The 123,378-nt window shown below is 32.9% G+C and overlaps 11 protein-coding genes and 1 long non-coding RNA gene across 15 annotated transcripts in view; 9 read left to right on the forward strand and 3 right to left on the reverse strand.

The window, feature by feature from the left end:
- The window catches only part of LOC128155192 (ATP-binding cassette sub-family E member 1), a 13,257-nt gene extending 4,716 nt beyond the window's left edge, over positions 1-8,541 (forward strand). For both annotated transcript variants that reach the window (XM_052816792.1, XM_052816793.1), the window contains exons 8-16: positions 45-141; positions 1,418-1,629; positions 2,643-2,792; positions 3,173-3,304; positions 4,716-4,885; positions 5,346-5,488; positions 5,983-6,105; positions 6,281-6,392; positions 7,588-8,541. In XM_052816792.1, the coding sequence (XP_052672752.1) occupies positions 45-141; positions 1,418-1,629; positions 2,643-2,792; positions 3,173-3,304; positions 4,716-4,885; positions 5,346-5,488; positions 5,983-6,105; positions 6,281-6,392; positions 7,588-7,635 (1,187 nt within the window). In that variant the 3' untranslated portion in view covers positions 7,636-8,541. The remainder of the gene's footprint in view (positions 1-44; positions 142-1,417; positions 1,630-2,642; positions 2,793-3,172; positions 3,305-4,715; positions 4,886-5,345; positions 5,489-5,982; positions 6,106-6,280; positions 6,393-7,587) is intronic.
- A 3,124-nt stretch (positions 8,542-11,665) lies between these two features.
- Positions 11,666-28,146, forward strand: LOC128156044 (mitochondrial-processing peptidase subunit alpha-like). The gene is made up of 12 exons (XM_052818006.1): positions 11,666-11,742; positions 11,972-12,174; positions 14,200-14,279; positions 14,386-14,468; positions 18,641-18,743; positions 19,042-19,134; positions 19,471-19,749; positions 20,141-20,352; positions 26,335-26,425; positions 26,545-26,607; positions 26,761-26,905; positions 27,527-28,146. The coding sequence occupies exons 1-12, from the start codon at positions 11,693-11,695 to the stop codon at positions 27,700-27,702; spliced, it is 1,578 nt and encodes a 525-aa protein (XP_052673966.1). The 5' UTR covers positions 11,666-11,692; the 3' UTR covers positions 27,703-28,146.
- Positions 28,147-34,594: 6,448 nt separating this feature from the next.
- Positions 34,595-36,518, forward strand: LOC128191875 (uncharacterized). The gene is made up of 4 exons (XM_052864222.1): positions 34,595-34,672; positions 35,254-35,428; positions 35,517-35,531; positions 36,250-36,518. Exons 1-4 carry the CDS (start codon positions 34,604-34,606, stop codon positions 36,516-36,518), a joined length of 528 nt encoding a protein of 175 aa, XP_052720182.1. The 5' UTR covers positions 34,595-34,603.
- Positions 36,519-39,084: 2,566 nt separating this feature from the next.
- Positions 39,085-44,432, forward strand: LOC128155641 (uncharacterized). Its single transcript, XM_052817453.1, has 5 exons — positions 39,085-39,205; positions 42,158-42,230; positions 42,743-42,899; positions 42,985-42,999; positions 44,035-44,432. Exons 2-5 carry the CDS (start codon positions 42,162-42,164, stop codon positions 44,295-44,297), a joined length of 504 nt encoding a protein of 167 aa, XP_052673413.1. The 5' UTR covers positions 39,085-39,205; positions 42,158-42,161; the 3' UTR covers positions 44,298-44,432.
- Positions 44,433-49,550: 5,118 nt separating this feature from the next.
- On the forward strand, positions 49,551-52,085 carry LOC128157408 (uncharacterized). The gene is made up of 4 exons (XM_052819929.1): positions 49,551-49,937; positions 50,856-51,012; positions 51,098-51,112; positions 51,545-52,085. Exons 1-4 carry the CDS (start codon positions 49,722-49,724, stop codon positions 51,805-51,807), a joined length of 651 nt encoding a protein of 216 aa, XP_052675889.1. The 5' UTR covers positions 49,551-49,721; the 3' UTR covers positions 51,808-52,085.
- A 3,734-nt stretch (positions 52,086-55,819) lies between these two features.
- Positions 55,820-59,077, forward strand: LOC128157104 (uncharacterized). Its single transcript, XM_052819478.1, has 4 exons — positions 55,820-56,251; positions 56,828-57,002; positions 57,094-57,108; positions 57,817-59,077. Exons 1-4 carry the CDS (start codon positions 56,183-56,185, stop codon positions 58,083-58,085), a joined length of 528 nt encoding a protein of 175 aa, XP_052675438.1. The 5' UTR covers positions 55,820-56,182; the 3' UTR covers positions 58,086-59,077.
- A 2,433-nt stretch (positions 59,078-61,510) lies between these two features.
- On the forward strand, positions 61,511-82,979 carry LOC128157004 (uncharacterized). 2 transcript variants are annotated; one of them, XM_052819351.1, is made up of 5 exons: positions 61,511-61,611; positions 63,535-63,610; positions 64,051-64,225; positions 64,311-64,325; positions 82,633-82,979. In XM_052819351.1, exons 1-5 carry the CDS (start codon positions 61,604-61,606, stop codon positions 82,893-82,895), a joined length of 537 nt encoding a protein of 178 aa, XP_052675311.1. In that variant the 5' UTR covers positions 61,511-61,603; the 3' UTR covers positions 82,896-82,979. The 2 variants fall into 2 exon arrangements, with proteins under 2 accessions (XP_052675311.1, XP_052675310.1); XM_052819350.1 differs by lacking the exon at positions 82,633-82,979 and adding an exon at positions 64,781-65,203.
- LOC128157005 (uncharacterized) lies at positions 69,997-73,779 on the forward strand. The gene is made up of 3 exons (XR_008239784.1): positions 69,997-70,492; positions 71,224-71,398; positions 71,911-73,779. It is a non-coding gene; the product is annotated as an uncharacterized LOC128157005 (long non-coding RNA).
- A 3,427-nt stretch (positions 82,980-86,406) lies between the features above and the next one.
- On the reverse strand, positions 86,407-95,396 carry LOC128155965 (serine/threonine-protein phosphatase 6 catalytic subunit). Its single transcript, XM_052817896.1, has 10 exons — positions 95,281-95,396; positions 94,935-95,030; positions 92,414-92,479; positions 92,162-92,229; positions 91,926-91,999; positions 91,505-91,584; positions 91,262-91,381; positions 87,303-87,392; positions 87,073-87,130; positions 86,407-86,986 (listed from the first exon to the last, which is right to left on the reverse strand). The coding sequence occupies exons 1-10, from the start codon at positions 95,347-95,349 to the stop codon at positions 86,796-86,798; spliced, it is 912 nt and encodes a 303-aa protein (XP_052673856.1). The 5' UTR covers positions 95,350-95,396; the 3' UTR covers positions 86,407-86,795.
- LOC128155966 (complement component 1 Q subcomponent-binding protein, mitochondrial-like) lies at positions 88,270-89,249 on the reverse strand. The gene has a single exon (XM_052817897.1). It carries the CDS (start codon positions 89,167-89,169, stop codon positions 88,393-88,395), a length of 777 nt encoding a protein of 258 aa, XP_052673857.1. The 5' UTR covers positions 89,170-89,249; the 3' UTR covers positions 88,270-88,392.
- Positions 95,397-96,954: 1,558 nt separating the features above from the next.
- On the reverse strand, positions 96,955-102,334 carry LOC128157366 (maltase A1-like). Its single transcript, XM_052819870.1, has 10 exons — positions 101,868-102,334; positions 101,090-101,269; positions 100,056-100,225; positions 99,600-99,725; positions 99,055-99,163; positions 98,820-98,910; positions 98,535-98,721; positions 97,960-98,142; positions 97,584-97,715; positions 96,955-97,422 (listed from the first exon to the last, which is right to left on the reverse strand). The coding sequence occupies exons 1-10, from the start codon at positions 102,154-102,156 to the stop codon at positions 97,072-97,074; spliced, it is 1,818 nt and encodes a 605-aa protein (XP_052675830.1). The 5' UTR covers positions 102,157-102,334; the 3' UTR covers positions 96,955-97,071.
- A 3,089-nt stretch (positions 102,335-105,423) lies between these two features.
- Positions 105,424-121,420, forward strand: LOC128155649 (major facilitator superfamily domain-containing protein 8-like). 2 transcript variants are annotated; one of them, XM_052817460.1, is made up of 10 exons: positions 105,424-105,587; positions 110,701-110,845; positions 111,047-111,290; positions 114,470-114,583; positions 115,412-115,603; positions 116,952-117,051; positions 117,288-117,422; positions 117,530-117,633; positions 117,774-118,066; positions 119,380-121,420. In XM_052817460.1, exons 1-10 carry the CDS (start codon positions 105,508-105,510, stop codon positions 119,593-119,595), a joined length of 1,623 nt encoding a protein of 540 aa, XP_052673420.1. In that variant the 5' UTR covers positions 105,424-105,507; the 3' UTR covers positions 119,596-121,420. The 2 variants fall into 2 exon arrangements, with proteins under 2 accessions (XP_052673420.1, XP_052673419.1); XM_052817459.1 differs by lacking the exon at positions 105,424-105,587 and adding an exon at positions 109,346-109,878.
- The last annotated feature ends 1,958 nt before the right edge of the window (positions 121,421-123,378 follow it).

Consider the following 123,378-nt stretch of genomic DNA (forward strand, 5'->3'; position numbering starts at 1 on the left):
TAATACCTGTACATGTGATGTCAATCTTGTACAATCTCTCTCAGATCTGATCAACGTCCGTGACAGGAATGTGGAGGATCTATCAGGAGGAGAGCTTCAGAGATTTGCCTGTGCCATGGTGTGCATCCAGAAGGCTGATATGTAGGTCTATTTCTCCAGTAAAATTACACATGTGGTATTATTTAGATCTGGTCTTTATAACTGTCATGTATTGAGACTTCATTATCATAATTTAATTACTGGTATCTATATTCATAATATTTTGATGTTTCAAAAGTTTTCTAATTATCGTGCAAGTATTTTATATTATGATTTTAATCTTACATACCCTTAAATTTCATATATCATAGCTGGTGATGATTTAATGATTTGCTGTTCACATTCATAAAAATTGTGTTGACAAGAATCAAAAATTACTGAAGCAGGGCAGTTTATGAGACAAAAGCCAATTCCTTTTGTAGTGTTTATTTGTCAAATTTATGTTTATAAAAATGCAGAAATATACTTCTTTAAAAAAAAAACATGATTGTACTGTATAGGCAGATCTATTGGGGATGAAAATGATTTATGTTGAAAAATTTACCAAGTAAATTAAATCTTCAACAAATTGTTTATATGGTTTGAAATAAATAAGTTTATTTCTAACAACAAAATTAGATATTTATGGAACAATCTGACATCACAAATCAATATCATTTTAACCCTCAAAAACTTCTATTTCTGCAATATCCAGGAGCCTGTTTTTTTTGGTATGATACCCCTATCATATAGTATTCATCTTTGTAGCCAAGGGTTTACGATTTATACTACTAGATCGTAAACCCTTGGCTAGCGAAGATGTGTAGTATTAAACATGACAGTGACAATTTATTCTTGTATTTGGTCTTTTTGACAGCCATTTCTCATGTTAGGAGATTGATGATATTTTCATAATCTAATTTTATTTCATTTATCATTGCTGGTGATGATTTAATGATTTGCTGTTCACATTCATAAAAATTGTGTTGACAACAATCAAAAATTACTGAAGCAGTAGTGTAAGACCAAAAAAAAAAAACCTGTTTCTTTAGTTTTCTAAATGTTTCTGTCAAATTTATGTAAATATTTATTATTGAGAAACTTTATTAAAGACTGTAGAGGCAGAAATATTTCTTGGGGTTAGAAATTATTTAATTAATTATACATTAGCACCAAGGAAATGTAGCACTAAACAAATTTCATATGATTATTTGCAAAACAACAAAAATTAAATACCCTTAAAACCAGTTTAAATCACGAATGAAAATTCATTCCCTTGAAATATTCTGCTACTACAGTATACAAATATACAAGTTTTGTACAACTGTGTTTTACATAAATGATAAAAGACAATGATTTTGTTCATAAGACTGATAAATGTTGATATGTTATTTTATAGTTTCATGTTCGATGAACCCTCCAGTTACCTGGATGTGAAACAGAGACTCAAAGCTGCCTTGGCTATCCGGCAGTTGATTCACCCAGACAAGTTCATCATCGTTGTAGAACACGACTTGTCAGTCCTAGATTACCTGTCAGACTTCATCTGCTGTCTCTATGGTGTGCCCAGTGCATATGGTGTTGTTACTATGCCCTTCAGTGTCAGAGAAGGTTTGTGTTTGATATGCAAGTAATTTTGTCATAAAATTGTGTACCCGTCCAAGAAGCAGTTTCATTTCGTTCTGATGAAATTATAAGTTTATAGCTGTCACTAATACCAGTTTTAAAAGTGGTCAGGAGGGGTCATCATGCTTGAAAGAAAATCATCAATTTACCCTGTATTTTTAGTGTCCATTTTGGCCAATCACACATAATTTTGACCTTTGATACGATAAAAATGCAATATGAATTTCATTGCTCAAGGTCTTTATAGGGAATTGCATATTTATATACGGTATGAAAGGTCATTGAATGATGTGGAAAAGGCACTTTATCTGCTTTATGTTATAAAAGCCAATATACCCAAAAATGCAACTTGGTTACTATTATATTTTATTTGAGTTAAAAGGATATTTTAACCAGGTAAAGTCAATTATTCCATATACATATGTAGCACCAGAAAACATGTTCTCCTTCAAATTCATTCATTACTTTCCAAATGAAAGCTGAATACTATAATACTAGTAAATGACAACACACTGTCTGGAATTAGCAGTGACACGTTGCAGCTACTTAATATTTGAGATATTAAATGTACAAATACATAATTATGACATAAAGTTTGATCACATGATTTATTTACTTTCATGAAACAATTCTAAGATTTAAACTTTGCACTGTACATGTCGTCCTAAACTGGTATTTAAAACACCTAAGCAATTCTTTATATAGCCTTGCAAATAAACCGGTTCTTAAGAACCAGGTGACACAAACAGGTATTCAAATGAAAAACTTATATTTCCGGACAATTAATTCATTAAAACACCAAGTAGAAATTGATTTCTGTCTAATTTGTCCCTCAAACGAAAGAAATCATATAGTGTTAGTGTCATCCCAACTAGCTTCATTGTTTGGGAAGGATTAAATTAACAAACCTAAATTGCTTTCGTTTAATTAAGTTTTGGTATATCCTTTCACATGTTGATTGTTTAAATGATGGTGGTGAAGCTTAATTTTGATTACAGGAATCAACATATTTTTGGATGGCTTTGTGCCTACGGAAAATCTTCGGTTCAGAGAAACTTCTTTGACATTCAAAGTGGCAGAGACAGCCATAGAAGAGGAGATAAAGAGGATGTGTAGATATGAATATCCAGACATGAAAAAAGTGATGGGTAAGTCAACGGCAGACAGAGGCTAAAGATAGAGGACATTTGTGAACACAAGATTTAATTTACAAAATGTTTAATTTTAATGTACTGGTACATGTATCTGGCTTCGTCGTCACCAACTTTCCTCAAGTCAATACTCAACCTCAAATCTTAGGTTTGACCTCAGGTTTATGCACTTTTCTTTAAAGGATTTGAGTTGAGGGATTTGAAAATTTTGGTGACGGTGGAGCCTGATCCTATATTAGTCTTGAATCTTGATTAAAGCTAGTTGACAAACTGTAGGAAGAAATGTTTGTCATTTACCAGTAAAAGGTTTATTTTTTGATAATTGAAAGATTACACAACAAATGCTGATTTTACTAGTTATAAATCACTTATTGCAGGGAATTTTGAACTTAAAATTGGAGAGGGGCAGTTCACAGACTCGGAGATCATCGTTATGTTGGGTGAAAATGGAACAGGAAAAACAACATTCATCAGGATACTGGCCGGGAAACTCATGCCAGACGAAGGAGGTAAGACTGAGGATGCCATATACCTGATACAAACTTCCTATTGCATCTATCCATGCATATGTGGATTAAATTTACTTAAGCTGTCAGATATAATACATAAATTGAGATGAAATAGGGAGATTTAACCATGCATCGGACACATACCTTGGATCGGACAACTTTGTTTATAGATATACAAATAAATGTGCATGCGCTCATGTGTTGTTTCGTATATTCCTGAATTAGAACAAATGAACTTTATCATTATTAAGAATTTGTAGGTCACATTGTCAAAGAAATAGCAATATAGGCATCGTAAAATGACATCAAATACGCCATAATTGAAAATTTAGTTACGAAGATTTTACACTAAAGCATTATTTGAATGTTGTGCGTTTGATTGTGAATTAGTGAAAATGCACTCTCTGCGTAAAATAATTAGAAAGAAGTAAGTTTTGAAACAAAATTTGATTAAAATAAGTCCAAGAAATTTGAACAATTAATGTCAAGGTCATTATTGCACCATATGTTCATTTCACCATGGATCGGATACAAATTAACCATGCATCGGACAGTTTTCACTGCATGACTTCTTCTAATAATATGGAGATTATGTGCCCATTCCTTGTGATATACTTTAAATGTGAAGTAAAATAAAAATTAAAAAAATAATTGATACAAATATTTTCCTCAAACCACTTAAAAATCGAGTTTTACGGACACAGCCTTTTTAGTCCAAAGTGCCTGTAGGAGCTGGCACGATAAAGAACCCCTTATGATAAATATTCCTTTAAACAGAAGCACTAGTCTAAATTCCTATATGTAGATTTGAGGATTTACATTAAAAGAAATATGAATAGCAATTGAATAAATTAATATTTCCATACCTTTGTATTTTTGCATTAAAACCAGAAAATGTTGTTACTTTTAATCTCTACTGCACTGCTATAGCTGTCCGATGCTTGGTAAATATCGTCCGATCCATGGTGAAATAGTTCAACACTTCATTAATTTGCTTTATTTTCTACATTTTTAACAATTTCACAATTTTTTCTCCAATAATTAAGCAAGGGGAAAACCTGTAACTTTTAAAACAAGTTTTATTTATATTTGGACGATATTTGATGCGTGAACATAGGGAAAAATCCAAAGGTGTCCGATGCATGGTGAAATCACCCTACTCGTGTAGCAGTCATGCTGTAGTGATTAAGAGGAGTATTTTTAAAAATTGGTTAAAATTGTCACTGTTTTTTTTTGTGTCCAGAAAAATAAAGTAGATTGATTTAATTTATTTCTTTGACTTTTAGACTCCAACTTTATTTATAATGTTTTCACATGTACATCTAAACTATTTTTAATTGCACGTCTTTGTAAAACTAAGGACAAATAGCTGGTCGATTTGTGGATGACATTTTGTGTGTTTTCGCTTTAGGACCTTGCCCAGTGTTAAATGTCAGTTACAAACCACAGAAAATCAGCCCCAAGTCCCAGGGCACAGTTAGACAGCTGCTCCACGAGAGAATCAGGGACGCCTATGTACACCCCCAGTTTGTGACAGATGTGATGAAGCCCCTTATGATTGAGAACATCATTGACCAAGAGGTTTGTCCATTGCTATAATTGAGTTCCTAGTTCAAGATATGTAAAGTAATACAGCAAAACGCACGTGAATGTACCAACTGAACACAAAATGTTTTATTTTGGGGGCTAAATTCTTGGTGTCATATGGGTACACAAAAATTTGTAAGAAATTAAATTTGAACTACTTTTCTGAATTTTAACCAAAAAGGCCATGCTGCAATTTTACATTAATTTGAATTTTTGAGACATCCAAAATGACCTACTTATGCTTGTTTACTGTTCAAAAATAGTAAAATAGTTATAAAAAAAAATGATTATCAATAATTACTTTGCTTTGAAAACAAAACAAAAACTTCAAAAAGTTCACTTGTTTTTACAAGGGATGGAAATATTACTTTTTATCATTTAGGAGACCAGATTTTGCTTCAACACACAATAGAATTCATGTATGCATGTTACATTTACGGTTACTTTTCTACAGGTTCAGAATTTGTCTGGAGGAGAGTTGCAGAGAGTGGCCCTGGCATTGTGCCTGGGTAAACCAGCAGACGTGTACCTGATTGATGAGCCGTCTGCTTACCTGGATTCAGAACAGCGTCTGCATGCAGCCAAGGTCATCAAACGGTATGGAGGTTTTAAAGTGTTCATTTTTAGATGCTTTACATTACATTTTTTATGACAGATATATAATTGTTGGGTTGGTAAAGCTATTTTAAGAACTTTTGTATTGAACATTTTCATTCCATGCCAGATGATTATATACATTGAATCTATCCTCAATCTTTTTAAAAGTAGTGAAGGGTATATATAAGCTTTGTGTATTCAAATTTAACATCACCAAGAGGTACATATACTTGACTAGTTTTGATTTTGTTGAAAAGTAGGTTCATGACATACAAAGATTAACTTGGACTAGTACCTGTAAATGTCAAAGACACTAAAAACAAAGTTAATATAAAGCCCTCATATTTAAATATGGATACAGAAACAAATGTAAAATTGGTAAAATGAAAATTTTTAGATTATTGTTAAGCTCTGAACAAACTGTTTCTGGGTTTTGAAGGACTTTGTGTTTGCTATATAAAGATTTGTTGTAACAGTATATCTCCATCTTGTAGGTTTGTGTTGCATGCCAAGAAGACAGCCTTTGTGGTGGAGCACGATTTCATCATGGCTACTTACCTGGCTGACCGTGTTGTTGTGTTTGAGGGACAGCCCTCCATCTGTACTAAAGCCAACACGTAAGACACTGCTAGCACTGTAGCTAACGTTGCCAGCATGGCAGTTTAATACAGCTATTTACATGCAGTTATACAGTAAAAGAATTCAATACTTTTACCTACACCTATGTGTTAAATGTATGGTAAATTCTGTTTCCTTTTATTTTGTATTTTCACGTGTTCCTTGTGTTTTTAGCCCCCAGTCGCTGTTGAATGGAATGAACAGTTTCCTTGAGTCCTTGGACATCACATTCAGGAGAGACCCCAACAATTTCCGACCACGTATCAACAAACTCAACTCTGTCAAGGTAAGCATGTACTCCATAATGCTAGACGTTCACTGCAACATACTTCTGACTTGGCGTATGTCACTTCTAGCAATTATTATCCCCTCAGGCAACTTGTTGCGATTGGGATATCACATCACTGCTGTGTGTGTGTGTGTGTGCATGTGTGTCTTCTTTAGCTTAGAAGCAGGATTTAAAGAAAACCCTTGTATGGATATTTATCGAACTTCGTACTCCTATTTGGCATGGTAAAAGGACAAACCCTCTTAGTTTTTAAGTCAACTAGTTGAATACTTTTTAATATATCATGAAAATAACACAATTTTAAACAGAAATTTTATGTAGGACTTGAGAATAATTCCTTCCGCTTCACTACTGTGAAACTAAAGTGAAAGTTAATAGTTCAAATCAACAACTTTATATTTTTTGGATTTAGATCTAGTACAGGTAAAAAAAAAACCTTTTTGTAGTAATGGAGGGTTAGTACAATTTGGTCTCATCAATTACATTTACATAACTGTATATTCCGAAATAATGCCTCCTCCACACAATGATTCATGTTGCGTCTGCTAAAACTGCCTAAGTAGGATGCAGGGATTGTCTACGCAATTTTAGGAATGGGGCCTGGGCCTTTGGAATTGGAATATTATGAAGATATTTTGAAAAAGACTATATGCATTTATTGCCCCCAAATTAAAGTTTTATAAGAACTTAAAAAATTAGTGGAAGATAGTTAAAATCATATTGAAAAAAAGAGTGTAAAAGGTTAACACCACAGTGATGTCATAATATAGAAATGACATCATATTATTGACAAGCTAAGGTTTGTTTTTTGAAAACTGAAAGTCTTTGTTATTTTTAATGATAGACATCAATTCAGTACATGTATTTGTTATAGGCAGTGTACCAAAAATACAGTGAGTCCATCAAAACATTGTCATCAATCATCCTATACTAGAGAATCTATCTTTTCTAAGATCAAACCAAGATCACAACATTGAAGTTATATATAAATATCCGACATCATTACACAAGTACGCTGTACCTTAATTACTTGATTAAACCGGTAGTTTATGTCACTTAGATTTATGCTATGCTTGCATTACAATATGTACAAATGTACTGTATTGTTTATGACAGGAAATGGGGGAAATTTACTTAGTAAAACTGAATGCATTTAAAACACATGAATTATTCCGACTCTCTGATCTTACAGGACACTGAACAGAAGAAGGGAGGTAACTACTTCTTCTTGGAGGACTGAATCTGGGTCAGTTTGTCCCAGGGGCTCGTAGGCTTGGGCTCTCCAAGCATTTTGATTTGGTGCCTGGCTGTCTTCGAATTCTAAAAATGGTGGAAGAGTACACTACAATTACAGGAATGATGGAAAGCATGGAAAATCATGGATTAAATATACAGCTATTCTACTATTGATAACATGTTTGGATTCTTTGTCTTCACTGTGCATTTTAAGATATTTTTTTTGGCATAGAATAATTACATGTACTAGTGTTATTGAACCAAAACCCTATTGATGTTATATGGTGGGGTTTGTCTGCATAAACTTTGTTAGATGAATGTAAGAACATGCATACACAATTCCGGTTTTTGGCTTCAGGTTTCAAGAAAATTCAGATTTAATTAATATCAGGGATCTTTTAGAGAAATATGATCAGCCCAGGCTTATACTACAACTCAGTTTTCTTAAGACAAAGCCAGACACAAATTATTTGATATTTCTCATGTTGCATTTTATAATGATTTAGAAATAATTTGAAGCAAGGCATAACAATACAATTTACATATGTTCCTTTCTACTTTAGTGGTAACTTTCCAAGTGTAAAGTTCAAAAATGAATTTGTTGAAATTAAGTCATTCACCTGAATTGTTCTTGGAATGCATTCTGTACCAATGTATTTACTAGGTATGTAATAATTAATAATTACAAACATTGCAAAACAAATTTCAAATAGATGCTGAATGTAAACAGTCTGTATGAGACTAAGGTCAAATTACCCGTACTACAATACTATTGTGGGATATTTACATGCATTTTGATATTAGGGTCTTCTCAAATTATCAAATGTATATTTTAGTGTTGTGCTCTCATTCCCATTCTGAAGATATGAATTTCTTCGAGAAAATGAATATTAAAATTTTCAAATGCTCATGTGCTTGTGAATCTTTTCTCAGTCTTACCATGCTGACAAGGATTGTCTAACACTAGACAATTATAATACAGAACCTATGTAGTAAAATAAAACATTTTTTATTGTCTAGGACTTCTATACTTCACATTTAAAAATTTGTTTGCATATCGTTATATACCGGTATTACTGGGCACTTTGATTTTTAAATCGCAGTGTACCATTGCAAACAAATTATTGAATGGCAGTTCAGTCAACACTCAAAATAGCTCAAATCAATACATGAGAGAGAAGGCTGTACATGCAACATAAAAGAGGAATTGTTATTTGGGAATTCTAATTTATACTGCAATTATTGAAATATTTTTAAAGGCGTCGTGAATATCCAGAGATGCGTGGATTTGATTGCAGTTTGATATGAAGAGAACGACATACAGTGTTCAAGTGAATAATGCAAAGCATACTGATTGCATTATCAGTTCTTTATAAATCAGTTAAAAAATTAAGTTTTTATTTCATCCAAATTAAATTATTTTGAGTGTCCAGATTTAACCTGTACAAATGTTACCCTTGACCTGAAGGGTTCTCTAATTTGGAAGGCTATTGGGTAAAAGGTTATGTACATGTACCAATCTGCAAACATTGGTACTGATTCTTGCTTTATGTCGATAATAATTTCCAAATAGTCATATAAGAAAACCAAACTATTAAATAAATGTATTTTTATCAATAAGTAAAACATGAAACGGACATACAATTCACATTAATCTTAAAATCTCAAATACAGTTGTGTACAACAACGTTGTTTGAAAGAAGAGTTTGTATTGCACTTATGAAGGTTTTAAGTAGATTAGTCAAGAAAAACACCGTGAGGTCATTGGGTAACCAATGGTTACGCGTGCACATATTGCTGATTCGCTCTAAGTCGCTCTTGTTCTCTACACTTGAAACAATTAAAACAAAGACAAGAGGCCTCGGGGTCTGCATGATAAGCACACGGGCAAAACTCACAAAAACACAACAATACCCTAAGGATCTCAAACACACAGAGGGTCATGTCGATGATAGCGATCACGGAGGTAACGGACCCGTACCACTCCCGAAAATCCGCCACATAGAAAACAAACAACGCGTGGACAAATGTGGTCATTTTGAAACTCACGAATATCAATCTCCATATTTTAGGGTGGTATGAATTCGCTATGGCTTCCCATTTCTTGGCCGCGACCACAGTCAGTGTTATAAGCAGTAGTAGGACCACGCCCACATAACACAGTATGGGAACCTTGTAATCGTCCGTCCATTCTGGGAGACCGAGTTTGAGCCACAGAAATATCACCGCCCCCGCGTCTACAGCATAGCCGATCCACACCCGGATCACGAAAATAATCACCCACTTCTTTGGCTCCTCATTCAGTTTCTTGTCTACGTATCTAGAGATTACACAGTTAGCCAGACACAGGACGATATCTCCGTTATTCCTGCAGCATTCCGACATCGCTGCCCCGTTGGTTTAAAACACCCCGACTCGTTTATTATTACATTGTATGTGTACCGACACCGTGCTAGGTCATACCGCACACTGTCATACCAGTGAGTAATTGTGTCATTAGGTTTCACTTTTAATGTCCTGCTGTATAGATCTCTATTTATTTTGGCTGACATGTACAGGAAATATTCACAATAGAAGTTTGCCCACTGGCTACTATAAAAACTAGGCCTAGTGCATTTTACTGCACAGAGGTTAAATGTTTAATTGCCAATGCTGTTAACTAGCTTTTTGGTAGCAATTACGATATTTTATTGGAACAAAACTAATGTTTACATTATGCAAATTCTGGCTCTGTGTGCTAACATGTTTACCACTTCTACACGTAATTAAATTACTACATGTATTCCGTCCAATATTTACGCCGTACCTAAAAATGCAGTTCTCCCGGATATTTTACCCACATGTATTCATCTAAAGATATATCATCTATGTACAGTATATCTGACATGAATTGATTTGTTCATTGAAAGAAAAAAATCATAGAGAAAAATATTAATTCATCATCTTAAACAACGCTTTAATTTTTGGAGTGTTGGACATATTTCTTTTATGTTCTTTTTTTCGCTGATAGTCTTCAATATTGTCTATCAAAATCCTTTGCTCTAAATAATTATATTGATTACATTTTGGCACTTGAATTTACAATGTATATATATATGTATGTCTTCAAATTACAATGAATATTACAACGTAATGTGTTTGTATATATATGTACTAATACTGACAAGCGTCTACTTTTTTCTATGGCAAGATTGTGTGCTGTGTCTCAAGCTTTATAAAAACCGATCCCCCCGTATTTCTACCTTTCTTTTGAATAAACACATCAATGTATCACATATAACTTGATAAAATTTACTATGATGATAATTCTTTTTATAAACGATACTGTTCTGTTTCTCTTTTAGTTTCTGTTTTATATTGCTGAAACATGGTTTAATTTGCTAAAAAAAATCTCATCTCTGTGAACACGGAAAATAATTATTATGAACTGTTTGTTAATGAAGAAGATAAAGGCTGGGCATACCTTTCTACAGAGAGCATCGTCGTCATGTATGTGTCCCTCAATAAAAATATACCAAGTAGAGGGTATAGAACAGAACAGAACATTTATTTCTAAATAAGGGCCCAGAACATACAGGTATGAAATTATTATAGTTTTAAGAGAAAGATATGTCAATGAATAGTGTATAAAAATATCTTTAGAAGTATAACTATTATAGTATATATGACAATGTTAATTCCAACAATTTTGTGCCATTTTAGATAAAAGGATTACATGTTTTTTTTATTATGAGGTTAAAAAAACCCCACATAACATAAGGTGTCATTTTTCTTAAATTTACACATCAAAAAGATGAAATTACATTTATCATGGTGTTGCCCTGCCTCCATCCCCCCCCCCCCCCCCCCCCTTCTTTTTGGGAGTCTGGAAAAAATTGCATTGAAAGGAAGATGTAGGTAAGCTACCCCCTACCTGGATTAGGATTTTAAGATTTTGGGAAGAAAGTTTTTTTCTTGTCAATTTTTTTTGGATGAGTCGGATGCCCACTTTCTAAAACGATATAAATGCCTGACATTTTAAAAAAAAGCTTCGGGTTCGAAGTTTGGAATATTAAAATAAAATGGCAGCGCTCTTGTCAACTTGTGTTCGAGGTTGTTGTAGAATATCGAGGTAAGAAAACACTCGGGACTTTTCACTGGCGGTCTAAAATGAAGGTGTAAATAATTAACTTGATTATATTTATGTGAGATAAACAGCACCTGTTTATATCCCACTTTATTTGAAGCGGGTTTTGCGTTTTTCAATGACAGTGTGACGTGATTTGCATGTTGCAACATTGACTCTCTCTTGTATGTACATGACAACTTCCAATTACTGTATTCTTCTTTTTCATTTCTAGAGCAAGAAAGCTGCAGTTAAGAAAGTTCTCTGCAAGTCAAAGACTTAATGATGAAATTGGGTTAGATCAACCCCTCCCCAACTTCCCAGAACTGAAATATGCCGTTGCCAGTCGTGAGACATATGACACCCCAGTCACAACACTCGAGAATGGACTCAGAGTGGCATCACAGAAAATGTTCGGACATTTTTGTACTCTTGGAGGTAATGGTCATGCAATGACATAGGTGCCTTACTATTGTCCAGGTAGCATGGTGGACTCATATAAGATGTAAACGGTGTGACCGTTGGACCGAGCGCAGATTCAACACAGCACTAGTGCAGTAAATGAGTTTGATTGTTGTAGAACAAAATTTATTTGAAACGCACACAGTAGGATCCACGTGGGTGCCTATTCAAATCATTAGCCAAAGTTTAGCTAAATGTAGCGTGCTCAGTCTACATTATGACGTCATGTTTCAGACATAAAACATACACGTTTTGTCTTCGGAAATAGCTGAAGAGAGTTACATTATTCCGAACTTTTTAAATTTCTTCTTTCATTGTTTATCATTTAATTCATATAAATGCTGCGGTAATAAAATTGAATACTTTATTCAGTATCTAAAAGATCAGTTCCTTGATGTTAATGTTTTTATTTTCCATCTGATAATTTGATAAAACATACATAGAACTAGTCGTGTTTCTTGATTGAAGCACTATTGAAACTTAACTGGTGTCCTCTTTTATTTCTTTAAATTCAATTTACCTTCTATTGAAACACTGGAACATTTTCAATCGAGTTTAGGGCAATAAACATCGATAAGTACCAGTCAATCAATGATCAAACTAACTTTTCAAAAACAAAATGGCGGCCATTATGGGGGCGCCCATGAGCTGGAAGAAAATTTTTCAGCCCTTAGTACCCCGATACAACTTTAATTTTTCACTGATTTTCTTATATATATGTGATACCATTAATCCTCGCTTCGCAAAGCGGGCTTCACCCGCCTCTCGCTGCGCTCGGTATAATAGATTTGTTCTCATAGCTGCAGATCTGTAAGAGGGTTACTGTTCTTTCGCCCAAAAGTCAAAGTACCCCAATCGCCCCATGCATGAGCTCCCCAAATTTTTTTTGAGTGCCCCATTATGTTTCACGAGCGCCCCAAATATCTTTCAGAGGCACCCCAAAATCTCTCATGATAGTCCAGTATATCTGACATTTTCCTGGCTTTTTTAACGATTTTAATATTTTACATGCCAGGAAAACGTCAGAAGCTGTGCCATTATGAAAACTGGAAATTCACAGCCTCTAACTGGACGCAGAATTCTAGCAATTCATAGCACACAAAACTTGCCTTAGTTTTGGACTTACTAACTTAATTTGAAACAAATTCTGTACAAATGATTGGATTTCAAAAAATTCCCAAAACATATCAATACAGATGTTGTCACTTTACTTGCCTCTGAAATACTTTAAACCACCAGCAGCCCCAGATTAGTGTGGTTTGTTTAATTGTAAAAATGGTGACTCTTGATCTGTGGTTTTTTGTGCACCATAAATTGCATGTTCTTTGAAATGTGAGGCACTGTAGATCTATGGCTGGTCAACTTGAATTTAGAATATAACCTGAAATATAATACCTGAAATCTATATACAGTCAAACACTGTTATAGCGAACACGCTTACAATGAATTGACGCTTACAGCGAAGTGATTTTCATTCCCCATGACTATAAAATATGTTGTAAACTTGACGAATATAACCAATTTCACTTATAACGAAATAGAATCACCCGTCCCTGGCACTCCGTTATAAGCTGTTTTACTGTAGGTATGAAACTACTGCTTCTCACTGTTTTTATTCAACCTATTGATCAATGTAAAATACCAACTATTTTTATTGAAAAATCTCCTTTTCTTCAGTTCTGCTAATTCGTTTTAGATTTATTGGGTAAATATCAAATTTTTTATTGTAAATACATTGTACTTATCAATTTTTCAAAGATCAAAGAAGTTTAGGAACTTAAGTTAGTTAATGTTGGTTATTGTCAGTTGTATATAGCCACTTGCAAGCTTGCAGTTTCATACCAAACTATTGCTAACACAAAAATTCACTAACTAGCCATTTTGTATTTAGATATTACTTTTGAAATTATGCACGTTACTGACTTAACTTTACATGTAACTTTGCAAATCTAATGGACTAAAAGCAATGTATTGTTTAAACACATGATTTTATTTTTTCAGTTTTGATCGACTCTGGCAGTAGATATGAAGTTGCATATCCTAGTGGCATATCTCATTTTATTGAGAAATTAGGATTTTGTGTTAGTATTACTTTATTTCAGTCCTTTAAATTAAAACTAAAATTTTGATATTAATTAAAGAATGTTTGCATCTTTATTTTGAAAATTTTTCATTTTCTTGTGATAGTCAACCACAAAGTATCAGAGCAATGATGAAATTTTACAAGTGCTAGCTAGTTATGGAGGTGTATGTGACTGCCAAGTCTCAAGGTAAATATAATCAATGTAAATTTGATGTTTGTATGCTGCTGACAGCAATTTTTTAAAATCCCCCCACTCCCAAAAAAGATATCAAGCACAATAGCATTCTTTAGTATTATGGTACTTTGTCCAAATGGAAAGAGAGATAACTCTCACTTGGGTCAATAATTTTTATCATTTTTTACAAATATAGATCAAACCAAGGTCAAAACAAATTGATATTTCTTGCCAATCAGCTGACACGCAGATGTGTTAAATTCATTGCATTTTTAAAAGAATTAAAACTCAATTTTTCATTTTTTCAATTAAAGTGATTTTCTTTTCAATAAATTGACAGTAAAAGTGATAAATGCTATTGACTTGGTGCAGTTTTGAAAGAGAAAAATAACTTTTTCTGCTTCTTAGTGATTTCTGTAAAACTGTGCCACATGATGTACAATTGTTTTAATGTCTTGTAAAAATCAATCTGCATTTCAATTACATTTATACAAAATATGTTGGTTTCTTTTGGAAAATCATTTTCATAGAAATTATCTTTATTTGATTGCACTAAAGGATATAGATAGAGCATCCTAAATGTATGACATTTACTTGAAAATTACAGTACCGTCAACGCGGATCCCGTATTTTCCGCGCACCCCCGCGGTCCAAATTGCAACGCGGTTTAAACACCTGTCTCAGGTAAACACCGCGTGCCCCCGCGGTTCAATCACCCATAATGACAACACCCCCGCGGTTTGAACGATCGATTACAGGTGTTAAAAAGTATCGAAAAGGAACACGAGTTATCTCCCTCGATTAAAAAAATATAACATGCATTAAACATAAATATAAGTTAACAAATGTGTCTTTTATTAATTCTCAATCTAAAGTTGAAAATGATTACATAACCAGACAAAAGCTAAAATAAAATACATAAAAATTTCTGAACGTTTTTTTTTTTTAAAGCACCAAAATCATTAAATTCTGTAATAGTTAAATTTATTATAGAATATATTTCAAAGAAATGAAAATTTAACTGTTTGAATTACTAAATTTAAATACATATTTCAGAGATGAATAAGTATATTGAAAAACTGTAAGTTTTTCTCCACGACAAATGCATAAAGATAATCATGATCCTTTTATAGAAAATCACATAGTTTGAAGGTAAATATTTCTTTTTTTATATTTGCTGTTTATTTGGTAATACTGGGGTAATATTTAAATCATTTAAAGCTGTTATCTGTACAATCCAAGGTAAAATGAGCCATGCCCGCAGGTGGTGAAAAAATCATGCTTTACTAACTTATTGATATATCGATATACGATTAAATTAAATTTTAAAATCTAACCCCAAAAATGTAAAATTAATAAGACTTATTTACTTAAATTAAATATTTTACTTTATAAATATTCAGGTATGTATATTTTTATTTTCAATATTATTTTATTCTATGAAACCGTTAAAAATTCATTCAAAATTTAAAAGTGGCTTAATCGCTTATATTACGGAAAATCACGACTTTATAATTGCTGAAGCAAGCGTCATTGTTTCGATAAAGAAAATTATAATTTGTTCGGAAAATTGATTTCAACCAGCTCTGTAGACCGACTAGTTGTAGCCTTATAAAAACAATTGCTCACAAATAAATGTTCAAAGAAAAATCAGTTCTCATAATTAAAACACAACGGAAAAAGGTACTCATAATTAAAAGTGTATGATTCTTCACATCGCACGGGTTTTATTCAGTTTTAAACTAAGTGTTGCCCTGAAAGATACAGTGTATATACACGTATATTCTGTGATTTTCATAAAACAATGGCTAGGCGTTCTGGTGTGCGTGAAGATAGACATTTCTTTACAAGAAATGGAATGAGGTTGTTACATCACAAAACAATGGGAAGTTGTACATGTTATTAAATGCATACATCTCGAGTTACTTTTAAAAAAATTCAAATACCAACTATTTTTGTACACATTTCCTTCATTGTGTATATTAATTATAAGTCGCGATCATTTCCTGTGTATAGTGATTAACAAACCTAGGGTAGAAAGCCACATGCTCAAGGGGTTTTCACACCTATTCAAGACAAAAGAAAATCTCCAAATTGCGTACGGTTTCGTCTAACCGTACACCTATCTTACAGAGGAGGCATCTTCATTGAGTGTCGCCGATCTTGATTTTATCTACGATCTTTATGTGTTTGAGTGAGAGAGAGACTGAGAGAGAGAGAGGGTAATGCTCTTTAGCCCCCCCCCCCCCCCCCCCCCACGACGCCACTGCATTAAATTGAAATATACTAATATAAAATTTTTCTAAGTTTAGTATTCATAAAAGACATTGTGATTGAATCCAATATGCAGTTTCAGTGCTTCACCTGTCAATCAAATCAGCCTGCGAGCTGCACCACGTGCTTCTTCCTTGATAAAGGAAAACAGTTTCGTTCTATTAGTCTTCGGGGAAAAAAGAAGTTTGTCTAACAATAAAGTAGTTAACACTGTTTATGGTGTTTAATTTAATGCTTGACACTGTTTGTGAAGTTTAGTTCGTATACACTGTTAAAAAGAAAACTAATTCTCTCTCTCTCTCTTTTCGGGGGAAGAGACATGTTAAACACCTTTTACAGTTTAAGAAGGCAGTAAAATGAAACAATTATTTATTGTTACTGTTAAATAAATTGTTTGATATACGGGTAGAATTCCTGGATGTCACGTATTGCAAGGAATATCCACCTGCCTCATACTCGCGTATTCTGTGCGTTCAAGCGAAGAGTGATTTCCTGTCAGTGCGATGGTTTCACATCTTTGTGTAAAACAATTGAGACAAATACAGTTAACTTTGACAGTCATTAAACGTTGGAAAGGGGGGTACAAAAAACGTTATAATTCGCTACAGATACGACATATGTGTAGTAGCTTCATATTCAACACACATCAAATGATATCAATATCTTTTTATATTTTAAGGGTAAAGTAAAATTTTCATATTTTGCCGTTGATCGTATGGTATACGTACACCGCGTAGCGTGTGCTTGTCAAGGACTAGGTTCATTGTCTTGAGTATCGACAGCCTCTCTCTCTCTCTCTCTCTCTCTCTCTCTCTCGTTATTACTGTTAGTAAAATTGTTTGAAAAACAAATGAAATTCCTGATGGTCACTCGTTACACGGATTATCCACCTGTCTCATATGTACATGTACCAGTGTATTCTGTGCATATAAGCGTAGAGTGATTTCCCGTCAATGCGATGGTTTCACACCTTTGTGTTAAACAATTGGGACTAAAGTCAAGTACAATTTACATGTACTTTCACAGTCATTAAAACGTTGAAGAGGTGGAGGGGGCGGTTACGAAAAACGGTATTCGCAGCTGATACTACATGTATATTTGTGTTGTAGCTTCATATTGAACTCACATAAAATTATGTCAATATAATTTTGTATTTTAAGGGTTCAGTAAAATTTTCATATCATGCCGTTGATCGTAGGTAAACGTTCTCCGTGTAGCATGTGCCTGTCACGGACTAGATTAATTGTCTTGAGCATCGAGAGAGTGCCGTAAAACGAGCTACAAACCGATATGGATTAAAACATTTTTGTAGTCGGAAATGTTTAAAATCATTAAAAAATCGAAAAATAATGTTTTATAGTTCTAACCCTCTCCGTCATGTAGATTACATTATAAAAATGACTAAATATTTTTGAAATGATAGGTATATCAGCAGTTACATGAAAATTATTACGGGTGCAGATGATTCTTTAATTAAATATCTCTAAAATAATCGATAAGGAGTTTTGAAAACGTGCATTTAAAATACGTAATCATTTTAATGTGTGAAATGAAAACAATACATCAGACATGGCTAGTATAGAATGACTCTTAGTGTTAGGTGGCCGTCTAATTGTCTAATAGCATACAGGTAAAAATCTCCGATCACCTTGTACAACGGTAGGCCACACCGTCGCGGTTTAAACATGGCTGCAGCGAAGACCGCGATGAATTAACCGCGATGGTGTAACGCGGAAAGGATTGAATAACCGCTGGGGGAACGCGGTCAAATACGGGATCCGTGTTGACGGTACTGTAGCTTATATACCATCAACATTTGAGGATTTCAAGTTAAATTTTCAAGTTCTTATTTCAGCTATATATATATATTTAGAAACATAGTTATTAGAAATTTATTTCATTTGTTGCAGGGATGCTGTCATATATGCTCTATCCATTGAGAATGAAGGAATTGAGAAAGGTCTGGACATATTGTCAGAAGTTGCAATGAGGCCTGTAATTTCAGATGAACAGGTACATGTACTCTATGTTGTAGAGTTAAACTAGCAAGCTTGTATAAAACCAAAAATATATGCTCACACAAATCATTTCTTATCTAGATCCTTAACACATGTACTTGAAGTCTTTTTGTATGCATACAAAGAGTTTCACTTTTAAAAAACTTAATGAATGAATCTTACAGGTTTTCTTAACATTTCTTTTTCTTATCAAATCTATCTGTTCCCTGTTTTACACTATTCCTGTAATAGTATTTGTTTATTGTGCGTTTTCCTGTTTTACACTATAATTCCTTTAACGTGTTTGTTGACAGATTGATTACTGTCGAATGGCGGTGGCCTTTGATCTGGAGAACATTGAATCAAGTCCACAACCAGATATACTCATGACAGAGCTGATTCATGCGGTATGCTTCATTTTGCCCCAATAGCATTGCACTTGTATTATAAAAGTTGTACCATAATATTTATATATTATATTAATCATCACTTAATAGTGTTGCAAGCCAATTTGTTTTTCATAGTTTTTTTAAGATAGATTTATTTTTAGTTTGAAAATAAAAAGATTTGTCAAATTCTCATTGGCATACATTGGTCATCACCATTTTTACTGTCATATTTGTCTGTATGCCTATACATGTATTACGGTATTAGCTGAGTTATAAACTTATATTTTGAAGATTTCTGAAGATGCATTCCTATGACAAATAACTAGTTGCATTGTGATTTTTTTTACATTTCAGGCAGCCTATCGAGATAACACATTAGGTCTGCCCAAAATTTGTCCAAAGGAGAACATTGATAAGATAGACACAAAATCAATGTATTCCTTTATGAAAAACTTTCATGACCCCTCCAGAATGGTGCTCTGTGGGGTGGGGATGGAGCATGATACACTTGTTGAAATGGCAAGGGACATTTTTGTAAAGAAGACCCCTATCTGGATAGAAAACCCATCCCTAGTGGATCCAAGTAAATCTGTCGACAACTCTGTGTCCCAATATACAGGAGGAAAAATGCTTGTAAGTAAACATTTGATCAGAGAGTGAACAAAATCAATGAACTGTTATTCTTGTACATTGTATTTGTATATACTGGTACTAAGATGTCTTTCTGTTCTGTTTTGCAGTAATTGCAACTGTTGCATACAGCTGCCTTTAAATTTGATTTTCTTAAGATTTTTTAAGCATTTTTCAGACAACAAAACTGAGTTTTTGAATTTCTAGCAGCCATATCACTTAACACTGTAATAAAATTTTCGAAAAAAGTTTTAATTGAAGTGATAATTTCATGCCCTATTAAATCAGCCTAAGCAGCAGATATATTAAGGCTGTGCACAAGCCATATATTAAGTTATTCACCATTACCAAGGCATGACTTTAAGATTTTTAAGCGTAAATTCTTTCTATTCAGATTGAGAAAGACTTATCTAACGTGAGCCAGGGCCCCAATCCATTCCCCGAGCTTGCTCACTTGGTTATCGGCCTGGAGAGCTGTTCCCATAATGATGACGACTTCATTGCATTCTGTGTGCTCAACATGATGCTTGGTGGGGGTAATGCCTTCTCTGCTGGGGGCCCAGGGAAGGGCATGTACACCCGACTTTACACAAATGTACTGAACAGGTAAGCACAAAGGGGCAACCTGTGGACTGTTTAATATCTTCTTTGTATACTGATTTATTTTGAGTATACAGGTATATACATGTGCACCTGTGTTTCCATCTAATTTATTTATACAGGGTGTCCCAGAATATCTGATACTGTTTACGTTTTGAATTACTTTAGTATAAATTGAGTGTTCTCTCTTGTTGATGAATAATATGATAATCTATGAAATATTAAGATTGTGCGGTTTAATAGTAAGAACTACTGATATACATTAATTGGCACAGTATATATGTTTATTGCAAGCTTAGATGCCTGGGTTTTTTTTTTATGAAATAGAATTGATATTCCTTAATTTGAAGCATTAAATATACTTTGTTAAAAATAAAGTACACTTAACCATTACGCATGCATTGCAGAAATAATTACCACCATACTGGCACTCTACCAGTTATCGGCTATAATTTTATGTTTTCTTTTCGTTTTTCCTTATTTCTTGATATATTGGTGAAGAATATAACGAATTAAATCAATTCACGAATAGGTTTATTCATGACACATGTATACAAGTCCACATCATGCTCTCACGCACGCACACATCATCAGCATGGCTATTTTCCCGTGCTCAATCCCCGGATGATACTCTCAAACAATACACACAAAGAACCATAACTCTTACTCACATCATACTCATACATTCATACTCAAACAGTTACTTCCCTTAGATCATATAAATATACTACAATACCCCCCTTTGCAAGATTTAACTATTATACTGAAAAACATATTAATAATCAGATTTCTCATTCTTAATAAGATTACTGTCCATTATAAAGAGTTTACAAAATTTACAAAGACAGTCACAGTTCACAGTCCATGATACAAATAATTTCACACGGAAACACACGAACACGGCTCATATTTTAAAGTCCTTAAAACGTTGCGGAACTGTCTTTACACGGGTTGACCTTCTCAAGACTGGCTCTGTTGGTTTTCTTGCGATAGGTTCCCTCACAGAAGGCTGTCCTTCATCACATGTATCAGCGGATACAATGATCGGTTCACTGTAAGTCTCTGGAATATCGGACACATCACTTTCGGAAGTTCCCGGTTCTTGATACTTTTTCACAAACTCGCTATTCCTCTTCAATGTGACTCCTTCTGGTGATTCAACAACACAGCTGTTTCCAGTTTTCTGTACCAAAGTATATGGCTCTGCATGGTACGGAGTGTCCATTTTGTCTTTTTCTTCAAAAGGACTGAATCTCCAGGCTCTAAGTCGCAATCCACTGCACCACGTTTCTCATCAACATACAGCTTGTTTCTGTACTTTGAATACACATCCTTATCTCGCATTTCTTCATCAAACACATTTTCTTGTAGATTCTCTACTTGCGGTAATTTTGTCCTCAGTTTACGGCGGAACATCAATTCTGCAGGTGACACCCCAGTTGTACTGTGTGGAGTTGTTCGATATGCAAACAAGTATTTCCGGATTTCTTTCTTCCAATCCTTAGATTCTGCTTGTGCAATTCTAATCCTTTTCATCAATGACCGGTTTTGACGTTCAACTTCCCCGTTTGCAGCCGGATGTAATGGTGTAACTGCTCTGTGTTTGATGCAGTTATCTGTCAAATAATCCTCAAATAACTTAGACTTGAATTGTGGTCCATTATCAGATGTAATTTGATATGGAATTCTGTGTCTACAAAACATTCCCTCTAGAGCATCAATGATTTTCTCACTTGTAATGTCTTTGGTAATTTCAATTTCATAATAACGGCTGAAGTAGTCCACTACAACTAACACATATTGTCCTGATGTTAATGGTCCCAGTAAGTCAATTGCCAACTCTTGCCACGGTCCCGTCGGTAAAGGTGTTGGACTGATTGGCTCTGGTTTTGGATATGCACTAGTAATCTGACATCCCTGACATGATTTCACGTACTTTTCCACTTCTTTGTCCATACCAGGCCACCAAACTTTCGTCCTAAGTTGTTGTTTTGTCCCAACAATGCCCAAGTGCCCCTGGTGTGCTAACTGAACACACTGTTTTCTCAGACTTCTCGGAATCACAATCCTAGATCCACGTAACACAAGGTATCCAATAGAACAAAATTCATCTCTGAATGGAAAATAGTCAACACACGATTTTTCCCATTCCCCTTCTTTAATGAATCTACGAATTCTGACAAGTTCTTCGTCCCTCTTTGAAACTTCTTCTACTTCTCGAGTAGACAATGCATGAGGCGTAGCTTCCCTCGCTATAAATTTCACATATTGTTCAGTCTCCACAGAGTTACTGTTTTCCACAGGTTTGTTTTCCACCAAACGTGACAATGCATCTGCAATATTCTCATGTCCAGGTAAGTAACGCACTTTGAAATTGTATGCCATAAGTTTCAACAACCAGCGTTCAATTCGTGCATTTGGTCGAGATTTTCTTCCATAAAGAACTTCTAATGGCTTGTGATCTGTAATCAGCTCAAACTCTACACCATACAAGTAAATATGGAACTTCTCACATGCCCACACAACTGCCAGAGCTTCTTTCTCTGTTGTCGAATAATTGCGTTCTGCCACGGACAATGTATGGCTTGCATAACAGATGACTCTCGTTTCACCTTTGTGCACTTGAAGTAAGACTGCTCCAAGGCCTACATTGCTAGCATCTGTCACTAACTGTGTTTTTTCTGCATCTAACCTGTAGTGTCCTAAAGTTTCCACATTTGACAAACAACGTTTCAACGTATCAAAACTCTTCTTCTGTTCACGTCCCCATACAAAGTTCACATTCTTCTTTGTCAATCTCCTCAGCGGTTCTGACACAGTCGCTAGGTTTGGTATATATCGTGCACTAAAGTTTACAAGTCCAAGGAAACTTTTCACTTCAGATCCACTTGTTGGCTCTTTTGCATCCAGTAATGACTTGATCCTGTCACTTGTTGGCCCAATACCATTCTTAGACATCACATGACCCATGAATGTTATTTTGTTCATGCTAAATTCACACTTTGCTTGGTTCAGCGTAAGTCCTTTTTCTTTAATTCTCTGCAATGCTTTACGAAGTCTTTTATCATGTTCTGCTTTGTCACGCCCATGGATCACAATATCATCTGAAATGTTTTGTACTCCCTCACAATCATGAAATACTTGTGAAATCACTTGCTGATATTTTTCTGGTGCTGATGAAATACCAAACATCAGTCTTTTATATCTATACAGGCCTTTGTATGTTACAAATGTAGTGATCTCCCTTGAAGATTCCTCCAACTCAATCTGATGGTATCCACTTCTAAGGTCCAACTTGCTAAACACTTCACTACCATTCACATTGTAGAGTATTTCGTCCACAGTCGGAATAGGGTGTCTTTCACGAATAATCGCAGCATTGGCTTGTCTCATGTCGACACACAATCTGATGTCACCATTGGATTTCGGTACAATAATGACTGGACTGACCCAAGGTGTAGGAGAATTCACTTTCTCAATGATATCCTGAGATTCAAGGTCATCAAGTTGCTCTCCAACTTTCTCTCTCAAACTGTATGGAATCCTGTACATAGCTTGGGCAACAGGTTTTACGTCCTGATCAATATGCAGCTTTAACTTAAAGTTTTTCAGCTTTCCTATTCCTTGGAAACACTCTGGGTATTCACGAACAATGTCAAATGATTGTACACTGTTGACACCAAGTTTAAGAACTCCTAGATTCGTAGCGGTATCTTTGCCTAGCAGTGCTGGTCCTTTTCCATTCAACACATAGAATTCTTCTTCACTACCATTGCCTGTTTCCTCGATCAAGGTATGTGTTCGAAATTTTCCTAACAATTTCAGTGGTTCTGTAGAACTATATGCATAGAGTTTCTTCTCACACTTTTCAGAATAACATTTTAGGCGTTTCTTCTTGAGAACTTCCCACAGTTCTTTGTCTATAATATTGGCTGATGCACCACTATCAATAACGAATTCCACTGGATGTCCTCCAAGACTGACCGTAACTTTGTCTGACGACTTGTCCGATGTCTTCAGAATAAATGCAAACACATCTGAATCAGATTCCGACTCTACTGTATGAATCTGTCCTCCTCTCTGAGATTTCTGTGCCATACGTTTTCCTTGTTTTGGCTTCGTTAAGCAGCAGCTCATGAAGTGTCCCACATTTCCACATTTCCTGCATTCCTTATCTTTTGCCGGACAAGATGGATCTCTGGCTAAGTGTCCTTCTCGTCCACAACGAAAACACTTATTTCCATACTTTCTGTTCTCGAATCTACCAGTACGTCTTGGTTTCTCTGTTTTAGGCCCACGTCCATGAATTTTATTTATTGATGCCACTAATTCGGTATCCATATGTCTTGCCTGTGCCTCTGTCATTTCAAATGTCGCAGCTATTGTCCTCAACTGTTCCAGTGTTAAGTCTTTTCCTTTCTCTAACAACTTAGCTCTGATTTTATGAGACCTGCACTTTTCAATCACCTGATCCCGAATTTGCTCATCCTGATTTGCAAAATCACAATATACTGCTTGCTGTCTAAGTTTCGTTATAAACTGTTCTACAGTCTCTTTATCACTTTGTGTTATCTTACGGAATACGTACCGTTCATATGGAACATTCACTTTGTTTTCAAAATGTTTATTTAACGTTTTGACAGCCACGGTATACACACTATCTTCTTGCTCTGCACGGACTTCATTCAGCGTATAATAAATATCCTGAACTTCTGGTCCTGCACAATGTAACAGTAAAGCTTTTCTTTGTTCAGGGTTACTCACCCCCTTTCCAACCGCAAAAAGTTCGAAACTTCTATGCCACCGTTTCCAAGACTGTTTAACTGTGACGGTTCTGCATTTGGGTCGAACTTCTGAACACCATTCAGTTCAATAAGCGAAGCCATTGTATAGGCTAAATTCTCCTCGTCGCCAGTGAAGAATATAACGAATTAAATCAATTCACGAATAGGTTTATTCATGACACATGTATACAAGTCCACATCATGCTCTCACGCACGCACACATCATCAGCATGGCTATTTTCCCGTGCTCAATCCCCGGATGATACTCTCAAACAATACACACAAAGAACCATAACTCTTACTCACATCATACTCATACATTCATACTCAAACAGTTACTTCCCTTAGATCATATAAATATACTACAATTGGAATAAAACTTTTCATACTTTAAATTGTGAACTCCTTATTCGGTTAGATTATATCATCATTTTGAACCCAAAACATATTGTTTCTGTGCTTTTTAGCAAGCCCCGAATTTGCCTAGGTTTTATGATTTACTGTACCAGTTATCAGCTTCGTGATAATAACATAGTAAAATCCTTGTACATGTTAATTTTATATTCTGCAAAGTGTTGATTGAATTATGTCCCTTGTGGGGTCAGCCTATAGGTCGTAGGGGTTATTATACATAATTAAACTCATAAAATTATTCTTTTATCATCATACGGTAATACACACAATCGTACGCTAATCAATGCATAATTATACAATCAGGCGTTCAACTGCGCCATGAATCTCTCGGAATTTAGTGAGTTCCTTTTCTTTATAAATGTTATATGTATTGATATTATATCTCAAATCAAAGAAGGGATATAATTATGTATCACAAAGAGGTCATATTCTAATTTTAACTTATTGCGTCACTTCCCCCACAGCTGAAAGTGCAAAGATGTAAATCAGCGGTAAACAATGATCGTTAAAGCTCATGTTTAAAACATATTGAAGAAAGTTTTCAAGCAAACTTACTTTTCTTTATTAGAAACAGATGACTGAATTAAAAAATCTCGGATATTCGCGTACTATAGACCCGAACCCTCAGTTTAGCCGATAACTGGTCTTAGCCGATAACTGGTACAGTACCAGTAGTGTGATATCTAATAAATAAATAAATTCAAAGCATATATATAAATATTTTAGGATTCATTTGTTATACAGTTTTACTCTTTGAATATAAATATGATATTGGTTTATTCATTAACAGACACCACTGGATGTTTGGCTGTGTGGCCATGAACCACGTGTATGAAGACTCCGGGGTCTTTTGCATTATGTCCAGTGCCCATCCCAGTCAGGTACATGTCAAGATTTAAAATACAACTTCTGCATGTGCAGAATCCTGTATTGATTCAACTGTGTGATAGGTTTCAGGATTTGAGGTAGATTCTTTATTTAATATTACTTTTTTTTTCAGTTGGAAGAGTTGGCACTTGTAGTATTATCAGAATTCCTAAGAACTCCAGAGCAAATATCCAAAGTAAGTGTCTTACATGTATTTATTTATTATATGTTAATATAGTAACATGTAATTATGATGTATTGATAGATGGCTTTTGATGTGTCATTTGCAAAAATCGATAGACCTTACTAAGTTTGTTGATGTTAGCCTTTATATGATATTCTTTTCCAGGAGGAATTAGACCGTGCCAAAAAACAGCTCCAGTCCTTGCTGATGTACAACCTGGAAACACGTCCCATGGTGTTCGAAGACGTCGGCAGACAGGTTCTGAGTCGAGGATCTAGAAACCCTGCCCAGTTCTACCTACAGGAAATAGGTACACACAGAACTTTTACTGAGCATTGCAGCCAATTATGAAAACAAGACTTAGTGTCTTTTAGATGTTTTATTGTGAATCTACCCTTATACCCTTTATATTATATATATTTTTACTAATGAAAGTCCGGCAAATTGATGCTAGTTTGACTGGTCTTACAATCTTAATGATGACTTGTTTGCATGTGTAACATAAGAATTTGTGACAAACACAATACAACAAATTGATATATTTACAAAAAATAGCCAAAGTGCAGTCTGATATGAATGGTCATTTACTATTAAATGAAACCAAAGTCATATTATATCCTAACTGAGGATTCCTATAGACTAGCCTAGGATTCAACAGATATCTTATATATTGCCTTTGACCTAAGGCAGCCAATATTTCTATTTCCAGGTCCTACAAATTATTGTATATTATCTGGCTTCAGGCCTCGTCGTTAAATAAATGTTATTTTTCAAACTTGAAAACAAATAAGTTTATGTGGTTGTTTGTTAGAATTTGGTGTAGATTGAAAAAAAATTGTACATTTTATTTTTGAGAAAAATACTCAACTGAGTTTTAGTTATAAACTACCCTATGTTTTATATGTTAAATTTGTCTTTCTTTTTTATGCAGAAAAAGTTCAAAAGGAGGATTTACAACGAGTGGCCAAGAAAATGCTTCGAACAAAACCATCTGTGGCCGCATATGGAACATTAGATAAACTGCCACCATATGAAAAGTTTCAGGAGATTTTAGCAGAGGGAAAAATTATTAGGAACAGAAAATCTTTTGCTTCCCTCTTTCGATAATGTTTTAAGATGAACAGCATTTTGCCTGAGAAGACTATGTTTACCTGGGAAGTCTTACCTATTGAGGTGTTCTTCATTGCTTGGAAATATACATTTATTTTCAGCTACTCTCATAGCTGTTTATGTTTTCGTCATTGACTCGTGTTTATTTACAGTGTTGTTTATTGATGACATAAGGAGTGGCAGTAGGCTGTTAATTTTATATCAATATATGTGTGCCCTCTATATTAAAGATTGGAGCACTAAGTGATTTTGCCCACATAAAGTTTTAATCAAAGCAATATTGATTTTAGCTACTGGTACATGAACTTTAACATGTAAGCAATGTATGAGAAATATAAAGAGAGAAGGCTGAAGATGTGTGACTACGATAATGCTTGGAACATATTTACAAAATGTAAATCTCAATCTTATATTTTAAACAATAATAAAGATAAAACTAGATTCTTATTGCTATAGCAACAAAAATATCTTCATTTTTATAAATGTGAAGAAAACTGTAAGAAATTGGGTTTTCTTATGTAGAAAAAAGTCATGAATATAATATTTTTTGTAAATGAAATTTGCATTTTTGCTATTTTTCTTTTAGAACAACGGAAATGAAAAAAAAAATTGGAAAACTTCTTGAAATGACCGGAGTCAAATTTTTATCATCGATAAAGTTTCTCTTACAGTTTTTGAGATCTCACAGGAACAGAATTTGAAAAAAAAGATACCTGAGATATTTAAGATAAATAACTGGAAGTAAAATTTGCTTGTTTATTTAACATTGAGTAGATGACATATGTAAGGTTTTGTACTGATTTATTCATTCCATGTAAAAAAGAAATTGAAGAAAAAAATCAGTATTTGAAGTACTTATGGTGGCGACTGGAAGTTAAGAGGAAGGAAGAAAAATAGTTTAAACACATCTTCATTTATAGGTCTATCATCCCACAGAGTTTGATTGTTCTAGTCTTTATAGTTTTTGAGATCTCGGGGAGACAAGTTTCTTTGTCTCGGGACAGGAAACGGACACACGGAAGTGCCCAATGAAAATAAAAGTTAGCATTTCTTGAACTTTTGCCTATCGTACATAATTTTTTATCGACTCAAACTGTCAAAGAAAAGACAGTTAAACTCGTACACAACTTGATTTGTTTAAACCCTGCGGGTGAGGACCAGAAGTGACGTTTTAATATGAAACCTGTTAAACACATCTGTAATCAAATATCTAGATCTATTATCCATGTAAAGACATGTCGACCGGAAGTTACGACGATAAAACAAAATACATGTAGTTTAAACACAGCTACAACTAAAGGTCTATAATTCCACAACGTTGGGATATTGAAGTCTTTATCGTTTCTAAGATCTTGAGGTGAGAAGCTTTTTGTAGCGGGACAGGAAACTGACGACCGGTAATGAATTTTAAAAAAAATGAAAACAAAAACGCCCCGCGATATTAATAATATCTATCATTCCTAACAATTTCAGGAAAATCTATTCAGTCATCTCGGAGTTATTCTGCCGATAAAAAGGGGGAAATAATAAGAAGGAAAGAAAAAAACCCTCACTACAATCACTATAAGGTCTTTTGTTTCCAACGGAAGACCTTAATGACTGGATTCCTTAATCATGTTTTTTTCATTGTGGATATTGGTTGGTTATTTATTGAACAATATGGTTTATTTATTGAACAATATGGTTGGTTATTTATTGAACAAAATGCAAGGCTAATGTTTATAGATAATCCTATAATTTTTTGGTGACATTTGAAATGTAAAATCTTAAATAATAGATTGAGAAATTTTATATCCAGACAGAAAAGGCAAGAACAACACAACAACTACATCTCAGGTTGTTCCTATTTACAACAAAATAGAGAAAAAATATTCTTACCATAAGATCAAGGTCAAAACACAAGTCCTAACTTTCTGTATGAAAATGTGCACCATTTTAAACGATGTATTTCTGATGACATTTTTATAGAAAAATTAGATTTTTCGCTAATACAACTCTAGCTGCTGAATGGATGTTGGTGTTATACCGATACACATCCTGGGTTTGAGACCTGCTTGAGTTCCTAATTCTGTAGTTCACTGAATATTTTCAGTTTAAGTAATGTCATGGAAGTCCATGTCCTTTGGATTATTCTTTACTTTTTAACTAACCTGAGCTTACTGTAAGAGAAACCTTTTGATCACCTTCCGTTTGGCGTCTTTTTGTCTTTCTGTTCATCCATGTGTTTACTTTTCACATTTCTTTCTCAGTTGAGCGATGTGGCCAATGGTAAATAGATTGGACACAGCATCATTTACCATAACCTTATAAAAAGATATGTATAAAGTCATAATATTTTGAAAAATAGATACTTGTGGAATTGAATTATTTAGTTTAATTAACATCCAGTCATATACTCTAAGACTTATAGATGTATTATTAAAAAATATAAAAAGTGATGACTGTGATAGGATAGCATGTATTTTCCACGTTGCGGAGCAATACGCATCTGGTATTTGATAAATCTAATGCGAATAGATGCCATGCGTGATAGTATTAATTAATACAATAGAATAGGTCTAAAACAATCACTCATCCATGTCACACGATTTACCGATCGTGAGTTCAGGCGCTCACGATTACCTGTAATCTAAACAACTTTAAGTAGATGCCTTTTTTATTTGAATGTATATTGTACAAATAAACCAAATTCATATGAGTGATCACTTATAAGAAGTGATCAATTTGCATCTAAAACGTTTTAGAAGAGTTAACCTCCTTTGATGAAAAGAAGAAAATTTCAATATTTTTTATCAAAATATCTTAGATATTTAGAGAGAGAGAGAGAGAGAGAGAGAGAGAGAGAGAGAGAGAGAGAGAGAGAGAGAGAGAGAGAGAGAGAGAGAGTTTATCCTTATATTTATACCAAGTTATATTTTGTATGAAATTGAAATTACATTATACAATATCTTAAAATATGCTCTGCCAATAGACTTCAATGTTAACTTCAAGATGCAATCGATTGGACAATGATTAAAATATTGAAAATTATCTTTTATTTTCTTTATTATGTAAAAAAAAAATTAACACAAATCACACACGTATTTATATATATGAAGACTTAAGAAAAAATAATAACATTCGGTTTACATTATCTAGAGTCAGTTACAAATAAATACCACAATTTACATACCCATATGTATTTTGAGACGCAAATTATAACTTTGTTAACTTATCATTTGTAATTTGATAGTAAGACAGAGTGATCTGTACGAGCTGAGTATTGAATTGCAGTGTCTAATAGTTTTTATCGTCGAAATTATTTGACAGTGTTCAGGTATCTTTTAAGACAGCTGAGCATAAATTATACAAGTACACGCATGTTTAACATTCTATAATTCTATAACTTGCACATTTAGACACAATTTTTATGAATGAGATTTCTGTATTTAGGATAAATACAAAAGGTTCAGACACGTTTTGTTAACCTACGATGTCTATAGCCTATATGATGTTAACAAGCTAATTGTACAAATTTAGATTTATACAATAAGCTTGTTAACATTGTTAGTCTAGCTGTAAAAGTTTTAATAAATCAAAGTAGCGTGATGTACTGACGGGAGTTTATTTTAATTGATTAATATTCATTTCAACGATATGTAATTTCGCATGGCAAGTACTTTCTTAGCTGTATTTGAATAGATATCCGCATTTTTTAAAAATATGACCCGAATTTTTTTTTGAATATGAATTATCGGGCTTTTCCGACAAGAATTTCGAGCTACAGACGGAAAACCCCATATAAATTGTGTTGTGTAATATTTGAAATAAAACTCTACGATGAATTTAACGTATCGGTAATCAAAATGCATGTATTAAATTTCTGGAAAATTGTATCCTTTGGCATGTAATATTGGCTCTGGCGTAAGAATACGACTTCAAAAATATCTAAATTGTTCGTACCATTCAAAATGTGACTTTTTAAAAGGTATTCATAAATAAGTTTCCTTGAAAAACAATGCTTCTGAATACATTAATCCAATGTATCGATTTTTTTAAAGTCTTTGATGATTTGTGCTTAGGTACTATTTCACTGCTGGTTTTCCAGAGTATATAAACTGCATAGGAGAGCTAATTAAGATCAATGAATATATAATGGAATTATATCAAACATTACTATATTTTTTGAATGGATAAATGATCAAAACAAGAGAACAATTAATTTACATGTAATGTTGCTTAGTTAAAAAAAAACATAAACACAAAACACATTCATATGCATAACAAATTTATAAGTGATTTGTGATAATATCATCCACCAGAGTAGGCCTACACGTATATATACAGATACACTAGGCATGCCTAATGAAAATATTTACAAACCATTTTTAAAAAGAAAGAAGTTAGATATTATGTTCAATAAACAATACGTTAATCCTGTTAACAAGTTTCAATTAATTAATTCAGCAACTACGAGTATTTTTCGTGGTAAGAATATACTTTTCCCCCTCAAAGACGCCTTGAAAATGCCAAAGTGCTCAATAGACATATTTTTAGTAAATAATATCAAGTACATATTAATGAAACGGGGGAGTGTGGGGGAGGGGGTGTAAATGGTCTGATCACGACAAAGCCACGGTAAAGAAATGGATAGAAGATGTGAGGTTAACTCTAATAATCGGTGCATCTATATCGAATTTTCATTTCTAGAATGTAACTCTATGGATGAAGGTGCACTATGTGCGCAAAAACTGTGTTTGTTGTGCCATTGCTGCCACTCTGCAAGCACCACAAATGCGAATTCTTCATCATCTATTTGTCATTTAAAAAAATCATCTAATAAATCTTTAAAATCGTTGCTGTCGAAAGCTGTCGCTTGATTTGCTGCCCTGTGGGTACGGGAAAAATTGCAAAAACGTGGATATATAAAGGGATGTAGTTGCTAATTTTAAATGAAACACTAAATTTAATAGGTAAGAGCAAATTCAGGTGTTTGTTGTGTTTGTTTAATGTGTATGTTTTGTTGCTTTGATTTTGTACTTTTTTTGTTTTGTACGTTATTGTTCTTGTTTTCTTCTTAGTTTCTGTATTTCATTACTATTCATTCAAACAATAAAATGCTTTTTTGGTGACATGAAGGTGGCGGTATTGCAGGAAAAAACTACATAAACCCGCTAAAATTTATTAATTGATTGTAAAAAGTAAGTAAAATTCACTAAATTACCGCTAATGTACATCAGTACGTCAGCTAAAAGAAACACCAAAATCGTCTCCTATAGGAATTTCATTCTAGCAACACCATGATTATTTCGGGCAATCCGAGATTTTTCTTAGGTCGCTGTTTCTACCAATCGATAAACGGGCCGTGTAGATTTCAGACTGGCTGTTTCTATCAGAGCTATAAATTACATATGTATCCGTAAGAAATAGAGGGAATCATGCTCGGTAGATGAAATTATATGAGGAATAAGGAATCATTCTTTGAGTATTATGAGGTGATAATTTTGGTCGGGGCGTGATCAAATCCAATAAAGCCCGAAGGGCTTTATGATAGATTTGATCACGCCTCGACCGAAATTATCACCTCATAATATTCAAAGAATGATTCCTTATTATTTATATTTGAATAATTTTATACCATCATACGATTAAATATTTAAATATAAGCGAACCCCGTTGGCGCCTCGATTTGGCTTCATTTGAAGTTATGGGTTATATAGTGCAAAATCGATAGGTAGTGTTATCATAGGCAAAGACACTGGAAAATGTAAATATACAGCAATATTTACATTTTGAACTGTCTTTGTCTGTGATAGCATTACGGATCAATTTTGAAGCCCAATAATTTCATAAAAGAAGCGACACAAGACGGGCTTGTCTTATAGCATAACTGAAAACGTTATTGGCTGCGCTGCGAAGTAATACATATATAGCATGTGCTGTATGAAAAAAATAGTGGTTACCAAATGTTGCTTTTCCCCCACACAACAGAAATTATTTAAACAATAAAATGCTTTTTTGGTGATTCATTCGGGATATGAAGGTAGCGATATTGCAGGAAAAATACAGCATTAAAAAATTAGCGGGTTATATATATAATTTTTTTCTGCAATGATCGCTACCTTCATACACCGAATGAATCATCAAAGAGAGCATTTTTTGTTTATATTAATATCTTTCTTTTAGCTAATTGATAAATTGATTATGAAAAGTAAGTAAAACTCACTAAATTCCTGTTAATGTACGTACATTGTAAGTACGTTAGCTAAAAGAAACAGCCAAATCGTCTCCTGTGAGGCTTTGAGTCCGACATTGTCATGATTATTTCGTGCAGTCCGTGATTTTCACTAGGTCGCTGTAGGATTGGACCAATCGATAAACAGGGCGTGTCGATATCTGTCCTGTCATTTTCTTGTCAGTTACAGTCTCTGTAGATTTCGACCAATCGATAAACAGGGCGTTTAGATTTCACTCTGGCTTTTTCTATAGAGCTGTGAATTAACTAAGTTTCCGTAAGAAATAGAGTGAATAATACCTGGTAGATGTAAATATTTAGTAATAAGGAATCATTCTTTGAGTATTGTATCGAGGTGATCATTTTGGTCAAATCCAATAAAGCACGAAGGGCTTTATGAAAGATTTTATCACGCTCTGACCGAAATCATCACCTCATAATATCCAAAGAATGATTCCTTATTCCTTAAATATCTACATGTACATGTAGCATTGTCTTATCTTATTGTTTTTACAATATAACCATTTTTGTTACTGATAATATTGTGTTTTATTTATGGAGTCCCCTTTTAATGCAGAGAGAGAGAGAGAGAGAGAGAGAGAGAGAGAGAGAGAGAGAGCGCACACGCTTTATCGTAATGAATTTTGTATTCTTAGAAATTTAATATTTCTTTTACAGATCAAAATGAGTTTATTGCAAAGAATTTTGTTGCTCGTCACATCGGTCGCCATTATTGCAGCTGTTTCATCACAAGTAAAGACAATTTATCTTTCTGCTGTGGTTTTATCAATATTCGTTGAATACCAATTTTCGTGGATTTCGCTGTTACGTTAATCCATGATGAAAATAAATGTTCTCCGAAGCACAATTTTTACTAACAGCTTGTATTGATAGGATCATTGGCCACGAATTTAAGTATCCTGGAAACTTTCTTTTCACTTTAACCACGGAAATTGAATCTCTTGAATATTAATGAAACCAGAGTCTGTGTATCGTCTTTTTTTATCTAGAGTACCAGTATACGACTTGATTTTTTTAATGGGGAATATTACAAATACTCCTCATTATATCATTACAATTCATGGGTTAAATTTATCGCAAAAATAAAAATGAAACTAGTCATTTGTTGTCCCCTTTTAAAAAACGCTCTCGTTGGTGCTATATACACTGTACGTGCTATGAACAGCAATTATTTTTCATATCCGCTGCCATCAGTGTTTATATGTACTACCATTAAAAGAAAACACTGTGGGATTTATGTTTTATTATTTTGACCAAGATTGACATGTATTTTGAAACTTAATCAATTTTTGCACACATTTTGTTTCACAAAGCCGTTAGTGGAAAACAATGTGCCAACAGCGCAGCAATCCGGAAACGATCTCAATTTTTATCTATTGGAACAAGTGTACGCAATGAAACCAAAATTACAAGCATTGGAGGCTAAAACCAAAGAGATGGAACTTGATCTAGCTATAAAAAAGGAACAGATAGAGGCTCTGCAGAATCGTGAGTTTTTGAATTTGAACTGGAGTCTGATAATAAATTCTCTATTATTAAAGAAATCATCGATACTAAATTTGCTCTAATTTTACAGGTAAAGAATTTAGATGTGAGTATAAATACATTTTGCAATACCTTAGATATCATGATTATAAATGGACTTGTTTTAAAATTTTGATATGATTAAAACTATATTTTTATAACTTGAAAATTGATATAAATGAAATTATTGAAATACTGTACTGGCCCTTTTTAAACTTCATTAAATATGATGTAAAGGAAAAAAGCATGCCCGACTTGAATATACATATATTATTTCAATTATTTATTAGGTGGTAGGGAGTTGGGGGTAGCTACTTATCTCATTACGAAACTACATGTACTTCTAAATTAAATTAAATTATATTGGCAAGTGTTTCGATCAATATAACAGTAAACTAAACATAATACTTGTCAGTTGCCCTTATTACTGTTACAGATGACACAAAACCAGAAAAACCATGCATAGTATAGCAACACATCAGGCACGTAGCACCGTTTTTGAAAGTGGGGGGGGGGGGGGGGCGACTCATTCAAAGGGCTTAGTAGTACACATATAACTTCAATTTAACTGTTTATTTTCTTTCCCTTTTTTTACTTTTCAAAAGTTGGGGGGGGGGGGGGGGGGCAACTCCTTGATAATTCACTTTCTTAAATGTAAATTGAAGAAAAATCTTTGATGCAACAAAAAGTGCTACGTGCCTGTACATTAAATATAAAATTTAAATTGAAACGCTTGATATATGTGAATCATCTGAATGAAATATAATACTAATTGTTGTCTGAAGGTGAATCTGGGGTCGTTGAGAGATATGTTGACACTAAACCCCTCCCTAGCTGGCCATACACACGGAGGGTAACTTTCCAAACTCCGTTCGAGGCGAAGCCGACCGTGACATACGGCCTGTATTATCTTGATTCTGTATCTACCACAAACCTAAGGGTGTCAGCGGAAGTCACCAATGTTTTCAAAACTGGATTTCAGGTTCAACTGAGTACTTGGGCTGATTCACAGTTATATGGGGCTAAAATCAGATGGATGGCTTGTGGAAAGTAATACTAGTATATAAATAGTGCCTGTTTGGGAGGGTAACAGTTGAAATTGACACCCCGAGAAAACCATTGTCAACCGACGCGAAGCGGAGGTTGACAATGGTTTTCGAGGGGTGTCAATTTCAACTGTTATCCTCCCAAACAGGCACTATTTATTTTGTTATACTGAATGTCTTTTTTAAAAATTTTAAGAAAATTTTACTGCTTTTATATAGGAATAACGTGAATTCTACAGCGAACCGTACGCGCATAATTTTCGCGCATGTAACATTTTTTAATGTTACCCGTTGCCAAGTGCGTTGCTAACGCTGAGGGTAATAGTAAATATTATTAACTGCGTCTTAACCAATCAGATTTCAGTATTTAACATGAAAGTATAACAATATAAAATGGAGCATGACCATGTCACTACATATTTTGTTTGTTGATATGTTGTTTATCATTACAGAATAAGGAATCATTCTTTGAGTATTATGAGGTAAAAATTTTGGTCGGGGCGTTATCAAATTCGGGCTTTATTTAAGGAATAAGGAATCATTCTTTGAGTATTATTTGGTGATTATTTTGGTCGGGGCGTGATCAAATCCAATAAAGCCCGAAGGGCTTTATGAAAGATCATCTCATAATATTCAAAGAATGATTCCTTATTACTTATATTTATAAAATTTTAAGCCATTGTACGATTAAATATTCGAATATAAATAAGCAAACCTCGCTGGCGCCCCAATTATACGGCATTTGAAGTTATGGGTTATATACAGATGTAAGATAGACAAAAATGATCCGTTCACACAAGACACGAAGTTTGTGGATATATGAACGACTTGAAACAATTGAGTTTTCTGTACCGAGATTTGAAAGCCATGTTGCAAACACTATTCAAATAAATTTACTATTGAAATAAATATTTCAGTAGTTGTTGGGAATGTATTTCATTATGAGAATCACTTTGCAACCACTATTGAAATATAACCACTATGGAAATTAATTATTTTAATAGTGGTTGGTGATTAGTTTTATTACGACCACTATTGAAATAAATGGTTGGTTATGAATTTCATTATACGAAATAATTTGCAACAACTATTGAAATACAACAACCATTAGAATAATTTATAATGTATTTCATTATACTCATCATTATTAAAATATATTATTTCAATAGTGGTTGGGGATGTATTTCATTATAAGAGTCACTGTGCAGCCACTATTAAAATTCAATATTACTTTTTTCAAAAGTAGAATAAATTCTATTGTACATATTACTTTTATGATACATTATTTCAATATAGGTCGTGGATGTATTTCATCATAAGTTCCAATTTGCAAATAATTGTTGAATATTATTTATAGATAAATGTTATTATAAATATAACTACTGAGATATTTTATTTAATTTGCGGTTGAGGTACGGTTTAAAAACATATACAAACATGCATTGTATTTAGCAAACATGGGGATATCTTTTGTCTTGTAAAAAACTAAATGATGTGAAAGCGATGACATTGATAAAATAGCATGAATGTTGCACTAATTGCACAAGGCTGGGGATCTATTGTGTATAATAAATCGAGCGGGAACAGGTTTGATAAAAAATGCTTTTGAAAAAGGGGTCATGAAAAATTGTTATCATCAACATAGTTTTAACTCAGCCTTAATAAATAAACATGATACAGACTGAAACAATGGTTTGTCCAATTAATGATGTAAATAGACACGAGTTTTAACGAAAAATAAACCTTTGATTCTCGACTAAAATGAATGAATGTAAAGGCGCCCGTTTGTTCCACAGGATAACTAAGGTAGTCATCTTAAATTTGATGCTTAGCATTAAAGGGGCATGGTCACGATTTTGGTCAAAAATTATTTTTCCGATTTTAATATTTACAATGCTTCAGAAACATGAGAAAGGCATTTTAAAACGGCAACCCAAAGTGTGTCTTTTGTTGCGTTACAAGGGAGTTACAGAGTATGAAATTCTTCGCTATGTAAACAAAGCGTTTGTTTACATTTTGAACGTTGAAGTAACAATTTCAGTTTTCAACCTTAAACGTTAGGAACTGTTTATCTCATAATGCTTAAAATAAATAAAACGATAGACAAATAAGCAGAAAAAGATTTTTACTGGTACATGTATATTGAACCTATGTAAACAAAAACAGGGCACGATCCTTGTTTACATGACAGAGAATTCTGAGCGCTGTATATTGCTTATAACTCTACGAATGACTCTTAAATTTTATTTGATCATTAGAAATGCATTTCTAAATCATTGTTGATAATAAAAACATTAAAATAGAAATTTGACCAAAATTGTGACCATGCCCCTTTAAATAATTAGGTTACGAATATCTACGTAGCGGTTCGGCCAAGTAACGGACCAGAAACTCAAATTAAATGTATAAGAAATCAAAACAAGTAAAAAACCTAACATGTTGTTTGAAAATCACTCACATTATCTAAACATACACAAATATTACAAATAAAAGGATGGTTTATTTATAAACAGTACGCGTACTCTCACATATAAAATGTACTATGATGATAAGTTTTTATAAACACGTTAAAGGGCCACTTCACTACTAATCCTTTTCGAAAACTAGACGGGAAAACGCTACTTAAACAATAAGTCAAGACTAAAATCGACAGATGAATAAGTCCGGTTTGTAAGGCCAGCAGCTACATTTTTTGGTAAGAACTTTCTTTTTCTTTGTCTTCTATCTCTTCTGATACGTCTCCAATTGACCACAACATACACACATAACGCCCTCCGTTATATGTTTTAATCAGAGTACCCAATAAATACATTATGTTTTAGTAAAATAAGACTATGTTAAAAGAACAAGTGTAAATGATTTGACCACGTCCAATGTCACAGTAAATAAAAGTAAAAGAAGCAAGATCAATATTCATAATAAGTGTATCTAGGTTCTATCTATTAATTAAGAACGTTACATTTGTTGTTGTTTCTCTTTGATGTTATATTCTTGCTTATTCGGATTTTAAGATCTTCGTTTATTAGGATTTTTCCATTTGGCGTTGAGTTTTTTTAGCCAACCTGAGCCGAAAGCACGAGTGAGCTTTTCTGATCACATTTTGTCTGTTGTCCATCTGTCTGTCTGTCTGCAAACTTTTTACATTTTCAACATCTTCTCAAGAACTACTAGGCTAATTTCAACCAAACATGACACAAATCAACCTTAGGCAAAGGGGATTTTAAGGGGAGATAATTAGAAATTATTGAAATTTTTTGAGAAATTTTCAAAAATCTTCTCAAGAACCATTAAGCCAGGAAAGCTGAAACTTGAGTGAAAGCATCCTCAGGTAGTGTAGATTCAAAGTTGTGAAAATTATGACTCCCGGGGGTAGGGTGGGGACACAATAGGGGTCAAAGCTTTACATAGGAATATATAGAGTAAATCTTTAAAAACATTCCTCTCATAAGTTAATCAGCCAGGAAAGCTGAAACTTGTGTGGAAGCATCCTCAGGTAGTGTAGATTCAAAGTTGTAAAATCATGATCCCCAGTGGTAGGATTGGGCCGCAATGGGGAAGGGGGTGGGGTCGAAGTTTTACATAGGAATATATAGAGTAAATCTTTAAAATTCTTCTTCTCAGAAACTAATCAGCCAGATGATTATTTATAATTGTTGAGAATTTCCCCCAGTTTCTCCCGTTTCACAAGAGGTTCAGAGTTTGATGAAGGTTTATATCCCATGCATAGACAATTGTTAAGGTTCGTTATGAGAACTACAGTACTCAACATGTGATATGATAGAAATGTGATAGAAAAGGGACTTATGATTATAAACATATGAATATCCAGGGGGGGAGATGGATTTTATTTATACAGGATCTACATGTATTATTGTACATTGTCCAGATAGTTTGTATCATGACTCCATTAAAGATCTCCGATCTTCAGCAAAGTTCGATAACTTTAAATTATCCGGATTTCTTTTATTCGTACAATAAATCGTGACGTTTATACAGACAATTTTAGTTTAGTATTCTACTGCTACTATAACCATCAGTTACACAACTGCATGCTTGGCGTAGTGGATCCATGGAGCACTCTCACTTAAAGACATCTTGGTACAATGTATATAGTTCGAGCTAATCGATCCACCGGAATTTTTTTCAAATTGTTTCTTTATTCCATTAAATCCATCGTAGACAAATTTACAATAAGTTTGTAAAATGCATTGACACTCTCTAAAAAAATCATTTAATATCATTTCATTTATAAAGGTTGAAATAAAAATATCATTCTTATGATGAAAAAAATACTTAGAGGCTGAGGATCGGAGGACCTTAAGCTGATTTTATCATACCTATTGTTCCTCTGGTGAGCGATGTAGCCCATGGGTCTCTTGTTTTTAATTTTCTTTTTGTATTCAATTTCTAATCACACATTAATGATATTGTCCTACCTAGTAGTATATTCTTCTGTAGCTAACCTGAGCTAAAAGCTCATGTGAGGTTTTCTGATCACATATTGTATGTTGTCCATCTGTCTGTCTGTCATCTTTTCACATTTTCAACATATTCTCCCGAACCACTGGGCTAATTTCAATCAAACTTGGCACAAAGCAACCTTAGACAAAAGGAATTCAAAGTTGTGAATTTAAGGCCACGTCCTTTTTAAGGGGAGGTTATAAGGAATTATTGAAAGTTTTATAAAAGTTTTCAAAATTCCTCTTCTCAAAAATCATTTGGCCAGGAAAACTGACACTTTTGTGGAAGCATCTTCAGATAATATAGATTCAAAGTTGCGAAAATCATGAAACGGGGAAAGGATGGGGCTACAATGGGGAATACTAGTAAGGTAATGTTTTAATTAGTAATGAGATAATCCTTAAAAATATTCTTTTTATAAACCAGTCAGTCAAAAAAGCTATAACTTGCATTTATGGGAGCATCCTAAGGTTGGGTGAATTCAAGTTTGTTCAAATCATGATACCCAGGGGTAGGATGGGGCCAGTATGGGGGTCAAATGTTTTTGTCTTTTACATAAGAATATATGGAAAAAAATCTTTTAAAACAATGTTCTCAGAAACCAATAGGCCAGAAAAGCTGAAACTGATGTGAAAGCATCCTCGGTTAGGGTAGATTCATTTAAAGTTTGTTAAAATCATGATCCAAGGGGTATGGTGGTGCAAAATTGGGGTGGGGTGTTCAAGTTTTAACATATGAATATGTATGAATTTTAAGAAAATAATTCTTGGGCCCGACAAGCTAGGTTTCAAATTTTGACGTAGGTTTATAATCCATATACATATATATACAGTTGTTTAAGATCTTCTAAAGAACTGCAATGCTCAATATGTGTTATGATTGTAAAATCATCCTGTTACAAAAGGGCTAACTAGTGATAAGAATATATTACAGGTGAATTATTGTTTTTATACAGGGTCTACTAGTATTAGACGAAATTGTTCAGATATTATGTACATGTATATGACTCCATAAAGCTGATTTCATTATGTCTATTGATGTTCAGGTGAGCGATTTAGCCCATAGGCCTCTTGTTTTTAAGTATGACTTATGTCAACTAATGCTGTATAATTTTGTTTTACTAAATTCTAAAAATATACAAATGTATTATTCTTTGGTTAATTTTTTTTCATTTCTTTCGCGGCAGAAAAATGAGTCCATTGCGAATTATGTTGTTGCTCGCCACAATGGTCGCCACTGTTGAAGCTGTTTCATCACAAGTAAAACAATTTATTTTTCTATATTCATTGTCTATTTTTCCATTATTTAGTTAGATTTTACGGGCTGTTTTAGGAAGAATTTTGGTGAATTAAATTATGCTGAAAATTCTTTGTGACACTATCCTCCCGATTGAACAAAACATTAGGTAACTGAAATTAAAAACGTCTTCATTATTTATACCATAATAATTGTTAACCTAAGATTATAATATTTTTGTTAAATTTTGTTTTAAAACGAAGTATAATAACTTTTGAACATTGACCACGACATCATTGACAAGTTTGCATACAATGTTTTTAACATAACAGGCACGTAGCATCGGGGGTGGGGGGGTGGGCCTGCCCCCCACTTTTTCTTGCAGCAACTTCTCTCCCCCCCCCCCTCCACTTTCAAAAACGATGCAATGTGCCTGCTTAAAAAAAGTGCCAGAAGAAGCAATATTGCTGACAGTTCAAGTTTTAAGAATGCCTTTATTTGCAAAGCTTTTTTACATCACATATTTTGGTTAAAGCCGTTAGTAACGGACAATGTAAAAACAACGAATCGATGCGGAAACGACCTAACTTTTTATCTAATGGAACAAGTGAACGCCATGAAACCTAAATTAGCAGCGTTGGAAGCTAAAACCAAAAAGATGGAACAGCAACAGATGGAGACCTTGCAAAATCGTGAGTTCATAACTGAGTTTCAAGTGGAATCTGATTATTCATTTTGAATTTCAAATAACTAATCGATTTTTAATCTCTTTTGCAGGTAAAGATTTTAGATGTGAGTGTACACCTTTTTTAATTCTTTATGTATCATTATTATAAAAGGAAAATGTTTTAAAATGTTTTTAAAAAACTCATCTTTATTTGTAAAACTTGTAATTTATAGAAAGAAATGAAATAAAGTATAAATTTTTGAAATAAAATGAAAAAAATATATGCTCAGCTTGAATAAAAAAGGGTTGGTAGTTTTTTCTCTCGAATATAATGGCAATAACTGTTCGCTCGGGTACACTTGATATCATGATTTGTCATATGTACATAAAGTGTTCTCTAAAAAAATACCTAACTTCTGAATTATATGAGAACAACACATGTTTATATATAAAAATATATATATATATATATATATATATATATATATATATATATATATATATATATATATATATATATATATACACTGTGGTTACATTAATATTCAAGGGTATCAATTTTCGTGGTCATAGGGAAAATCATAGTTTCGAGGATACGGAAATTCGTGGCCAGTGACCTATCAATACAAAATGTTTTAAGATAGAAATTGCACTTCAATGAACATTTAATTTTGGTATTCAACGAATATTGATGAAACCACAGTATATATATATATATATATATATATATATATCTATATCTATATCTATATATATATACTGTGGTTTCATTAATTTTCGCGTGGGTATCAATTTCGTGGATTTTCTAAAAACCACAGTTTCGAGGATACGTAATTTCGTGGCCAATGATCCTATCAATACAAAATGTTAGTTGAAATTGAACTTCAATGAATATCTAATTTCGTGGATCAACTTAACAACGAAATCCACGAAAATTGGTATTCAACGAATATTGATGAAACCACAGTATATAAAGGTTACATATTGGTATTTCGTATCATTTCTTTTTAGTGTAATAGCTGACACCATTTTAGCAAAAAACATGCGTGATATTGAAATATCCGAAATAAAATATTTGAATTAAATATATTTGAATACATTAATCACATTACCATAAAAAGAAAAAAAACATAGTACTGTATTGATTTCGTTGTGTTTAGGTGAATCAGGGGTCGTTGGAATACACACCTACCCTCGCCCTAGCTGGCCATATACACAAAGCGTTACTTTCCAAACTCCGTTTGAGGCGAAGCCGACCGTTACATACGGCCTGAATCTTCTAGATACTGGTTACACAAAAAACACCAGGGTAATAGCGGAAGTCACTGATGTTACCAAAATTGGACTTCAAGTTCGACTGAGAACTTGGGCTGATACACAGTTATATGGAGCCAGAATCAGTTGGATGGCATGTGGACAGTAATTTTGATGATATGTTTTTGATGTATTTTTATTATTGGAAAATCTTGTAATTCAAAACATTCGTACATTTTTATTATGGTGCACGCATGTTGGAGATATTCCATTGAGATTTTAATAAATAAATGTACGTACACAAGGAGAGTGTTACAATTCCTAGTTTAACAAATATACTCTTAAACAATAGCATCTATTAGTTAAACATGTTATGAAGTATTACTGCTAAATAATCTTGGAATGATTGTAAAAAGCGGTTAATTTACATGAACATGTGTTATGGGCCATTCTGTGACGGATATCATCTTCTATCGAAGGTTATCATACAACATATGTACACTGTATTTCATCAGACCTTTAATATGTTTCAGTGTATTATTGTACAGGAGATTAGTTCTTGGAGTCTTTGGTGTCATTTGCTAAATGTCATTTCCATCATACTAACCAATTGTCTACATAATTACTGTATATCGTATAAAATCTACATTTTGTTGCAATGATATGTGAAACTGGGACTACATGCATTTTGCTAAGTGTGTGTGTGTGTGGCGTTAAGTGCATATTGTGTGGGAAATCATACCCTTCATGTCGTCAAAAAAACAACAACAGGACAACCAAAAAGAAATCGAAAAGAAGTCTTCATCAGTATAGGGGAGCGAAGAGGCAATACGCAGATTTGAATAATTAAGGTTTTTTTCCTTATTCTTTTTTTAACAAAATAATGTCTGTATCATGGGATGACACTGTCAATTTTATTGCGTGAGAAATTAAAATAACCGACTAAGTAGCGGCATTCCTTATGTCTATATGTTATTGGTGTTTACATAGGCTTTATAAAAGTGTTAATTTAATTTAAAGTCTATATTCCTAATGTCGACATGAACATTAACGCATTTTGATGGACTAATTCGGTAGGCATTTTGGAAATATTCGATTTAGATATGACAAATAATTATTAAAAGCATTTTGATTTAATTTGCTGCTGATATTATTTTTTCTGGATCTGAAGTATTGTTTTGCAGAAATATAAAGAATATTTTTATTTCTTTAATATGATATACAAATCATTTCTTAGTAAAATGAAGTGATACGGCTGGGGCTAACAAATCCAATAAAGCCCGAGGGCATTATTTTAGATTTGATCACAACCGACCGTATTTGATTATTTGATGTTCAAAGAAAGATTTTTTATATATATATATATATATATATATATATATATATATATATATATATATATATATATATATATATATATATAAGCACAGACATTGCAATAACTCTCAAACTGACGTGTACCTGCCCATAGTGAATAATATAGATATATATAGTTCTTTATCGTGAGTTCAAGCCTCGGTCGGGGCGGAAGGTGGAGCTCCAACAAAAGTGAATTTCTCTGTGCTTTATATATATTTCTATATCATTCACTATGGGCAGGTCCATGTCAGTTTGAGAGTTATTGCAATGTCTGTGCTTATTATATATGTTTGTATCTATGCAATGTGTATCGTTCCTATCCTCTCAAATTGTCGTTTAACTGTATTCCACCTGTATCTCAAGCGACTGTGTAGTGCGCGGCGAGCGCGCTAGGTTCCGTTCGTTATCGAAAGCAAGATTTTTTGTCTTGCCTAGATAGCCGAGTGGGGAGCGCGGTGGCCGTTCACTGCTAGGAGAATGGGTTCTAGAGGTCGTGAATTCAAGCCTCGGTCGGGGCGGAAGGTGGTGCTCCAAGAAAAGTGAATTTCTGTGCTTTATATATATATATAGGACCATCTGTTACAAATTTGATTCCCATCCGACAAATTGGTCTAAATCTTAGCTTATTATTGAACTTAATTTAACCAGTATTGCGCACGTACATGTATATATTACTGGTTATATACGCTGATGATGACTATACTTGTCATCTGCATTAAATGCTTCTCAGTTATTTCTATTCTCCTAGAGGCAAAGGTGGTCTCAAAACAATGAAAGGACTGACTAAGATTTAGAGCTGCATACAAAGTATGATCCAGCGTATTCTCAATAATAGGATGCCGCTTTATTTTGACATGAGAATTCCCATTGACTCGTCTGCGATATTTGATCGTTAAATTATAGATGTAACATTATGACGCGAAATAAATATTATCCTTGGGGCTGCTTTAATTTTTATTCTAAGAATGACATTTTCGATGCATGGTTGTTGAGTTCTTTCATATAAGGTAATCTTTCAAAATTTCTGGAAACGATCTAACTACTTTTAGTCGAATGTTTTAGAAACCATCTACAAGAAGGTGGGTGAATAAGGCGTGTAAAATGCCTATACGAGGATTGAGGCTAAGAGGTTAGAGCACCAGACATTAGGTAACATTATAGAGCTAGAGTGTTAAGGTTGTAGATTCGATGCCCCTGAAGTTCTAGAATTTATTTTTCGTATCGTTTGTTAAAATATTCAAAACGGAATAAAGTAAGAAATTGCCCTTTTGGAAACTTGTGTTATAACATTATCAAGTATATTTATTTGAAAAAAATTAAATTTGAAATTTTATTTTACGACTAAACAAAATGGGCATCGGCACTTTCTTATTCCCCATCTTCTTAATATAATGTATGTATACACAAATCGTAAAACTGGATAAAGTGTGCGCGTGTAAATCATGAAACAAAATGTCCAACATCTACAATTTAAATTCCGAAATAACCGAAATCTGTACTCTTTTTAACAACAGGGTGTCACTATCCAATGTACAGGTAATGTTGGAAGGGATGGAAAAGGTTATAAATATAGTATAGTTACGCACAGTCATATGAACATTTAAAACGTGTAAACAAATTAAGAATGATGTAAAAAAAAATACTAGTATTCAAAGTGCAATAAAATTAATTCAGAACAAAGTTAACAGGGTTAAGGGACAAAAATTCACATGGAAAGGACAGGGACTTATCTCCACATATAGTACAACAATTATGTCACATAATCCAACCTGTTACTAGAAACAAAAAACTAGAGAGCATTTCTCAACAATATGTATCATGAACATTGGAAACCATAAGCAAGTCTCGCATGCTGTGCATACTGCGTTTAACTGTGCTACATATTGGAACAATTGGATTTATGAATCATAATAGTTCATGCATTTGAAATAATAGTTCCGCTCAACCTTGTATGCAAAATTTATGCCACCGTGGTCAATTCCCGTTTGATTACCTATTAGTTTTTTTGACCGTCCAAAAATGCTATTGATGAAATGTTAAATGAGTTAGCCACAAGATTTATGAAAGACGATGCATGTATAATACGCCCCTTAGAAAACATGTTTGAACTATAAGTGTTGGTTGCATGCGAGGATCCAGATATGTTCCAAGGAGGGATAATTTTGTTTTCGAGAGAGGGGTTCTAATTTTTTTGTCACTTAAAGAAGTTTGAATTTTATGAAGGGGTCCCTTCTCCCTTTCTAGATTTGCAAGAATCGAATGAATATTGAAGGTATAGCATTCAAAAATATGTACAAGACATGCATTGTATTTAGCAATCATGGGGATATAAATATTTTTCCCCTACATGACTTTTAAAAAAACGAAATGATTTAAAAGGGATGACATTGATAAAATAGCCTTTGTGTTGCACTAATTGTGCAATTCATAATTAAGCTGATGTATAATAAATTGAGAGGGAACAGATGTGATAAAAAATGGTTTTGAAAAAAGGGTCATGAACAATCGTTATCATAAACATAGTTTTAATGCAACCTTATAAATGATAAAGACTGAGATAATGGTTCGTCCATTTAATTATGTAAATATTGTCTATTTTTAACGAAAAATAAACCTTTGATTCTCGACTAAAATGAATGAATGTAAAGGCGCCCGTATATTTACCGGCAATCTAAACAGCCGTAGAGAACGGATCGTTAGTTTAACCGATAGGTCTCATTTGTGAAGAGAAATATTCAACCAAAAACAAAACTTATTACATCGACATATTTTGTTAATTTCAAACTTTTTAAAAAGCTTACCTTGTAATTAATAATGTCAAGATCTAGTAATGATACAGGTTTATATATGAAATTCAAGATATTGATGCTGCATACCAATTGCTTTCTTTGATAAGGTGTATCGGGGCTTTTTGTTTGGTTAACACAATAAAAATTTATGTTTTGAACTGTCATTGTCTATGAAACATGAAGGTAATAAGTAACATTTTTACATGTTTTACTGTTTAACTATGGAAATAGAGAAAATCCCAAATACTGCAGATCTACTGTGACAAAGAGAAAAAAAGAGATTATATCACCCCTATCCTACTGACTTACATTGGCTTCCAGTTAAATTCCGTCCGAAATATAAAATCCTTGTTTTTACCTACCTGTCAATACATGGATTCGTTTCATAGTACTTATAGGAACCAGTTACCATCCGCAAGATAAACTGGACTCTTCGATCCAATGGGAGCTTGTCACTGATCTTACCGAAGGTGTGCACTTGAACACATGGCGAAAGACAAATTAGTTATGCTGCACCTTATTCCTGAAACAGTCTTCCAGTGCATATCCATCAAGCCACATCCGTCCAAATGCTGTAAAAGACAGTTAAAACTTATTTTTATAAGCTAGCCTTTTGCTTAATTTTTAGGATTGATATTATTTGTAGTTTTGCAAAATTTTTATTATATCCATATCTTTATCATTATAATTTTTAAAAACTTTGTCGGCTAATATTAGAACTTTTCCTTTTGTTTCATAGCTACGCATTCTTTGTTTTGTCATGTCCATTTTATGTACATTTAATGTAAAGTGCCCTAGAGCGATATTTTGATTATATATGGCGCTAAAAAATATTACTATTATTAATTTAAATATTTTAATTACAATGAAATATATCTAGAATGACTACAGTATCTCCAATAAAAGTGTTTACAAAGCTCTTGACCTTTAAAATGATATCAAATTGAATATAGCTATCGGGATTACTTTTTTCATGAACGTTATATCTTTAGATGAAAGCTATTACTGGCTATGTTGCCACGCCACTAACACCGAAAATACGCGCGGTACGTTTTCTGTGTCATCATCAATTTTCAGTTTTAAAAAATCCATTTAATAAATCTTAATATTTCACTGCTGACGACAGCTGTCGCTTAATTTGCTGCCCTGTGGTTACAAATTAAAATGCGAAAACAGGTATATATATCGCAATATCAGGTTGCTGAATTAAAGAAAAACTAATTGGTAAGTACAATCTTTTAATTGTTATTTATTTCTCTTTATTTTTGTTTATATTTCCTTCTTGGGATAGTTTTGATTTCTTCGTTTGTTTTTATTTGGCTTTATGGGTTTTTTTTTTTATACTTTGTCTTTGTTTTTGCATTCCATTTGCAATAGAATGGTCATTGCTATTGTCCTACCCAGTCATATATTTATTTTTATAGTATAACCTAATTAATATTTAAATGTATTGTATTTCATTCATGGAAATAGTTCTGACCACCTTCAAATTCAACACATTTTTACTTCTGTCAACTAATGCTGCATCATTTTGTTTTACGAAATTATACCCATCTTTTGTTATTTTTTTTTTCATTTCTTTCGCAGCAGAAAAAATGAGTCCATTGCAAAGTATGCTGTTGCTCGCCACATTGGTCGTTAATACTGAAGCTGTTCCGCAAGTAAAAACATATTTCCATATTCATTGTCTATTATTTCCATCAGCTAGATTCTATGGGCTGTTTTACTAAGATTTTTGATGGTTTAACTACTGAGGATTCTTTTGTAACTTTTTTGATACAATATTTTTTTCCCAAATCAGAAGGTAACTAAAAAAAAAAGAACCATCAGTATACAATTCATAATTTATAGTATAAAAAGTGTTAAACTGAGATTAAAGAATATTTGTTAAAATTCGTTTTAAAATATAATACGATACCTTTTTAAAGGGGCATGGTCACGATTTTGGTAAATATTTCCTGTTTTTATTGTCTACAATGATTTAAAATTGCATTTCTAATTAGCAACCAAAATTTAAGAGTCAATTGTAGAGTGATAAGCAAAATACAGGGCTCACAATACTTTGTCATGTAAACAACACTAGTGCCCCGTTTTTGTTAACATAGGTTCAATATACCAGTAAAAACTCTTTTTAAAGCCAATTTAACTACTTTCTTATTCATTTAAAGCATAAATGAACAATTCCTAACGTTTTAAAACACATTTTTTTTAGGATTAAAACTGGAATTTTCAGTTCAACGTTTAAAATGTGAAACAAAAGCTTTGTTTACATAGCAAAGATTTACAAAGCTCTCTAACTGGCTAATAACACAAGAAATGACACTCAAATTTCGGTTGCTGATTAAAAATGCCTAACTCAAGCCTTGTAATCATTAGAACCGGGAATTTTTTTGACAATTTGACCAAAATCGTGACCATGCCCCTTTAACATTGACCACGACATCACTGACAAGTTAATGCTGACAATGCTTTTAAGTTTGCATGACTACCTGCTGAAGCCATATTGCTGGCAGTTCTCTCAAGAATACCATGTATTTTGAAAAACCTAACACTTTTTACACATATTTGGTTTCAAAAAGCCGTTAGAAAGAGACAGGGCGCCAACCGTAGACGACCTAATTGTTGATTTAATTAAAGTCGTCATGAAACCTGAATTAGCAGTGTTGGAGGCTAAAACCAAAGAGATGGAACGTGATCTAGCAGTTCAAAGGAATCAGATAAAGACTCTGCAAAATCGTGAGTTCATGACTGAATTTCAAGTGGAATCTGATTATTCATTTTGCATTCAAAATAATTTATCAAATTTAAATCTTTATTACAGGTAAAGAGTTTAGGTGTGAGTATACACCCTTTTTCTTGTTCTTTCAATGTCATCATAATGAATGAAATGTTTTAAAATGTGTGAAATATAATTCATCTTTATTTGTAATTTATGGAAAGAAATGAAAGTATTAAAATAAAAACTTCTTTATATTCAATTAAAAAATCATGCTCAGCTTGAACAAAAAACGGGAATTTTTTTCCCGAATTTAAAAGTAGTCATTATTCTTTCTGTACATTTATTGATATAATGGTTTGTCATATGTACATATAGTGTTCTCTTCACAAAAATACCTATCTTCTAGATTATATGAGAACACATGTTTTGTCTACATAAAGTATACATACCAGTATTTCTGATCATTTGTCTTTATCGTTATCGCTGACACAATTTTAATGAATGTTTTCTTCAGAAAAAACCCCATAGTATTGATTTCGTTGTGTTTAGGTGAATCAGGGGTCGTTGGAATACACACCAATCCTCGCCCTAGCTGGCCATATACACAAAGCGTCACCTTCCAAACTCCATTTGAGACGCAGCCGACCGTTACGTATGGCCTGTATCTTCTGGATACTGGATACACCAAAAACACCAGGGTAACAACGGAAGTCACTGATGTTACCAAAACTGGACTCCAGGTTAAACTGAATACTTGGGCTGATACAGTGTTATATGGAGCCAGAATCAGTTGGATGGCATGTGGACAGTAATATAGGCACGTGGCCACAACATCAATTTTCTTATTTGATGTGTTGTGGAGTATTTAAATTTTTGGAAAATCTTGTAATTCAAAACATATGCTTATTTTTATGGTGCATACATGTTGGAGATATGTCATTAAGAATTTAATAAATACATTAGCATATACAAAGTGGGCGTTGCAATTCCTAGTTCATTATTTTAACGAAATAATGTATGCATCATGGGATGTTACATATACCTCTAATTTTTTGTGAGAGAAATTAAACTATCTTACTTAGTAGCGTCATTCATTGTGTCCAGTTTCTTCTTTGGTATTTTTTAAGTTTTCCTGGTAATGTATAAATGGTGGTTACAAAGCTCACGTTAAAGTGTCAATTAATTTTTTTTTGCTTCATTTCTCTATACATCATTTGAAGTGTATATTCTAACTGTCGACTTTAATGCATAATGTTAAAAAGTGAGAAAATAGTACGGTGGGCGAAAACTGACTCAGGGTCAGTATTTTATGACAAATAGAGTCCTTTTGTACAGTACAATAATTTCATTCCAGGCTTGTAGATCTATGACCCTCTACACTTTCAAAACTGAACCTCATATAATTTTGATCTCGCTTGTAAACAACATAAAAATAGGTGTTGCAAAAAAAAAAAGCGGGATTCTTACCTAGCGTGGAAAGGACCTTACAATATCCGTATCACTTGAAGAGTCATATCTAAAGATAGACACATTACGTATACGAATATATTTACTAGGCGGTTATGTTCAGTGTGCAGGGAAAATACAAACACATTCTATGTGCATTTATATCGAACACGGCAACCACCCTTTGATTTTCATGTTAGGAAGATGACCATATATTCTGTATTTTAATGTTAACATACAATGTATATAAATTTAATTTTTACTACCCGGCGTGTTTAAAATAGCACATGAATTATTCTGATGCTGGCTCTTCAAAACAGTCAGAGTTGTAATCGTCGCATGTTTCTATTATATTTATAAGATGACCGCCGCCTAGTCTAGATAGAAAGGATGGAACAAATTTTTTCGTACTTTTTTTCATTTACCAATTCATCCATCACCGATTCATTCTTTTTTTTTTAAATGAATTTTTGCTTACCCGGTTAGTTCATGAAAAATTGAGAAAAAAAAAACTACTTTCCATATTGTTGCGTACATTGTTTGGAAATCCCTTGTTCAGAAGGAAATGTTTATAATTCAAGTTTATAACAGGGACTTCACACAGAAAGTGATGTTGAAAAAAAAATAAGCACGCATGGAAGATATCAAATAGACAAACGTTTAAAAAACAGTACTTAATTCTGACATTCTAAATTACCTATTTACATAGTTACATAACCTTTCCTTGCGATTAAAAGAAAAATGTAAATTTAAAAAAATCCAACTGTTTTCGTGATTCGAATGCAATCAAAAGAGTCGAATACAATTACACCGTAATGGATAACCACTCGACTTCTCTAGACATTGTATAGAGAGGGGAAGTTTAACACCCCGTTCTTATTCATAGGTATCAATGAATTTTTCCCAAAAGATACATAATTATTTTTTTATTAAGTCTCTTTGAAACAAAAATTGGAAATGGCAGTTTTCAAGGAGTTGCCGAAATCAAAATATTCAGGTTAAATTAAGGAGGCCGATTGATTTTTTTTTGCGGAAAAACTACAATTATAGCAAAACTCTTTGTTTTTAACCATATTTCATTTTAACCAATTCTAGTTTATTTGCGAACTTTCAATAAAATCAACAGTCTGTTGTTGTTGTTTTTTTTGGGGGGGGGGATCTCAAAATAGAAGTACATTTATTATTAGAATATAGAGGAAACTATCATTTTCTGCACTTCGAAGCAGAAAAATACTACAATTTATAGCTTTTTTTCCTCAAATTGTTATATATTATTATTTCTTACCTTAAATGCCAAAAATACTAATGTAATAGTATGAATATTATGGATACCATATTATTTAAATAAGTATGTAGATTATGTATATAGATTTTAAAATAAAACCAACCATATCTGACACACATTTTAAATACACACCACACACACTTAGATACACCCTGTGCCTTTACACACCTTTATATATACCCCAGGGGCAGTGATTTGGTAAACCTTTGTGGGCACGAGTTTTATTGTTCAGATATTTGTAGGGTTGTTGTGGTTGGTTTGTTGATCTGACTATGATATTTTGCCGCCAAGTTTTTGTCAGTCTTCGTTTGGTCATCCAGAGGGTAGCATGTGATATATATGAACTAGCTGAATCAGACCTACATCATAAAGTTTGACAACACACTACATGTATTTCTCTTTTTGGTTAGTAACATATAAACTAATATCCCATGTATTAAAATATTATTAACATGTACTTTTCTATAAATTAGCAAATAAGTAATTTCTTATGATTGAAGCACTTTAACTAATTAGAATGAATGAGTGTCATGAAAGAGTATTATAGATTTATTTAGTAAAAATTGATTATAAAGTCAGTATTTGATTCTTATTCAATGGAGTAACTGATTTTCTAATCAGTTTACAGAGTGTTTTTATGATGATCAAATATTTGGTCTAATTGTTCAAAATGAGCATTGTAAATGTATTTAATTCAATGAATAACAAATAAAAATAACCATTAGATGCGTAGAGGAAAGCTTATTCCCATAGAATGGTGAGATAATTTCTAATGAATAATGTGTCTATTATATTTTTAATTGCAACCTATTTTTATGATTATTATGGGAGAATTGCATATTGTATTAACATTGAAATTGTAAGAGTTACCTCCCTTTAACGAGGCCTAGTACAGATCGAGTATGCACGCTTCGCGCAGCGTTTCATTTGTATTGTGACGTCATCTTTTTGCTTGGTAGACGCCATGGCGTGTTAGTTTCAACTGCAGATATTCATTGAAATTTGTTGAAAATAGCTCGTTTGATGCGTAAAATTGATATTATATTGTGGAATATACATAAAATTTATGTCTCGAAGCATAGGCTATATTTGGGCTCGGGTCGAAAACATGAAGAGGGTTCATCAAGCCTAGCCCTCTGTCACGTTTTCTTAACCCGCCTAAATATAGCTTAATTCATATATTTTAAGACAGTAACCATGTAATTTATATTAATGACCCTTAATATGTGATGTTATATATTTATTTATTACTGAAATATGTCTGAATGTTTTAATAATACTATAAAGATCACCATTTCCGCCTTTGTCAAAAAATAGCCATTATCTGACAAATCTGGGCATACAAAAAACAACTTTGATAAGACCCCTGGAACAAACTAGGAGGTAAAAGGTTTTTTTATTTGACCATTTGATGCCTTTTAGCAATAACTTTAATATGTAGAACAGGAAAAGAAATCCCTAGGGCAGAAGTTTAAAAAAAAATGTAAAAAATGGGCAAAATTGATACATTTCAAGCAAAATTTCATAGGGTCCTATGTTAAAAATTAACAAACTTTGAGATGACTCCTTAAACAAACGGTGTAGTAAATTCCTTATTTTTTTTATCTTAAAATAATAATTATATGGGTAGAAATTCATGTAAAAAATTTCATTCAAAAATCTAGGGCAGAACAAATTAGACCCGGCCTCGGTAATTGCTTTATGTAAATATATTATCATAGCATGAGGATTATTGTTTTATATTTACAGGGCTCTCTATCATTTGATTAATTTCAACCACCATTATTTGTCTAATAAATATATGAACCCTCAGCAGGCGTTATTTTTATAAGTATCTCTGTAACACTAATAAAATTCTTGAGTTCAACGGACACACTCACTGATGTCAGCGGGTCCTTGGAAGAACTGGTCAGCTGCCTTCGTCAGGAATTTCGCACTCTTTTGGACCAACATGCCCCATGGCAAACTATATCTATAACATGACATCCAAACACTCCTTGGTACTCAGTATACTGACGAACTTAGGATCGCAAAACGTGATAAACGTCAAGCTGAAAGACATATGCGAAAATCAGGACTAACAGTCAATCAGGAAATCCAAGTCAATACAGTCGTGTAGATTACTACTGTCATCAAAAAAGGAATACTTCTCCGGAAAGATTGCGGAGATCGGATATTATCAGAAACAACTTTTTAATATAACAAACAATCTTTTGAGCAAAAGTATTGCTCCTATTTTCACCACACATGACATCAAGGATGATGAACTTGCAAACATCTTTGGGAGATTTCTCACTGAAAAGATATCAACCATCCAAGACCAACTTGCTATCTGAAAAGAGGATTAAGGAATTGATGTTTTAAATACAGATAGGATCTGTGAGAGAGAGCGCACACGCTTTATCGTAATGAATTTTGTATTCTTAGAATTTTAATATTTCTTTTACAGAACAAAAATGAGTTTATTGCAAAGAATTTTGTTGCTCGCCACAGCGGTCGTCATTATTGCAGCTGTTTCATCACAAGTAAAGACAATTTATCTTTCTGCCGTGGTTTTATCAATATTAGTTGAATACCAATTTTCGTGGATTTCGCTGTTAAGTTTATCCATGATGAAAATAAATGATCTTTGAAGCGCAATTTCTACTAACAGTTTGTATTGATAGGATCATTGGCCACGAATTTAAGTATCCTGGAAACTGTTTTTTCACTTTAACCACGGAAATTGATACCCTTGAATATTAATGAAACCAGAGTCTGTGTATCGTCTTTTTTTTTTATCTAAAGTACTAGTATACGACTTGATTTTTTAATGGGGAATATTACAAATACTCCTTTATTATATCATTACAATTCATGGGTTAAATTTGTCGCAAAAATATCAATGAAACTAGTCATTTGTTGTCCCCTTTTAAAAAACGCTCTCGTTGGTGCTTTATACACTGTACGTGCTATGAACAGCAATTATATTTTTTATATCAGTGATTATATGTACTACCATTAAAAGAAAACAGTGTGGGATTTATGTTTTATTATTTTGACCAAGATTGACATATATTTTGAAACTTAATCAATTTTTGCACACATTTTGTTTCACAAAGCCGTTAGTGGAAAATAATGTGCCAACAGCGCAGCAATCCGGAAACGATCTCAATTTTTATCTATTGGAACAAGTGTATGCAATGAAACCAAAATTACAAGCATTGGAGGCTAAAACCAAAGAGATGGAACTTGATCTAGCTATAAAAAAGGAACAGATAGAGGCTCTGCAGAATCGTGAGTTTTTGATTGAATTTGAACTGGAGTCTGATAATAAATTCTCTATTATTAAAGAAATCATCGATATTAAACTTTTCTAATTTTACAGGTAAAGAATTTAGATGTGAGTATAAATACATTTTCCAATAAATTAGATATCATGATTATAAATAGACTTGTTTTAAAATTTTGATATGATTAAAACTATATTTTTATAACTTGAATATTGATATAAATGAAATTATTAAAATACTGTGCTGGCCCTTTTTAAACTTCGTTAAATATGATGTAAAGAAAAAAAAGCATGCCCGACCTGAATATACATATATTATTTCAATTATTTATTTGGTGGTAGGAAGTTGGGGGTATCTACTTATCTCATTACGAAACTACATGTACTTCTAAATTGAATGATACTGGCAAGTGTTTCGATCAATATAACAGTAAACTTTACAAAATATTTGTCATATGCCCTTATTACTGTTACAGATGACACAAAACCAGAAAAACCATGCTTAGTATAGCAACACATCAGGCACGTAGCACCGTTTTTGAAAGGGGGGGGGGGCAACTCATTCAAAGGGCTTAGTAGTACACAATCATATAACTTCAATTTAACTGTTTATTTTCTTTCCTTTTGTTTTACTTCTCAAAAGTTGGGGTGGGGGGGGCAACCCCTTGATAATTCACTTTCTTAAATGTTAATTGAAGAAAAATCTTTGATGCGACAAAAAGTGTTACGTTCCTGTACATTAAATATAAGATTTAAAATGAAACGCTTGATATATGTGAATCATCTGAATGAAATATAATACTGATTGTCGTCTTGAAGGTGAATCCCTGGTCGTTGGGAGATATGTTGACACTAAACCCCAACCTAACTGGCCATACACATGGAAGGTAACTTTCCATACTCCGTTCGAGGCGAAGCCGACCGTGACATTCGACCTGTATCATCTTGATTCTGCACCTACCACAAACCTAAGGGTGACAACGGAAATCACCAATGTTTTCAAAACTGGATTTCAGGTTCAACTGAGTACTTGGGCTGATTCAGAGTTATATGGGGCTAAAATCAGATTGATGGCTTGTGGAAAGTAATACTAGTATAAAATGGAGCATGACCATGTCACTACATATTTTGTTTGTTGATATGTTGTTTATCATTACAGAATAAGGAATCATTCTTTGAGTGTTATGAGGTAAAAATTTTGGTCGGGGCGTTATCAAATCCAACAAAGTCCTTCGGGGCTTTATTTAAGGTATAAGGATTCGTTCTTTCAGTATGATTTGGTGATAATTTCGGTCGGGGCGTGATCAAATCCAATAAAGCCCGAATGGCTTAATGATAGATTTGAACCACACCCCGACCGAAATTATCACCTCATAATATTCAAAGAGTGATTCCTTATTACTACTACTTATATTTATGTAATATTCAGCCATTGTATGGTTAAATATTTAAAAAATATAAATAAGCAAATCCCGATGGTTCCCTAATTTTACGTCATTTGAAGTTATTGGACTGTATAGTACAAAATCGATACCGGTACGTAGTGTTATCACAGGCGAAGACACTGAAAAATGTAAATATTATAGATTTGATCATGCCCCGACCGAAAATATTATCTCATAATATTCAAAGAATGATTCCTTATAACATGTATTTATATAATTTTAAGCCATTGTACGATTAAACATTAAAATATAAATAAGCAAACACCGCTGGCGCCCCAATTGTATGACATTTGAAGTAATGGGCTATATAGTTCAAAATCGATAGGTAGTGTTATCACAGGCAAAGATACTGGAAAATGTAAATATTTGGGATTAAACTTTAAAGATAGGGGATATTCCATTGAAATTTTGATACTTGTACATTAATTATTAAGCATTTGAACATAAAATAGAAAGAAATGATCCGTTCACACAAGACACGAAGTTTGTGGATATGAACGATTTAAAACAATTGAGTTTTCAATGTCTGTACCGAGGTTTGAAAGCCATGTTGCAAGCACTATTCAAATAAAATTACTATTGAAATGAATTATTTCAGTAGTTGTTGGGAATGTATTTCATTATGAGAATCACTTTGAGACCACTATTGAAATATAACCACTATGGAAATTAATTATTTCAATAGTGGTTGGTGATTAGTTTTATTACGACCATTATTGAAATAAATATTTCAGTAGTTGTTGGGAATGTATTTCATTATGAGAATCACTTTGCAATCACTTTTGAAATATAACCACTATGGAAATTAATTATTTCAATAGTGGTTGGTGATTAGTTTTATTACGACCATTATTGAAATAAATGATTTCAACAGTGGTTGGTTATGAATTTCATTATACGAAATAATTTGCAACAACTATTGAAATACAACAACCATAAGAATAATGTATAATGTATTTCATTATACTCATCATTATTGAAATAAATTATTTCAATGGTGGTTGGGGATGTATTTCATTATAAGAGTCACTGTGCAGCCACTATTAAAATTCAATATTACTTTTTTCAAAAGTAGAATAAATTCTATTGTACATATTACTTTTATGATACATTATTTCAATATGGGCCGTGGATGTATTTCATTATAAGTTCCAATTTGCAAATAATTGTTGAATATTATTTATTGATAAATGTTAATATAAATATCACTACTGAGATATTTTATTTAAATAGCGGTTGAGGTACGGTTTAAAAACATGTACAAAACATGCATTGTATTTAGCAAACATGGGGATATTTTTTGTCTTGTAAAAAACTAAATGATGTGAAAGCGATGACATTGATAAAATAGCAAGAATGTTGCATTAATTGCACAAGGCTGTTGTATAATAAATCGAGCGGGAACAGGTTTGACAAAAAAATGTTTTTGAAAAAGGGGTCATGAAAAATCGGTATCATCAATATAGTTTTAATTCAACCTGATAAACATTTTAAAGACTGAAACTATGGTTTGTCCAATTAATCATGTCGATAGACACGAGTTTTAACGAAAAATAAACCTTTGATTCTCGACTAAAATGAATGAATGTAAAGGCGCCCGTATTTACCGCCGATCTAAACAGGGTTATGTTCAAGATTGTGGCAGCTAGCCTAGCCGCTAGGTCGTAGATATCTAGGTCTATTAAACAGATTGCTAATTTAACCGCTAGGTCTCTGAATTGAAGTTGAAAATGTTCAACTAAAGACTTGTTACATCGACATAATTTGTTATTTCAAGCGGAAATATACATGGCAAAATGCATAATAACTCATCGGATGAAAAAACTACCACTTAATAAGATAAAGGACAAGGGCATAAATGGCGTTACATGTCCCCCACTTGAAGCAATAAAAAAGAACTTGTTCGAATGTTAATAAAATATGTATTCTTGGCTCGTATACATTGTTTATACTATAATTTTCACGATGCATGTCAATAGCGTGTTTTCATTATATAAACCCAAGAGGTATAGACTTCTACATAAAGCCACACGAAGTTTTGTGTCTAAATCTTGTCCATTTACTGTGATAAATTGCAATTTTTTGGTATGAAAGGGTCTAGACTTTTATTAAAAGGATATGTTTTCATTCCTTTTTTTTTATTATTGATTTATTAAAGTGGAGAGTAGACCTATAAAGGGTCAAAATTCGTGGTTTTTACAAAAACTTCAAAAGATATTTATAATTATCAAACAATAAAAGGTATTCACAGTGATTGGTAGCTCAGTGTGATAGGCGGGGGACTCTAAACAGTACCACTCGGCTGAGAAGGTGTTCGAATGATAGTGGACTTTTCTTTTTAAATTCTGCGCTTTTGCTTCCTTTTATGTAAAACATTATTTTATTTAATTGATCTAGAATTATTTTGGTAAAACTTTAAACTCTTCAGATTACGACAAAAATACATAATGATCTTGCCCATTCCAAATAACGTCTTATAAACAAAAGCGCTAGCACAGTCAAAGATTGTTTTATATCACGTTATTTTAATGTTAAGAAAGCAACAATAGAAATACAAAATGAGAAGAAAAGTATTAAGTATAAATGTATGTTTAATAATGATCAAGTAATGTATTTTTATTTTATACATGTACTGATGCACACCTTCAAGATTCCTTTATATGAGATGCACATAAGTCGTTTAAATATCCTAGGTGCTGGGGATTCGACTGGCATTGTACGCTTTTCTTCTTTCGTGTTTGTTCCACAGGGTAACTAAGGTAGTCATCTTAATTTTGATGCTTAGCATTAAATGTTTAGGTTACGAATATCTACGTAGCGGTTAGGCTAACTAACGGACCAGAAACTCAGATTAAATGTATAAGATTCCTAATCAAATAAAAAACCTAACATTTTGTTTGAAAATCACTCACATTATCTAAACATTCACAAGTATAACAAATAAAAGGATGGTTTATTAATAAACAGTACGCGTACTCTCACATATAAAATGTACTATGAGGATAAGTTTCTATAAACACTGTTAAAGTGGCCACTTCTATAAAACTGATATACTAATAATCATTTTTGAAAACTAGACAGGAAAACGATACTTAAACAATATGTCAAAACTTAAAAAAAACAACAGATGAATTAGTCCGGTTTGTAAGGCCAGCAGCTTCATGTTTTGGTAAGAACTTTCTTTTGTCTTCTTCTATCTCTTCTGATACGTCTCTAATTGATCAAACCATAGACACATAACGCCCTCCGTTAAATATCTATGATCACAGTACCCAATGAATACATTATGGTTTAGTAAAAAAAAAACATGTTAAAAGAACAAGTGTAAATGATTTGACCACGTCCAATGTCACAGTAAATAAAAGTAAAAGAAGCAAGATCAATATTCATAATAAGTGTATCTAGGTTCTAGTTATTAATTAAGAACGTTACATTTGTTGTTTCTCTTTGATGTTATATTCTTGCTTATTCGGATACTGAGATCTTCGTTTATAAGGATTTTTCCATTTGGCTTTGAGTTTTCTAAATTTTGTTTTTGTCAATAACTTATCACACATTACTATTGTCCTACCGAGTAGTATACTCTTTTTTAGGTAATCTGAGCTATAAACTCAGGTGAGGTTTTCTGATCACATATTGTATGTTGTCCGTCTGTCTGTCTGTCTGTCTGTCATCTTTTTACATTTTCAACATCTTCTCCAGAACCACTGAGCTAATTTCAGTTAAACTTGGCACAAAGCAGCCTTAGACAAAGGGAATTAAAAGTTGTGAAATTTAAGGTCATGACCTATTTAAGGGGAGGTAATAAGGACTTATTGAAAATTTTATAAAAATTTATCTATCTTTAGTTATCTTCTCAAAAATCATTTGGCTAGGAAAACTAAACCTTATGTTCAGATAATGTTTATTCAAAGTTCTGAAAATCATGACCCCGGGGGACAGGATTGGGGCCACAATGGGGGATGGGGTTACATTTTACTAAGTAATATATAGATATAATCCTTGGAAATATTCTTTTCGTAAACCAGTCAGCCAAAAAAGCTATAACTTGACTTGCATGTGTGGAAGCATCCTCAGGTTGGGTAAATTCAAGTTTGTTCAAATCATGATCCCCAGGGGTAGGATGGGGCCAGAATGGGGGTCAATTTTTTTTTATATATAGGATTTTATTGATAAAAATCTTTTTAAACCGTGTTCTCAGAAACCGATTGGTCAAAAAAGCTGAAACTGGTGTAAAGCATCCTCGGTTAGGGTAGATTCATTAATAGTTTGTTAAAATCATGATCCCGGGGGGTATGGTGGGGCAAAATTGGGGTGGGGTGTTCAAATTTTTACACATGAATATGTATGAATTATCTAAAAAAAATAATCTTCTATTGCATAGAAAAGTTGTAATTGTAGTCAGTTTAGATAGTGTAGTTTAAAAATCACAATCTTCAGGAGTAGGGTTGGGCAACATGGTGGGGGGGGGGGGGGAGGGGGGTTGGTCCAATTTTACAAAGGAAGACATTTAAATGTTCACAAAAACTCAAATGTTATTATATATGGATTTACTTATATGCAAGCTTTTTGACATATTGTCATTCTTTAAAATTATTTAGACTCTCGTCCCATGACAATTCTTTGGTCCCACAAGGGTTTCAAATTTTGACGTAGGTTTATAATCCATATACATGCAGTTGTTTTAAAAGATCTTCTAAAGAACTGCAATGCTCAATATGTGATATGATTGTAGAATCATCCTGTTACAAAAGGGGCTAAGTAATGATTATGAGAATATGCAGGTGAATTATTGTTTTTATTCAGGATCTATTAGACGAAATTGTTCAGATATTATGTATATGACTCCATAAAGCTGATTTTATTATGTCTATTGTTGTTAAGATGAGCGATTTGACCCATAGGTCTCTTGTTTTAAAGTATGGATTATGTTTTATTTGATCTAATATTCAATATGATTGTATTTCTTTCATGTTACTAGTTCTGACCGCCTTCAAATTCAACATATTTCTATTTATGTCAACTAATGCTGTATAATTTTGTTTTACTTAATTAATCTATTAATCTTTGGGTTTTTTTATTTCTTTCGCAGCAGAAAAATGAGTCCCTTGCGAATTATGTTGTTGCTCGCCACAATGGTCGCCATTATTGAAGCCGTTTCATCGCAAGTAAATCAATTATCTTTCAATTTTTATATTCTATTTTCCCATTATCTGGTTAGATTTCAGTCTATTTTAGTAAAAACTTTGTTGAATTAAACTACTGAATATTGTTTGTAACACTACCATTTTTGATACCATCATTTCATCCCGACTGACCAAATCATAAGGTAACTGAAATAAAAGAAAATCTTCATTATTTATACCATATTAATTATTAACCTCAGATTATACGTCATTAAGTTAACCATGTTTTAAACCTAAGTAAAATAACTTTTTAGCATTGAAATCCTACACAACGACGTCATTGACGTCATTGACAAGTTGCTTACAATGTTTTTAACTTTGTATAACTACCTGAAGAAGCAATATTGCTTACAGTTCAAGTTTCAAGAATGCCTTTATTTGCAAAGCTTTTTTACTTCTTACACATATTTTGGTTTACAAAGCCGTTAGTAACAGACAATGTGAAAACAGCGAATCGATTCGGAAACGACCTAACTTTTTATCTAATGGAACAAGTGTATGCCATGAAACCTAAATTAGCAGCGTTGGAAGCTAAAACCAAAGAGATGGAACTTGATCTAGCTGTTGAAAAGAAACAGACAGAGACTCTGCAAAGTCGTGAGTTCATGACTGTGTTTCAAGTGGAATCTGATCCTTCATTTTGTATTTCAAATAAATAATCAAATTTTAATTTCTTTAACAGGTAAAGATTTTAGATGTGAGTATTCACCTTTCTTTTAATTCTTTACTTATCATTATTCTAAAAGGAAAATGTTTTACAATGTGTAAAATAAAACTCATATTTATCTGTAGAACTTGTAATTTAAAGAAAGAAATGAAATAATTAAAGAATAAACTTCTTGAATTGCAATGAAAAAATTATGCTTAGCTTGAATAAAAAAGGGTAGATAGTTTCTTCGAATATAAAGGCAATAATAGTTCAGTCGGGTACACTTGATACAATGGTTTGTCATATATGTTCATATAGTGTTCTCTTAACCAAAATACCTATCTTCTGAATTAAATGACATGTTTCGATATATATATATATATATATATATATATATATATATATATATATATATATATATATATATATATATATATATATATATATATATATATATATATTCTTTAAAAAATCCACCATAGTATTGATTTCGTTGTGTTTAGGTGAATCAGGGGTCGTTGGAATACACACCGACCCTCGCCCTAGCTGGCCACACACACAAAGCGTTACTTTCCAAACTCCATTTGAGGCGAAGCCGACCGTGACGTATGGCCTGTATCTTCTGGATACTGGACACACCAGAAACACCAGGGTAACAACGGAAGTCACTGATATTACCAAAACTGGACTCCAGGTTAAACTGAATACTTGGGATAATACAGAGTTATTTGGAGCCAGAATCAGTTGGATGGCATGTGGACAGTAATATAGGCACGTGCCCACAACATCATTTTTTGAGGATATGTTTTGCTGTATTTTTAATACTGGAAAATCTTGTAATTCAAAACATTCGTTCGTTTTTATTATGGTGCACACATGTTGAAGATATACCATTGATATTGTAATAAATGAATGTACGTACACAAGGAAGACGTTGCATTTCCTAGTTCAACAAATACACTGTTAAACAATAGCATCTATTAGTTAAACATGTTATGAAGTATTACTGCTAAATAATCTTGGATTGTGAAATGCGGTTAATTTACATGAGCAGGAGTTATGGGCCATTCTGTAACGGATATCACCTTCTATCGAAGGTTATCATAAAACATATATATTTCCTCAAACATTAAGTGCATATTGTGTGGGAAATCATACCTTTAATGTCGTCAAAAAAAAAGGACAAAAGAAAGAAAATAAATTGAAAAGAAGTCTTCATCAGTATAAGAGAGCGAAGTATTGTTTTGCAGAAATATAAAGATTTTTTTTAGTTCTTTCATTTGATATAGGAATCATTTCTTAGTATAATGAAGTGATCAAGAACGGCTGGGGCTGATCAAATCCAATAAAGCCCGAGGGCATCATTTTAAATTTGATCACAACCGACCGTATTTGATTATTTGATCACCTTTTGATGTTCAAAGAAAGATTATATATATATATATATATATATATATATATATATATATATATATATATATATATATATATATAAGGTATTGGACCATATGTTACAAATTTGATTCGTAGTGTTTTCACAGGCAATGAAACTGAAAAATATAAACATTTAATTTAAAGATAGATGTCAGTCGATATTATTGACCACCCGATAAACTGGTCTGAATCTTACCTTCATCTTGAACTTAATTAAACCAAAAGGACTGACTAAGATATAGAACTGCATACGAAGTATGGTCCAGAGTATTCTCAATAATAGGATACCGCTTTATTACGTTTTGACATGACTATTCCCATGGACTCGTCTGCGATATTTGGGCGTTAAATTATGGATGTAACGTTGTGACGCGAAGTAAATACTATCCTTGGGGCTGCTTTAATTTTGATTCTAAGAATGAAATTTTCGATGTATGGTTGTTGAGATGTTTCAGATCAGGTAAATCTTTCAAAATTTCTGGAAACGATCTAAATACTTTTATCGAATGTTTTAGAAACCATTTCCAAGAAGGTAGGTGAATAAGGCGTATAAAATGCCTCTACGAGGATAGAGGCTAAGAAGTTAGAGCACCAGACAAAATGTAACATTATAAAGCTAGGGCGTTAAGGTTGTAGATTCGATGCCACTGAAGTTCTAGAATTTATTTTTGGTATAGTTTGGTAAAATATTCAAAACGGAATAAAGTCAGAAATTGCCCTTTTGTAAACTTGTGTTATAACATTATCAAGTATATTTATTTGGAAAAAAATAAATTTGTAATTTTATTTTACGGCTAAACCAAATGGGCATTTGCACTTTCTTATTCCCCACGTCTTCTTAATATAATGTATGTATACACAAATCGTAAAACTGGATAAAGTATAAATTATGAAACAAAATGCCCAACATCTACAATTCAAATTCCAAAATAACCGAAAACTCTTTTTAACAACAGGGTGTCACTATCCAATGTACAGGTAATTTTGGAAGGGGTGGAAAAGGTTATAAATAGCATAGTTACGCACAATCATATGAACATTTAAAACTTGTAAAGAAATTAAGAATGATGTAAAAAATACTAGTATTCAAAGTGCAATAAAATTAATTCAGAACAAAGTAAACAGGGTTAAGGGACAAAAATTCACATGGAAAGGACAGGGACTTATCTCCTCATACAGTAAAACAATCACTTTACAGAATCCAACCTGTTACTAGAAACAAAAAACTAGAGAGCATTTCTCAAAAAATTGATTACGTATCATAAACATTGGAAACCATAAGCAAGTCTCGCATGCTGTGCATACTGCGTTTAAGTGTGCAACATATTGGAACAATTGGATTTATGAATTATAATAGTTCATGCAGTTGAAATAAGTACAAGGGTTTGAAATTTGTTTTAGTTCGAAATCTTTCGCTTAACTTTGTATGTAAAATTTATGCCACCGTGGTCAATTTCCGTTTGATTACTTATTAAAGTATCAAAAATGCTATTGATGAAACGTTTAATGAATTGGACACAAGATTTATGCAAGACGATGCATGTATAATAATATGGAAAACATGTTCGAACAATAAGTGTTGGTTGCATGCGAGGATCCAGATATGTTCAAAGGAGGGATAATTTTGTTTTAGAGAGAGGGATTCTATTTTTTTTTTCACTTAAAGAAGTTGAATTTTATGAAGAGGCCCCTACTCCCTCTCTAAATCTGCACAAGAATCTAATGAATATTGAAGGTATAGGGTTCAAAAACATGTACAAAATATGCATGGTGTTTAGCAAAAATGGGGATATTAATATTTCTTTTCCCTAACATGTCTTTTAAAAAACTAAATGATGTGAAAGCGATGACATTGATAAAATAGCTTTTGGTTGCACTTATCAATTAAGCTGATACATAATAAATTAAGCGGGAACAGATGTGATAAAAATGGTTTTGAAAAAAAAAAATCGTTATCATTAACATGGTTTTAATTTAACCTAATAAGCATGATAAAGACTGACACAATGGTTCATCCATTTTATCATGTCAATATACACAAGTTCAATGAAAAAAAAATCTTTGATTCCCGACCTGAATGAATGTAAAAGCACCCGTACATGTATGTATTTACCGCCAATCTGAACAGGGCTGGGTCATTATCAAAATATGCAGACTTTTGAAAAATGCTAAACATGAGAAAATTATTGCTAAAAAAATTACTTTTATTGCAAAAAACCCATTTAACAAACAATGAAGTAAAACATCTAAAAATTTGCAAACATTGGAATCTACCATTTGGTTGATAATTAGACTGAAATTTAATGAACTGTGAAAATTTTGTCAGTGGTGTAACAGGCATATAGTATAGGAACAAATTCTGAAATAAAATAAAATAATTCTTTTAAAATGATGGACATAAAGTTTATCTCAACAAACTTCATTTAAAGTTATTAGAATTAGATAACAGAAAATATTTGACACATTTACATAGTGACCAACATAACATTTGAGACAAAGTCTTGATGTTACTCAACAAATTTTTAATGTGAGCATTAAAAAGAACACAACTGGATTTTTCTTTTAATGGAGCATAAAAAAGACATTACTATAAATGCACTGGTGTTTTCAAATATACATGTATTATTGTCAGTTAATTTTATTTGGAGAAAAATGTACATGTTACACCACTGATTATTATGTTTTACCACTGACATAAAAGTTACACCACTGACCTAGCGATAATAAAGAAGAGATAAGCGTGTTAAATTTTGTAAAATAAACTAATTTCTTTTTTTGATTGCATTTAAAACATGATAAATTTGATCTCAAATAAAAGTTTTCGTGCCTCATTCTTTCATAATCTGAAGATAGACACACTGTTACACCACTTATAATCAGTGTTACACCACTGACAGAAAAATGGCATGTAGATGTTTTTTTACATGAATTAACTCATTCTTTGATGTTATATTTTTTACTATTGGCATTCACCTACTTTTATCCACCTTGTACCGAGTTCGAACTTTCTTTGGCTCATCAATCTCACAAACAACATCGTCAATACTATACCAGCTCATATCAATCATACATTTTGGACAATAAAGTTGAAATTTCTCCAATTTTCTCCAAAATCTATGCATACAACGCATATACACTTCTTCTTTGTCTATATATGTTTGTTGAAGCTCAGTTAGCATTTGTTATCTTTCAGCATTTGAAAGATTTTAGTATAACATAATAGGGAATGTGAAATGTCTGTGGAATAACATATCTTATAATACACTTTAAGTCATTAAAAAATTGATTTTTTAATAAAAATAAAATGTGGATAATTTCATTTCATTATAAGAATAAATTTGTTTTTACTTTTATCTTTTAATCAAGTATTTAAATGGGTAAAACATAATTAGAGCATACAAAATGTCAATGGTGTTTCAAATAATGTCAATGGTGTAACAGGTCTCATTTTCCAGATTAAGAAAACACAATTGCAATTAAATAGTCATGCTTTCTTTATTGTGACAGTGTCTAACTTGTAAAATTGATAAATAACAATTGTTCCAAATGCTCAAAATATAAATGAAATGGAAGAAAAAGTAAAATAATTAAATAATGTCATGTGGTGTAACAGTTTTGTCAGTGGTGTAACAACAATTTTTGGTTACACCACTGACCGTTATATCACTGATGTATCCATAGTAAATGTAGCAGTATGACCCAAGAGAACAGATACTACACAAAGCTGCATAGCCTATGTTATAATGTGATAAACATTCATCATTTATGTGAAAAACTTTTTTGTTCCTTCATAATAATCCTTAAATAGCACGTTCTCCCACTGACACAGTTTACATTGTATTTTTCTGAGCATACTAACATTTTCTGCCATATTTTCTATCACAATGATGTCATCACTGATACATTTATCTTTTTAGCAGCAGGAAATGATGTCACTATGATCTGGGGGATTCCAACTGTAGTACAATATTATTTACTTGATGTATTTTAAGATATTTTTATATAATTTGCCTTGTAATACCAATGACAAAAAATTTTTGTACAAGCAAATATCTCATCAAATTCATTGTTTTTAAAAGAGAACTTGTTAAGGAGCATAGCAGAAATTAAAATATGAATGTTGTTTTGAAAATAAACGGTGATGTTTGGAATAAAACATCAATATTATTGAAGATATTGTAGGTTAAGGACGTTGGAAAAATTTAATGACAACATAAATTCACTGAAATCTCATAACAAATAAAAAATTTTTATACTTTAAGCAGTAAAATTGTCAATTTATTTGTTCAACAATAAAGGTTAACGTTTCTAAAATCCAATGGTACTGTATATATTCCCCTGGGCCCGGTTTTTCGAAAGGTGGTTAACTCTAAGCCTAACACCGTGTTAACTCTGTGTTAAACTCGGTGTTTAAGTTAACGAAATGGTTAAGTGTTTTTCGAAAGTGTGTTAGGGTTTAACCATGTGTTAACTCTGTGTTAACTTTAATCCACCCCCAGTACCTTGGTTAAGATTTAACACAGTGATTAAATATGGCCGCCAGTGTAATGATTTTGCCACTTCAACTCAAAAAATTGGTATAAGAAGCATTTTCCAGAAATTTTAAAGTTTGAAAAATCTTACATATGATATAAGATACGGAAAAGCAACCGGCTTGACATGAAAAGTTGCAGCAATCTGTATGATATATTTATGGAAGAAGGATTTTACACATGGTTCATACCCCCTATGTTGAAGGATCCCTTCTTTTGAGGAGGCTGCATTGTTGACAGCAGTAAAAGGTACTTTTTTTCTTTTTATGACCTTCACATTGATTATATTGTTGTTGTCACTTAAGACATTTAACAAAAATTTCCAAAATTATTAGTGAAATGGGTACTATAAGTAATAAAACATTGTACAATTTTTTCCTTGAATTTTTAAAACATTAAAGAGAAAGGAATTATCAGCTCCTTAATTGATAAATAAAAATTGAGTGAACATGTTAGCATAATTTTTTTCAATGTTGTTACTGCATATTAAGATTTATCTCCCTTTTGACAAAATGCAAGTGGTGGATCAAAATTATTTCTAAAACGTCTATAGTCTAAATAAATGTTATGCACAGTCAAGCAATGAAAAGATACTAAAATTATATCTGATTGGAGCAATATTGGTATGATTTTTATGTACATGTATTTTATATCATATCTTCCTTTTTTAAATTACTTTTTTAAAGAATAATTGCATTTTAAATTTTTGAAGCATTTAATTTTTAAAACTCCATATAGTTACATGTGTATATTGATTTAATTAAATTAGTGATATCTAAATTTGACCTTATTTATTTCTTTTCACTGGACAGATCCCAATCATGATGCAAATATTTTTTGAAGTTTATCTATTTCAAATGTATTTTACATTATTAAGAAATGCATTTCTGACATGTTTTAAGTATATATCTTTATGATTTGATTTAAAAAAATCTGTTGTTTTGTATTTTAAATACATTTTAAAAATTATTTATTTAAAGATTTGGAAGAAGGAGAACATGGTATGTTCTGCTGGGTGACACTTGCTGTGCTTGGTACCTAATTCTCCCAAAGCCATATCTCATGAGGCCCACAAACTGCAGCCAAGGAAAAATTTAATCAAACATGCATACCAAGATCAGAAGTGAAATTGAGAGGTTCTTTTATTTGCATAAGGTGTGATTCTATTTCTTTTTTTTCACTGAAGGTTGGGTATTTCCAGTTGAAGTGACAATTTTTCAATTATCATGGTATTTCACAAACAAATTATAACAGAGCATTTATATGCTTTTAGACTAAATATATTAACATTAACTGAAAATTTCATGGGAAGTATTATTACATTTACTGTACTCTCAATCGACAAACCTGATTAGTCTCAATTACTGAATTATTAAGAGTTTAATGTCACCTTGATGTGAACTGCTTTGCTAAACCAAAATCATCATCTTTACATGTATATGCATGTAACTCATATTAGACTCATATGCATACAACAGGGTACATACATTTATACATAAATCAGTACATGTTTTCTGTAGTGTCCATTTTAAACAAATTTTGTAATCAGAAGTGAACTTTTAAAAATTTCAGGTGAATATGAAGTTTAGTCCCAAACTACGACTATATTTGTCTTTATTTCACAATTGTTGTCTTTTTGTATACATTTTATCCTTTTTAATTCACAGATTTGCATGATACAGGAATTAACTGCCTGCCTGCATTGTTTATTTGAAGAGAACTTGGAGAGACCGAGAAAGATGAGTATTTGACAACAACCAACCTCTAAGCCTCAAACACCATGCACCAAGAGAAGGAGAACAATTATTGTGACATTTAATCTAATGTCTACATCCTAATTTATAATACACAATAGCCAAAAAAAAATGAATCTCTCTCTCTCTCTCTCTCTCTCTCTATCTCTCTCTCTCTCTCTCTGCTATTAAAACATGTCTAACATGTTTTTATTATGAAATTGTTTAAAGTACCATAAACTGGAAATGATAATTATTAAAGTAATAAAAATTAAATTAGATTGCTGTGTCAAGTTAATCAGGTAATTCAATTCAATTTGATCCCATGAATTAATAATGAATTATTTTTAACTGGCCACAAAATGGTGGGGTTGGAACTCCATGGTACAACAACAATTATGCACATTTTGTGGAGATGTGTGAAATCTCTGTTTAAATTCAATGCATTGTTTCTAAAGTAGGCCGACACATGAAAAAAAAACCTGCCAAGTACTAGCAATGTACATGTACTTGAATGTACTACACGTACTAACAACCTTGAGCTAGCTAGAGCACTTGGCCACATGAAGTTTCCAGACTCTTGAGTGTCGAGAATTATTCATCCCCACCCTTCTTTCTTAAACCTTGTCACGTAGATTGAAACAACAGAAGACGTGTGCGAATGAAGACCCATATGTTGTACTTCATTTCCATGTAGAACTGTCACACAAGTGACTGGTTTTTATGCCAACTGAGACTTTAATTAATACATGAACCTGACAGAACAAAAAAACAACAAATCTGGCTAAAACAAATGTATATCTTTCTGTCATTTATAGATTTGATTCTAAGACACAAAAGTACAAGTTACTCTTGATTTAATTAATAATAATTAAAAAAAATTACCGTATCAAATTCCAATACTCTCTGAAGTCTTCAACTCAAACAATAAAAAATCTTTTAAACCCCATTTTAAAAATTGCAGTGCATTGGATGGTACCTAATTGAATCTATTGAGATGGTGGAATACCCTCAATAAACGATAAGAGGTTGTGTTGAGCTTGTAAACACATTAACAACATCAAAGACATTCAAGGTGGCATCAAGTTTTTTTTACGACAAGAGTTTCAAAGCTCTCGTATCTATTCAAGAATGTTCCTGGTAATATTACCCTTCCTGAGTTGCATGGGTACTATTACCTTTCCTCGTAAAATTATAACTCTCCCCCAGTGTGTGATTTAGGACTCAATAACCAATTCTGGGATTACATGAAACAGTACTGGCCACACCCAAATGGGAGTTATTTCTATGTGGGGGTGCCTGAAAGTGACAAAGGCTGCACGAATTTGAAAAACCTTCAAGCAGTAAACTGCACTCGGTCAACCATCAGGGGAGGGAGGGGACCAATATACTCACAACTTGATTCAATTAACTGGGAATAAATTTAACAAAAGACTCTAAACTCGCAGATAATCGGTCAACAATCACCTTCACAAAGCAAATCAATCGAAGGGCATTAGATGATATCAGTTTTAATATGGTTATAAATGTAGGAAGCAAGTAGAGCTTGTGCTGCATTATTATTTGAATTCAATTGTCAATATTTGGCATGTGATAAGATAAACAGAAATGTGGCTTTTAAGCACACAGTTCAGGTCTCTTTGGACCCCCACAGTGCTGGCATCGCTTTTAATTTACTTTCAACTTATTCCATTTCATTGTTGTGATATTTAAATGCACTACATACACAGCCCTATACACTGCTCATATAGAAAACCTGTTACACAATGGACAATCTGTCCCTGTCATTCCTGCACTTGGCCCTACTCCCTCCCAATCCACATTTAGTGGATCCCTGGTTCTGGAAGAAAAACTTCATGACAGTAATTGTATATTTTAACTTTCCTCCCAGAGTTCATGGGAGTATTTCTAGGGATTTTAATGAGTAATTGACCTCTTATGGTCGGTCAAATCACAGAGATGTCAGTTTGGATCCCGTTAACTTCTTCCCCTGTACTTGGTGACTACCCGTCCATGTTTATGACTGTAATTGCCATGCATGCATGCTACAACTCACAGTCTTGTGATCGTGATGCCTAAACTGCAACAATGTCGGTTTTGTTTTTGTTTTTAATAAACTGAAATTTTCACCAAATACATGGGAATTCAAATTTTATAAAAATACTCTCATTATATCTATCAGATTACCCCTAAAATTATTGATTCAATTTCTGTCACATGTCTTAATTTATTTATAATTTTCACATAATTGATCTGCAAGCAAAAATTGCTCTGTTGCGTAGATCAGATAGAACATGGGAAAAACAAAAACAAATTTCGTACTGTTATTATCTTAATTTGCACGAGCATTCACATCATTGGATTTCGAATCTAAGTGTATGTGAACTTTGATCATGATCTTAATGACCTACTGTGGTTTATACTTAAACAATTGGATTGTGTACCAACAAACCAACTCTCTTGCAACAGAAGTACCAAGCAGCAGAAGTAGTCATCAGTACTACTTCAACTTATACCTTCATAAACTGCGTTTTGGTATAAGTATTGATAAACTATATGATTAAATCATGTGAACAGATTTAATCATGGCTCACAAAATTTTGTTACATGCCTCTGCTGTGAAAGATACAATGGACAAATAACTATGCATTTTAAATAAAACCTATAGATGCATCGCGAAGAATTATACTAATTAAAATATAAGTAGAATTTGTAAATTTACATATTTTCAAAGTTTAGAAAAATCCACAGGACACGAAAAACCATAGCAGTCTTAATATTATAAATGGAACATTTGTATTGCTACATTAAAACATTACAACCATGTCTGTGTTAATAGTAATATGCAATGGCAGATGAAAGTTTATAAACAATATCAAGAAAGAAGTTTGATAAAATATTTTGAACTCTCTATTTGAGACTAAGGACATGCAACATGAGAAAAAGCAACGGTCAGAAAAGAAATTAACGCACAATGAAATGGCTTTAAAGCAATAAGAGCTGCAATTTTCAAGTTGAAATTTTTTTTACGCAAATGTTTGTCTATACTAAAATAACAAAAAATATCATGGTTTTTAAGTTTCTGTTAGCCATTTATTTGTGAAAAAGGCCTTTAAGAGGCCTTAGTTGGAGCAAAATTGAATTTTTGTCCTCTTTTTAAAAATTGATCTGCTATATCCCTTAGATGAAAAATCTTTCCTCTGACGAAAATTAATGATTTTTTTCAAATCTTATTTATTATAAAAGTTGAAGGTACATGTACACTCATTATACTAGCAGGTTTTTACAGCAAAATGAAATTCTGAAAAATACAGCTCATATTGCTTTAACCAATATGGTTTTGGCACATCCCTTATGGCACATCCCTTAGTTGGGAGTTTGATGAAGAAATCCAATACAATAACACCTTCTTTGAAAATAAATTAACTGTATAAATAAGGAAGAGTGAGGTCAGGATCATTGGTATCGTTAAGGTAAAAAAACTATGAAAAGCTTATTCATACATAGTTTAGAAGTTTGATGAAAACAACCTTTATACGTAAAACAATGCGAATGTAAACCTTTGCATTCTCTCTCTCTCTCTCTCTCTCTCTCTCTCTCTCTCTCTCTCTCTCTCTCTCTCTCGCTCTCTCTCTCATGTAAAACAGTATGTTGATTACTTTATATTAGTACTTTTATGATATAATAGAGATTTTCATCCATATATGAAATACCGAATAAATAAACATTAAGTATACACAGAATTTACATATAGATGATTCAGTTTTTCACAGTTTTAGGTGTATAAATGTTATATTGTGTTTTTTAATGAAAAATTGTTGTCTTTAATTACCCATGTTAGAATAAATATTTAATGCATTTATTTTGTATGTTTTTGTCTATAATGTCTATAATGTCCTTGTATAAAAATATGCATTAATACTAGTAAGCCTCTGATAAAATTACCCTTTTATTTAAGGCACATATTTCTTTAAGTTTACATGGAGACAAATGCAGTTATTATTGAATACAAAATGTGAAGAAAAAAAATACAAGTTTTTAGCTCCTTCCTGTCCAAATGTGAAATTTTACACATATATTTACATAGGTAAAAAATCACCCATTCCTTCCAATTGTCTCAATTTAAATTACATGTAGGATATGAAAATGTACATTTTACATGAATTAAAATAACATCTGCTATAATAACTACTTTTGAAATGAAATCACATGCAGGACGCCATGTATTTTTGTCTCTAAAATGCTAAAATTCATCCAATTTTCAAAATAGGTCAATTTTTAGTGTTGGTGATACATGTTTTCAAATATGTGTGAAAATTGACACTAGGAAATTGCCACAAGTTTCATAATATTAGGTGATAGATTTCAAACTACTGCTTTTTATGAAAATCAATACATAGGATGAGGGTATGCATGCAAGGGTATTTCTAAGTGATGTGGTGCTTTTATAATGATAATATCATGTAGATACATGCAGTATTGAATAAGGTTTCCTATTAAAAGAGGTTGAACATCAATTGACCTCTTAAAGATTAAGTAAAGATGTTTTGCTGAAGAAGAACCATATGAATCTATGTTAAATAGAGTAAAGTGGAAATGGTGGGTTCACTTAAATGACCATATATTTCTCAAACCTCAATGAAATTGGCAATATGCGGTATACTTTTTCTCAAAATTGCATAAGCTTTCTTATTCCACGACAAAATGTCTTTTCATAGAATGTAAGTGTAAGTTAAACCCTATAAATTAGTTAGAAAATTTGAACTGTATTTTATGATACATGTGCCTAATTAATTTACACATTGAAAGGAATTTATAATGGTATTTTGAAGCTATTACATTGTACTTTAACAGTGTTATATATAGACAACAAGAAAAGAAAGGATTTGGAAAATTGCATACTATATAGGATGGAACCCTGGAAATTATATAAATGTTCAACATATAATTATATTAATAATATTTCACTAAATTCAAACTTATTGAAATTCGTAAGCAAAATCTTTTTTCTTCATATATAGGAAGTATAAATGAATTATGGGTAACCAAGTGATTACCAAGTGGTTAACTTAGTTAACACAGTGTTAGCTAACCAATGTGTTAAATTGCTTTTGATCAACAGAATTTAACCACTGCGTTAGCTAATCACTTGATTAGGATTTAACACGTCGTTATCCTTAACACAGTGTTAAATTTAACCACCTTTCGAAAAACCGGGCCCAGAACATTATTTTTCCCCCTTTAAATTGACACTGACGCAAAAGGCTGCATATTTTGATAATGACCCGGCTACATTCATGATCGTAGCCGCTAGCCTAGCCGTAGATATCTAGATATATTGAATGGACCACAAGTTTACATGGTTAAGCCGTTAGGTCTCCGTTTTGAAGATTAATATTTTCTAGCCAAAAACTTATTACATCGACATTATTTGTTAATTTGTCGCATCCATCAAGCCACCTCCGTCCAATGCTGTAAAAGACAATTAAAAACTTATTTTTATAAAGTACCTTTTGCTTCATTTTTAAGATTGGTATTACATGTATTTGTAACTTTGCAAAAATTTTATTATATCCATATCTTTACCATTATAATTTTTAAAAACTAATATTAAAACTTTTCCTTTGTTTCATGTCTACGCATTCTATGTTTTGTCATGTCCCTTTTATGTACATTCAATATAAAGCGCTTTGGAGCGATATTTTGATAATATGGCGCTAAAAAATATTACCATTATTAGTTTATTATTATCATTATAATGAAATATATCTAGAATACGGTCTACAGTCTCTCCGATAAGAGTGTTAGACAAGCTCTTGACCTTTAAAATGATATCAAATTGAATATAGCTATCGGGATTACTTTTTCCATGAACGTTATATCTTTAGATGAAAGCTATTGCTTCCCTGCAGCCTGGTAGCAGGCTATGTTGCCACGCCACTAACACCGAAAATACGCGCGGTACGGTTTCTGTGTCATCATCAATTTTCCATTTAAAAATCCATCTAATAAATCTTTATAATCATTGTTGACGAAAGCTGTCGCTTAATTTGCTGCCCTGTGGTTACAAATTAAAGTGCGAAAACAGGTATATATAACGCAATGTCAGGTTGCTGAATTAAAGAAAAACTAATTGGTAAGAGCAATCTTTTAATTATTATTTATTTCTCTTTATTTTTGTTTATATTTGCTTATTGGGATGATTTCGATTTCTTCGTTTGTTTTTATTTGGCTTTATGTTTTTTTTTAAATTTTGTCTTTGTTTTTGATTTTCATTTGCAATAGTATAATCATTGCTATTGTCCTACCCAGTCCTATATTCTTTTTTTTATAGCATGACCTAGTATTAATATTTAAATTTATTGTATTTCAACACAATTTTACTTCTGTCAACTAATGCTGCATCATTCTGTTTTACGAAATGATACCCATCTTTTGTTAATTTTTTTTTTCAATTCTTTCGCAGCAGAAAAAAAATGAGTCCATTGCAAAGTATGCTGTTGCTCGCCACAATGGTCGTTAATACTGAAGCTGTTTCACAAGTAAAAACACATATCCATATTCATATCTATTATTTCCATTAGCTAGATTTTATGGGCCGTTTGACTAATATTTTTGATGGTTTAACTACTGAAGATTCTTTTGTACCTTTTATGATACAATATTTTCTTCCCAAATGAGAAGGTAACTGAAATAAAAAGAAAATCATCAGTATATAATTTAAAGTATAATAATTGTTAACCTCAGATTAAAGGTTATTTGTTAAAATTCGTTTTAAAATATAATACGATAACTTTTTAAAGGGGCATGGTCACGATTTTGCTCGAAGGACTATGTGCGGTATTGGCATTTTTTGCCCCCAAAATTCAAGTTTTATAAAGAGCTTTAAAAATAAAGTGGAAGATAGTTAAAATCATATTGAAAATAAGGGTGTAAAAAGTTTTCACCACGGTGACGTCATAATGTAGAAATGACGTCATGAAGTTGCGTTATTTTGATGAATTGATGTTTTGTAGCAAAATGTGGGTGTTTTCCGATGGTTTTTCGACTGAGAAACATCAAGCGCAGGCTTGCTCAAGTGCCATTTTTAAGTATAATGTGTATAATTATCTGAAGAAAAAGATGTTAAAATTGTACCTGAGCAGACCTGCGCTCTATATTTCCGAATGCAAACTATGTGTCAAAAATGATAATATATGTAAGGAATGAATTCAATAGTTATTTGTTTTATACGATATAAAATGGTTTGGGACAGTTTACGCTAAATATAAACCGCGAAGCGGTTTATAAAAAAGCGTAAACTGTTTCAAACCATTTTATATCGTATAAAACTAATACCGAGCGCAGCGAGAGGCGGGCGAAGCCCGCCTCGCGAAGCGAGGATTAATGGTAACACGTATATGTAAGAAAATCATTGAAAAATGAAAGTTGAATCAGGGGTACTAAGGCCCAAAAAATTTTCTTCCAGCCATGGGCGCCGCCATATTGGCAGCCATTTTGTTTTAAAAAAGTTAATTCGATCATTAGTTGACCGGTACTTATCGATGTTTGTTGCCTCTAAACTCGATTAAAATGTTCCAGTATTTAAATAGAAGGTAATCTGAATCAAAAGAACTAAAAGAGGACACCGAATAAGTTCCAATAGTACTTCAGTCAAGAAACACGACTAGTTCTATGATGTCTTATCAAATTATCAGATGGAAAATAAAAAAAACATTAATATCAAGGAACTGATCTTTTAGATACTGAATAAAGTATTCAATTTTATTACCGCGGCATTTATATGAAATAAATTGATAAACAATGAAAGAAGAAATAAAAAAAAAGGTTCGGAATAACGTAACTCTCTTCGGCTATTTCCGAAGATAAAACGTGTATCACGTTTGAAACATGACGTCATAATGAAGATACTGAGCACGCGACGTTTCGTTAAACTTTGGCTAATGCTTTGAGTAGTCAACCAGGCGGATCCTACTGTGTGCATTTCAAATAGATTTAATTCTACAAAAAACTGCACTGTGTTAAATCTGCGCTCGGTCCAACGGTCACACCGTTTACATATTAAATATTGAATTCATTGCGTATGATTTAATTTTTTTACTCTTCATTGTAGATAAAAACGGTCATTTGACCTTTAAAATGACGTTAAATTGTACAAAATTCAAACGTAACGTCAAGCGTATTGATACGTTTTTGACGTTAGTCTTACTATGACGTAGGCATCATTCTTTATACGATATAAAAATAATTTTTTAGCCAATCAGAAAGCGCCTTACAATCAGAATTAAATTATTTTCATATGTTTGCAAAATTGCAGGAATTGGGTCATTTGGGTGACGTCATAGACAAACAGCGAATGAGCAATGATGTCTAAAATCAAGATTTTTAAGTGATAGACGTCCACTGTATAATGATTTATGAAGATTTGATTTTTATACGATACTATTTAAAAATTGGTTAAAATTGGGGGCAGGTATTTGACCATACCGCACATAACGTTAGTCGTTTTATTTCCTGTTTTTGTTATCTACAATGATTTAAAAATGCATTTCTAATGAGTAGCCAAATTTTAGATTCAATTGTAGAGTGATAAGCAAGATACAGAACTCCCTATTCTTCGTCATGTAATCAATACTCGTGCCCCGTTTTTGTTTGCCTTACTCAAGCCTTGTAAACATTAAAACCGGAAAAATAGTTTTTGACCAAAATCGTGACCATGCCCCTTTAACATTGACCACGACGTCACTGACAAGTTAATGCTGACAATGTTTTTAAGTTTGCAAGACTACCTGCTGAAGCCATATTGCTGGCAGTTCGCTTAAGTATATCCACGAGTACCCAAACTCCGTCACCATAAGCAGAAAACCTCCCGCGTTTCTCTGTAAATTATTTTTTGTGGTTTTTATCATTTGCAATCTCTAAATATAATCTGAAACAATATAATTTATAAAATTATTAACAAAAATATTTTATTTTTATTCAAATAAGCCCTCTGAATACGACGTTCATCACGCGTGCTTATTTTATCTTATGAACCTAACTCCGTCACCCACCATCGCTAGCCAAGGGTTTCTGATCCGAAGCGGTGCGGATCAGAAACCCTTGGCTAGCGAAGATGGTCACCCACATGCTCTATGATATGGCAGGGAATGAAGACAGATTAACAATTTAGTCAAAACTCCATTTGTATCTAGGCCAAGTTATAATAAGTAAAAATGGTACATACAATTTAAATTGTATTTAATTTCATCGAAATGAAATGATCGCCAGAATAAAAAATAGGTCCATGTAACACCAATCACAATGGCCTTTTCAGAATGTATAGATGCCGTTTGATTTATGTCCTTACATATTTCAAATATTTTATATCATTAATTAATATATTACTTATTATATTATTTATTTATTACATTTTTAGAAATGAAGCATATTCTAAATAGCGAAATACCGGATATATCTATACCCTGTATAAGGCAAAAGTATCGGCATGAGCGATTTGACGTTATCATCAAGAGTAGTGCATGAAGGCTATTGCAGACTGAAAAAAATGTATTAATTACCTTAATCAAAAATGTATTACATGTGAAATGTTTCATCTTGACCTCTCTAAAAATGGCTGACCACCGTAAATGATCGAATGGGCCCGCATGTCAGAAATATCGATATTTTAGTGCACCCGTGAAAAAGTTTTAGCTGATTTCACACAATTAATGGTGCATAAAATGAACAAGGTTTAATTCTGTTATTTTTTGACACATTCTTAAATTAAACCGTTGCAAATTGTTGACATTTGATTAAAAATTTTTGACATGTAAAAAATGACGTCATAATGGCACTTGATTTCAAACGGCGAGGAGTTTCCCGAAAGTGACGGAGTTAGGGTAGTGACGGAGTTAGGGGGCTATGCGATACCATGTATTGTGAAAAACCTAACACTTTTTACACATATTTGGTTTCAAAAAGCCGTTAGAAAGAGACAGGGCGCCAACCGTAGACGATCTAATTGTTGATTTAATTAAAGTCGCCATGAAACCTAAATAAGCAGCGTTGAATGCTAAAACCAAAGAGATGGAACGTGATCTAGCAGTTCAAAGGAATCAGATAAAGACTCTGCAAAATCGTGAGTTCATGACTGAATTTCAAGTGGAATCTGATTATTCATTTTGCATTCAAAATAATTTATCAAATTTAAATCTTTATTACAGGTAAAGAGTTTAGGTGTGAGTATACACCCTTTTTCTAATTCTTTCAATGTCATCATTATGAATGAAAATGTTTTAAAATGTGTGAAATATAATTCATCTTTATTTGTAATTTATGGAAAGAAATGAAATTATTAAAATACAAACTTCTTGATATTCAATTAAAAACATGCTCAGCTTGAACAAAAGAGGGGGATATTTTTTCCCTAATTTAAAAGTAGTCATTGTTCTTTCTGTACATTTATTGATATAATGGTTTGTCATATGTACATATAGTGTTCTCTTCACAAAAATACCTATCTTCTAGATTATATGAGAACGACACATGTTTTGATCTACATAAAGTATACATACCAGTATTTCTGATCATTTGTCTTCATAGTTATCGCTGACACAATTTTAGTGAATGTTTTCTTCAGAAAAAAACCCATAGTATTGATTTCGTTGTGTTAAGGTGAATCAGGGGTCGTTGGAATACACACCAATCCTCACCCTAGCTGGCCATATACACAAAGCGTTACCTTCCAAACTCCATTTAAGGCGAAGCCGACCGTTACGTATGGCCTGTATCTTCTGGATACTGGATACACCAGAAACACCAGGGTAACAACGGAAGTCACTGATGTTACCAAAACTGGACCCCAGGTTAAACTGAATACTTGGGCTGATACAGAGTTATATGGAGCCAGAATCAGTTGGATGGCATGTGGACAGTAATATAGGCACGTGGCCACAACATCAATTTTCTTTTTTGATGTGTTGTGGAGTATTTTAACTTTTGGAAAAGCTTGTAATTCATTTTTATTTGAGTGTCTACGTGTTGGAGATATTCCATTGAGATATTGATAGATGCATGCACGTACCAAAGGAGGGTGTTCCAATTCCTAGATAGAGAAGTTCGTGGTTAAACAGTTGCTCTTTTAGAGCCATTTTAACAAGAGATTCGACTTTGGGTAGTTGTAAAAAGCTGCAATGTGACTTAGGTCTGTCTATTTCATTGTAGGTCACTCAGTCATGCCTCTTTGAAATCAACAAGATTTGTCTGGCATTTCAGCTGAGACTACAATCTGTGTATATATTTTACTATATTTACATATTCCAAGTATTATTCCCTCTATTTCTTACGGAAATTTTTAATTAATTCATAGCTCTATAGAAACAGCCAGACTGAAATCTACATGCCCCGTTTATCGATTGGTCGCAATCTACAGCAGCTGAAACTAACAAGAAACTGACAGGACTGAAATTGACACGCCCTGTTTATCGATTGGTCAAAACCTACAGCGACATAATATCACGGACAGCACGAAATACATGCGGGTTATGAACTTCAAGGTAGCGATAATTGCAGAAAAAAATTATATATAACCCGCTAACCCCGGTATGTATTTTTTCTGCAATGTCGCTACCATCACATCACCAAAGAGAGCATTTTATTGTTTAAATGAATACACTTTGATAATTCATGCGCAATGTACACATATCTAAACGTCTCCACGTATATCGAGTGTATTTAAAAATGTCGTCTATATGTTTGAATTTCCCCTCTTCCACATATACAGAAGCGAATTCAGCCCCATCGTCAGATACCCACGGGTGATCGTGTTTTTACTTATCACAAAAACGCGATCACCCGTGGGTATCCGACGATGATAGCTTATCCTTTATGTACTAGTAAATTATATTTTTTTAAATATCGGAAATTGTATGTGGCCTTCTTTTTGCTTGAAACAGGTACGAGGGGGTGCTTTTAAGGGGCAAACTTCTTGGTGTGTGTATAATGTCTTACGACAGCATCTATAAAACACTTTGGTGCGTGTATTAACGTCTTACAATCACGGGTAAATCATGTTGCCAAATGGCCATATTCCAGGCGAATGTACACTTTAGAGCTCCATTTCAAAGTACACCTACCTTAAAATACGGTCTATATTTCTTCGATTCAAGCAAGTTAGCCAACCTTCGGCTCCATGCAGATGCTACCAACATATCTAGGACAGGCTTTCAAATCACAATGAAATCTTGGGCCGACAGCGTATATTGTATGGAGGCTATGTAAGTTGGACGGCATGTGGAAAATAAGTTTTCAGGTATCATGTACATGACAAACAATGATTTTTTTTTTTAACTAAAACAATGAATCAAAACATAATCACAGTTTATTTATTTGTTCAACATCAGAAATATTTTTCTGAATAAGGATTTGTGGAATTTTATAAACATATACGACAGCAAACAATAAGATGCCTAATGCTCAGTGTCATTTTATTTTACAGTTTACTATTGCTAGCCTAACATCTTTAAAATATTCGGGATGAACACTAAAGGATGAACAAACAGGGTTTAATGCTATGAAAATATATTTCAAGAAAAGCTATACCGGGTAAATATGCAACTTACATACAGGTATTGCTTTGCCACACGAGTAGATCAACTATTTCTTAATGAAAACCCCTAAGAAATTTAGTCTACTATGTTTTTTTAAATAATAATTTCAAACGTAGCATGATTTTCGAATCATTTTCGCATTGCTGTATGGGTTGAGCTCCAGCTCCTTGTCAAAACTATGGAGAATTCAAAATACAGCTGCCAGAACAATAACAAGAACCAAGAAGCATGATCATATCACACCGGTGCCGATTGCTCTTCGTTGGTTGCCAGTGGAATTTCGAATTCAATACAAACTAGTTTTGACTGTTTTCAAGGCATTGCAAGAGAAGTCACCGGCATACACTGAGAACCTTGTTGATGTATATTTTCCATCAAGATCACTTCGATCAGAGAATTCGAGATTTCTGGTTAAGCCCAAGGCACGTACCAAATTTATGGAAATCGGTGTTTCGATGTCAGTGCAGCTGAACTCTGGAACAGTCTTCCCGCAGTTTTAACAGTTTAAGACTCGAAGAAAATCTTACCAGTTTTAAAAAGTTACTCAAGACACGTCTTTTTAAATTAACGTTTTATAATTGACCCTTTCATCAGTTTAATTAGATTTTCAGTCTTTAATCTGTGCTGAAAATGTTTTATGAATATTTTAAAAACTGTTTACCCTTTTTTCTATATGTAAACCTTTTTTTTTTTTATAGATTTATATGCCTATAATAATCAATCAATTTTATTTGTGTATGCTCATTGTGCAGTTTTAACTTATTGTGTAAAGCGCTTTAGAGTTATTTTATTATATTTAGCGCTATATAAATGTTATAATAATAATAATGTTGCATATCAAGAAATAGTTCTGACATACGTATAGTAGATATTGGTGCAATGAATATTTCCATATAAATGACAGCAACTGAAATTAAGTATTGTCTTAAGTTGACAATAATTAAACGAAATGGGGATTTTTTCTACAACATGAGTTTTATTTTGGCATATGTCAGATTTTGAAATATCGTTTACGGGTTCTAACCGGTACATGCAATTCGGTCATATTAGAATTAGATGGTATGAATCCACTACCGCTTTCAAATTTAGAGAAACGGAATCTAATTAAAATAATTATGTAGGTTTTAAAAATCTAATGTCTTTTTCGTGAACTTGCATCTACGTGTTTTTGCTCATCATTAAACAAATACGTGGTTACATTAAAACAATTTTTGAAAGTTAATCAACAATTGATACACTAAACCATTGTACCCTGTGATCAAATACGACAGAGATACTTGAAGATTTCTTCTCTTTCGGAAAAACTGCTTTCACCAATCAGGCACGTAGCATCGTTTTTGAAAGTGGGGGGGGGGGGGGCAGACTCAGACTCATCCAAAAAAACTTGAGCAGAAAAAAAGGGGGGGGGGGGGGTTGAGTTTTCCAAAATCTTCAAAATCATAATCCGTTGGGGGGGGGGGGGGGCGTAGTATATCTATAGCTTCAATATTCTTTACATACACCCCAAAAAGTGGGGGCCAACTCCATGATAATTCAATTACATGATGCTTCGTGCCTGCAAATATTGCTTCTTTCTTCGGTCATTTTCAAATCGTATACACATGGTGTAATATCAGTAGCATGCATGTAATTTACTTCTTTTTTTTTAAATCAACTTATTTGATATTGTTTGAGGTATGGAAAACTTTAATACCGGTGCTTCAATGAATAAAGACTCGCTTTTTAAATAGCATACTTCAAAACAAAATGTATTTAATGATTGAAATTTTTGTTCGGTAGATACCTGTACCTTGAATATGGCAACAATTGAAAGAGGATATAAATTACGAGCAAGAAGATAAAAAATACAATCATTTAATTTTCAAATATTTACATACTGTATTTGCAATTAAAATCAATATCTAAAAATGTTAATATATAGATGCATTGTTTGAAGACAAAAAAGACACATAAAACATTAAATAGTGCAATGTTACAAAAAAGTACATATGAATGACAAAAACGATGATTCCTGGGACAAATGAACATGAAACAATGTATCAAGTCTTTTGACAATGTATCAGTCTTTTGTATCCATGAGTGACATTTGATTTTTTTTTACTATTCAGTGTCATATCTTAGATGCGATGAATGTTTTCTTTCCATGAAATTCAAACTGGTCAACCGGACTTTGCAAAACTTTGGAAACCTGAATGTCTACATTCTAAATAACATGGTAGTCATCTCGTCCTACAGAAAATAGGGTGTAGTGGTGCGTGCGGGGATGACCCTCTCGTGTTCCGGTACTGCGCGGAACAGTTTGGCCTCCCGTGTGTCTGGATCCGAGAACGTCAGGACTGCTGCTATGTTACCGCATCGGTAACAATAATTGGGTGCTGACCAGACCGTCACCAATTTCTCATCAAACATGTACTTGTAGCCTGCAATAGGAACGAACATTCCGTAATACCAGTCTCACTAGTGAAATAACACCTGCAAGTCTGAATCAGTAACTACATGCACCTACCTTCATGTACTAGCTGGTGGGCTCTGCATATAAGGTTCAAGCTGTTGATGTGCATAAACTAAAAAAGAAAATGAATGATTGTGTGTATTACAATACTTGTACTTAATTGATATATTTTTAGTAGCTGGCCTGTCAAAAAGATTGATTAAGCATTGTAAAATACTCCTGTAGTGTGTAATGTGACCTTCAGTCTTTTTGACATTTTTTATCAATTTTTTTTTCTCTCTCACCTCATTTGTGACCTTTGCTCCAAATAGCCAGCCTGCACCCCTGGGACTGATTGCCCATGTTTCAACATCTTCTGGATCAGACCACACCAAATGTGATAAATGTTAAGGAAATCAAAATAAAGTGTTGGTAAACTAACCCTTTGCACATGTTTATTAAAGCTGCAAGTTATCAATTACTCTAGTTTTACGCCAAACATCCTACACAAAATATAATCGGAACCACCACAAAGAAATTGCAGACATTTGATAAACAGAGATTATGATACCTACCAAATTAAATTCAAATTTGGAGTGTACTTACTAAACAAGAAAATCAATGGGTTATTTTCATGTATATTTCAATGTAGCAATTTTTCACAAGGTACCGAGAGAACAAGCAATACTAAATATACAACATCTTTCTATGTCTGTACTGAGAGAACAACCAGCATTTTTCTCTATCCTGGTAGTTTCTCCCTTTACTTTGTGGCCTCAGTCAATATTGATTATTATTAGATTCAAATATCGGTAGCACAACTTCACAAGCAAGTGAAGCATCCCATTGAAACAGAAAATACTTCCAGCTGTATTAGAAATAGAGTTGACATAGCATTTATCATACACGTTAACCTCCAGTGATGAAAAATAGGTAGATTTTGAACTCAAAAGCGGTAACATTGTGCGCGGCGGTTTCAATTTTCATGTGAAGCTAATGGCTACAATAAGGAATATGAATGATTTGTGAATGTTATTTTCTGTTGTTCCCTTGTATACAAATAAGGATAATTAATTGTATCAACTGATCAGCAAACCATTCTCCTGCGTGTACAAGTTAACAGGAACATTTTTTCTAATTAATCTGAACATGATTTGTAAAACGATGTCAAACAAGGTTTGCTTGGGAACTTTTATAGGATTGAAGAAAACATCAGAGTCCAATGTATGGAAAAATCCAGTTGCATGTAATGATAAAATCAGATATAGAATATTCCAATATTATATCATGATTTATTATGGTCTTAAACTAAAATTTTACACAACACAAATAATGGTATTGTCTGCACACAGAGTTGTTACATTCAAGTTTTGCAAAGATTAAACTACAAGTATATCACTCATCAGCAAATTTCTTCATTGACGTCAAGAAATCTACATATTCTTTTTTCTCGTATTTTGTACTGAATTCCACAAGATTGTCAACAAACAAACTGTCAATTCCTCTTTCTTCCAAGACATCAAGAAGACCATCATACATCTCAGCATCCATATTTTCAGCCTCGCAGACGTATGTCGTTTCTTCTAGCTTTCCATTATGGATCGTGACATTGACAATTTCAAATCTGTCGGATACATCATCTTCTCCTTCCTCCATCATGTACTCATCAACAAGACATCGAATGGCCATGGTGCTCCCACTGGGCTTCACTATTTCTACTTCAAATGGAGGCTTGCATAACAAAGGTGCTTCGACATCCATCTCCTCCTCTTCTGGTCCACTGTATCCCTCAAGAGCTCCAGAAATGCTGAAGTTAACTTTTACGGTCTCGTTTCCGACTTTCTTTGACAAAGTGATTTTAACGCCATCACAATGTTTCGTCCACCCTTCGAGAAGTTTATCGAAATTAGCTACCCCTTCCTCCATTTCTCCTTTAATTTCAGTTTCCAAATATTTCGACAAATTATCGTAACTTTTTTTACTGGCATTTTCTTGATGCAACCAGCGTTGTTGGAAACTTCCGAATTGCCTTGGAAGATTCGTCATGCTAGAAAATGTCCTTTTGCACAAAGTGCTTTTCGTAAAATTTGTCACAGTTGTAGATCCACATTGTTTGAGAAAAGATCTAGTAGACAACGTCGATAATAATGTTTTACGTACAAAATTTGACATTTTTTCGATTTTTTTCTTGTTCACCACGTGAAATCGGGTCAACGGTAGACTTTAGTAACTCGTTCGTAATTTGATTCGCATTCTTTCGCAATTTATTAGTTCGTTCTTTGGAAGGTTGCAGTCTTCTTAAGTCTCTTTATATTAAATACATGTACTTTCTTCCATAAGCATTTTGTTATATTGATATATATCAACAATAAAAAAAAAACAATTACCTAATTTTACCTCTAAAAATGACCATGTGTGAATCATAAGAATTAAAGATGGTGGGGAGGGGGGAGGGTGTCAGGGATTCGTTTAGTAAAGAAACTGGGCACACAAGATTGCAAGTTTGCAGGAGTCATCAACGCAAATCAGCTGTGATCTAAATGTCTATAATCCTGAAATGCTACAGGTTCGAACCACAACTGATAACACAAATATAGCAAGCTATATTATTTTGAGAGTTAAAGTACATGTATGTCTATTCTGACCATTAAAAAAACTCACCAGCTTTCTAAAAAGGGCAGTGAGGGGTAACCCAATAAATAGTTAATTTGGAAATGTTAAATAATGCATATATATTTTAATATAGATGTATTGGTTATATTGTGTACCAGCTAGCAACAAGAATAGAAAATAGTGTACACGTGGCAGAAATCAATAACAACAAATGAGAAATATTCTATAGTTAAAAATAATGTTATTTTAACCCACATATGAAAGCAAAAAAGTTTTTATAAAAATTATATATCACCAGCAGGATTTGAACTTAAAACACCACATGTCTATATTTGCATGACAAGGAAAAAACCAGTGAGCCATGGGAGACTCTTTAATGATTGGCTGTTCATTCGCTCTAAAACGCGTTCGCCCTTGACGCCGTTCGCTCTACTTTTCGTTCGCCCTAGGTCCGTTCGCTCTAGTTTTCGTTCGCCCTAGGTCCGTTCGCCTTAATTTTATATAGGATTAATTAATTTATATATTTTTGTGTATTCTGGTCAATTTAAACATTTTGAAAGATACATATATAATTAATAAAAACAATACCGCCCTTTCTACTTCCACATAATAATCACCATGGTTGACAGAACATGTAGTTTGATACAGTTACATGTTCCATTTCCGTATATATCTCATTTACAGATCAAAGGATTGTGTTATATGTAAATTCTTTAAAGATAGAATAGGTGATAATCATCTGCTAAGATTCTGAATGAGCCAATTAACGTCTCAAATTCTTTTAAAAAAACACCAAGCGAATCATTATAAAAACAAGAAGACGGTTATCGACAATTTACGGCAATAAAATCTTACAGTTATACCAATTACCTCTTTTTTGATGAAGGAAAAACATATTATATACGAATAATTAATAAAAGTTAACAAGTTTCAGCTAAAAGTAAATGAAATAACTTATAATATGGTTTATTTATAAACAAGGAGCGAACGAGGTTTAAGGCGAACGATTATTTGGGCGAACGATAATAAGAGCGAAGGGACCTAGAGCGAACGGACTAAGGCGAACATGTGGATGGGGCGAACGCACCCGATACCCTCTTTAATATGGGGTATAAAGTAGCATTTTAAACAACATTGTCAAATCTATGGACTTTGTTTATCATTCTCTTAAAAACATTTTTAAAAAGTAAATAACTAGTCATCTCTGGGTATTCTCTCACCTTTTTTTTTTAAAAAGCAACATTTTTTATGTTGAAATATGTCGTCTTTGAATGTTTCAAGTTTGTGGAGAGAATACCCAGAGACAGTGAGAGAGAACAAATTTATTTAAAAACAGCTGTAAATAAGTAGAATTTTGCATCAAGTGCATTGTGTTGCTATCTTTAGACCCATATTATGATAAAACCTTTTGCATTTCAAACATTTTTCTAACTATTTCATGTAACTTGATAAATTTGCAAAATTAATCGGCGAAATTTTCACACTCCCTGTGCGCCCAGATTCCTGTCAAATCTACATCTTAAGCGCCAACTTTCTTTACAATGCTGAAAGACTTCAGACTTGAATTCAAATGTTACGTAGGGTAAATTTTCCAATTCAAATTACTACTGTTTATAAATACTTTTAAAATGATTTTAATTTTCAAAAGGATATCACAAAAGGCTCCTTTGTGTGGTATTTCCTGATTTCGTTCTATCGTTCTAATCTGGTCTATGGTCTTTATATCTGGTGACAGGCCTCCATGGACACATAAGACACACTCATCAATGATCTAGGGGGTAAATGTTACATTTTTTCATTTGTATATTCAAAACATTTTGAAGATAATGTAAAAGCAAGTGATTTTTTTACTTAAATTTTGAGAGAGAGAGAGAGAGAGAGTTTAAAAACTTACTGCTGCCACTGTGAGGAGATCAAACACTTTGCAACAGTATCTCCATGCATTGGCATTTCCATATTTAGATTGACATTCATCTGGAATAGAGTAAAGTAATGAAATATTCTATACTGGTACAAGTATTTTTTTCATTGTACTAGAGCATGGGAGTCAATTTGTCAAGCAAAACAAATATATATGTTCACCATGTACATGTAAACTTAAGTGATAACAACCATACAACTTTTTATCAATCTAACCATAGCTACTTAGTGCATGCATTAAAGTAAGATAACAGGGAAGATAAAAAGTATATTGAATGATAAATGATTTAACAATACCTTTGCACAGTCTAATTAAAAAAAATGTTCTTTACCCACTGATGATAACGGTGACATGCAAAAATTTATTTTCCTTCGAAAACCATCAAAAATCTCACCATAAAAACCATAAATCTGAGTTATTTGCCTGCTTTCATGATTTCCCCGCAACAATACAATCTTATCAGGCCATCTGTCAAAGAACAAATAGAATTACAAGTTTTTTAGGGAAGTTTCACTTCATTGCTGAATCTCATAAAATTGAAATACATGTATTCTATTGTTTTTATTTCTGTAATGTCATACATGTACATTGTACATATTCAAAAACAAGTGTATGTGTACCGGTACATACCGTGCCTTCAATGTTAGCAATAATGTGAAGGTCTCCAAACTGTAATAACCACGATCGACAAAGTCCCCCTGAAATTAAGAAAAAAGATTGAAAATATCATACATGTATAAAATAGAATGGATACTTTTGCATTAAAAATTTGTGAATCTTGCACAAGTACAAAATTTAATTTTATGAATCTATGACTTTTTCATAAATAACTTGCATCTTTTTACAATTTGTTGATTTATACATTTTTGAATATGAACCTACCATGAATATGTAGTTTGTATCTGGACACTGTCCTCCAGTTCTGAACAGCTCCATCAAGTCATAAAACTAAAACACATAAACAAGTATTCTTTTTAAAGGAATGATCAGCATGTAATATCATTGGTCAGCTTTGTAAACGTAATGTGAAAGTATTACGGTACATTCAATAAACATGTATTAAATACTAGTAAGATACTTTTTGTTGACTTCAGAAACAGCAAGGTATGATTAAACTTTACTTTTAGATGGGGAATTGTACTTCAGATTAAAATTCTTATTCGTGTAAAGAAAAATGTGATTTGATTCATTTTGTATCCAACTGTATAAATGCTTTACTCTCAAAGCCGATCACAATAACAACAGTAAGCAAACTGTAAGACTGACTTCTTCTTAATTCTTATCATCTATGACTGAATGTCTTGTAGAAAATCTAAGGAACTAATATACATGTAGACACACCAATAAGGTTCATGTTAAACAAGGACCATAAAGAGTGCATGATCTAAATAGAATCAATATATTATTATACTAATCATTAAGGTTTGTGATGAATAATTTGATATCCCAATGTGTAATGTGTTTGTTTTAATCTCACAGACATACAGACTGATCAGAATAGAGGGACTGTTGGCTTATAACTGATACAAGAACTTTTTGCTTTCATAGTGCTTATAGATCTCAGCACCAGCTTGCAGTACACATAACTGTATTTTTATTGTCCTGATTTAAGAATCAGTATCAATACAATTTGATCAGACATAACTTAAAGGAAAGCTTACCCCAACCAAATAAAGGGTGTGTTTTATGTTCCTACATGTACTTTAGGGTTCATTTTAGGTGTTAGGTTTTAGGTGTTGGCAATTGTAAACCCTGAGTGAATCCTAGAGCAAATATAGGGCAAGCTTTGATACTAATTATTCCACATTTAGTTAAACAATACTTAATTTTATTCATACAGAAGTTGTAACAGCTGATCTATTGTTAAACTGAAATTTTAAAACAAGAGCATCACCAAGCAAGGCATTCCCTATCAACTTGAATATTTTGGTACCAGGTGAGGTAAATCTGTAAACTTTAATTAACTGATAATTTATACTAGAAGTGGCAATAATAAAAAAACACTTGACATAAACATAGAACAAAAACAAAGCCATGAAACAAATTGCCTTACTCAAATATTTGCACTTTTAATACATTGTACTAGATTGGAAAATGAGCTTAAGAGAAGTCATGGAGCTGCTTTAACACGATATTATACTTTAGGTGGGATGTACGGTAACTAACTAGCAAGTTTGCTCATCAATTGACAAAACAAGCTATCAAATATTGACCTTCTTTCTTCTATTTCAGTGGGAAAAGCTCATCAATATTCATATACTTTCAAAATCTTTAAGGTTTTTGTTTTTAAAGGACTACTTTATTATCTGAAATTGACATTTACATTCCTGGATGAAGTTGGCCAAGGGTCTTTGCATTCAATGTATTCATATCTACTAAGCATTGACTAGACACTTAACGATATTTCAGTAAGTTAGTAGACCCTGGTTTTATCAAATTGAAGTTTGACGTGAACTGTCATAATTAAGTTAATAGTTAAAACAGCTCTAGGCCTACCTTTATAAGAGTTCTCCAGGAAAACTTGTGCCTATGTATACTAAGATTTAATTTTCAGTTACTATCAGTCTTGCAATTATCCTACAGCTATCAAAGATATAGCTCAGTTGTAGAGCACCTGATTTATCATCGAGCTCATGGTTCTGTAACAGAATCACCTGAAGATCACAAGCAGTCTTGAACTCCAGACCCTTCAGTTTAAAAACCTTCAATCTACCGACTGAGCTAAAGGGTAAAAAAAATTGTCTGGTCTATGATTATTGCTACCATTCCGTCAATGAATATATATTAAAGTAGATAGAATGTTCTATTGTTAAAATGACAGATGTCCTACAGTTTAATGGTAGAATTCGTCCAATATACTCACTTTGTAGCAAAAAAAAATTATATAGCGCTGTATCTCGCCTAAATTTTCATATGATTGGTTTCAAATACCTACAATGTTGCTCTTTTATAATCCAATTTTACCACATTAACTGTTTTAACAACAAAATCACTGCCACTTTTAACATAACGTTTGTAAATTTGCTGTTTACATAGCATTGTTAACGATGAAAGAGGAGACTTACCATGTGCGATTTCTGACAAAATGGCAGGCAAATTCAAACGTGTGTATTAACAAAATGCCATAGTATGACACATTAAATGGATATTTTGTGGACTTAACTACATTGGCATGTTCAAAAAGATTTGTAATGTATAAAATTATGTTTTTCCCCTGCAGATTATTTTTAACGGACTTAAAATTGACGCAAAGCAGACCTGCTTCGCGGCTGCTACATTGCAAGTATATGGGACGAATTCTTACTGTGACCTGAGCGTAGCCTGGTCACGGTAATTTAAATTTTTGTGTCTGTAAGACATGATTCCCATAGAATTTAGAACATAATGTGGGCTGGTTACAAACCTGTCCATGGATGTCTCCACACACTGTTACTGGTGAGGACACTGGCTGGACGTTTGATTCCTCCAACAGAAGCTCACACACCATATCACAGAGTTTCTGTCAAAATAATCAAATTTAACACAATTGAATAAAATTAACACTTAAGTAAATGGTAATATATCGTGAAAGAACTATCGATCTACAGTAATATTCAAAATGACAAGTGTTTGAGTTCAAGTGAAAAGGTGAAGGGTTTTGGCGTTGTGAACAGTAGAGGAAATTCGGAAAATGTTTTATAACCCGAGACAGAAACAAAGCATATCTGCAATGACATGTCTAACTTTTATGATTATACTGATATACTTACTTTTAGGTCATTTTCTGGCAAATATTTACATTCTTTTGCTACCTCAATCCACTTCTCGATCTCCGCCATGTTTATTTTTTTTTTTCAGAATTGACCTAAAGTTCAAAGCAATAACGTAACAGGTTATTTCCGGATTAAATCCAAATCAACCTGAATAACGGTACATATCAGGCACGTAGGATCGGAGGGGAGGCAGGGGGTCAACTTTTTTTTCCGAACCAAACATTTTACTTAAATCTACATATGAAGATGAATAATCATGTAGCTACCCACCCCCCTTTTATGTACATGTAAAAAAAAAACGAAAAGAAGAAAATTAAGAGTTGAATTAAAAGATATGAATTTTCATGATTTCGGAAAGTTGTTTGTTTGTTTATTTTCTATTGTCAAGATTTTTTAGATGAGTCTGCCACCCCCCCCCCCCACCTTTCCCTCACTTTCAAAATAATTATTACATCGAGTCCAGTGATAAAATATAAAAATGCTTTACAGTACGTCTTGTTCAGGAATAAAATACTGCTTTTTATACCTTTTTTAAGTTTTCGGTCTCTGAAATACAACTCGTGGTAAATCCCCATACACCCTAGATTGAACCTGAATAACTAATAAAATCTACTGAGCTTAAAATTTCTTTTTCAGAAAAAAAAATACTCAGTTGTTTGATTTTCTTCGGAGGGTGAGTTATCCATTTCGAGAAATGAGTCTATTCCCAACAGATTGTCGTAAAATGACTTCAATATATAGCTTATTTCATTTTCTTTAAGTGTCTTTATTGCTATTAGACGAGCTCACTTTTGATCTCACCTTGTTTAGGTTTTATGGCCCTGGTGTTATTTTGTAAATTTATATATAATATAGTAATTTACAGAGTTAGTAAGGGCACATATAATTTACAAAATATTTTAATTTTTGGTTATGTTTTAGACGAAAATTCTGTAAAATTAATATTCTTATATGTCTGTTTTCGTAGCATTGACTCTCTCCCGATATTGTCTTTTCTCTTAAAAAAAAAGCCCGGACTCGATCCCATTACATGTTTTCCAAATGCATATAAACTTAAAATGTCATGGTGGTCATTGTATAGTTTTTACCCTTCTGGGCTGGAATCTACCACTTCATGGCTTGTTTTCCAAACGAATTTCAGCAACCGAATTTCCTTATTATATGATCAGATTTAACACACCATAAAGGTATAAAGCCAACCAAAATGGCAATTAAAAAAACCCAATAATATCGAAGTTTCTCTACATTGTGTGATATTTATATATTATATCTGGAATCTATGGTTAGTAAAATATAAACAAGGGACACGGGGGCTACATCGCTCACCTGAGCGTGAACAATAGCCAATACTGATCTGACTATAGCTTTTAATTACCGTCTTTAGAGTATCAAATACAAATATCTTGACAACTTAGTAAAGGATATTTTGTTTAAAAAGGTTATCAAAATTTTCTCAAAACTTTCTTAAGTAAAACAGTTATAATCCTTTTGTTCTTTCATTTTCTGAGAAGGAGATTTAAAAAAGAAATATGTAAAATAATGTGGCCCAAATCTACCCGCGACGGTCATGACATACTAGTAACCAAAATAAAAATCTACATTACCTGAGATTGATTTCACACAAGTTCCAGCCTTTCATACAAACTTGTTTTTGAGAATAAAATTTCAAAAGATTTTTCTCTATTTATTCCTTTGTAATGATTATAAATTAGAATTGACAAAACACAGCATTAGCTTATTGATTCTTGTAAACAATAATAAATTTACTAAAAAAATATATATTACACTTCATATTTTAAATATCACTCCCTCTGCAGATTTCAAACGAATAGCCTGTAAATCAGCAATGTCTCCCATTCTGTATGAAGAAATTCCCAATAGAGAACTACCGGCGGCCAGAACAACTTGTGCATTTGACACACCCAACGGAGGACCACTGCAGTCCACCACCGAATCTCGGGACCCAACGTTCAAGACCACCAGGTATTTTGGGTGTCCAGACTCACTCCTCACGTACGAGATAATATCATCGTTGACGGTGGAAAAAATAATATTCTTGTTTGTAAACGATGGAAGTTGTCTTAACTTTGCAAGACTTTTATAAATGTTTAACGTAGACGTTTCTTTTGACAGTTGCTCCTACAATGTAAAATTTCATTCATTTAAATGTATACAAAATAAGCCGTAGTTTGTAATAATATCAACTATGATTAAACAGTTTGTAGTTTGGCGCTCGATGTTTTGTATATATAGGGTGGGTCAGTACTTTCCATAATTATCTTCTGAATCTATTTTCAAACCTCGACATTTAGAACTGGATAATTCAAATTGACATGCAACCACGGTGTTCCATTAGAAAACCCTGCATTAGTGGAGGAATCCCACTGCATAGGCGATCGGCCCGGGTCTCGAGAGTACTTGAGGTAATCCTCCTGCACACACAAAATATATCAACATATCATATAACATATCAACAATTCATTCAAAATTGATAATGAAACCAATCAATTTAGATTTTGGGGGTTTTTTTTGGTGAGAGAGAGAGAGAGAGAGAGAGAGAGAGAGAGAGGTAATTTAATAAGAATAAATATACGTTAAAGGGCTTTGTTAAAAAACACTGACACACTCCAAAGATATCTACAAACCGCCTGTGTTATTTACATGTAAACAATGTACCTTGTAGTTGAGGCCGGCCGGGTCCCGACTCTCGCTGTACGTGTAGAAGGTGTCCTTCATCCCGATCTCCTCCCCATAGTACGTGGTCGGTGTCCCTGGCACGGTCAACAGCAGAATGTTCAGCACGTTCACAAACGAGTCCCCCATTCTGGACGCTATTCTAGAGACATCATGACTACCAAGCTAACGAAAATATCGCAAAAGAGTCTCTTCAATGAATATCTATATATAAAATTGTTTCTAGACTTTCTAGAAAAGAAAAACGATCAATCGATATATATCAATTTTTGGTCTTTCAGACAAGAAGAGATGAGCTTGATAGGTATGCGTATACTGTAATACATAATTCATCAAGATCAAACCTTCATATAACTATATGGCACTACATATACCTAGTGTGAACACTCTACTCATTTGTAATATAACGTAAAAAATTTTTACATGACATAATTTGTCATGTACGAACGGGTTATTATGATATTTTTCAACAATTTAGATTTCTGGAAATCTAGTAAAAGACGATGTTAAATTCCAAAGCAATGACCATTGTATGGACATTTGTTTTTGGTTTTTACCACAAAGTTGGGCCACCATTCCTCCTTCAGTCCATCCAGGGAGGTCTCTATGATTTGTTTGATACACCGAGCTTTACACGATGGGTTTAGTTTTTGAACAAAAGCAAAGTTGAATGGTATCGAGTCTACCTCATAGTAAGCATCCCTCATTTCGTTTGTGATTCCGTAGGACTCGGCTATCAATATTCTGAAATATATATCGAAAAATAGTCTAATCCTTTATTCAGATACCTAAGAGGGATACTGCTATCATATTTGAGCGTTAAATTACATGTATGCGATTACTTTTCTTGCCCTTTCCCATGCGAATATTTGTCTAAAAAATGTTTCCATTCTCTCATCACGGGATATACGCCAGGGAGGTTTCTGGTCAAGTTCTCAAAATAGAATTTTTGTTGTATTTATATATGCAATATCTTGATAGTATGATACTTTTTTAACCAACAGCTTTCAAGTTATCATTCATATTTATTGAGCTCATATCGAACTACAGCAACTGACTTTAAAGGTTGATCATTTATCAAAACGCCGTTTTCATTCCTGTGGACATCTTCGAATTCGAACAGTTTTCTGATGGCATCACCTCGGAAACCGTCCACGCCTTTTTCTAACCAGAAACGCAAGACGTTCTACGTGTAAAATGATGAATCAAATATTTTTATTTTACATGGAAAATCCCATGCACAGGAAATATCTGAATTCGTCAAATTGCAACTTGATTTGAGAATAAGTGCTGGTAATCATTCTGCAACATTGATTGGGTACCAAATCATTTTTGTCGAACTTTTCAACATGCATCTAAATTTCAATACAGTACATTTGCTGTCAATGGTTTTTATAATCGTGTTTGTGATTCTTTTATCTTATCATTAAAAGAGGGAAATCCCTTTTGAATAAAGTTCATCTTCAAAAATAGTCATCAATGTAGTTAATACGTAGGCTATACATATATGTTTTGCAATGGCCTCTTGATAACCCCGAACGTTATATAGTAAGTTAAAAAAAATCTTACCATAAATGGCTTTAAAGAAGTTTGGTATTCATGCTTCAAAGATGGAACCCTACCTTCAATTCTTGCCTGACGTCCGGGTTGCTAGCGTTTAGGTCCGGCTGAGAGTCGAGGTAGGCGTGGTAGTAGAACTGTTTACGATTGTCGTCATAGGTCCACGCCGACCCGCGAAAAGCGCTCTTCTGTAGTGTAAAAATGGGTGAAGAAGAAGAAGAAGAAGATGTATATTGTAGAAGAAGAAGAGCTTGTCGGGTGAAGGAAAGGGAAACATCTGTATATCTAATTCATTGAATTTGCTAAATGTTTATATAGTTATTGTATAAAACATTTAATAGATCTAAGAAACATATACTAAATTGTTTATCTATATGAATTTTTGTAAAAACAAAAACAAAAACTTACAAACCTTTGCAATATAAAAAAAAACATCATATAGTTTTGGAAATTTGTTCCTTTAAAAGTATCAATTTGATGTGTAATCAGGACAATTTTTCTTTATGGGTAAGTCTTACCCAATCATTTGGCGGCCTTTTGAAGTTGGTATCTGGACACGTGGAACAGTTGACGCCGTCGTCCCAGATGTAATAGTCCCGGTATTTGCCGATGCTGTGTCGACTGTTGTTGAACCACGAACTCTCGTTGCTGGTGTGGTTCGGAACGAAATCAACCAGTACACGTAGACCTTAACCGAACCACCCAGAAATTTTAAATGTTTAGTATTTGAACCTCTTTTCAGGCAGTGACATTCGAACAACATTGCTTTGAAGAGATCTCGGTGAAAATGTCACGTGACCATTAAGCTTAAATGGATTTTTTTTAGCAAAGAAGATGGGTGAATAAGGCGTGTAAACTGCCTATATGAGGACAGATAAGATACTATAAAAGTAAAATATCAATAGGTTGATTTAAACTGGCGTATGTGTGTCAAAACCTCCAAATAGTGTCATTTTTAGAACTTCAATGCCTTTTCTTTTATAGAGTGGGTCTGGGCTCCATATTTTTGTCATAGTCTATATAAGGTTTAAAGGAAATCAAACCGATTTCAATCAACAAAAACGTGGAGAGATGACCCACTTTATATTAAAAATGTCATTTTGTATCCCAACAATTGAAAGTTTTTAGAGAAATACTACAAGTCCGTAAAGTCGTGGTTGAAGTTGTATTTAGCATTTAACAATAAAGTTTGTTGTGACTGAAAATGCTCAGTGGTTAGTGCACCAGACATTAGGTAACGTTAGAGAGCTAGGGGTTTTACAAAATGTAGGTTGTGGGTTCGACACCACCAAAACTTTAGAATTTTTCTTATCGTTTTTTTTTAAATATTCAAAACTGAATATACACATGTAGTTAGAAATTGTGCTTTTGTAAACTTGTAATATGACATCATCTAGTATATTTAGTTGGAAAAAATTAATTTGATATTTTTTTACGACAAAACCAAATGGGCATTTGCGCTATCTTGTTCCCCCATCTTCTTTATGAAAGCCTTTTTTTTGCAAAAACAAATATCCATTAGTTTTGGTTTATGCAATACAAATTTAATTACCTCTGTTCTTGGCCTCTTTCATTAGAACATCAAAGTCGTCCATTGTGCCAAACAGTGGGTCCACTTGAGTATAGTTCTGAACGTCGTACCCAAAGTCCCTCATTGGAGACTTATAGAAAGGACTTAGCCATAGGGTCCCTACCCCTAGCTCCTGCAGATAATCGAGACGCTTGGTCACACCTGAATAATGAATGGAAATGGTCAAGCATGTACGGGCAATTATTGTGATTTAGGTCCGATCGAGCTCTGCCCTGGTGTATTTTTTAGTATTATAAATGATATGTATCGTAAGCAAAATCTTAATGCATTTTCTGTTTTTCTTTTTCAAAAAAAATTATCAACTGAAATTTGAAAATGTTACAGAACATATGAAGGGGTTTTCTTGATAGGTTGTGAGTATTTCGTTTATTTAATCAAGTACAATACACTTGTGTACATGTCACATTTTGAGATGCACAATTATATAGCATAACTGTGCATGTTTTTAGTATACTGCGTATTAATGTAATTTTAATGTATACATGTATGCATAATTAGACTACCTGTGCGATATTAATGGAATTTGATTTTCATTGACAGCTTTGTTCAAGCTTTTAAAACTGTTCATATTAATCAATAGTGAAGTAAGAATCCATTCCCTCATTTTTTTTCCAAATATTTTGGTACATGTATGTGACTTAAAAATCAAACGGCAAAAATTGATCGTTCAGTGTACTAATATGACAGGTATATGCTATCATTGAAAACCCCTGCTTGGATATGACTTTAGCAGGTCTACCTTTCAGGTCACCTGTTCCGTCTCCGTTAGAGTCCTGGAATGACCGAGGATATATCTGGTAAATAATGGTCGTTTTCCACCACTCCAGCCGAGGCGGGGATGGTACTCTCTGACGTAGGTCCTTGTCCGTGAGAGTGACCACACACACGGCGACGATGCCTGCCACTACGGCCACCAATATAACGAACAGACACATACCTTTCTCACAGAATTTCTGTTTCCGCGGGGTCGACATTTCTGCTGGATTCGAGATTTGAGGTCGACGACGCTTAAGAACGTTTTGGGACATTCCTGTGTAGTGTTAGTGAAGTGTTAGATAGCTATCATGCAGGTATATTTTAACTTTAAGGAAAGCCCGCCCAGTTCTGTACATCAGCATATCAAATTGTGCATTAATTCATGCATATACATGATGCCTTGATGGATCATTTTTAATTATGACCAAAGGATAACAGTCTGTCTTTTATTCTTTTTTTTTTTTTTTGGTTTTTGTTTTTACAACTTTTTATACTTAGTATCTAAATGAAAATTATTTATATATCTACAGGTGCAACCAAAACAAACTTTAAATTATGATTTTGTTTATGCAACAATAAAGATACAATGCATATGTAAACAATATGTCCTAAAGGAAGTAATTTCTTTCAACTAACAAATAGGAAGAACTTTATATCTAATGCACGTATTCCGAGCGTTTTATTTTCAATGTTTGTCCTCTGAATTTGTTATATATAAAAAGAATATGTCATTTAAAAAACGGTACCATTTTTTCGAAGATTTCTCATGCTTGTATGTGATTAATATATAACATTTTAATAGAAAAATATTTGGGACTTCAAGGGAAAACAAAAATTTTGGATCCATTATTTTAGAACGTCTTGAATATCCTCTTTTAAAAATTGCTATATATTTTGATATACATGTTATATGATTATTGTACAAGCAAAGTCATTACTGTATGCCGTCACGATTCACAGCAGAAAGTTGATAAAAATATCGGACGCACAGAACAGATTTTTGATTCGTCAACCGGATCCTGATTTTCAATCGACTTTAGACTTTACTTTCGTCTTTTGGTCACACGGTACCATTTGAGTCGAATGTGTTTCGAATGATAAATTAGATGGAAAATCTGACGGAAAATTGTGACGAATGACCGCATCTTTATGCATGATATACCAAGAGTTTGGCGGTTATCTATACACCCCTGCGAATGTTATTATTTGACCCTTTCAGTTTCGCAGTAAAAATCTTGCTTCGTGTTTATAGTCTATTTTATTAATCTAGGCACTTGTAATCAAATATGGAATCTAGACGTTTATTGATTTTAAACTTTATCTTCATTAACCTGTGGATAAAATGAGTTCTAGAAATAAATGTGATGATAAAGAAATAGGGTTTCTTTCTGCTGCTGCAATAACTAACATGTTTATCAGCGATCCCCGCTAAAGATTAATTTTCGATCCGCGCCTGACCCAGTAATAGCATCAATAGTGAAACAGATTTTACTATTTTAAGCAGAATGTTCTTTGAAAATGTCTCCATATACGAAGTTTTTATACAAAACAAACGCCCATTCTTTTTTTTTTTTAAAAACATGGTATTGCACACCACAAGCATCAGACATGGCTATGATTTTATTAAGCAACCTAATATTTATAGTTTCAACCATGTGTAGAGTGGTTAAACACGAACGAAAACGTTGTTCTCAATATCATCGTTTAATTTAAATAACTGTTAGATGATGAAATAAGACATACAATTTCACAGATTTTCGTGTTTTAACATAATCAAAGTAGGATATGATATAAAAAAAAACGACCAGTACTTAACGTATTTTGAGAATATTATTCGAACACTTATACTTCCGCTCGAAATTTCAACGAACTGAACAAATCTTGGAGAAGAACTTAAATTCGAGGTCCTCTGGATCTATTGCATAATTAGCAAAGATAAAGAAAACATTCTGAACACATTCGCAAGGGTGTATAGTTTGGTGACAATCTCGCGTTTATTTGCGAACATTTTTTTTCATATTGTGGAAGATATGCGTATAATCGCGAAAGTTTTGCGTTCATTCGAGAAAATTCCATTTTTAAAGAGGAAGGATGGTCAATAAACAAGGGCACCGCTAAGCGGAGCATCCCCTCGCGACATGAATTATTGTGTGGGGGGATGCATTATTTAGGAATATACAGTTATGTAAATGTAATTGAGGAGACTAAATATTACTAACCCTCCATTATTTAACAATAATTACTTATCTGTTTTAACAAATTTGATCTATTATAACAAATTGATAATTTGTTATAACAAATTGATAATTTGTTATAACAAATTGATAATTTGTTATAACAAATTGATAATCTGTTATAACAAATTGATAATCAATAAAAAATACTGCTGCGGTCCATATATACGATTCCGTAATAATGGTCTCGACCGTTGAGCCCTCTTAATCCTCAAAATTGGGCTAAACGCGCTTTTGTTTTTTCAACAATATTTGGCAACCGTAGGTTATATATTGGCACGCTAAATTCACAAAAATGAGCTAAACATAGTTTCACAGTTAATGATTTATCTTAGTTTTACTATAGGATTTACTTTACGTATCGTTAACTATAGTTTTCATCTGAAAAATCATACTTAACGGTAGTAAAATGCAGTTTACGAGTGCTTTTTAATTGTTTATGTATGTAGACAAATGTTAACAAAATGTTATGCTGATACAATTATAGATTGAAATCGGTAAATTTTAATTTACTTTCGTTCACGATAGTTATAACTATATAAGAGTGATAAGAGTTGTTAATCATAGTTTCACAAATCGTAAAACGATATATTTATCAGATAACCTATGTTTATAGTTTATACAGATCAAACATAGATGATCGCGTTAAAAATGCGTGTAGTTTACGGATGCAAGGTATAGATAAACGTCGTTATCACTGAATAGTTTCTGTCCATAATCACAATTTACCTGTAGTTTATCCATGCGCGGATCTAGAGGGGGGGTCGGGGGGGTCCCGACCCCCCCCCCCCTGGAAAATGAAAATTTATTAAATTTACATAGTAAAATTATCGCGAAAATATGCCTCGGACCCCCCCTGGCAAACACAATTATCCTTCGGACCCCCCCCTGGAAAAATTTTCTGGATCCGCGCATGTTATCGACTGTGGAACTATAATTGTTCTTATATGTGAATTTGGCGTGTCATACGTGTCTGATTTATTATATATATAATGCATTACATGGTGTTAAAGTATGGCTTATACATGATTAAAATAAACTCTGTGCTGCATATGTTTGATTTAAATAATTACGAAGCAGCAATATTCTACTCATAGCCTATGACATAGGCGTCGGAACCGGGGGGGGGGGTACTTTTTTTCAAAGTTAGAAATAACCATAATCCATTATTATTAAAAGATTTTTTTAGCTTGTCAAGATTTCTGACCTTATAAGTAAGTCTAGCCGCCCCCCCCTTTCAATTTGCCTCGGGTGTCTGCAACAGAGATAACAAGAGTTATCTTTCATAATTTAGTCACATGGTCAATCATGTGGTAGTGGACATGGTGGACGGGTGAAATCATGGTGAAATGATGATCTATGACTTGGTTGACATGACATGAAAACACAATGAAACAAAAAATTAATGAAAAAACGAGTTTGTTGAAATCTCATCCTCCGGTTGCAGATGATGAATACTCCGATTACAGGTAAGCATTTCGCGGTCAACACCTCACTTTGCTAAACTTGTACAGTGTATGTTGCGACATTGTAAAAAAAAGAAATTGAATTTATAGAAACCCTTCATTGCAATTTTCCTTTAGATATTGTTTCTCTTTAAGAAATGCAGATTTATTAAACATCTATTAACGGGTCGTTTGCATGGATTCTAGCTGAGGTTAATTTCTCAGTTTCATTATACTCTGACTCTTAATTAAAATCTTAGAAACGTCAGAAGCTTCTGAAAGCTTCGTCCCCTAGACCACAGGAGTACCTTATCCACTCTGCTCTCTATGACATATCTTCACTAGCCAAGGGTTTAAAACCAGGAGCGGAGTAGATCGTTAACAATTGGCTAGCGAATATGTCTATGACATATAAATAAATAATACATTAGAGCAGAGAGGATAGGAAATCTCTGTGCTCCTGCATAGACTCAATGGACTCAAGGCTTGAGACAATGATGAACCTCATGCCAGCAAATTTTCAACACCCTCCCCCTCCCCTTTGAACAGTTTCTGGATCTGTGCCTGATGTACACAGCTATATGTCCTGTTTACATTTATTTGCAAGTATTCATACTTGTAAGTCATGCTTCTTATAAGCCTCTGCCTAAATTATGAATCCTTTTTAAACAAAAAGAATTGGAATAGTAGAAACTGATTGAATAATCTATCTGATACTCCTTTTAGTCCTTTAAGCCCAAAAAGAAATAGACAGAGGTACATACAAATAATGTAACATTATAGTGCCCACTGCCCTTATTTTGTTTTTAATTCTGTATGAATGTTTTCTCTGTCTTAATGGTTTCCCTGTGTATTTGTCTGATTCTGGTGACATAATATTTGACTTGTGTATTGTGCATTTGGTATTTACATATTGTCATATTAAAAGAATTATAATATTAGCATTGCTAGTTTGCTACCCATACCAGCCCCAGCCTGGAGTCATTTCCAGCTTTAAGTAATTGGACATAACTAGCAGCGGTTGTCCCATAGTTCTAATCCCCCCCCCCCCCCCCATGCTTTGGTTGTTTACATTGCAGCCATTTTGCAAATTTATGGAATTACTGATAGTAACATAATTCTATTTTAATAATGAAGTACTTTTACTTGTTTATATCAATTATAAAATACTTGTCAGTTATTATTTTTGTACTTGATAATTAACTTTAAATTACTTTACTTATTTACTGTACTGTATATCTTTTTGTTAATTGATACAAAACTGGGATTTTTTATGAGAAGGGCATTAACTATGATTGGATAATGAGATTAATGTTTCTTATTGGTTATGATTTAATATTTACATTCCACGTATATTTTGCATGTAAAGCTACTGCAGATATAGCACCATAACACAGAAAGGGTACTAAAAGGTTAATTGACGAGTTTTAATTGTGACGTCACAAACGTTGAACGCTGATAAATACAACATCACAAGTGAAAATCAAAGATCACGCTTGTGGCTGTTACAGTGGCTCTTCCATTAATTTAAACTTACCCATTGGATAGTACACTAATTTTGAGGTATAATTCGCATTTGCATACAAGGCAAGAAGGTAAAAAAAATGTAAATATAAGCATTAAATCCTCATTTTTTGAAAGATATAGTCTCATAACTGCAACGGTGTGTGCAAACAAATTTTCATAACGCGCTAACGCGCGTTATTCAATTTGTATGCACACACCGTTGCAGTTATGAGACTATATCTTTCAAAAAATAAGGATTCAATACTTAATTGTCTTCTTTTGGAACTGTATAAATACCTGGACGCTGAGAGACAGGTGCTCTATCCTTTTTTGTTGTATGCAGGGAAGTACAGAGAAGATTTTGGGTAGAATTTTAAGGTGTGTACTGTTGCAGTATTTAAGTGACTGAAGTACATTTTAATATTGTAATAGGGTTTAATTAATTATTATTAAAACGTTATAGTATTAGTTGATTTCTGAAAGTTATAGAATATTTTTGCTGTGTGCTAATAGTAATAACTAGTAGCTGAGATATTTCCTTGTAGATATTTTATCGAGAGCCTATAAGTGTTATTTTGGTTGAGATGTTTTAAGTGTAATGTATATTTACTGGATATAAGTACCAGTTTATTTTGTGTCCATAATTGTACCAATTTTGCCATCGTCCCAAGGGTTGAAAACCATCTGATTTCCTTTTGAAGTTATGGTTGTTTAAATTATAAAACTTTGCATCGTTTTGCTCTCATCACAAGGCAAGTGCTCTAAGGGTTACAATATGCAAATTTTGAACAGTACCATTTTATATTATAAAACTGTATCATTAATGGTTGAATTCCATCCTTTAATGCAGTAAAATTTATATCATTAAAGGTCAATGATATGCTTACGTATTATGTGTTTTTCTCCTATAATATCATAAGTGGATGTAAATTTTGACATTTAGTTTGATATTATTTTGGAACTGTAATATTAGTGGATGGCTATAGGTAGTTCATTAATGATAGAATTATGATTTCATTTTTGGGCAGAATTCTGAATACTAATGTAACATTATATCATTAGTGGTTACTGTAAATATCATGGGAGGTTTCTATTATAATATAGTACTGTAATATAATTATATTATAATATAAAGTGTGCATGCACTTAAGCTAGTGTCCTTGGATGAATTAAGGTTTACCTAAATGTAAAATAAAATAAGAATTAAATAATTGGAAAGAAACATTTGATTTCTTAAAATTTTGTTGGAAAAAAATAATATTTTTTGTCAGTCCTTAAAATTAATTTCTACTGTAAATTACATGTATCATATTCTTTAATCCAAGAGGAATAACTCTGCAATATGCATCCTCATTTAGATTCACAGTCAAATAATTGTTTTCTTTTCAGAAGTTGCAACAAAGATACATACATTTTGTTCAATATAATACAAAAGTTTTTTTATTCACAGTTATTAATGTTTCTCCATATAATTAAAGGTAAAGATGTCAATTAACTGTCATTGTAATGAATCAATATTGAAACAATTTTGTCAAAATATGTTATTCTTTATGTTAAAAAAATGATGGCATTTATTTTATGATTTGTTTCCATTAATTTCTATGGATTTTTTTTTTAAATAGTAAAACATGTTACCTACACAATTAATCAAAATCTTGGACTTCTCCCATGAATAAAAAAAAGAAGAAATCCAAATCCAATTTTTTGTTGTTGGAAAACTTACATTATTTATGCAATTTGTACATGTTTCTTTAAAGCTATTTAACACCCTATCTTGCAGACCTGGATTTTGTATAGATTGACAAAATAATTACTTTTACTGATTTTACTGTTACTTTTACATGTTATACTGCCAAACCCCCGCATATAGATAAATAAATGAAATCAATTATTACATCATAAGTCAAGACGTCATACCTGAAATAAAGAGCACCGGTAGCTAATGTGATGTCACATTGAAAATCTTAGTTATCTCCCTTAATTTCATATTCTATAATATGTATTACAGTTAGTCATCTCTCTCTGCATTAAATGTTCCTTATGAAGCCCCATCCCCCTTTTTTCCCTTCCTAAGACTCAATCTCAGATTGGCAAGAGATACAGATATTATTTTGTTGAAGAACATTAATAAACATTGATTTACATTATTGGATTATCAGTGATATTTGGTATTGAGTATAAACTGACATGTTAAAATTCTTTTTTAAACCTGCCAAGACATCGTCGACGCAGTCACACTCGCATGGGAGGTAAAGTACCGGTACCATTAGTATAAAAGTACATGAGCATACTTAATAGACCAATACGTGCACAGTTATCTTGTGCTTGTTGTTGTTTGCTGAATTTTATCAGTGAGTGTTGTCAACCAGTAGAAATTAAGCCTGTCACATGATTAAATGGCCCCTTATCTACCTGCATTCTAGAGAATGCGTAAATGAACTTTGTCTCACAATAGGGATCTGAGTGCATTGCTAGTTCTAGGTAATGTACGAGTGACTGAAACGACACATATTTGTGGCTGGATTGATGCCTTCAACAATATTATGGAAGTTTATATGACTGTATATTCACCACTCTCCAAAGAGAGGAAAAAAATTGTTTAAATTCTACTTGATTTTTCTGAATTTGGTAAAATTTTGTTATTGCTGATTTTGCTCTGTATGTTTGTTTGTTAATGCCATAATAGAAGACTGAGATCTGTTGAATTTTTTATGGTTATCATGGATAATAATGGGATCTCTGTTATATCTGTCAAATATTTTGCTCAAAATGGGAAGATAGAAGGAATTGAAGATCTTAAAGATAAATGGTAAGTAAACGTATGGAATTCATGTAAAAAAAAATATACATGAAAATTTTAATGAAGGTTTAAAATAGTGGTGTTATAGTCTAATTTTTGTTAATAAAGAAAGACATAGCTGGATTGTTAGCATCTTTTCTATCCAATGGTGACGATCTACAGTGTTTCTCTAGGGTGAAGATCCTCAGTGTTTCTCTATTCAGAATAGAAAAGCAAGTAGAAAAGTCCTCAGGCTGGGTCGTCATTCTTGGTTAGCAAAGGTGGATTTTTTGTGCGTAAATGAATATCGATTTTTTTTTTTACCTAATATAAAATATGTAACAGTATCTACGTCAGAGTTCAATTATGCTTGAATACAATTTTCTAGAAATATTTTGAATGCTGATACATAATGCATTGTAGAGTTGGATGGCGTTAATTCTATCTTTAAATATTACACAACATGATTCTAATGAGGTTTTTCCTCTATAGCCTGGAATATTAGGAAAAAAAATGTATATAATTATTCAAATGCTGTTAAGAAACTATGGTATATGGGCAGGGTTATTTTTGCCCAGTGTAATTTTGCCCCTTCATGAATTCGCCCAGACACAGTTGTGTGTAAAGAAAGATAATATGAGACATCAAAATTTGTACAGTCTTAAATTCGCCCGCTGCCAAGGAGGGTGAATGGGACGAAAATAAAATGGAGCCAAATATTTCCCTGTATACAGTATTTGCCATGCAAAATTACATATCATTGTCCAATGATTTTAAAATAATTAAACAATAATCAATAAAATCAACTCTCGTCAGTACTTCAGTACTCTGATTTTGTTACTATATTTTCAGCACATCTAATGGCAGTGTGTTCATTGAGAACCCCCTTGTTCGGCGGAGTCGATGGAGGTCAATACGAGTCATGTACCTCACCATGTTTCTCAGCAGTGTGTCATTTTCCATTTGCATGTCCTCAATATGGCCATATCTAAAACTGGTAAGAGATATAAAAACTTATGAGTGCATGGTCAAAGTTAATTCTGCTTGGTTTATGCCTGAATGGTTTAGGACCTGCATTTCATCACTATACATATGCATGTAGAGAGATAAACTTGTCTAGATTTATATATATAAGAATATAAAATCATGCAAACATGTGAAATCTTTAATAACATGAGAGTCTTGATTATTTCACCAGCTTGAATCCAGTGCATCCACTGATCTCTTGGGCTGGGTGGTTGCTTCTTATAGCATAGGGCAGCTGATTGCCTCCCCTGTCTTTGGGATGATGGCTAACTGCATGAGGAAAAGCAGGGAGCCACTTGTTATTTCCCTGATCATTAACATCTTGGCTAACATCTTGTATGCTTATCTGGAGGACATCAAGACCCATAGAGTTGTGTTCCTGATTGCAGCCAGGGCACTGATTGGGTTTGGAGCAGGTATGTTGTTCATACATGTATTACTATTTTGTGTGTTCAGTATGTACTCGACTGTAAGTCGGTTGTCATTTTCTAGCTTTAATTTGAAGATTTTGCTGTTGTCTCATTTATAAGTCGGGTCACTTTTTCAGGACAACTGATGTACAGATAATCTCAATATAATAACTAGAATAACAAAAATTGTCCTTCTTTAACCCCATGATTGCTTCTAGACTTTGTTTCTATCATGGCTCTTATTTGTGATTAATGACTTATGACTTTAAATGTCAGTTTTTTATATAACACCCATTACAAGTTGGAAATAGGTTCAAAACAACCAGGTATTTAAAGTGCTTTAGAAAATTAGAGGATAGAGATTTATTTCCTTACTGAATGATTAGGTTGGTAACTAGCCTATTAAACTGGTGTGTTGGTTTGTGTTGTTTTTGGTGACATGATACCTACATGTGTATACTTAGCTATTATCACCTCAGGTTGAAAAATTGACTGCTTGAATCGCAATCAAATGAACTTGGTTTTTTTTTAATAAACACAGTTTCAATGCATTTATCTGTTTATATTTTATCTTTTCAAAGAAGTATTATTTCTCTCTTGCATAAAATTTTCTTACTACCAGTATATGTCTCACCTATAAGTCAGACCCCCACTTTTCACTCAATTTTCTAATCCCAAAAATCTGACTTATAGGCTAGTATTGTATATATTACAATATTTTAATGTACCGTGTGTCATTTAATTGATTTTATCAGTTTGAGACAAAACTAATGTACTAAAGTACAGATGAGCAAAGGAATAACCTAGCTTACATTTAGATCTGCTTTAAATCAAAACAATTTTAATAACCCCAAGTTCACTATTGTAACATTTGATATCCAAAGAGTGTACATATGTCAGCAAAAGGGATGCACTCCATGACTTTTATATTACAGAAGGTACCTTGAAATAGTTTGAATTTCATTGATCAAGGTTCATTGATTTATCATTGGGTTTGGTTGATGAAGGTTATTTGCATGTTCAAAAACACTGCAGGTTATTGAATTTCTGTTTGCCTAAATTTTTTATAATCTTTACTCGTCTTTGATAAGATAACAAACAGCACATTGTGGTTGTAATTTTTCAGCTAGTAGATAAGATAAACAAGTTGCTGTCCTTTAAAAAAAAGGACTACAATACGTGGACCATTTGCATGTGTTTCCAACGAAAACGTGAAAGCCTTAAGTTTATCAGAAATTCCACCGACTCTAACCTTCTGCTTTTAACCACTAAATTTGTACGTTGTATTACGTATACATGTATGTACAGCCCTGACTTTTCATCTCAGAATTTAAAGGATTCATACTTCTAAAATAATTATGATCTATCTATGAATAAAGTTTGCATGTATAGTATCAGGCACTCGGTGAATTCTACTATTTGCGCACACATTACGATTCGCACTACTTTGTTAACTATGCAGTGACAGCTTTGTGTAAATTAAAAATTTCATATTTTGGTGCATTTTTCTTGAGATTTAAACTTTTATACAGTGAAATATTTATTCAATCATACTTAAATGCATAAAGATTTAATCGGGAAGTTCTCTAGCCTCGCCTACTATAGAAGTAAAGTTAAGTTACATGTGTATTCGGAAAACAACAAAACATTGCAAATTATGCTATTTGATGCATGTTGTAGTTTCGGCATAACATTAACTTATTTCATAATACTGATAATTCATATCACATGCCAATCATTTCTTTAAAAGGAATACTTTGTTTCTGTCCTGTTTACCGACAACTTTACAATTACAGCGCCTTTGAACCTATGTGTGCATATGACACAGAATCCCTATCCCGATTCAGATAAACGTGTGCTAGCCTGGTTCCCTGAGCTACCCATTACGCACAGGAACCAGACTAGCTCATGCGCAGGCTGAATTTTCCCCATAGCATCCGGTTTAACCTCGCTTATATATTTTCTGCGTGGACCTCAGGGTCCACGCAATCAATGTACATGTATTGTCAATCAGATCAAATATTTTTAGTGCAGAATGCAGATCATAAATTGTACAAACATTTTTTTTTAAGGTATCCCTCTCCTCAATGTTGTTGTATCAAAATTTTCTCGAGAAGTATATCATTGAAATCTGTAGACAAAACAAGCTTAAAAAATATAAAGATAATGGGGGATCAGTATCCATCCCTCTGAGTTATGGCCCATTTAATTTGACCTTTTTGCACCTAAAATGCAATTTCATCCTGATTAGGATTTGTTGTCAGTATTTTTGATTAAGCAAACTTATTTCTTTAAATATTGTTTTTAATTATGCACAATGGTCACACTGAATAGAGGGATTACGAAAAAAATTTGTACAAAGCTGCATAAATTTTTGTGTGACCTTTTTGCACTTAAAATAGACAATTTCTATAATAGTTACAATTTGATTTGAAATAAAAACTTTTTAAATATCAAGAATTTTATAAGATTTATCCAGTTTGCCTAAATATGTATTCAGTATCATTTTGACATAATATAACATGGGGGTCAGTGATGTCAAATTTTAGATATAGGGCTTCAAAGGTAAAATTCTCGCAAAATTTGGCTTAAAAAAATTCAGACATGTTCTAGATATATGATTTTATGCTAAACGGCTATCACATTGTCAAGATTTGATTTTGTACATGTCACACAGAACCTATAAGATATGTTACAAACCTATCAAATGTTAAAAATGTGAATAATGAATAAAGTATAATAAAAAGAAAAGTATATTGAAAATTCACAAAATTGCTTGTTTCTGTCATTTTCGTCTTAAAAGCCTTCCGCACGAAAAAATAGTTCCCCAAAAAACTTGTTTGTTTCTTGAATTCAAATGAATTTTCTTTATGAATGTTGTGTAATTATGAAATAATAATCTATCTGTGACGATTAAATAAATAAAATCATATTCATTTTAAATATAATGATCATCTGCGCACTGAAATCAAAACATGAGGAGTGAGATACCTTAAATGTTTGAATTAGCTGTATACTGTAAATAATCTAATTGAATGTAGACTCCATCCATTCTTGTAGATTATATCTTGAAAAAAAACACTGGAAATTACATGTTATTAACTTTGACCCAATCCATATTTAAAGATTCAATAATTTAAGCACTGATGTAGATTCTAGTTTAATAATGTATTAATGTCTTGCAGGAAATGTTGCTGTAGTGAGGTCCTACCTGTCAGGTGCCACCAATCTGAAGGAGAGAACCTCGGCCATGGCCAATCTCAGCGCTTTCCAGGCCATTGGATTTATTGTAGGACCAGGTAAGAAGTTGGCCTTGTATTACCAAATACTGTGGAATCATTAGAATTAATCATTAGGCCATTGCAAGTTTTTTCTTTGTTTAGCGTCCACCCAAAACTCAAAAACTTATCTTTTGATCAGGAAAAAAACCACAAACCTTAGGAAAAAAACACAACTTTAAAGGTTCAACCAAAAACAGATTGTTATATATTTTAAAGTGCTTTCTTCATTTTGTAAAAAAAAATACAAAATTAACAAATACCTAATATATGATTTATATTTTGAATGTTGTTATATTTGATTTCTGGTCCAGATTTAAAAATGCTATCCTGAGTCCGACATATGAAAAAGCAATCTAATTTTATGAAAAACCACTGTGGTTTTTTTTAATTTTTATATCTCAAAACCAATCCGCCTGCGGACGCTAAACATAGAAAAACTTGGAATGGCCTTAGAAAACTTACCCTCAACGAAAATTGGCCCCCACGAATTTAAATGATTCACAGTACCTCAGACAACAAGTACTTTCAAGCAGGGCTACTTTATGTCTTCATGTTGATTCTTAATTGCAATACATATTTAGCTATTCTTGCAATACATATTTAGCTCAACTCTTTCTAGACTGTAGACATCAAATTGTCTTTAGAGCTAGCAGTAAGAGATATAAGACAGTAATTTACAAGATATTCTTTGATACACTGTACTAAATGATATGTACAATCTTTTCAATTCGATACACTACCAAATTATGTCTTTGACCTTGTGCATGTGTATAAATCAAAGTAAAGAGTTATTAAGACTTTAAGAATTTGAAAATACTTTTAACACAATTCTTAATTTACCTGCAGGAATTCAGACAGCCATGGTTCCAATAGGTTACCCAGGACCAGTCCACATGTCTGGGCTGCGGATCAATCTGTACACTGCGCCGGCATTCCTCAGTGCTCTTGTGGGCATCCTCAATCTCCTTCTGCTGTTTTTGGTGTTCAAGGAGCACAGGGTTCTGGATGAAGAGTACAGTCATAGTATTCAGGACCCAGGTCTGTCAACAATCATTAGAATCATGTGTCTACTGTAGATTCCTTATTATTTTATGCGAGTACTGAAATTTCACGATTCTGCAGTTTGTATCAAATTGCGGAATATAAAACAGCAATCACCAATTTTTTTGTTATGATCGTTTGTTATAGTTAAAGAGTGTCTGGAAAATAAAAGCTAGGTTTAAAAATCTGCAAGGGTTGCTTTTTGCGATTTTACAAGGAAATTAATTTTTTGCGTTTAATTAGGAATCTACAGTATCTAAGGTTTAATTGTTCCATGATGATTCTCATTCAGCTACTTTTTAAAAATGCTTTTGTCTAAAATACCTCTGCAGTTGTTGGTTGGTCAGTGTATAGATTGGTAGGTATTTGTCTGATCAGTGTGTTAAGATCTCTCTTTGCTAGACTGACATCAAACTTGGTTTAAAGCACCCCCATAAAGAAATTAAGACAATCCTATAGGTTTTGAGGTCACAAATAAAGGTAAAGGGTCAAATTTCTGTTGACATTTTTGCTGAACAGACATCAAACTTGTTACTTAGGAACTCCCTATAGAGTTAAAAACAACTTTTGATTTGAGCTCAAAATGTCAAAGGCCAATGGTTAAACTTCCCTGGACATAAAAATTTGATCCTTTGCATTCTGCTACATATAGGGAAGGATCCTTTCTTGCTTTTTTAATATGTACCCCTGAAATGTACCAAACTAACTTCCGTATGAGCAAAGTGAACCATTTTAACAGGAAGAATTTGAAATGAACTGAATATATGAATTAAGGTCAAGATCCTAAATGATTCCAGACTGTCTTTTTGATGCTAGAATCATTATGACGTCATAATTGATTTGGTGAATTTTTTCCCGTATTTTACGGCTTGAAAGGAATTGTGTAGAAAATAAAACAATATTTTGACATTCTATATTTGATCATGGGAAAAGTAATCCCATTACCTATATTCTATTTGACACCATTTGAAAGAGGAGGTCAAGAGCTTGTTTAATGCCGTTTTTGGAGAGCCTGTAGGCATTGTAGATATATTTCATTAGTCAAAAATTTACAAAACTCTGATGTTTGTTACTTTTATCCTTCATATTTCATAGAAAATGATTGTTTAAAACATGATTTTTCATTGTGTTTACCAAAAAATTATGCCCCGGTACACCCTATGACACAAAGATATTGTTATCAAAAATCCTTAAAAGAGTTTATATCTTGAATTTCATAAACCTGTAGGCACCTTTCATTTACTAGATCTTGACCTTGAATGTAAGTAAATTGGTTGTCGATCTGATATACATGTATCTTGATGTAATTTCAATTACCATACGTATGTCATTTCCATTTCTGTAGGTAGAGAAGAAATCCCAGACTACAAACCCGATAAGATTGCCGTTGCTTCCTCAAACATCATCTTTTTTGTGGTTTTGTTCATCTTTGCTGTCTTTGAAACGTAAGCTGAATCCTTTTCTTCCTAAGATTATATAGGTACAAAATGATTTAATAGACCTGTATTTGTATGATGCATGCAGATTGGGTCCTGTTGATAATTCATAGAGAAGTTTACATTTTGCAAGTTTCCAAAGACAATGCATGACATCCAAGCACTTTTCATTTTTGAAATGTCTGTAATGTCATAGTATTTTGATATAGTCAATAATCATGTATTCTTTACTGTTATTATTCTAGCATTGGAACTCCTTTAACTATGGACATGTATGCCTGGACTCGTGCTCATGCCACCCTCTACAATGGCATCATATTGGCTGTTGGCGGGGTGGTAGCCATATTGGTGTTCATAGTCATCAAGATACTCTCCAAATGGTACAAATGAAACTCTTATTTCTGCAAACACTATTAACTTGCTAGTATTGGTTTGACTCTCAAAGTATTCATGAAAGGATTAACTTACAATTGACTTTATTTTCTAGGGTCAATGAGCGTTTGTTATTAATTGGTGGTCTCATTTGCTGCTTTCTGGGATTTTTTGTGTATCTTCCTTGGGGTAATGATTACCCCTCCTCCCAAATGGCCAGTAAGCAAATTTTAATTTAAGCCAACATTGCTTTGCAAATCCTACAATTTGTAAATTGATTTCTTATGATATGTAATATGATGTGTAATATATGATGTAAGATTTTTTTTTATTGATTTATACATTGTACATTGATTTAGACATTGGGCCAGAGCACCAACTTCCAAAGAATGGTTCCTGGTTTACCGTTATCCCTTCTGATAAGACGATTCCTCCCCATTACAACCAGTCTACTACTGCTGCCCCTGGGAACAGTTCAGGGAGTGGTTCAGAGGCCACTGGGTGTCCTGATGCCTACCAGTGGTGCTCGTACACCCCTATTGTGACACTATCTCAGTTTCTTTGTGGCACAGCTCTCATTTGTATAGGATACCCAACAGGAAATGTTATGTCTTATGCCTTATTCTCCAAAATTCTTGGACCCAAGCCACAGGTATGTGGAGAGAGAGAAAGAATGAGTGAGAGTGAGAACAGCTAATAGGTAAATGTGACTTTTAATACCCATTTGCAAAAAAAGTTTGGGTGGTATATAGGAATTATCTTGTTTGTCTGTCCATCTGTCTGTCTGTGCAATCATGTCAAATTCATATCTCTCTTATGGAGATCATTGGAAGTTGTTACTTTACTTAAAAATTGCTTATAACCTTAGAGAATGTCATAATTTTGACTCAAGGTCATTTGAACAAGTTCAAAGTCATGGGAAAGAAAAAGTGCAAAATTTCTGTTTGGTCTATTGTGAATGTTTCTTATGGAGAATCATTGAAAGTTCTTACTTTACAAAAAGATTGCATATAACCTGTAGGTGTGTTATGATTAAGACCCAAGGTCATTTGGGCAAATTCAGGGTCATTAGAAAAATTTTTTTATTTGTGTTCGAACTATACCTTTCTTATGGAGAAACGTTGGACGTTCCTACTCACAATAAGATTGCTTATGATGTGAGGGTGTGTCATGAACCTGAAATAGGTTCAGTTCTGCAAGTTCAAGGTCATTGTTTAAAAAAAATGCATGATTTTTGTCTAGGTAGCAAAATAATTAAAATTAAAATTTTACAGAAAGATTGCTAGAGGCCTGAAAATATGTTCTGATCATGAGCTTTGGTCATTTTTGCAAGTTCAAAGTCACTATTATATATATAGTGCCTATTTGGGAGGGTAACTGTTGAAATTGACACCCCGAGACAACCATTGTCAACTGAATCAGATGCAAAGCGGAGGTTGACAGTGGTTTTCGAGGGGTGTCAATTTCAACAGTTACCCTCCCAAACAGGCACTATATATTTTATTATTCTGAATGTCTTAATCATAAAGAAAATTTTACTGCTTTTATATAGAAATGAAGTGAATTCTACGGCGAACCATACGCGCATAATTTATGCGCATGTAACAATTCGTTGTGTTACCCGTTGCCAAGTGTGTTGCTAACGCTGAGGGTAATAGAACGGATAACCAACTGCATCTAAACCAATCAAATTTCAGTATTTAACATGAAAGTATAATAAAAGAAAATGGTACATCCATTACCTTCCAATGGAGAAATACCGGTACTTGCATTATTATACATGTATTTTCTTAGTGGGGGTATCATTTGTGATCTTGCTCACAGTAGCTCTAGTTTAAATCTGAACTTAAATGAGTGTTTTTGCTCTTAATTATATCACATGTAATGATTTGATGACAAATATATATCGAATACAAATTTATTTAATTCCTTTCCTTGATTTTTAATAAATGAAGACTTTTTCAGGGTACGATGATGGGGATCCTCACAGCCTCGGGAAGTCTTGCTCGCACAGTAGGACCAATTTTCGTCAGCCTGATTTACCACGCTTTTGGCCCCAGAGTGACATTTGTGTCCATGTGTGGGATGACACTGATTACTGTGATCTTTGTTGGATTTGTGTACAAACGTCTTGTGCCGTTCAAATTCGAGAAGGGAGTGGAACCCCCAGATCAACGTTAAGAGAGAACTGCATGTAAACATACAGAGCTCAGGGGCATGTTTCCTATTACATTTATCATCCTTCATCAGTCTCAGTCCACTGATTTAAATTAACATTGATACATATTCATTGATACTCATTTACTGACTCCAATTATAGCTTTCATTCCAATTAACATATCAAAAGACGCACTCATGCTGAAAATTTGATAGATTAATGCCAGTGCATTTATATATGCACTGTACAAACATGTAGATCTTTTTGTGCTTGAGAAATGCTCAGTTTTTCTTGTAAAGTAGTTTATATACAGGGTGCCAAAGAAATATTGTTGAAGCTTATAACTTGATGTTGGTATGTTTTTAAAAAAAAAGAATGAAATCAATGTAACAAATTTTTATTTAAGTTATATAGAATGAATGTAGCTTTCTACTTTGACTTGTGATATGTTTAATTTGTAAAATACTCGGAAACTCTGTTTTTAAATGTTAAATATTCCACATACTTGTTCCTGAAGTGTAATGATCGATGTAAATCCAGCAATCAAATTAATGTTGTTTTGTTCTCAGCTGTCTAACTTTCAGAGTATTATTGTCATCATAAATATATATCAGTTCCTTGCACATCACAAACTAATTGAATTCGAAGGAAATTTTAATTTTTTTTTTGCATTTTATAAAGTTATACTGGTAGTTATTCATTAAGCTTATTAATTTGTGTAGTTGTTGAAAATATATGAAAGAATGAGGTTTGTGAAAGCTAGGTTAACTGCAAGCTTCCTACATGAATTTGTGATATATACCTCTAAGCCAAAGAACACTATTACATTTCATATAATTATATACAATAGTAAAAGCCAAATTTGAGTTGAGTTTACTACTCAGTTCCAATTATAAAAGCCGAATTGATTTGAACATATTATTTTCAGACATCCAAAACTTATGAAAATTGAGGATCTGACATTGTTAAGGTGTATGGGACACCTGTCGATGTAAATGTGGATAAAAGTACATTATAATCATAATACTTTCCTGGTTTTTAGAATTTTCAAGTTTTATAATACTAGTATTTGACCCAAAAAAGTGTTTTGTTTTGGAAAGGTAAAAATAAAAGCCCATGCGGGATTCGAACTCATGACATACAGATTCATTACACAGTGAACGCTCTAACCCATATAGCACTACGCTGTTAGGTAACAATTTTGGAAAAGAAAACATAAATTTTATAAAACTTATACTTAAATATTCAATTTGTTAATTAGAAGTTTGTCACAACAGGAAGGTGTCCCATAAACCAATACCTTAAAATCCAGTTCTCTATATTTTTGCCATATGTGCTCAATCAAATTATTTTAGAGACCTGTACAATGTATTTGAATCAGTTTCCTAATCATTTGAATTTTAGTGAATAAGAAGATGTATTTGCATAAACTGTAATGAATTACTCTGATTTCTTAAACATACACCAAATGTTCTCCACAATGTAATATTCATACAGAGTTGAACTTTTTTGCTATCCTATAGGTTCATGTAAGGAAATCATATCGGTATTTGCAAATGTAAATATAGGTACATACAATCTGTAACATGTACAGTATTTATGAAACAATTAACTGTGATATTTTGTATGGTGCTTGATAACTCAGAACCACATAATGGCGTGAGACCATTTGACCCCATGCATACATGTTAACATTAATTATAGAGCTTTAAAATTCTTAGCTGCATATAAGTGGCTGGATATTAATGGCATGACATTATATATATCAGCATGAATATATAAAGAACCAATATACATTTACGTAAACATGTATCATTGATGGTTATAGAAATAAAGCGTTGAATTGTTTCCAGTTTTTCCTTTTCAATTGTAAGCACTATATTTTAATTTGAGGAGGAATGAAATAGATCGTAGAGTTATTATATAAGTACACGAGATTGAGATTTGGCACCTTTTGCCCTTTATTTACCTAGTTTATGGGAAGAGTTAATTTCTATAAATTTGGCTTTGTCGCTTAGTTAAGGGGAAGAGTTTAGTACAGTATGAAATCATATGCAAATGAAATTTTGTGCCTTTTGTAACTGACTTAAGGGATAAAGTTTGTAATGCAGATTTGGCACCTATTAATGGAGACTTTAGGGTATAAGTTATGTACAAAATATTTGGCCCCTTTTTGTCGCTGACTATTGCAATAAAATAAAGTATAAAAGATTTGGTGACTATTGTCACTCAGACTTTAGCTCTGGATAAAATACAGTACAGGAGATTTCTTGCCATTTGTCACTGACTTATTGGGTTTGTAAAGACCCTAAAGTATTTTCAGCACAAAGTCCTTCATGGTGGTCAAGGAAGCAAAGCCTTTGGAAGCTCCTAAATAGATTCGGAGATTTTTGAGCTTTTAAAAGAATATGTTCCCATGAATATATGCATGTTCAATAAATTTTCGTTATTTTGAAAAATATTTAGAACAATAATAACATATTATAAAAGTGATATCATGGTGTTCTAGTTTAAACACTGAATTACATGTACCAAATGACAAATCACGCTTCTTGCTTAAAATTTCTAAAAAGGCTTCTTAAAATAGCTAAAAATGAAGGCTTCTTGATTACAGACCCTACAAGCTAATGATGCAAAGAAACATCCACATCAAACCAATGTGTTTGCTGAATTAAAGCACATATCATTGTGATTCTTTCAAAGTTGGTGGATAATTAAGTAAAAATCAATTTCAAGGAAACGCAGTTTGATTAAAACCACTCCCTCTCCTTACTCTTGTAAAAGAAGAGAGTTGTATTAATCAGACTGAAGGATATGTTTCATGGCCATAGATCCTAGCTACTAGTAGTAATATTATTTTATTACTAATTATTACACTTCAGTGAACATTTAATATCCTGGGTCAGCTGAACAACAAAATCCAGAAAAATTGGCAATACATGTATTGGCATTTCAAATCATTTAACTCAAGCTAAAACATGCCAAAAAAATTCCTGGACTATAAAAGCCGATGTAGGCGGTCTTTGTAAATTTCACTTGCCTGGTTTGATCATTGGTTGACAGAATTCTCTTTTAAATCACTAGTATCTGAGGAAATATAACAATTTAAAATGTAATCGCTCCTAATCTCCCAACCATTAACTCTCTCCATCTCTCCATCTGCCTCCCCCCTTAAAATCTATTTTTATTTCTAGATTTTAAAAGGGGGTGCAACCCTGTAAACCCCTTCCACTCTTGATTCATCACAGTACTTCTTTAATCATTGTATCTATTTAACCAATTAAGGTATGTAAACAGGTGTTTGATCCATTGAAACATGTCGATCATACATTTCTTTTATACAACAAACATGTCGTTTTAGCTCACTTTGACCTAGATACATGTATTATTATAATAAATCTGTATACTAAGTTTTATTTCAATACGTGAAACCGCTGCAAGGAAAATGAACGGTAACTATGGTGGACCGACTGACAGCAACAAAGCAGATATGCCCTCCCTTCTTTGAAAAGGGGAATAAAAAATAAATTCGAAAGTTTTGGTGTTATCAAACCCACAATCTAAAACCCTAGCTCTCTAGTGTTACTTAATGTCTGGTGCTTTAACCACTGAGCCATTTTAGTCACAACTTCGACCACAAAAATTTGACTTGTATTATTTTTCAAAATGTTCAATTGTTGGGATACAAAATTACATTTTTAAAGCATAGTGGGCCATCTCTCTACAAATCAGTTTGATTTCCTTTAAACCTTATATAGACTGACAAAAATATGGAGCCCAGACCCACTCTTTAAAAGAAAAGGCAT

The sequence above is a fragment of the Crassostrea angulata genome, chromosome 7 (assembly GCF_025612915.1).
Source record: "Crassostrea angulata isolate pt1a10 chromosome 7, ASM2561291v2, whole genome shotgun sequence".
NCBI classification, from domain to species: Eukaryota; Metazoa; Mollusca; class Bivalvia; order Ostreida; family Ostreidae; genus Magallana; species Magallana angulata.

Coding starts and splice junctions, on each gene's coding strand:
- LOC128156044 (XM_052818006.1), top strand. CDS start 11,693: ATGGCAGCGCTCTTGTCAACTTGTGTTCGAGGTTGTTGTAGAATATCG. Junction 20,353..26,334: donor TACACAAATGTACTGAACAG/GTAAGCACAAAG, acceptor ATTCATTAACAG/ACACCACTGGATGTTTGGCT. Junction 26,906..27,526: donor GTTCTACCTACAGGAAATAG/GTACACACAGAA, acceptor TTTTTTATGCAG/AAAAAGTTCAAAAGGAGGAT.
- LOC128191875 (XM_052864222.1), top strand. CDS start 34,604: ATGAGTTTATTGCAAAGAATTTTGTTGCTCGTCACATCGGTCGCCATT. Junction 34,673..35,253: donor TTGCAGCTGTTTCATCACAA/GTAAAGACAATT, acceptor TGTTTCACAAAG/CCGTTAGTGGAAAACAATGT.
- LOC128155641 (XM_052817453.1), top strand. CDS start 42,162: ATGAGTCCATTGCGAATTATGTTGTTGCTCGCCACAATGGTCGCCACT. Junction 42,231..42,742: donor TTGAAGCTGTTTCATCACAA/GTAAAACAATTT, acceptor TTTTGGTTAAAG/CCGTTAGTAACGGACAATGT.
- LOC128157408 (XM_052819929.1), top strand. CDS start 49,722: ATGTATTGTATTTCATTCATGGAAATAGTTCTGACCACCTTCAAATTC. Junction 49,938..50,855: donor ATACTGAAGCTGTTCCGCAA/GTAAAAACATAT, acceptor GGTTTCAAAAAG/CCGTTAGAAAGAGACAGGGC.
- LOC128157104 (XM_052819478.1), top strand. CDS start 56,183: ATGAGTTTATTGCAAAGAATTTTGTTGCTCGCCACAGCGGTCGTCATT. Junction 56,252..56,827: donor TTGCAGCTGTTTCATCACAA/GTAAAGACAATT, acceptor TGTTTCACAAAG/CCGTTAGTGGAAAATAATGT.
- LOC128157004 (XM_052819351.1), top strand. Junction 63,611..64,050: donor TTGAAGCCGTTTCATCGCAA/GTAAATCAATTA, acceptor TGGTTTACAAAG/CCGTTAGTAACAGACAATGT.
- LOC128155966 (XM_052817897.1), bottom strand. CDS start 89,169: ATGTCAAATTTTGTACGTAAAACATTATTATCGACGTTGTCTACTAGA.
- LOC128155965 (XM_052817896.1), bottom strand. CDS start 95,349: ATGGCGGAGATCGAGAAGTGGATTGAGGTAGCAAAAGAATGTAAATAT. Junction 92,000..92,161: donor TTGCTAACATTGAAGGCACG/GTATGTACCGGT, acceptor GTTCTTTGACAG/ATGGCCTGATAAGATTGTAT. Junction 87,131..87,302: donor GAGCAAAGGTCACAAATGAG/GTGAGAGAGAAA, acceptor TTTCTTTTTTAG/TTTATGCACATCAACAGCTT.
- LOC128157366 (XM_052819870.1), bottom strand. CDS start 102,156: ATGTCCCAAAACGTTCTTAAGCGTCGTCGACCTCAAATCTCGAATCCA. Junction 98,143..98,534: donor AATGGTGGCCCAACTTTGTG/GTAAAAACCAAA, acceptor TATTTTCGTTAG/CTTGGTAGTCATGATGTCTC. Junction 97,716..97,959: donor CGGCCGGCCTCAACTACAAG/GTACATTGTTTA, acceptor TTGTGTGTGCAG/GAGGATTACCTCAAGTACTC.
- LOC128155649 (XM_052817459.1), top strand. CDS start 109,781: ATGGTTATCATGGATAATAATGGGATCTCTGTTATATCTGTCAAATAT. Junction 115,604..116,951: donor TCATAGTATTCAGGACCCAG/GTCTGTCAACAA, acceptor CCATTTCTGTAG/GTAGAGAAGAAATCCCAGAC. Junction 117,634..117,773: donor CCCCTCCTCCCAAATGGCCA/GTAAGCAAATTT, acceptor ACATTGATTTAG/ACATTGGGCCAGAGCACCAA.